The 132,236-nt window shown below is 34.9% G+C and overlaps 13 protein-coding genes, 1 long non-coding RNA gene and 1 pseudogene across 21 annotated transcripts in view; 9 read left to right on the top strand and 6 right to left on the bottom strand.

Annotated features, from left to right (window-relative positions):
* Positions 1-6,914: 6,914 nt before the first annotated feature.
* On the bottom strand, positions 6,915-13,788 carry LOC110802114 (stress-response A/B barrel domain-containing protein UP3). 7 transcript variants are annotated; one of them, XM_022007544.2, is made up of 11 exons: positions 13,629-13,788; positions 13,334-13,427; positions 12,561-12,688; positions 11,896-12,035; positions 11,696-11,764; positions 8,616-8,754; positions 8,411-8,473; positions 8,286-8,329; positions 7,665-7,806; positions 7,413-7,571; positions 6,915-7,090 (listed from the first exon to the last, which is right to left on the bottom strand). In XM_022007544.2, exons 1-9 carry the CDS (start codon positions 13,702-13,704, stop codon positions 7,720-7,722), a joined length of 840 nt encoding a protein of 279 aa, XP_021863236.1. In that variant the 5' UTR covers positions 13,705-13,788; the 3' UTR covers positions 6,915-7,090; positions 7,413-7,571; positions 7,665-7,719. The 7 variants fall into 7 exon arrangements, with proteins under 7 accessions (XP_021863236.1, XP_021863237.1, XP_056689217.1 ...); XM_022007545.2 differs by having other exon boundaries at positions 7,413-7,454; XM_056833239.1 differs by lacking the exon at positions 6,915-7,090 and adding an exon at positions 7,240-7,295.
* A 1,071-nt stretch (positions 13,789-14,859) lies between these two features.
* LOC110802087 (uncharacterized) lies at positions 14,860-23,462 on the top strand. The gene is made up of 8 exons (XM_022007505.2): positions 14,860-15,166; positions 16,818-16,961; positions 17,047-17,142; positions 17,797-17,913; positions 18,788-18,892; positions 19,005-19,103; positions 19,263-19,409; positions 21,126-23,462. The coding sequence occupies exons 1-8, from the start codon at positions 15,083-15,085 to the stop codon at positions 23,274-23,276; spliced, it is 2,943 nt and encodes a 980-aa protein (XP_021863197.2). The 5' UTR covers positions 14,860-15,082; the 3' UTR covers positions 23,277-23,462.
* A 41-nt stretch (positions 23,463-23,503) lies between these two features.
* Positions 23,504-25,433, bottom strand: LOC110802106 (16 kDa phloem protein 2). The gene is made up of 5 exons (XM_022007532.2): positions 25,265-25,433; positions 25,036-25,101; positions 24,678-24,807; positions 24,420-24,534; positions 23,504-23,777 (listed from the first exon to the last, which is right to left on the bottom strand). The coding sequence occupies exons 1-5, from the start codon at positions 25,329-25,331 to the stop codon at positions 23,688-23,690; spliced, it is 468 nt and encodes a 155-aa protein (XP_021863224.1). The 5' UTR covers positions 25,332-25,433; the 3' UTR covers positions 23,504-23,687.
* Positions 25,434-30,819: 5,386 nt separating this feature from the next.
* Positions 30,820-31,852, top strand: LOC110802118 (osmotin-like protein OSML13; annotated as a pseudogene).
* Positions 31,853-38,390: 6,538 nt separating this feature from the next.
* LOC110802100 (polygalacturonase inhibitor 2-like) lies at positions 38,391-41,632 on the bottom strand. The gene is made up of 2 exons (XM_056833521.1): positions 39,468-41,632; positions 38,391-39,268 (listed from the first exon to the last, which is right to left on the bottom strand). The coding sequence occupies exon 1, from the start codon at positions 41,586-41,588 to the stop codon at positions 40,440-40,442; it is 1,149 nt and encodes a 382-aa protein (XP_056689499.1). The 5' UTR covers positions 41,589-41,632; the 3' UTR covers positions 38,391-39,268; positions 39,468-40,439.
* Positions 41,633-51,262: 9,630 nt separating this feature from the next.
* On the top strand, positions 51,263-52,178 carry LOC110802089 (pathogenesis-related protein R major form-like). The gene has a single exon (XM_022007507.2). It carries the CDS (start codon positions 51,297-51,299, stop codon positions 51,963-51,965), a length of 669 nt encoding a protein of 222 aa, XP_021863199.1. The 5' UTR covers positions 51,263-51,296; the 3' UTR covers positions 51,966-52,178.
* A 5,422-nt stretch (positions 52,179-57,600) lies between these two features.
* On the top strand, positions 57,601-58,526 carry LOC110802090 (osmotin-like protein OSML13). Its single transcript, XM_022007508.2, has one exon. It carries the CDS (start codon positions 57,650-57,652, stop codon positions 58,316-58,318), a length of 669 nt encoding a protein of 222 aa, XP_021863200.1. The 5' UTR covers positions 57,601-57,649; the 3' UTR covers positions 58,319-58,526.
* Positions 58,527-62,136: 3,610 nt separating this feature from the next.
* On the bottom strand, positions 62,137-62,949 carry LOC110802122 (protein P21). Its single transcript, XM_022007551.2, has one exon. It carries the CDS (start codon positions 62,894-62,896, stop codon positions 62,216-62,218), a length of 681 nt encoding a protein of 226 aa, XP_021863243.1. The 5' UTR covers positions 62,897-62,949; the 3' UTR covers positions 62,137-62,215.
* A 2,678-nt stretch (positions 62,950-65,627) lies between these two features.
* On the top strand, positions 65,628-70,241 carry LOC110802113 (transcription factor MYB3R-2). The gene is made up of 9 exons (XM_022007540.2): positions 65,628-65,778; positions 66,183-66,313; positions 66,577-66,631; positions 66,824-66,881; positions 67,155-67,249; positions 67,386-67,489; positions 68,141-68,269; positions 68,379-69,343; positions 69,849-70,241. The coding sequence occupies exons 2-8, from the start codon at positions 66,183-66,185 to the stop codon at positions 69,328-69,330; spliced, it is 1,524 nt and encodes a 507-aa protein (XP_021863232.1). The 5' UTR covers positions 65,628-65,778; the 3' UTR covers positions 69,331-69,343; positions 69,849-70,241.
* A 547-nt stretch (positions 70,242-70,788) lies between these two features.
* On the top strand, positions 70,789-74,013 carry LOC110802107 (galactoside 2-alpha-L-fucosyltransferase-like). Its single transcript, XM_022007533.2, has 2 exons — positions 70,789-71,556; positions 72,358-74,013. The coding sequence occupies exons 1-2, from the start codon at positions 71,286-71,288 to the stop codon at positions 73,812-73,814; spliced, it is 1,728 nt and encodes a 575-aa protein (XP_021863225.1). The 5' UTR covers positions 70,789-71,285; the 3' UTR covers positions 73,815-74,013.
* A 3,018-nt stretch (positions 74,014-77,031) lies between these two features.
* LOC110802128 (bifunctional UDP-glucose 4-epimerase and UDP-xylose 4-epimerase 1) lies at positions 77,032-80,304 on the top strand. The gene is made up of 9 exons (XM_022007558.2): positions 77,032-77,376; positions 77,554-77,603; positions 77,829-77,964; positions 78,840-78,941; positions 79,042-79,269; positions 79,364-79,445; positions 79,562-79,644; positions 79,744-79,835; positions 79,933-80,304. The coding sequence occupies exons 1-9, from the start codon at positions 77,182-77,184 to the stop codon at positions 80,018-80,020; spliced, it is 1,056 nt and encodes a 351-aa protein (XP_021863250.2). The 5' UTR covers positions 77,032-77,181; the 3' UTR covers positions 80,021-80,304.
* A 4,846-nt stretch (positions 80,305-85,150) lies between these two features.
* Positions 85,151-87,093, top strand: LOC110802129 (heat stress transcription factor B-2b). Its single transcript, XM_022007559.2, has 2 exons — positions 85,151-85,656; positions 85,746-87,093. The coding sequence occupies exons 1-2, from the start codon at positions 85,378-85,380 to the stop codon at positions 86,493-86,495; spliced, it is 1,029 nt and encodes a 342-aa protein (XP_021863251.2). The 5' UTR covers positions 85,151-85,377; the 3' UTR covers positions 86,496-87,093.
* A 15,813-nt stretch (positions 87,094-102,906) lies between these two features.
* On the bottom strand, positions 102,907-105,019 carry LOC130463863 (uncharacterized). Its single transcript, XR_008924055.1, has 2 exons — positions 103,887-105,019; positions 102,907-103,732 (listed from the first exon to the last, which is right to left on the bottom strand). It is a non-coding gene; the product is annotated as an uncharacterized lncRNA (long non-coding RNA).
* On the top strand, positions 103,236-117,225 carry LOC110802108 (protein MAIN-LIKE 1-like). Its single transcript, XM_056833136.1, has 4 exons — positions 103,236-103,717; positions 105,028-106,212; positions 116,529-116,696; positions 116,791-117,225. The coding sequence occupies exons 1-4, from the start codon at positions 103,607-103,609 to the stop codon at positions 117,040-117,042; spliced, it is 1,716 nt and encodes a 571-aa protein (XP_056689114.1). The 5' UTR covers positions 103,236-103,606; the 3' UTR covers positions 117,043-117,225.
* A 3,501-nt stretch (positions 117,226-120,726) lies between these two features.
* The window catches only part of LOC110802126 (protein unc-13 homolog), a 21,779-nt gene continuing 10,269 nt past the window's right edge, over positions 120,727-132,236 (bottom strand). For both annotated transcript variants that reach the window (XM_022007555.2, XM_022007556.2), the window contains exons 15-27: positions 132,032-132,124; positions 129,730-129,801; positions 129,183-129,300; positions 127,806-127,978; positions 126,971-127,055; positions 126,013-126,153; positions 125,061-125,167; positions 124,828-124,905; positions 124,654-124,749; positions 122,528-122,623; positions 122,238-122,421; positions 121,362-121,567; positions 120,727-121,177 (exon numbers count right to left, since the gene is read on the bottom strand). In XM_022007555.2, the coding sequence (XP_021863247.2) occupies positions 121,422-121,567; positions 122,238-122,421; positions 122,528-122,623; positions 124,654-124,749; positions 124,828-124,905; positions 125,061-125,167; positions 126,013-126,153; positions 126,971-127,055; positions 127,806-127,978; positions 129,183-129,300; positions 129,730-129,801; positions 132,032-132,124 (1,389 nt within the window). In that variant the 3' untranslated portion in view covers positions 120,727-121,177; positions 121,362-121,421. The remainder of the gene's footprint in view (positions 121,178-121,361; positions 121,568-122,237; positions 122,422-122,527; positions 122,624-124,653; positions 124,750-124,827; positions 124,906-125,060; positions 125,168-126,012; positions 126,154-126,970; positions 127,056-127,805; positions 127,979-129,182; positions 129,301-129,729; positions 129,802-132,031; positions 132,125-132,236) is intronic.

Raw genomic sequence — 132,236 nt, 5'->3', positions numbered from 1 at the left:
AGCCACTACAATTCGAATTTGTAGTTTAGATTTTTGATTTTAGGAATTAAACTCTGAAAATTTCATATTCTCTTCTTCAAATTTATGGGTTTTGTTCTTCGATTTTCAGATTTATTGTTCTTCAATTTTGGGCTTCAAATTAAATTATATTTGTTAGCTAGAGTTAAGTAGAGGCAATTAGAGGTTAATACTAACGGAGTTAACGACCGTTAGTCATTAAAGATATTTAAGGGCATTTGGTGCATTTTTTTTAAAAATAGGGGTATATATTGTATTTTGAAACGCGCGGGTGTATTTGGTGCGTTTTGTGAAACCTCAGGGGCATTTCATGAAAAATTGTACTACTTATATTGTTTAATATAAATCTTAAGGGTACCCGCTCCATAAAATTTATTGCAATAATGTTCATGAAACTATAGTTTTTTAAACATGTGTAGATTTTTACACCAAATATATTAAACTAAACAATATAAGTAGTACAATTTTTAACAATATAAGTTAAAAATTGTACTACTTATATTGTTTAGTTTAATAGATTTGGTGTAAAGATTTTTTGCAATATTTGGTGTAAAGATTTTTTGCAAGATTTTTTGCAATATTGTTTAATATATTGTTTAGAACATGAAACTATAGTTTTTTAAACATGTGTAGATTTTTTTTCTAATATTTAGTCATATAAACAAAACAGAAAATATCTATTTGCATCTATTAAATTCAAAGAAACTACTTATTCTATTTAAAAACTTAATAGAGTTTTGTTTTGGGAAAAATACTATGGAGTAGGATTATTTTTTTAATAAAAATAATATTTATGATTATTAGATAACTCATCCACAATTTTTTGTTCTTACTCTACTGATTATATTTGAAATTAATTAAGGAGTAATTATTAATTAATTCTTAATATTACGCTTTTATCTAATCCTGGTATTATTTTAGATAAGTTTTGTAAATAAGTTGTATCGGTATGGATGTATAATAATATTATGTACGTACGTACAAATTATTTATTATTATAGTGATTTTTAAAATTCATTAAGCAGATCAAAAGTTTTAAGGGTTTTTTTTAAAATATATTATGTAGTACTATTTAAAATATATTATGTAGTAGTAAGTACTATTTAAATTCTTGACATAAAATAGAAGACCAGGAGGAAAGAAATTAATTTAATTTTTTTCCCTAAAAAATATATGTTTTCAAAAAAAAATTATTAAAAATATATATTGAAAAAAAATTAGAATACACCAGGAGATGACATGTGTCATTCCTGGTATGTCTTTTAGTATATAGTTATTGATTAATACTTCGTATAAGTTCTCAAACCCACAAAGTTAGCAGTCATTAAGGGTACTGTGTGTACTCGTTAATAACCCGAGGCCTTTTAGTGAATTTTAAAAACTTAAAGAGCATTTCATGAATTCATTGGAAACTAGAGTGTCTTGTAGTACTTAAATGAAAATGTTAGTTGATAATTAGATTGTTACTTTATATTACTCCCTCCATTCCTAAATGATCTTCCTATTTGGTGTTTGGGGTGGAAAATAAGAAAATGGAATCTTGTAATGATTGGGTGTAAGAGTAATGATTGAGTGTAAGAGAAAATAATAAATAAATGAAGAAAAATAATAATAAAGAAATGAAAGAGAGAGAGAAAATATTTTTATTAAAGTACTCCCTCCGTCTCTTTTTGTTTCTTATGTTTTCCTTTTTGGGTGTTTCAAAATGTTCTTTACATTTCTTTTTATATCATATCATCACATTAATGATTTAATATTCTATCAAAATTTGTGTCAAATGATTTTTTAACCAATTAAATTCATTGGTTATTTAATTTCTCACACCTTTCTATTAGGACATTAATTTTTTTTTTTTATATTCCCAATATCATAATTTTGATAAAAGGTGAAAACATTATAAATAAACGTAATTTTTTTTGTTTAAATAAAAAAATAGAGGAATCTCAATGCACATTAATTAGTCGTTAATAAACGTGCAAAATGGCAAACGTAAAAAACAAAAAGAGACGGAGGGAGTAATTAAAAACCATAAAAGTGGGGTTCGGTGGGTGAATGGGGAAATGTGAATGAATTAAATAAAGAATGGTGGGAAAATTTATAGTAAAAAGTCATGTCAAAAATAGAAACAGGAAGATCAAATAGGAACGACATTTATAGAAACAAGAAGATAAAAAAAGGAATGGAGGGAGTAGTATGTACTCCCTCCGTCTCTTTTTGTTTTTTACGTTTTTATTTTTGTGTATTTTAAAATGTTCTTTACATTTCCTTTTATATTATCACATAAATGACTTATTATTCTATCAAAATTTGTGTTCAAATATTATTTTAACCAATTAAATTCATTTGGACATTAAATGTTTCACACTTTTCTTTTGGGACATTAAATTTTTCTCATTTTCCAATATCAGAATTTTGATAAAAGTGAAAACATTATAAATAAACGTAATTTATCTTGTTTAAATATAAATTTGAGGAATCTCGATGCAAATTAATTCATCGTTAAAACGCGTGAAAAATACCAAACATAAAAAACAAAAGGAGGCGGAGGGAATAGTACCACATCGTCCATATGTTCTTTTTCGATGCATATCTCTTTTTTTAGTGATAGAGAGAAGGATTATAATCGGATCCCGATCCTCACAGTTTCTTAGTCCAGTATTTGCAAGTTGCAAACCACAACTACTTTTTCTTATGTATGATTTTTATTAGTAGGAGTATTTTATCATTTTAAATTATTTTTTACCACTTAAAAAAAATTGACAAATTGTATTTTACCATCTAAAAAAATAAAAATTGTTTTTTACCACCTAAAAATAAAATAAAAATTATGTTTTACCACCTCTTAACTACAAAATGGATGAAAATGCTATGTGAGTTAATGGGAAGTAAGGGAAAATTGTAGCTTATATACATGAAAATCGTGTGAGAAGAGAAGGAAATAAAAAAATATAATCGTTGAAATGAGATCGCATAACGTTTTCGTCCATATTTCCGGTTAAGAGGTGGTAAAAAATAATTTTTCTTTTATTTTAGGTGGTAAAAGTTAATTTTTATTTATTTAGGTGGTAAAAAACAATTAATCAATTTTTTTAGGCGGTAAAAAACAATTTACCTTTTTATCAAAGGGGTTATAATTAATAAATTATACCGATAAGATTCAACTTAATAGAAGACTCAGACTCGAGTCTTGGAAACGAATCAACATTTATACTCATATTTACCTCCAGCCAACACACGAATAATAAAAATTAGTCGCATCTTAAGGCTTGTTTGGTTGACATGGGAAATTAATTCCCATAGGAAGTTGTAATTCAAGGGAAATTAGTTTCCATGTTCAATTCATGGGAATTTCTTAAAATTGTTTGGTTGATAACATGGAAATTAGAAATTCCCATGAACTTTGATTGACCAAGGGGGACTAGGTAATTTATTTCCCATGTTTTGTAGGAACTCAAAATTCCCATGAATTTCAACTTCCTCCATTTTTACTTTTTTATGTCGTCAATTTATGAATTCCCATAAATTTTCACTTCCCTTATTTTTAGATGTCAACGAAGCAACCCCTTAATAGGACATGGACACCGTATTATTAGACATACTATTATGTAGACATGTTATGCCAAAACGCATTAAGATTGTTACCAAAGGGCGTATGTGGCAAATAAGCCCCAAGAGTTAACTCTAATGTGCAAATTAGCCTTCTTACTATTAATTGAAACAAATCAACCCCATATCTTTTGTAATATGTTCAATTAACACCTAAAAGTTATTTTTCGGCCCAATCTAACCTTAAATTTATAATTTAGCCGGAATACATCCGTACCTTTTCAATTTCACCGGAATATTACAATTACACTATTTTCTCTCTCCTCCTGCAATCATGAGTCATCTCCTCCATTTCGTATTTTCATCTCTGCCATCCCAAACCTCTTTCATCTCCTCCTACATTTTTCTGTCTTCCTTCACGGGGCATAGGTTGGTCGAATCCTGCAACCTTTCGTGTCCACCCCAAGACAAAACTCACCTTCCTTCCTCCCCAATTGGTTGACTCAATTAGAATTTATAAGCGGACGAAGACTAAGTGCTTTCAACCCCGCCTTTAGAAGATTTGAGTTTTTGACAACTTGTTTTGTAATTATGCTATGCATTTAAGTTTCTAGTTAATACGAGTACTGCATAGTTTAGATTTTCCTGCTAAGATCTTCTTTTTGGTCAATAATAATGGTGGTTTTCTGTTGGGCTTTTTCTCATTCAGATTGTATCTCATCGGAAAATATTGGTATGTTACATGGGAGTTTTAATTTGCACAATTTTTAAAGTAATAGGATTAATTTGCTACGATTAATAGTAAGGGGGCTAATTTGCACATGAGAGTTAACTCTTGGGGCTTATTTGCCACATTTCCCGTTACCAAAGTATGAAACTTGAATGTGTATTTACTTTGCACCGTCTTTACGGTTTTGGCAACCGTCAAAGTAATAAATTTCATAATGAAAGTTGAGAAGAATTGAGTCATTTTGGGAAAAACACAACGCAATGAAAACTCAGTTTGTCAACCCCATCTTATATGAGTCTTCTTAGACGGCAACAACATGTGATACGGCATGGCATAACGCCTCTGCCACGTGTTCACACAACATGCCACCCTTATTATTAATTACACTTGCTTAACTAAATTTAATACTTATTAATTAATTAAACTAATTAATGGAGAGATCCAATTATGTCAATAGTCAACTCTTGGTTCTCAATTTGACTAATGGGTTGTTTACATCTAACACTCTATCATATCGAAAAGACGATATTACCCTTTGTACGATACACACATGACAAACAATGTTTGTTTTCTTCACCTTATTCTTATTGCTTATTGGATCAGATTAGAAAAATCAGATCAACTTAAGAGTATGATCCACATGTGAGAACATATAAGATTGGTGGGTTACTCCACCTATCACCAATTGGTTTTAGGATGAAAACCCGTTAGTCTTATATGTGGTCAATCTCTTCTCATGTACGAGTTTGTGTTAGGCCTGACGAGTTTAGCAAGACCATACCAAAAAAATTCAAATCAGACCAGACTAGAAAAATAAAAAACATTCACAGAAAATATACAGACCAGACCAGAAACTAGAAAAATCAGACCCTATCAGGTGAAGATAACAAGGTAAGCAAGCTTAATGGGGATGGGCAGTCTTGTAATTTCAACCCAACATTAATTGAGTTTTGGCTCCATCTTCTCCCTAATAGGAAATCTCATGTCACATTACAAGGCTTTTATAACACAATTTACACAACTCTTTAAAAACTCATATCAACTCTTTAAAAACATAATTTTCTCAGCAAAAACAAACCATAACAATTAAATTTCATGGAGTTTCATACAAGGATTCCAATCCTAATCTTCATCATATTTCTCTCTTTCCATCTCTCGAGTTCCCGGAGCCTCACCGATGATCAAACCAATGAACAACAACAACAACAACAACAACAACAACAGATAGAGCAGCCGAGTCCTGAACTTTCATGGCAGTTCCTTGCAAATGCTCCCAGTGAATCCAGCAGAAACAATGATCAAGTTTACAGGGATTCTTTTCGGGCCGTACCAGGCGGCCCGAACCCGCTCCATAATTGATCACCTCTAGCTCTAGCTATTACAGGAAGTTAATTAGATCTTTTAGACATACCTTGTTTTTTTTCATAGAATGTTGAATAGTATAGATTTTGTTTTATTCTTTACTAGCCTATAGAGTATAGTTAAGTTACGTGGAGTCTTATTAGATTCATCTGGATGTATACAACCATAAACATATACATATACATATACATATACATAAGCTTATACTACATGAATTGGTTTTTTTGTATCTTACAGAAATTTACTGCAAATTTTCTGATGTTTGCTGTAAATTTTTGATGTTGCTCCCCTTCACTTTCTGAATTTTTCTTCACACTTTACTTATGATTTCCTTAATGGTTCATGTTAGCTGACCCCAAATTATTTCGGGAGTAACACTTTGTTGTTGAATAACACCAAAGTTAAAAAACCAGTATCTGAAAGCAAACAGCATTGACTTAATTTTTTTTGTTTCTTTTCCTTGTAATTTTACCAATTCCCTATTTGAAATATAATTTTAATTAATGTGGGGGTGGGAAAGAAGGCAGAGTTGCAAATAATTTAATAGAGTAATAATTTATGTAGTAGGACGACTATGACGGTATGACCGATGATGAAGGTATAGTACAAAACATGGCCGGTAGTATATGGATTAAAAACCGACTTAAGAAGTGCTTTAACATAAGAAAATAAATTCTTTGTTATTTATGCAAATTTAAATGGATGTTAAAAAAAACGATTTTTTTTTCGGGTATAGAAAAGTCAACATGATAAACCAATAATTTTTTTTTTGTGATTGGTGCCTAACTTTACCATAACTAGATCTAGATTAGATCCCGTGCACACACGAATTATGATAATTTATTTACAAAATATTTAATTGAATATCCTCAAACTACTACTCCGTACATCATTATAAATTTGTTTTAACATACTCATTTAAATTTATTCATCGAATATGCATATTATATATGTGTAATATGCTAATTTGCCCAACATGACATATCGAGTTAACATATTTTTCATTATTAATATACTGATTTGAATAAAATATTACCAAAAAGTATATAGCAAAATTATTATTACGTGGTATCTATTATTACCACAATTTCTAAACTAATATTTTTTTTCATACATAAATAGTTTATAAAAAAGGGTAAAAAATAAAAAAATAAAAAAATTGATATACTTTTTAGGAAAGTGGTTTTTGGCGGGAAAGTTTTACACCAGGAAATGACACGTATCATTCCTGGTGTCTATTTTAATATAAAGTAATAGATTCATTACTCCTGGTTAACATTAAACATATTTCCTAGTTCAACAAGCAATTCCATACATAATTTGATCTCTTATTCAACCGTTGATACAGGGGAAACAGGCAACAGATCAATTTAAAACTCGCTAATCAGCTCACAATTCACTAGTACTCCTCCATTCAAAAAGGATGTGCGAAACCTACATTTTAAGTTAACATATGAGAAATATCTAAAAAATTTTAGTAACATGAAATATTGAAATTGCTGCATAATAGAGCTTGCCATTAATTTCTTATGTTAGTTTCAAACAATACAGTTAATCAGATTATGATTGACAAGATATCCATATAAACAAACGTGAATAGTATGATAGGATTAAGACTCCAGTTCAAGAGGCTCAATTCCTGTGGAAAAGACCCACCAAAGACAGCAATTTATACATTATATATATACCCCTTTTCCAATTACTATATTTCAAAATGTGACTGATTTGAATGTACATACTCTTATTAACCAGGTACCTTTCCTAATTCGGCAATTATGTAGGTAAACATCATTAACCCCTGCAAAAATTCAACACGCACGTAACTATTCAGAGCCAATCAATCACAAATTTGAAGCTCTAGATAGATATCTGAGTGAAGAAAATATTGTTGCATATGGAGTATCTTCGGATTATACTGTTACAACACGAGTAAAAGTGTCAAGTTTAAATAAAACCAGTTTAAAGAAAGAATTAATGATAACAGTCAGGTAAATGAAATTGCCTTTACCAGGACTAGTATGCATCAAGTTTAACCGAACTGCAGATACAGTTGCCGCTTGCCTTTACATGAGTTCAGTGCCTACTGGAGCCACGAGGAAATGGAACGAAAGAGTTTGAAGGATAATTGGCAGTAATTTCGATTCCCATATCTGTTATTTCAAAGTTTGCAAAAGAATATGACATGTTACTAGGATAAAGCAAGCTAAGCCATTGTTAAATGCAAACTATAGTACTTACTGTAAGGTATTAGGCCTAGTTAAAAAGTACATTGATAGTACTAATATCTGCTTTTATTTTAGCATCATCCCCCACTAATTTTCATTTTGATGTTTAGAAAATATTAGCTTTTCCTAGATTTTCACAAGGAAGGTGAATTTGTCCATGAATAAGGGAACCTCAAGGTTTGCAAGAAAGAAAGTAGAAAATTTCACGGAATTTGATCTGTTGAAGGTGTCTGCCATTTACTTTGCTAGAAATGGAGTAATTCCTAAATGTACAAATTGTCCGATATTAAGCGTTTCACAAAGATCAACTTCAACAGACCAAACTCCACCAGTCATTATGTCAGGTATATGCATGATTTTGGCACTAATACCTACGTATGTAGATAACCTATACATGGACTTACATGATTGTACTCTGAACTATCCATGAAGATTTTCTGAGCTTCAACTGCAATTTAACAGAAAACAATAGTTAGCTCCAAGTTTGGCACTTCAGAAGCCTCATAAAACATGCAGAGATCGAACTCACCAGATCGGAATCGAGTCACTATTGCGTGTGTGTACTCCTTGCTCTCGAGATTAAAATTGCGACCTGACATGAAAGTTGGAAGATAAGCAAGCAAATACATTGTATGTTCAAAGCATTCCTTGTTGAAAATTTATGGCTTTCTAAATCATTCCACAGAAAGCTTCCATGTTTTCTAAAGGGAATGCACGTTAGGATATAGCTACACCTTGAGTAGACTGCACAATCAAGGATGGAAACTCGAATGCCAAGTTTGCAAGGGAAGTCAATGCATCTTCTGCTGGTCCATCTAAAGCGCCCTCATTAAACTTAATCAGAAGCACAAACTCCACTCCATAATTAAACTCCTGTTATCAAGGTAAATTTCAGTCAATTTAATAACCAACATAAATCTAAGAGCAGGTTTTATTCAAAAGTTGTCACCAACAAAAGTAACAAGTAACAAAAGCTAAGAGCATTTGATGGTTTAAATGCAATTTTTTATAAAAAAAAGCTGGTCCATGAGTTTGTTACTTGGCATAAATCAAAACTGATATTTATGCTGCAGTCCATGAGTTTTTCTCCCCTGGTATTATGTTTGATCATTTTAATTGCACTGCAGTGACCTTGATTCCCTAAATTCCTAACCCCTTCTGGGGTTAAAGATTTTAGGCCCATTGCATGTTGCAATGTCTTCTATAAGATCATAGCAAAGATCTTGATCTCCAGGGTGCAACAAGTTATTGGTGATGTGGTTAGTGAATACCAATCGGGATTCATCCCTGATAGACTTATATCTGATAATATCTTGTTGGCTACTGAACTGATTAAAGGCTACAATGGAGCTCATATATCTCCAAGATGTATGCTTAAAGTGGATTTGAAGAAAGCATATGACTCAATTGAGTGGAGCTACCTTCACACGGTTATGCTTGAGCTGGGATTTCCTCTGCCATTTGTAACATGGATTTTCTCCTGCATCACAACTGTTTCTTATAGTAGTTTGATAAATGGTAAGCCAAGTCCTCCCTGTTGTGCAAAGAAAGGACTACGGCAAGGAGACCCAATGTCTCCGTTCCTTTTTGCTATGTACTTGTCAAGGCAATTGGGCTCTTTGAAGCAAATTCCTGATTTTAATTTCCATTCTAAATGTGAAAGATTGAATATTACGCATCTGATGTATGCGGATGATTTGTTGCTATTCTCTAGGGGGGATGAAGTCTGTACTTCGCTTCTCTTGCATGCTTTCCATAGCTTTTCTCGTGCCTCTGGCCTTGAAGCAAATATGGATAAAACAAACATCTACTTGGGTGGAGTTGATGATGCCTATAAAGCCAAAATTGTTGACAGGTTTAAAGTCTCTAAAGGTGAGTTCCCCTTTCGTTATTTGGGGGTTCCCCTCTCTGTCAAAAAACTCTCGTATACTCAGTGCAAACCCATTATTGAAAGAGTAACTGCTGGGGCTAAGAGTTGGACTGTGAGGTCTCTTTCTTATGCAGGTAGACTTCAGTTGATAAAGACAGTGCTGCTAAGTCTGCATGCTTTCTGGTGTCAAATTTCCATATTACCTAAGAAGGCTATTAAGGAAATACAAAGTATTTGCAGAGTGTATCTCTGGACTGGAAATACCAATCCTTCAAGGAAGACCTTAGTTGCTTGGCATACTCTATGTCTTCCTAGAACAGCCGGAGGATGGAACGTCAAAGAGATGAGTTTATGGAAGGCTGCTGTCACCAAGCTTTTGTGGGCTCTTGCTTATAAAAAGGATAAACTTTGGTGCAGGTGGGTAGATAGTTGCTAATATGTCTTGGTGTCACGGTCCGAGTGTTTTGACACCGGATCCGTGCGGCGCGCTCTTGCCTATGGGGCGGCAAGGGCGCAAGCTTTGTGCGGAAAGTGAATCTCAAGGCTCGGGGCACGATCGGGTGTTTGCTTTAGAATGGGCACTCTTGCCTATTGGCGACAAGAGCGAGGGTCGAGGGTCGATCGGGGCGCTTGTGTGCGCACAGCAGGCACAAGCGGGACCGACGACGAGAGTGTATCTGTTTTGCAAGGGACTTTGATGGGTCTTGGAAAGCTTAAAAGCATGCGACAGCACAATATCTATAAAGGCTAGCAACAACACATGAATTAAGCAAATGCAACTTCTGATGAGAGGTATTGGTTCATACCCCTCATAGAGGTTTATTTTGAATTAGCTAAATCTTCCCAGTGAACACTGGAATTACAGTAACATAATAATTCTCCCTAAAGCCTAGAAAACTATTAGAAAGATCCTAGAAAGCAATAGAAAGGAGAAATACAAGTAAAGGAAGGTTGGATTCTAACACTTGGCCTCTTAAAAAGATTTTTAGTTGTATGGAGCTTATTATTGATATGGGAGGATGGGATGTTGTTTGTAAGAACGGAAGTTTGTCTATCAAAAGCATGTAACAGCATTTGCTTGGAAATCACAGCAAAGTTCCTTGGTCCAAAGTTTTGTGTAATAATAAAGCTACTCCAAAAGCTTATTTATAAGTTGGCTCGCTATTCACAATAAGCTTGCTACCTTGGATAGATTGTTAGTTTGGAAGGAAGTAACTTCCAATGTTTTCTATCTGTGTGGGCTTGAACCTGAGAGTGTTGAGCATCTGGTTTTCAAGTGTGCCTACTCTACTGCAGTATGGGGTAAGCTTCTTCACTTGCTACATTTTCATAGGCCTGTTACAGAGTTTACTGCCGAGCTTCAAGTTTCTGTCAAGAGGGGAAGAATCTGGAGATAGGCATAAGTTGTATGTCATATGTTTTGCAGAATGCATCTACCATGTTCGGCTGCAGAGGAATGGGAAATCCTTCACTAATTCTTCTAAGCATCCTGCTTCTTTAGTCAAAGAAATTATTTTTACCACTGCTTATAAAGCTACTGAGAATCAGAAGCTATTGTTGTTCTGTTTTTGACTGGTGGTTTCCTTTGTTTTTAGTTGTGTAAGTTTTTTTTGCTGCAAATGATGAGTGGCTTGCTAAGAAGGCAGGAGCTTATTCATTCTGATGTATTTTTGCAAAATTACATAGGCTGCTTGGTTGTTGTGGTATTGTAGCTTTGTTCTTCCTGTTTTCCCCTTTGGTTTAATAAAATTCTTATTTGGCAAAAAAAAAAAAAGTCACCCCTAGATTAACCTACAAGATTTGCAAATAAGATTTGGCTTTGAGCATCCCTCTTGGCCACACAAACCAATGATGTTCAATTATATTAAGTAGGGAAAATAACATCAGAGACAAGTACTTTAAAACCAGGGCATAACTACTTGTAGGGAAAAGAAAATTTATAACCTCTCCTTTCCGAAATATGGCAAGGATATCATCTTCTACTTCAGCTTCGAAATCCACATATAGTAAGTCCTGTATAATTGTAATGATCTTAAGTTAAAGTAAATATATCTGTTGAGTTAATCCACAAAGTATATACAGACACAGCTGGAAACAGTAAGTTGGAAAAAAACAAGCTTTGAAATTTACATTGCAGTGCGTACATGACAATAAGGTGAAACATACTCCTTGAGAACACGCAAATAAGAAGTATTCTGATAATATTTGGCAAGGTCTTCCTTTTTGTGGAAACGCATGAAAACGCCATGGGTGTAGTTTTCAGGATTTTGATCTGAGGTCCGTCCTACAGGAATAAATAGTATAACTTCCAAGTAAGTCATACAACTAATATAAACCGATTAAGTAATTTTTCAAACTTACACTGTTACCATAAATAAACCACATAAAAAATAACTATAGATTTGGAAAGGAAGGTTTTTTTTCTCAGGAGTGAAGGGGATAGAGTGCGGACTGCGGAGGAAATTCAAGCAATTGGTAAGCTTAAACAAAGAAAAAACAGCTACTAAAAAACTAAATCTGCTGTAAGTTGTTCTATAGTAATGAAGTTTTCTAATAAGAAATGTCATTATGTACTTTGGTGAAGCAGGAACATGGAAAAGAAGTGATGATCACAATGCCAATTTCCCACAGTTGAGACTAAAAAAAATCCGAAGCCAAAGTAAGTGTACACTTAAGTCGGACCAATAAATAAATAAACAAGCTCTCTCCATGGTTTCAATAATCAAAACTTAACGGATAACTAATTCTGAAAACAAAGCACACATATATAAGCATAAGTTTCATTTATGATGTTTAAATGTTTATTCACCTAAAGATATAGCAACTATGCCAGCCATATGATACTGAGATGTATAAAGGTTGTCCAACATATCCTTCTCTTGTTCATCAGATAAATCTTCATTAGCTCTCAATAAACATAAATGTTCCACAACTTTCCTACAATGCAACAAAGGAGACACAATTACATATATAGTTTAAATATCACTTAGATAAGCAACAGGATACAGGACGCACAATTCACACGGTATGACCACAATTCACACGGTATGACCAATGCAATTGAAGAAAAGTTTTATTTATCAATCTTTCTTTAGCCCCTCAATCTAACTATTCTGATTTAACAAATAAAATGACCTATTATTTACAACTCTCTATATATCTTGTTAGTTGATCTTTATGCCTCAAGAAGTATATCTTTTAACAAACCAACCAATCCGAGGACCGACCTCCCCAAAAGAAATCACATAGTCCATGATTCTCAACTACTTAAACCAACCCCATTATCCGCTTCAACGAAAAGGAAGCTATTCCAGTGTCTCCAATAGTCTAATTTAATCCAATAATCGAATTGTACTGGACTGACAAATTCGAGCAATGGCTACTTTGCTCTCCCTTTCATACAGAACAGCATATATATTAATGAATTCCTAGCCACAAACAAAACAAGGAAATATCCAACTAAAATTTTGTTTTTTGGTTATAAAATTTAATTCCAACAAATCAAATGTCTTCTCGAAGTATATTGAATTATCAGTTAATTCACCACGTAATCCCTAAATCAAATTGGGGAAGAAAACAAACCTTTTTCGTTCGACATTGTAACTCGAATTCGGTGATGAAGCCGCTAAAGTTATAACTCTATTTCTCCTTTTACCCCAAAACTTCATTTCTAGGGCTGAAATTGGTATCAATTTTAAAATCAATCCCAAATTTGTACCAAAAGGTTCAATCTTTACAGTTTCAATGTCAAAATTAAATGTTGGGCCAAGCATTATATGAGGAATTTCAGAGTCAAAATTATTGATCTTTTCAATTAACTGAAAATTGCAAGAAAAAGTTGAAAATTATACAAAAAGGAGTAAGAAATGTTGCTTACTGCAAGAGTTGAGGGAGAATTTTGCAGGAGAAAGACATGGGAATGCAAGAGCAATGGGTGGACTGCAGACTGCCATGGCTTTGGCGCCTTAATCCTCCTCTTTGTTCTGTTTAGCCCCTTCTTTTATACAACAACAAAATTAATTTGCAAGGTTTTATTGATTTTCATAGACTATTTTTCTTTTTAATTAAAGTTACCTATTACTGATTTTATAAAACACATTTGCATATTATAGAGATTTTAGAAAGCCGGGAGAAAGCTGCATGTTTCAATGTTAATATACGGGAGATAAGATATATTCAATTAATGTGGTTTTGACGTAGGAAACCTTGAACGATTTTTCTAAAAATTGTTAAAACCAAAATAAATTCCCAATTTACATAGGTTTACTTATTGTCTGTAGTACAGTCTAAGAAAGTTCGGGTTCAAATTTCTTTTTATTTTCCTTCTTTGTCGTAGAACCACTAATCAACAATGGTCTTTAACGACATTTATGGTTCGGGTATTATCCGTATATTGGTTTGTCATTTCTCTAGTCCATAAGGACAATTGTTGGTTTATTGCACATGTATGTCCACAAATTTCTTAAGACATAAGATCAGCTCAGTTCCCAACATGCTTGATTTTATCTAGCCAATACACTTGCATAAGCTAATTAACTTGGTCATCTAATCGTATCATAGTCTTATGTAGGTTCAACAACTTGCTCGGAAAGTTGAAAAAAATGTGAGAAACTCCTTCCATCAACCTTATAATTAGTTAGTGAAACCACACAATACAATTAATTAACAACAATCCGCAATTGCTTATTAGTGAAATAATACAATACAATCCGTTAATAACTATCGCAATCGCTATACAAAATTACAAACTTTTCTATAAGGCAGTCTTACACAAAAGACCACTTTGGTATCATATAAGTTAAGCAATGGAACCAATTAGTTAAGAACTTGAACTAATTCGTTAAACACTGAAACCAATTAGTTAAGCAAAGGAATTAATTAGTTAAGCAATTGAATCAATTAATTAAGTAATGTAACCAATTAGTTAAGAAATTAAACCAATTAGTTAAGCAACCAAAGTGATCTTTCCGGTAAGGCGGTCTTACACAAAAGTTGCCGATACAAAATGGAGTATGAGTACAACCTTACCTAAATTCAAGTGGCAAAATGTTGACCAAATCTATTGCATAAATCCGCAAAAGTAAACGAGTAGAGTACAATGAGGTGGGCACAGTTGATGCTTAAAAGGGCAGGTAAAAACCGTAAAATCCATGAGCACGTGGCCAATTTATCCAATTTTGCTTGCCCTTTTGTTTATACCACTCCGATTTTTCCGTTGTACTGTAATTTCCATTTCCCCTCTGTCTTATTTTCTCTCTCTTCATTTCAGACAGTCTCAAAAACCCAGAAAACAAAACAGTAGTAGGAGAGAGAAAGCAGCAAGATCTTCTAATGGTGTCCGAGAGCAACCAACCAGATTGGCCTCCCCCTGGTTGGGAAGTCAAAACCAAGAGAAAAGATGGTCGCAAGATTAAGGTTTCTTATTTCAAATCTTGAATTTCTTCTTTTGATTGTGTTTTTGTTGTTGTTGTTGTTGTTGTTGTTGTTAAATTAGGGTTTATAATTTGTTGATTTTAAGGTTTTCCCCCCTTTTTATTTGGGTGTTTCTGGTTTGAGTGCATGGTGATTAAAATAGACTGATTGGGGTTTTGAGGAGGTTGTTAGGTTTGATTTTTATGCAGTTTTCAGATGCTAGCAATTTTATGAGCTCTTAAATTAGTGTGATCTACATGCAATCACCGGAAACTAGCTATATGAGCATGTTGTTTACTGTTTAGTACTCAGATTCTTGTGTTTGTATAGTTTTTGCTATTAGTGTGAACATGGCATAAAGTGTAAAGAGAAGCATTTCAATAGAGTAATTAATATTTGGGAATTTAGAATGAATTACAGCATGGTTGAGTTACTGCTTTCGGTTATATACTTTCAAAAGAGGGGGGGTGGCCTGGGTGGAAAGTTCAAGCAGAGTTATAAGTTGGGCTGTAGTAGGACACAAATAAGAGGCGAGAACGGCGACCTTTTAAGACCGAGGTTGGGAACTTCTTGGTAGTCATTATACTGGTTAGTTGGTGGCCCCATTTCCGTATTGTTACGAGCCTTTTGAAAGTCTTGAGGTTGGAAAAGGGAATGTTGTTAATTGTTAGAAATCAATAGTAGGAAAAATGGCAATTGATGTTTATCAACAGCTCATTGGTGCGTCGTTAGTACAGTGATTTGAATGTCGAAAATTTTACTTTACTCCATAACCTGATTGTGGAAATACAGAGACCTTTATTTGTTCAAATGATCCCAGTTTCTGATGTTGTTGCAATGCTTATCAAAGTTCGGCCCTGTCTTCTGCTAAAGTTATATCCTGTCAGCTGTGGTTCGTAATCATGTTCCAGAGGTTTCATTCTTGTTTATGTTCTGTTGTTTCATGGATGTCAATGATGCAAAATTCAAGAGTTTTCCTGGGAGTCCGGCAGTCTGCTACTATACTACATATGTATACAAGTAATTGTTGTTACACGATCTTTGAGAATTTAAGATCTAGTGATCTAGTATCATGCTAGTTGGGAATTAGTTATGGGAATTAGTTATGTGCCAACCGGAAATGAATAACTTTAAAGGCCTAATAGAGTAATAGGGTCATATCTAATCTGTTGTTTGACACATGTAGCGTAGGAAACGACCCATGTGTCATAGTGCAATTTTGAAACTTCTTTGTTGTATGTCAAAAGTCGCTCTTTATCTGTGCTTTTGTTGGTCATTTCTGAGAAGTAGTATGTTACTATGCCCGGGAAGGCAGGAACTACTCTATTGAGCGAATCGTTATATCAAGGATGATTGTAAGTACTTAGTAGTTTGCAAATAAATCCGTTATGTAGTTTCTAAAGTATGAAAATCATTGCCATCCTATTACTAATATTACCTCTTAGTTTCACATTTCCTCGCTGTTTGTAAGGACACAGTAGCTTTGCTTGGTTGATTTTATGGTATAATGTATTACTGTTATTGTGTATGATGGAGTACTAATAGTTTGAAGATGGAGATGATAGAGAAATATTACCAATTATACTTTCTGTGTATCTATAAATGTTGATCTACTACACTTGCTCAGATTGTAATGTTGTTGCCTGATTTACAGTTCTACATCAATTCTACAACTCGTCAAAAATTCTATTCAAAACCTGAGGTGCTTCGATACCTTAGAGATGAATGCGTCGGCGATGAAAAGATTCAGCCCACTGCTGAGCTTGCTAAGAAGAGTTCAGGAGAGATAGAAACACATGTGAGTTTGATAATTGTCAATTTCATGTGTGCAAAACTTTTGCACTGTGTTCTTTTTACTAATGTGATTGGTGTCCTATATTTAGCATGTGGAAGAAAATGATTTTGACTGGTTACCCACTGGTTGGGTCCTAGAAAGGAGAATCCGGAAGAGTGGCGTCAGAGCAGGAACTGAGTATAAGGTACTAAATTTGTTATTATAAACGCTGAATCTAAGTCTGTTACTTAGTAAACTAGTGGTGACTTTTGGTTTGCTTTCAGAATTTTTTGGTCTGGAAGTTCAGTGCATGTACAGAAATTCCATGATATACCTATGAAAGCACGAGATGATTGTACTTAATTTTGCTGAAACTTTCTGCTATGTTAATTTGTGTCTTCTCCAGTTTCACCCCCCCCCATTTAGAGTAGGAGGTGTTCTGTATGTTGATAAGTACTGTACCTATGCAGCTGAAGGCTTGTTGAACGTAGGGCGATGATGCCATATTGTGAACTCTTTTTTTTTATTAATTATATGTCACTTTGCTACCTCTTGCCTCTTTGGACTATCAAGTGCAGAAAGTCGATGGAGATACCTTCATCAGTGTCTGTAACAGATATTTGTGCCTATAAGCCTATTACAATACTTCTTGTAGAGAGTATTCCACACTCGTTATCCGGAGTACTAAAAAATGGACTTTTTCTTCTTTGCCTGGCTCTTGTTTTAAGGGGTTGTTTATTGTTGAGTTTCTGGTTAGTATATGTCAATTAAGAAGATAACTGACATGACTTTGGACCTTCAGTTAATTTTTCATCTATAAGTCATTGGAAACTTATTTGACCTTCAAAGTTCTCTGCAGTGTTATATTGATCCGTCAACTGATACAAAATGCTTCTCAAAGCCGGAGGTATTGCGCTATCTTGCTGGATCATCTGGACAAAATCACAGAGGAGAAAGTGGACAGTCTTCCAGCAAGGTCTTTTTTCATATTCTTTTACAAACTTATGTTGTTGCTATGGCGTACTGCAGTTTTACTATTGTGTCAACTCTGAATAAACTGGTGTTGCCTGCATTGTCTGTATAGAACAAATTCTTAAGGACCCTGAATTGGCAATGCTATATAAATACTTTCTCCCATGTACCAGTCTCGTGATGTTGTTTGCTTTTGTTAAGGCATATAGTGCAGCTTTATGATTACACAGGACGTTAAATATCTTTACCTGCATTCCTTGTGAATTCTGAAGTACTATGAATTGGAATTGGATTTGGATTGCAATTTTGCAAATGTATTATAGTTGCAGGACAACATGCTATAAATTCTCTTTTCTTCCATAAACCACTCATGTGACTCTTTGTTACTCCCTCTGTATTTATTTAAGGGATACACTTGCCTTTTCCGGCCGTATTTATTTAAGAGATACACTTGCCATTTTTAGTAACTTATCAACCCCACCATCTAATTAAATAATTATACTACACCCCAACCCCACCATCTAAGTAAATGACATGGTCCCCACTTGTTTTTCCTATTAAATATCTACTCAACCCCACTTGTTTTATTACTTTATTCCATTCAATTCTTCTTCTTAATACCCGTGCCCGACCAAGTGTATCTCTTAAATAAATACGGAGGGAGTATGAGTTATGTGGTTCTTTTAAGGGATATAGTTGTTGGAAAGAATGGTTATGCTAGCTTTCCAGTGTACCAAACACGTTTCTTGAAGCTTGTTATTACGGAATAATGTATGAATACTTTTTTCCTTAGGATATTTTTTTAATACTCTTTGTAATAAGAGCAATGTAATTCTGCTTTGCCTCAGCGTTTCTTATGTGAATGAATTTCATTGTAGAGGTCAGTTGATCCACTAAGTGCTCACAAATCCGATTTGGAGCCAAACGTATCACAGATTTCAAAAACACGCATTCGGAAGAGTCTTCCTTCAGAAAATATAAAGGTCTACTTTGCGTGCTTTAATTTATCTTCCTGCAACTGTTACTGCTAATGAACTCTTTATGTTGCTTGATATCTAACTAGTCTACAGCCGTATTCTTGGAAATGTTCTCTAGGTTGTCACTGAGAGAACTGTGGATGAAGATTTACCATCTGGATGGATCAAGGAAACAAGAATAAAAATGATTGGAAAGAAAGTAGTCAAGAGAAATCCGGTAAATAAAAATTCTGTTATGAACCCAAAGGCTTTTACTTGGGGTTCTATAGTTGTATACATCAATGTGATGTATGCTTTCCATAACTATCTTAATTCTTAGCATATTTTATTGCAAGTGTTGTTTTTTATTGTTATCAATGTATTGAAATTGTTGCAGTCCTATATTGATCCTGTTAGTAGACTGGTCTTCCGCTCTAAAGCGGAAGTTCTGCGCTATCTGAAGACTGGAGAGATTAGTAGACATGCATATCAGAGGAAAAATGGAAGCATCATTGGAAACGACTCTGCAAATGAAATGGTGTCGGTAAGCCTCCTCTGATATTGCTGAAATTATTACAACTTCCATTCTGCTGTATGAAGTGAACTTTTTGTTGTCCGAGCATTCAAGTTTTCTCTCCTTCCCAATAGAGAAAAGGTTCTTGGACTAGGTGTATGAGGTGTCTGAGATCCATATGATAGTTGCTAGTCTTGCTACTTGCCACGTTGTGGGTCACTTGTATTTGACTTTTGATTATTTGCTTGATACTTTGACGACTTCATTGCACGCTCAGTAATGTTTTTGCATCTGCACTGTAGTTTGTCGCGTTGAAATCATCATTAGAATTTAGAAGCTCAATACCCATTACCTGTGCAGATCATGTAGACAGGTTTAAATCAAAACTACACATACACCTACTGATAGATATATAGATGGATAGAAGATGCTTTGATTTCTATAGCCTTAGCAACCACACAATGTCTTCACTTGGCTTTCCAGAAGTATAGAAGCAGCATCGTCCATTGCCTTTAGTTTAGTTTTCTGCCAGTTAGCATCCCATTATCCATAAGGAGAGTTATTAATCCTTCTACCTAGAAATTGAGGAGCGAGCCCGACTTGCCTTCTAATGTTGTAGTTGCAGATGACATGGCGATTACAGTGTAGGCAGTAATTTGGTAAAAGCTTTAATTGGGAAGGTTTGCTATTAAATAATTCTTCTAACCTGATATTAGCTTGACTTAACCAATTATGGTTATGGTTGGTTTATGTTTAACTTTCTGTATCGAGTTTAGCAGCTCATGAACTTCTTTTATTTGGATGTTAAGTCCCATCTGAAAATATATCGATGTATAAAGTGTGATATTCTATGGCTTCCCGCATATAGTGATGTCTCAAATGAGAAGTGGTTGTTTGTGATACAAGTGACGACCCATTGTGAATAAGTGATAGCTATTACCCCCCCCCCCCCCACCCCACCCCACCCCACCCCACCGGGAATCTGCCCCTGGTGGTAAGAATATCCAAAGCATCAGCTTATAATAGAGACTCTCTAAGACAATTTAGATGAAGGGAGTAGTTAAAGCGTTTGTTTTGGAATCTATTAACAAAATCCTAGCCTAAATGCAAAAGCTGCTACACAACTTATCCTGCAGAAAATTGGAGAACACTGAGACGATAAGTAACTAGAGATTTATTGAAATGGTGAGTAACTGGAGATATCCTATATGAAACTGTTGGCTTATCCTCAAAACGAGAGAAAGATCATGGTAGCTTTTCCCTGAGTTTGGTCGCATGGTTCATTTAGCAGGATAAGATGTTGGCTTGATGTTATGCTCATAAAAGAAAAGGCTAGCTTTTTCAAAAGCTCTTACATCTCGTTTGTCACAAATTTGTGGTAGTTTATGTGAAATAATGTAATGTAAGTTTTATGCCAATGTCCATGCGAGCAAACATCTTTTTTCATCTTATGATTGAATATCCATTACTACTCTAATGGGATGTATCACCGCCTTCCATTCACACCTAAATTCATCTTTTTGATTCGTGATACTTTAGTTGTTTTTTCTGCATTGTTATTTGAAACACAACAAATATGTATGGTTGTTGAGAAAAGGAGAGTTTGACCCAAAAAAAGTGAGTGGTTATGATGGTTTTACAAGAGCTTTATGTCTTGTGTGAATGTATAAAGTGGTCTGTAATGGGTTTTCGTCATTCTGACATCTGGATGGTTTTTTTTGTTTTTTGTTTTTTGGGTACTATCAGACATCAAGTAAAAGTGAAGAGACACCGAAGAGCAGGATCATAAAAACGCATTTAGCTGGTGAAGCAAGTAGCGGAGAAAGTATCCAAGAACTGCCTGAAGCTGTAAGCGATGAAAAAGTTGAAGGCAGGAGAAGCACAAGGTCGTCCGCTAGAGTCAGACCAGCTCCCATTGGTGTTTCCAGTCCTAAGCAGAGCACTTTATCACCGGAATCAGCTCCCGTTGGTGTTTCCAGTCCTAAGCAGAGCACTTTATCACCGAAATCAACTCCCGTTGGTGTTTCCAGTCCTAATCAGAGCACTTTATCACCGGAAACAGCTCCCGTTGGTGTTTGTAGTCCTAAGAAGAGCAATTCCCAAGAGATGAATGTTTCAAGTAAACGTGAAGAAACACCAAAGAGAAGGACCAGACAAAGTATCCAAGCACTGCCTGAAACTGGAGGCAATGAAGAAGTTGAATGCAGGAAAACCAGAAGGTTGTCCTCTAGACTCAGACCAGCTCTCGCTGGTGCTGGTTCTTCTAGTTCTAAACAGAGTACCTTGTCACCCGAATCAGCAAGAAATTCCCAAGAAATGGTAGTGGGAAAACCATTACTGGAAAATCTTTCTGGAACCAAAGAAACTGTAGGTATGACCAAACACGCCCCATCAGAAGTCCAAGATGCTGGTGCTTCTAGTTCTAAGCAGAGTACCTTGTCACCCGAATCAGCCAGCAATTCCCAAGAAATGGTAGTGGGAAAACCATTACTGGAAAATCTTTTTGGAACCGAAGAAACTGTAGTTATGACCAAACACGCCCCGTCAGAAGTCCAAGATGCTGGTGCAGAAGTTGCAACTCTTGATACGAGTGAATCTCCTGCTGCGTCTTCGGGGGGCATATTGCCAGAGGAGAATGCAGTGGCTCTTGCCATTCGAGGCTGTAGTAATCGGAAAGGTGTGACAGGAAAAAGGAAAACAAAGGACAGGAAATTGCCATGTGTTTCCCCCCGATCCTCCAAACGGCTTGCTGGTGTTGATGCTAAAGTAGTATTCGACCCAATACCCATTCGGGCCACAAGTAGTAATCCCTCAAGAACTAAACCCATCCCTAGTTTGGAATTGGTACACCCAAATGAATTACAAGAAAAGTGTGAGGATGTAGATAAGCAAGAATTGCTTGGATCTGAAGATGAAAAGCAGCATCAAAGTGTTGAAGTTAATGCAGAAAGTGTGCTTACAACTCGAGGAGAACCATCCAACAAGATTGATCACTTCCCTTCTCTAGAAGAAAAGGATCACACACTTGATTTTAATCTAGAAACTGTGCTTGCAACTGAAGGAGAATCGTCGAACAAGATTGATGACTTGACATCTCAGGAGGAAACGCATCATCCACCGAAGATAGTTCCAGAAATTGTGCTTGGTCATGGGGAAGCATCAAATAAGATTGATGAAAAGCATCATTCACCGAAGATAGTTCCAGAAATTGAGCTTGTTCATGGGGAAGCATCAAATAAGATTGATGAAAAGCATCATTCACAAAAGATAGTTCCAGAAATTGAGCTTGTTCATGGGGAAGCATCAAATAAGATTTCTGAAAAGCATCATTCACCAAAGATAGTTCCAGAAATTGTGCTTGTTCATGGGGAAGCATCAAACAAGATTGATGATGATGATGACTTGCTAACAAAAGATACCCTTCTGATTGATATCGATGATCTGCAGCTAGAGCAGCCTCCACCGGGATTCTCTGGAAATACGAACGTTGAAGAAGTGTCTTCAATTACGGTGAAGCAATCATCATTAGAGCAACCAATCATAGGAGGAGAGAAATTGAGCAGCACTGAGAGAGAAACAGAGCAGCCCCAATCTGAGTTCTGCTTTCCATTGTGGTCAGATCCATGCCTCGAATTTGCGTATAAAACTCTTACAGGTAATCTACTATTTGATGATAATCAGGCTATCCAGGATTATCTCCAACATCAACTCCGTACTTCTGAAGAGAACGACAACAACAGTCCGTGTGTTCCGTTTCCAGACGATGTATGTACAACAACTACTGTCCCTAAAAGTGGTGAAACTAAAAAAGTATCCCAGTTGCCTGAAGAAGAAGATGTCAATGTCACAAATTCTAATGGTTTTGGCTTCCCCAGAAATCAAGCAGATGAACAATAAAGTATAATCTTAGTATTACCATATACTAGCATCTGTTGTAATTTTTTGTAGTATATAGTCAGTGTATCATCTTACCCAAGGTTTGCAACTAGGTTAAAGCTCTAACCATTTTGTAATATCTCTCTAACCTTGTGTTTTCTTATGGTGAACCCGTAGATTAATGGATGCAGATTCCGGTTGCCTCTGTATTATATGTTACAGTTTCTAATGGCTTCATTACAATTGAATTTCATGGAACAAAAGTTTTATTGCAGCTGCAAATGCAACAACAGAACAAATGGTATCCCAAATCTGATACACAACAACAATCTGATATACAGACAAACTAATTGAAGGGACAAAAGTTGTAGTGAATTGTATTCAACAGTAAGTTACAGATGATGAGAATATGTTACAGTTAGTTGATGCAGATTACTTTTCCCGGCCAGTCAGATGAGACTCTCCCCATCCACCATAGCTTTCTTCTTGCGCTTCCACGTCGTGGCGGTGATCAGTGTGAGCCTGGTTATGGAAGAGAAAGGTAATAAGTCATACAGTATCACATACCTTAATATCTTAGCGTGCCACTAGTTGGGGGAAAAACACAGGTAAAACTGTTAAAAAGGATCAAGAAGGGTAGTTTCGTCCTCGTCAAAGTAGATTTAAAGGCTACAGTAACTCCATTTAGACCTGATTAAAAGGTGGGTCGGGCTAGGTTCAAGGTGGCCTACAAAATCAGCCAATCATACCGGACCGGGGAGGACTTTGGGTCAATTTTTGTGCCCTAAACCCGTTGTTTAGGACCAAAATAGCAGGCATTTCGGTTCATTTCGTGTCATGCCAATTTTATAACTAAAATTCTAATTTTGAGTTGTCCAAAACTAGCCCCAAAATAAAAATCTGGTCAGGTTGGGCCAAGCCCGAAAATGAGCCTAATATAATTTACGAATTGAGCCGACGGGCCAAGTTTAAGATGATCAGGTCTAGTCTATTTCTGACCTTTGAACCAAAGTCTTGTATGTGCAATCAACGTTACGATAATGCTTAAATGACTTGAACATAATTATATGACAAATTAAGCCAATCTGAACAAAATACAATCCAAATGATCTATTTGCAAACTCTAGTTAGAAATGACGTAAAAAAATGATTATTGTTAATTACCTTGTGGGTAAAGGAGAGTTCGAGTTTGATCTGTCCACAAAACTCTTGATCCTTAACGACATTGTATGATGTTATTGGAACCTTCCCTTCAGATAATACTGGTTCTAGTGGTATACTTTTGTTACAAAGTCATTATAACATACATTGTAATAATTAAATTAATTAGTTCATTGGCTAATTAATCGCTTCTTAATAAATTTATACACATAAATCTTAATTAATAATAAAGAAATAAATCAGACATTTTCGTTTACTTACGTAGCTTCTCCAACACAATCATCTTCTTTACCAAAATCACTGTCCACAATTTTTAGGGTAAGATGAGCACCCCCGGAATAATTCACGTCGAACGTAAAAGCTTCGTTCCATTCTGGCTCAGATCCTTGTCCTACATTCATAATTTAATTAATTTCCTAGCTTGTAATTAAATAAATGATGTTTTTCTATTCTTAATTCAACCAGGTTAACCACTTTGAGAGGAAAAACCTAACTCGTCCTTTCAGATGATGAGAGAGATCGAGAAAAGGATCAAAAGACGATAACTATAACGACATATTAGGACAACCATCTTACTTTTGCCTCCAAAAGATAATCATATTTATGAGATGTACATTACCTGATGCAATTTTACTTTTATGTTTCTGGCCACCGTAATTCAGGATCACGTAAGGATCCATTTTATCTGCGTATATATTAATTAGTCATTAACCACATTGCTAATCATGAATGAAATAATGCATTTCCAATTAATCAAATGAAATGTTATTAATTATTATAATGCTTGTGATATATGCATGTACAAACATGAATTCGCGGTCATTTGAATAGAGATGATTGCAACTTACTGAGAAAATCGGCATTTTCAAGACCTTTGGCATTGACAAGAACAACTTCAAGTGTTCCTTGAGCCATTATTCAACCTCTAGAGAAAATTGGAAAAACTTGATAGAAAGTAAAACAAATTAAATTGAAACAAAATTTTGATTGGCAAATTTTATGCATGAGGAAACATTTGTACTTGGTATAAGAAGTAGTACTATTTGTAGGAACTACATGGGCCGGTGGTTGGCATTGCGCATTTTCGGTGAAGCAAAGTGGCAGCTTGGTCGGTGTTTTTCTTGATGGGCTTCCATGTGACATTTGGGATGCAATTTTTTTATTTAAAGCTGGTGTACAATATCATACTACATATATCAGATTAAAAGTTAGATTAAAATATTTAAAAATTAAATCGCTATAATATAAAAGTTATCTATTTTTAACATTTCTCGCACGTCTACCGTTGTCCAATTTGAATATTCAAAATATAATATAGACAATTTTGTTGCATTAGTTAAAGCCAAATGGATCATTGGCTAAATGTCATCAAATTTCAAGCTTTTCCTCAACAATCTTACGTAATCGGGAGTTAGGCATGTAAATTTTCATAATTTATTTTTGACTATTCCTCATTCCTCTAGTAATCGACAAGTCTTATTGCACGCGATGCGTGCGAATATTAAAAAAATTCATACTTATATTATTAAATTTTAACCTGAAATAACACAAGGGTTCTATAAAATGTCTCGTGGCCATTCTTTTGCTTAACGGTCTATAAATTTTATAAAACGAGTGAAAAGGCTATGGTGGCAGCAAGAAACCACGATAACAAACTATATGAGTTAGAGATGTGATGAATTTGTAAGTAGAGGGCTACTATCTGGGAGAAGGCGGTTACTAAAAAGGATTGTATTTCGTAACAATTAAGGAGTTAATCAAAGAACTACAAATTTAAGGAATGGATACTTGAGGGATTAGAAATTTTCATTAATTACGAAAGAGAAAATTTAAGGATTCAAATTTAATTAAACCCCTATGTCACATAAGACATAAGTCTTGGGGCTGATTTGCCACATATCCCTATGTGTAAATAAACCCCTTTGCTTTTAATTAAAGCAAATCAGCTTCATGTCTTTCTAAATTGTGCAATTTAGTTATTAAGTACTCCCTCCATTCCTTTTTTATCTTCCTGTTTCTATAAATGTCGTTCCTATTTGATCTTCCTGTTTCTATTTTTGGACATGACTTTTTACCATAAATTTTCCCACCATCCCTTATTTAATCCATTCACATTTCTCCATTCACCCACCAACCTCACTTTTATGATTTTTTATTACTTTAATAAAAATATCTTCTCTCTATTTCATTTCTTTATTAATTTCCTTCATTTATTTATTATTTTCTCTTACACCCAATCATTACTCTTCCACCCAATCATTACAAGATTATATTTTCTTATTTTCCACCTCAAACACCAAATAGGAAGATCATTTAGGAATGGAGGGAGTAGTATATTTCGGTTACTCTTAATCTGAGTACTTTAAAATCTATCGGAAAACCAGCTTTATGCGAAATACGAAATACATGTATTACAATTTTAATACGTAGTTTATTTAATTTGTATACTCCCTCCGTCCTGGAATACTCGACCCGGTTTGACCGGCACAGAGTTTAAGGAACTTGAATTGACTTATTTAATTTAATAGGTAGTAGTTGATAGTGGGGTATTATTTTAATATAGTTAGTGGGCGGTGGGTTAAGAGGTGGGGTTGGGGGAGAGTAGGGGTTGAATTTTTAATTATTTTTTGTATGGAGTAGGGGTAGGTGGGTTAATAGGGGTGGAGTGAGAAATAATATAATATTGTTAGAATATTTCCATTTTTAGAAACAGGTCAAGTATTAAGGGACGGCCCGATAAGGAAAACAGGTCAAGTATTCCGGGACGGAGGGAGTAGTTAAGAACTTGGTGTTGCTGCTTCATACGGTTTGCTGTTTCTTTTCTCTCTCTCTTTTTTTTTTTTTTTTTTTTTTGTGTGTGTGAATTTAAGGTTTTGTAATTATTAAAATTTGGAGTAAGAATTTGGAATGTACAAAAATTACATAGCGTTAAATTTGGAGTCGTTTTCTGGCGAAATTAAAGTTGTATAATGGTTTTCAGGTTTAGGCTCAAAATTTTATTTTGATGTGGATTGCACTAATTACAAAACGTAAGAGGCTGATTTGAATCAATTAAAAGTAGGAGGGCTAGTTTGCACATAGGAACCCTAAACCCTCATCTGAACCTTCCCCTGTTTTCTTCTTCAACCTTGGCTCTCAATGAAAGCATGACGTATGTCTTAAATGTCGTAAAATCTTACAAAATGAACACGATTTACTTGCCCACAACAAATCCAAACATGATAATTGTAAGTACTATTGCAATCGTTGTTGTAATAGATTCCGATATAGCAACTTATACATCGACCATAAATGTGCTCGTAAGCAACCGGTTCAAGAAGAACAACATCAACAAGAACAGCAACAACAATTTCGATCAGATTAGAGTTTTATTAGATTAGGGTTTATGAGATGATTAGTGTTTTTGTTGTGTCGTTATTGAATTAATTTCCCTAATTCTTGTTACGAGGGAAAAGAAAAGTGTAACGACTATTTTGGGTCGGATGAAATACTCCATGAAAAAAACATTAATGTCTTTATTTTTTTTATTTCGTGTAATTGATTACAATTCAAGTTTCTAGCTTTTTTATTTACGAGATTTAAACTATTACTTCATAAAATGGTTTAATATAATTTGTATTTACTCCGTAGTAATTTGTTTCAAATAAATTATTACCCGTAAATGATTTTACAAACTTTTATATAAGGCGGTCTTACACAAAAGACCGCATTAGTGAAACTAATTAGATAAGCAATAAAACCAATTAGTTAAACAATCAAAGTGGTCTTCCCGGTAAGGCGGCCTTACACAAAAATTGTCGAAATGATTTAATGTAAAAAAAAATGTTAATTAACGTATGTGGCTTATGAGTTTTTATCACTAACAAGTTGTTGTTAGTAAACAATGTTAAGAAATGATAAAATTTAACTTCATCAAGTTTTTAGTAAGTTAATTTTGACATAAGGAAAATTAGTTCATTTCTAAATCCCTCGAATCAAACAAAATATAATTAATCACTAATCTAATTAAAGTAATAAATTAATTAAACGATAAGCTAAGCCTAAAATAAGTTGGGAATTGTGAATAACCAACTAAAACTATCAAATTAAAGTTAAACCAAAACTAAATAGGATTAAGGAATGAGCTGAAGCTCCAAGTAATCATGAATTAGGAATAACCCGGATTAAGAAAAGACAACGGGGTGTTAGGTAATGAGAGGTTTGGAGAAAAACAGTTTTAACGTGGATTAGATATTTGATCATTTTAAAAAGTTAAGGGAGTATTTGGTTAGGAAAAGTTTGAAAAAAAAGCTTTGAGATGAAAAATCTAATTTTGAAAAACTCAACATATGAGTTTTTTGCATTAGATGTTTGAAAGAGTTGATGAAACTGACAATTTTGTCCTAATATTGTCTAAAATTACAACTCTTACCAACCTACATTATTCCATGCCAATGTCTTCAATTGTCATTTTGTACATTAAACAACTAAAATATACTTCGTATTTCGCTTAGAAATATTTGTACTAGTTTGACTTTTACGTTTTCTAATGTATAACCTTGACTATTAATATCATTTGAAAGTAGACATTGACACTAATCCAACAACATTGTTTTAAAGTCATCGTGTAAAAGGAGAGTCGATGTTGATATAGAAATAGTGCACAAAGTCAAAATGATGCAACTATTTCTATGTTAATTTACCAAACACTTTATACAAACTGTTAATTGATCAACCAGCTAATAGAAACCGCTAACAGTCCTATCAAGCTCTTCATATTTATCAACACTCTACATACCCCACTAAAGATAAATTGATTTAGCCTTTCTCGAACCCGAGTTGTAACAATCCTACCCCGCTACCACGTCCATCATTGTCCAATTTGAATATTCAAAATATTATTGACATTTTTGTTGCATTAGTTAAATCCAAATGGATTATTGGCTAATTGTCGTTAAATTTGGAGCTTTTCCTCAACACTTCTCACGTATTAGGATTATTGGCATGTAAATTTCGATATTTTCCTTTGAATATTCCTCACTTCCTCTAGTAATCGATGAGTGATGAATGTTATTATCATCTCACTCGATCGTTTAGACGGACGTGATATTTTTGTAGATTGACTAATTAAACAGCAATCAAACATACATGTAGAACCAAGATGGTTCTTAACACTTGTTTACAACCATAATGTTGGATTTAGTGCTTTAAATTAGTGTGTTAGTGATTATTAATTTTAGGATCGTGGATATTGTTATTGGGTAGTAATGAATTGGTGGGTTACACCACATTCTAGAAGTTAGAATGTTTTATGAACCTATAAAAGATCCTTTGATATAACTTAATTAATTTGATTGAATGAAATAGAAGTATTGAGATGAGATGACAACTGATTTAATTTAATTAGTTGTCTAATTTAGTTTTTTTTCATACTACGTATTTGTTTTGGAAAAGATAGGAAGGAATAGTTTAAGCGAAAAGAAGGGTAAAAGACAGAGAAAATCGGAAAATCCATGGTGATGATTTAAAACGTTCAAAATGGGAAATACAATAGAATGATACTGCGAATGTGGTATCAATTTTTTAATATTAAAGTGAATGGTACTATTGGATCGAGACCTTTCATAGGTAAATCAGCCCAACTATACAAGTTAGGCATAAAACTCGAAGGAAGGATAGGGGATCCCTACCTTTACAAACATGATCAAACTCGTGAGTCATGACCTTAGGTAATATGGTGAAACCTTTACCAACTAGTACACAATATACCTATTAGCTACGTACGTAAGCATGATTGTGGGTCGGATCTGGGCGATATTTTTTGCAAAAAAAACGACATAGCCGACCCGACGGGAACACATGCTAAATATAGTAAAATTAGGCTTATACACGATAGCCCATGGGCCTAGACTTGGCTTGGGCACCATTCTTGAAATTTTTGGCCTGGCGTGGACCGACTCGATACTAGTGAACTTGGTGTGGATCAAGCCTGTTCAAGTCCATGACCCTTGGGTTCGGCCTTAACTCCTTAAGTCCAGTCCAGCCCGACCCACGACCATTTTTAAGTATGTGTAGTACCAAGTATGACACGTGGCACTGACAACTCAACAAGAAAAGTTAGTATAAATTTCCTTATTTTCCTTGGGCGGAGAAATTTCTACGGAGTAAAAAAAAGTACCATTTGTGTTTAGAAAAGTACCATTTAATTTTTTTTTTGTCCTTTTTCCTATTTTGTCTTATGTTCTGATATGTATTTGGACACACATATCAGACATGTGTTTTTACTTCCTCGTCAAGAATGTGCCAAATATTTGAAAATTCCTTACTAGGAGTCTAGGAGCATTACGTATTAGCTTTTTCCCCATTACTTACGCAAACAACATCAGATTAGGTGCTTCGAAACTCTATATAAACCAACCTCATTTTCTACCATTTCCACACATCCAATCAACTACGTACGTACCATTGTACCATACATATACCACAATGAGTCCTCTATCTGCTTTCCTTATCACATTTCTAATCTCCTTCATCGTCTTCACCAATGCAACCACAATCACAGTACTCAACAACTGCCCCTACACCGTCTGGGCAGCAGCCGACCCAGGCAGCGGGCAGCAACTAAACCAAGGCAACACCTTACACCTGGGACGTCAACCCACCTCCGGGCACCAGCATGGCCCGTATTTGGGGCCGTACTGGTTGTAACTTCGACGGAAACGGTAACGGAAACTGTGAAACAGGAGGGTGTGGGAAACTTGATTGTGACCCTCGTTTTTGGGGTGAAAAACCAAAAACCGTACTTGAATACACTCTAACTCAAGATCATGACACCATTGATATCCCTCACTTATTGAAGGGTTCAACATCCCTATCTCCTTCACTCCCGCTAGTAATATCGGTGCCATAGAGGGTAAGTGCCGTGATATCCGTTGTACGGCCGATATAAACGGGCAATGCCCGGGTCAGTTTAGGGTCAGTCATGGGTGTAACAATCCTTGTACGGCCGGTGGTGGTTCTTGCGGTCCTAATGGTGACTCACAGTTTTTTAAGAACCAATGCCCTGATGTATACAGTAACCCTCATGATGATCAGACTAGTACTTTTGCTTGTCCTTCTGGAACTAATTATAAGCTCACTTTCTGCCCATGATCGATCACGTTATTCACGTACCGTGTTATATAATATAATATAATATAATATAATATAATCTGTCGGTCAGTCGGTTTTGGATCCTTTAGAGTTCTAAAATAACTCTACAATGTAGAGTTTGAGCAATAAGTTTCTGAAAATGTGCAATAAGTTTATGTCCATGAAATAAATTAGAGCACATGTACGTATAGATAGTACAGATATGCTCTTGAATTTTGAGGTTATTTTGTACTCCAGTACCAAGTAAAAGTTTCATACGGAGTATTGGTTTTGTTTTATATAAATGATTATGACTACTTAGTTTATTACTGCCTCTGTTTCACAAAGTTTTTATCTTACTATTTGCATAAACTCCGGTGTAATGTTTGACCTAAAATATATCCAATTCTGTATGACAAAAATTATAAAAAGTTGATATTTATATAATACATTTTGAGACGAATCTAACAAAATATCTCATGATAATTTTTTATAGACATAATAGTAAGAATTTGTGGTCAAAGTTTTGATTGTTGGACATATTTTCCAAAACGTATATAACTTAATGAAACGGAGGTAGTACTATATTAGTTCATGAGAAATTGGGGTTAATGAGATCAATTCAACTATATATGACCAAGGTTTTACTTATTTATTTTTAGTGTGAATAAGCCACAACTCTCGATGGCAATAATAAATTATAAATGAGGACCGGAGCTGAGATTTGAACCTGAGATCTATCATGCACAGACCTGCCAAGACGGGTCGTACTATGATCAAGGTGTATCATGGGAAAATATGGCTAGTGAGATAGTTTTTTTCCTACCCGAGTTAATGATTTAGTTGGACCAATTAAGCAAGTGGGCAGGGTTTGGGCACCCTGTTTGCCTCAAAGGTAATGAAGCGCCCTACTCCCTCCGTCCCGGAATACTTGACCTGTTTTCCTTATCGGGTCGTCCCTTAATACTTGACCTGTTTCTAAAAATGGAAATATTCTAACAATATTATATTATTTCTCACTCCACCCCTATTAACCCACCTACCCCCTACTCCATACAAAAAAAATCAAAAATTCAACCCCTACTCTCCTCCAACCCCACCTCTTAACCCACCCCCCACTAACTACATTAAAATAATACCCCACTATCAACTACTACCTATTAAATTAAATAAGTCAATTCAAGTCCCTTAAACTTTGTGCCGGTTAAACCGGGTCGAGTATTCCGGGACGGAGGGAGTATATGTGATAGAAATTAGAAACCCTACCCTGTTTCTCATAATTAAATTCAACTTGTATAATTTTAAGTGCACACTAATGATGGTCGATCATTTTTTGTCTCTTTCTTTGTAACGTAAAGAAAAAAAAATACAAAAAGTAAGACCGAAGAAAAGATGAAACACACCGGAGTACGTGGCTGATGCACAGCCAATCATTTCTTTTTATCCCCTCACAGTCAATCTTATAAACCTTGTACTTATTGTCGGTGTAATAATTTCGTGTGAAAACGTTCCTTAAAACAACTTCTTAGAATCATTTCAAGAGACGCTTAATTGACAAGTAGTCAATTGGTGAAACAAACAAACTTATACTCCCTCCGTCCCATAAATCTTCTTATTTGACCAAAAAGATTTTAAGAAAAGTGGAATATAGTACATGAAAAAGTAAAATAAAGTATAAATGATGATTGAGTTGTATGGAAAAGTAGAATAAAGTACATGTAAAAGAGAATATAGTACATGGGAAAAGTGGAATATAGTACATGGTTGGGTTTTCAATTCAATTTTAATTAATATAGTACATGAGAAAGTGGGAACCATAGTAGCAAAAATTAGAAACAGAAAGATAATTTTGGGACGCTCGTTTAAAAAAGCAGGAATATAATTTTGGGACGGAGGGAGTATAATTTTCCAATTTGATGGTTACTCCAGTCAACATAAAGTCGAAGAAAACAAAACCCAACTAATATTACAATACTAAATAAGCAGGATGATGATAGAAGTACACAAGGTGTACAAGAGCATCTTGCACACCACCACTTATAATATGCCACCTCAATTTTAAAAGATTCATCTCTTTTGAAAATTTTAAACTGAAATTTGAAATCTGTTTTGAAAATTTAATTTTGAATTTCAAATTTGTTTTAAGTTTCCAACAATCAACAATTAATAATCTTTAATTCCCCGTAAAAGCAATAAGTGCATTCCCCATAAAAGCAATAAGTGCATTCCCCATAAAGGAAACGAGTAACCATAAAATCATCTAAAATTTTGATCTTTTCATGACTAAAATGATCCCGTAAAATGGTTTTGATCCGCAATTAAAAATTTGGCTATTTATCCTCTTGAGAAGAGTCGAACACGGGTTTACGCAGTTAGAGTAGATGTTGTGACAGCTTAGTAGTGACCATTGTAGCAAGGGGTATCAGCACGTAAGTCATTGCAAACATAAATCTTTTAATCTAATTTTACCGAGTTTGAGAATTCTAAATATGATTTATGTAAAGGTGAAATGATCCTTTATAGTCGTAGATAATATTATAACACATTCATGTGTTCTAGCTATCTTTTCTAATCTTGGTGGTGAGTCATAATTTTATATTATAACTAGAAGTAAATTAAACAACTTACTAAGTAGATGTTTATGAAAAAGTTAGGGGTTACACATCTATTTTACTTGAGTTTATTTTTATTTAAATTTAATTTCTTCAAAAGTTATATAATCTTGTGTAATCTTAGCCAAACTTAGTAATTAAAGGCTAACTATTCGAAGTTTGATTTAAATAAATTCATTTACAACGTACGGAGTTATTATTTTTGGATAACGTTACTATTTTATAGGTTTAGACATACAGCAATAAAAATTTCATTTGGAGATTAGTAAACATTTTCTGGTATCATTAAGTTTTATTGTAAGCCTTTGTGTAATCATAAAAATATGTAGTATATAATTTTTTTAAAATAAATTATACTCCGTATTTTTAACAACCAACTCTTTTTTGATAATGAGGTAAATTAATTATCAAATAGTCCCCATAAAGATAACGATTTACCAAAAAGTCATAGTTAAAGGTGAAAAAAACATTCAATATTAAGTTTGATGTTTTATTGACTAAAATGATCCCATAATTTGGTTTGTCACAATTAAAAATTTGGTTATTTTTTCTCTAGTCAAGAATCAAGCACGGGTTCTCGCAGTTAGATCGAGTAGATGTTATAGCAGTGTAATAGTGACCCCTTTAGCAAGAGGGATCATCACATATGTCATTTCAAACGAAACTTTTAAATATAATTTTACGGAGTTTGAGAATTCCAAATAAGATTTCTTTAAAGGTGATATCATCCTTTTTAATCGTAGATAATAATACAATATTCGGTCCTAATTCAATAAAGGGTTATTGGCAAAAAAAAAAAAATTATATTTTTACTAGAAAGTACTCCGTATGTTTTTTTAATGAAAATTAAATTTTATAAGTATGTATTTAATACGTGAGATCATTTTATGTATTATGAAATCTAAACATTCGCTGCTTATAAAACCTTATCTATATTCTCAAAATCTCAAATATATTATATATTTTCTAGCACAAATGGATGTGCTGTTACCCCTTGCCAAACTGGTTACAACGAAGTTTATATGATCATCTTTACACTGCCCCTAAACCTGCGTTCGATCCTTTATATGTGGATCTTTTTTTTTCTTTGGGCAATTGTTGTTTTATGTTACTATTGTTTTTATGGTTTCTTTTTAGTATTTACCGAATCATAATAAACAATACTTCATTTCTTTATGTATTGAATCTTTTTATGGGATCATTTGTGAGTTTATTCATAAATTTTATCCAATTTTGTTTATCTTTTCATCCAGTTATATGGCAGTAACGATATGCTATTTCGACAATATATGATGTGGGCTGTAATGACAGATGCGTGCAACGAATAATCTTTTGCATATCAGAAACTCTTTGATGTAGTTTAAGCTTCAGATATTATGAATAATATAATGGTTTTTCAAAAAATATATTTGTTGTAAACAATGAAGTTTAGACTTTGAGTTTAATTATCATGTGTAGCTTCATCAGTTTTTTTTTGTTATGTCTTGAAAAAAAATGCATGTACTCATATGATTCGTCTATGGATAATGAAAGAAAATGCATGTACTGATACTCATATCTTTAAACTTAAAAAATCATAGTTAAAGGTGAAGAAAAACATCAACATTTTGATCTTTTCATGACCAAAATGATCCCATAAAAATGGTTTGTCACAATTAAAAATTTGTTTTATTTGCTCTTGACAAGAATCGAACACTGGCACACACGGTTAGAGTATATGTTATATCAGTATAGTAGTGACCATTGTAGCAAGGGGTATCAGCACGTAAGTCATTGCAAACAAATTTTTTTTTGTCTAATTTTACCGAGGTTGAGAATTCTGAATGTGATTTTTTAAAAAGGTGAAATGATCCTTTTAATCATAGATAAAGTTATAATACATTGTGTTTTTCAATTTTGGTGGTGGGTCGTCATTTTGCGTTATAACAAGAAGCAAACAACTTAGATGTTTATGAAAATGTTAGAAATTACGTATCTGCTTTACTTGAGTTTGGTTTTATTTAAATTTAATTTCTTCAAAAGTTAAATGATCTCGTGTAAACGTAGTCAAACTTAGTTAGTTATTTAAATCTAGCTCTTTGAAGTTATTGAAATACAAAACAATTGTTAATACTTAAATAAAATTATTTGTGGGCTCTTGTTAGGAAATGAACAGGGGTGCATAATTAAATTACTATATGTTAAAACAACATAGCAGTGACCATTGTGATAAGGGGTATCAACACATCAATCTTTGGAAATTAAATTGTTTTAATCTAATTTTGTTGAGTTTGAGATTTTTTTTTTAATTATGATTCTTTTAAAGGTGAAATAATCTTTTATAAGGGTAGTCAAAGTTAATACAATGTGTTGCGCTAGCGTACTTTTCCAATCTTGGTGGTGGCAACATTATTTTGTATTATCAAAGATATGAACAATTTAGGTTATTATAAAAATGTTAGGAGTTACATATCTATTTTAGTTGAGTTTGATTTTATTTAAAATTTAATTTCTTTAAATGTAAAATGATCTCGAATAATGGTAATCAAGGTTAATTAAAAAAAAACAAAAAAAAACAACATGTAACCTAACTTTTCAAAGTTACACCTAAACAATCTATCTACAACATACAAAGTCATTTTTCAAAATATTATACAAGTCCAAACATACGGTAAAAACAAATCTTTTTTTGGAGATCGTGAGCTATTTTCTGGTATCGTTATGTTTTATTATAAGCTCTTGCGTGACCATAAAAATATGTAATATTTAATATAAGAAAAAACCAATCTTATATCACCAATAAACCCCTTTTTATATTGAGGACGATAAATTATCTGATAGTTCCCATAAGAGCATCGAGTTGCCAAAATATCCATGTTAAGGTTGAAAAAAAAATGTATATCCAATATTTTGATTTTTGTATGACTAAAATATGATCCCATAAAATGGTTTTTTACACTTTAAATAAATTATTTTTGGGCTCTTGTTAGGAATCGAACACAGGTGCGTGCACTTAGAGTATACTCCCTCCGTCCCTTAATACTTGCACCGCTTTCCTTTTCGGGCCGTCTCTTAATACTTGCACCGTTTCTATAAATAGAAATTTTAACCAATATTATATTATTTCTCACACTTACTTACTAACCCACCTACACCCATACTCCCTACAAAAAATCATTTAAAAATTCAAACCCCCACTCACCACTCCCCACCCATTACACATTTCACACTAACTATATTAAAATAAAATACCCCACTATCAACTAACACGTATTAAATTAATAAGTCAATTCAAGTGTAAACTCCACACCGGTCAAACCGGTGCGAGTATTAAGGGACGGAGGAAGTATATTAAAGCAGTGTAGCAGTGACATTGCGACAAGGGGGTATCAGCACATCAATCCTTAGAAAGAAAATTCTTTTATTCTACTTTAGTTGAGTTTGAAATTTTTATGTCATGATTTCTTTAAAAGTGAAATGATCCTCTATAGTAGCAGTGAAATTAAATAGAGTTTTGTTGCAGCTAACTTTTTCAATTTGGTGGTGGCAAAGTTATTTGTATTATAAACGATGTGAACGATTTAGGTTATTAAAAAAATGTTAGGAGTTATACATCTATTTCAGTTGAGTTTGATTTTATTTAAAGGTAAAATGACACCCCCGCTAAACTAGTTACTTGATCATCCTACCACTAAGGTTATTGTTCGATCCTCCAACAGTGGACTAATCTCACGCGGGAGTTTGCATGGGTACCTCGATGGGAAGCATCCCACCTAGTTGAGATTTTTACCATTCCCAAGGCTCGAACCCGAGACCTTGGTATCCTATATGATCATAGTCAAAGTTAATTAAAATATTTTTTTATCTTGATGGCGGATCTTAATTTTGTTTTATAAAAGATTTAAATAACTTAGATTATTAACTCGCCAATAAAAATATTAAAATGATCCCATAAAACCATAATTAAAGTTAAAAACTGAAATGATCTCATAAAACCAAAATTAAACTTAAAAACCCAAGCACTTGAATTTTCATCATATGCTAGGTGATTAGTCTAATGATGTGGTTTTGAGGGGGGGAAAATCAAAGCCCTCAGAGGCCGAAAAAAGTAAAAAAATATATTGATATATTTTTATTTCTTAAATTTTTATTGATACATAAATAATTACACATAGATAAACGATTCATTTCTTATTAAAAGTACATTTATGATACAAATGAGATTAAAAAAAAAATAATTCTCAAATTAAATTTCACTTGTACTATACAAGGCTTAAAAGTAAAGCCCACAAAACCAAATAAAAAACGTAAACTAAAGAAGAAGTCAACTCTGATCAACAGTTGACCCGGATGCCCAAAAACACTCCATTACAAAGTACGAGCGTGAAGTTTCAGCAGCCAAAAGAACCCTTCCCCACCGGACCAACATCAATGGCAGCTAACAGATATCAGTAGGCAACACCTGAGAAGACTCTTGCCGAGTTGTCGGTGCCTAAGCTCTACTGTTTGAACCTCCCAAGGAGTAAAAATATCAAACGACGCATCACGGCCCTCGGAACCAACAACAACCTAACCAACACCTACACTCAATTTAACTGCTACCACCACCATCCACCACATCAGAAACAATATACGAAGTACTTGACTATACAACAATTCATGATGCCTCTACTTACATAAATAAATAAAGGTTGCAATACACTTGACGATATCAATGAAGGGAGGTCAAAGCATTTTTAAATAGTTGCGCTAGTGTATCAGGTTGAGTGACCTAGACATTCCAAAAATACAAACAAGCTTGAATGTCATCAGGAAAATTGAGGAAAAAGGTTATGAAACATAAACATCTGCTGGCGATATTCTATACTTCAACACAAAACTTGACATCATTGTTTGCCAATACAACTCAAGTATTATGTCTCAGAAACACATTCTAAAGTCTTAGGTAACTATTAATCAATATCAAACCTTCACTAAATGTGCCCTGTAGAGAACGATCGCCACAAAACCCTCTCCAAGAAACCTCAAACTGATGAGCTGAATTTGGGGTGCTGATATTTTTAGCAGCTTTTGCCCTGGCTCGAGATACAGCTCGAGAAGCGAGCTCTTGTACTGATAACCCAAGTTCTGTATTCTCACTTTATCGTTCTTCTGTCCAAATGACGAACACTAAGCTAAAATTGATCATGAAGGACCTAAAAAAGCAATAGTTGTAGAGTTTGTGGAAAATACTCCATGTACAATCATGAAGTTGAATTTCACATTTCTTACATAGTTAGACTAGAAGGAATATTTCAACCAAATAAAACGTGAATGGCAAAGATGTATTAACTCAATAACGAGAACATACCATTTACTTTTTGCCTGTTTCTATCTCCATTTGTCTTGCTTTTGATCATTGTATCTCCAGAATCGAACGTTTTGTTCAACCGTTGATCATCCAGAAAAATTAACTAAGTGTCCTTCTGACAATACCAATGAGTAAGGGAGCGTTCAAAGCAACTCCAAATGCAAATTCCATAACCCAAAATCGGATCCAAAACCAAAAACGATAGTAATAGTTGAACAACCGAAATAAAATTAAAGACATTTTCATTGAACCATTTTGTCGAACACCTTGTGTGCAGTTACAATCCTCATCACCTTCGATGCAAACAAAATATTACGGAGAATACAAACTCACCCATCAATGAAAATCTTAAGTGTACACCGAAAATAGTAATTTGTCGCCTGAAAATTTTGTTTTAATCAATTATAACAAAAACAAAACATGGAAAATATGGAGGAGAATTTTGGGGTTTTAATATGTGTTAATTTTCACTGTTTATCAATGGAGGAAAGGGGAAATTGAGGGAGAGTCAAAATAATTGCTGTAGCCCGTAGATGATGATGAAATAGAATGGTAACTATTTTTTTTTTGGATTAATAGTTTACCTTCAAATGTTTCTTTGATTGACAATGGTAGAGATGAATGGAGATGAAAGAAAATGAAATCCATTACAATTTCACTTGGCGCTCAAACAACGGCGCAATTTTCTGAAAATAGTCCCGCCCACTTCCAAAGAAGGCGCAATTCTGTGAAAAAAATCCCGCTCAAATCTCAGTTTTCAGAATCAGTTTTCCCTCTCAATTTTTTGTAGGTTTTGGGAGGTGTCAAAAAATGAGTGGTGGTGTGCAAGATGCTCTTGCACACCATGTGTATCCCTAGCCTTTTCCAAATAAGCATTACATCCACGTACAATTGCAAACTCAAAGAAAAAAACAAACTAAAGATCACAAGAAAGCCTTAAATCGTTTGACAACTTTCACAAATAATGCATGGTTACTTGCAACCAGGAAATGGGCCACCACAAAGGCATTTATTGTGGGCAAATATGATAGGGTCAACCCGTTTGTAACGACGACCATTTGGAATCGGGCCACAAAGTTGATTATAACTCACATCAACAGAATCCGTCGAAAATAGGCTGAATCGTTTAGGGAGAGATCCATATATCATATTGTGGCTTATATTCATGGTTGATAAGCTTGGGGCCAAGTCAACTTTTGTAAAGTCAAACTTTAAAAGATTGTTTGCAACCTCTAGAATCATGACGTTTTTGTTAGCCTTTTCAAACAAAAACGAGGCATCCCCCGTTAATTTGTTTTGACTAAGGCGGATAAAATTTAAATTACCGCGCCCTAACGACTTTGGGATTGGGCCGCTTAATTGGTTCCCGGCAAGCCCAATTGATGAGATGTTGGGCAAGAAGCCCAATGATGGTGGGATTGGGCCTGACAGGGAGTTGTAATTGAGTTCTAGTATTTTTATACTCTTGAGTTTTTGGGCTATAAAATCTGGTATGTTGCCAGACAATTTATTTGAGCTTAGAGAAAGGATTTCAATATTGGTTAGTTGGGCTAAGGCCACAGGAATTGGGCCTGTGAGTAGATTGGAAGAGATGTCGAGATAAACCAAGCTCTTGAGCAGGCCTAGAAAATTAGGGATCGGCCCAGTAAACTTGTTGGAATAGAGGTAAAGTAGGTTCAAGTTCGTGAGCTGGCCCAGAAACTCAGGGATTGGGCCAGTGACGTTGGTTCCAATGATGCTAAAATCAGTAAGTTTAGTGAGTTTACCGATGTACGACGGTATTGGGCCAGATAAATTGGGAATACCATCAAAGTAGAGACTGGTCAAGGCCGGAAGTCGGTCCAAAAACGGCGGTATTGGGCCGTGGATATCTAAGGCCTGGTTGATTGCGAACCTGATGACGTGGCCTTGACTGTTGCATTGAATTCCGGTCCACCCGGCACAGTCAGTGTTGGGGTCCCACGAAAGCGAGGAAGGGTTGCCCAAGTGGTTTTTGATACGGAGGAGTACCTTTTTATCGTGGGGATGGCATAGATCGGTTATAGGTTGGGAGTAAGAGAGGTCTACAAACAAGGCGAGGACCAAAAGGAGTGAAACTATAATAAGGTGGGCTTGAGCCATTCTGAGTTGATGCAAATGAAATGAGCAAGATGAACTTCATTAAATACAAATATTTTGTTGTTTATAATAAAACATTGTACACGTATCTACATTTCCCACTTGCAATAGAATAACAAAGAAAACACATGTGCCAATTATGTATTTAAACTTACTTTATGTCATTATGTCTTTGGAATATAGATAATATTAATGGAGCGTTATTATTGTCTCGTGGGGTTCCATACTTTAACAGTTTCACGTGATTATTTATTTAATATTATCACCTTTTAGATTTAATAAGTTAAAATTGCCGGATCATTCCAAAAAAGGAAAATAAATAAATTGTAATGGTAACATTAATTGTGGATCATGTATAAAAGAAACTTAACCACTTGATTGTAATTTATTTTGACGTGTTTATTATAATTTTTATGAAAAAAATATTAAATTAGGGTCTTAAGTATAAGTTGTGCTTGAATAATATGATTTTAAGTCGCGGTTCTCTTTTAAAATATAAGTTACTTTGATTCAAAAAAAATGGTTACTATATCCAAGAAATTGGTGTTTAATGTGTTATATTCACTATATGACAAATAAAGGTCAATATCACACTATGTATGTAAAAGACGTGTAAGAGTAAATTGTTGCCTTTAGATCGACAATAATATTATTGTGGGATCAGATTATTATTGTAGAAGTCGACTTATTTAACTATCAAAGCTAGTTTGGTAAATTAGCTTGCCGTTGAAATACAAACTAGCTAGCTAAAAAGCTAATTAGTTTTAAATCTTAGGTGACATAACAAGTTAGTTTGACAATTAGCTTGCCATTGGAATTTCTCTTAGAAAACGTTAAAAAATATATATTTTTTAAGAAAAAATATCTCAAAAACAAAAGGACTATAATCTACAACTTTATACTAAAACCCACATCAAGAATGACACATGTCAATTATGGGAGCAAAATTTCCCCACCAAAAAACCCATCCTTAAAAAATATATTATATATCTACTTTATTTTATTTTATTTTAACTTTCTATCCTATTTTGTAGATTGTACTTTTTTGTATGAAAAAAAGGTTGAATTACATAATACGACAATAAAAATATCTATCACGTATTAATTTAGCCAAATAGTTTATCAACAATGGAATATACTACGTATATTTTAGCATATTAAGTATATGAATATATAATAGGATAAATATTGCATATGAAGTATTACGAAGTATACGATTAAATGAATATGTTTAACATTTATTAATTATGTATTTATTTAGGGCGACAAATATTTAAGTTAAAAGTTTCATTAAAAAAAGTCAAATAATAATTATAGAATGTTTGTGCTTATACAAAATCTAATCTAGTACTACGTGTATCGGTGTATTTTTATTTGGGTGTACCACCCGATTCACCCTCGGGGCTAATTCGTATTCGGGGCAAGTTTTGAGTGGATAGGTTTAAGTTCCCTCTTAATTATTGTTGCAAGGGATCGAACACAGGGTCCTCCCTACCAAGTTCAGCTCTAATCACCATTAAATCAACAGGCAATTGATACGTATATCGGTATATATGTGTATTATTAAAGTGGATTAAGGTACTCCGTAAGATTTTTGTGAAACAATGGGAATACTAGACTATTTCCAAGTGGGAGATGATATTTTAAAATATGATTTTAGATACTTTATTTAAATAAACTCCTTTGTACCAATATATTTTTTCCGACAATAGCATATTTCTTATAATTATGCATGATGTTAAGCACGACAATATAATTCCTTGAAAATACTTAAAAATAAGCTCATTTTGACTTAATTATCATAGTTATGTCTTCGAAACATTGTTACGGAGCATTTAATTTGCTAATATCTTGCTTGCAAATTGCAATACATTTAAACAAGTGGAGTTTCAATATTTTCATGTGATTTCTTGCTTTTTGTCTGATCATCTCTATCGAATACTTTATCCGTTTTTTCTTCTCATTTTTTAAAATACGTTTTATTTATCCGATTTTCACTTAATTTTTTGAACTTTTTTTTATCAAAATTTACTTAAATGTATATGATTTTATTAGAAGTTATCAAAACTTATTTTAGTTATAAATTATACTTGATGAACTTTTATTTTTCCTGAACTTATTTTACAAAGTAAGTGAAAATAAGGTGAACAAAACATATATTTAGTTGTTTCATTTAAATGAACTTGTTTTTCTAAGTTCAACTTTTACTTTTAATAACCTTAATCACTTAGGCCGGAGTAGTGAAAACTATTTAATGTTGGTATTTGATAGAATTTGTGATCTAAGGTGGAAGAAAATCACGAAGAAAAGGTAGGGAAGTCATTGATGGAAGCTTCAAGCAGTGTTAGGAGAAGAAGAGAGAACTAAATAAAATGTGTTTTGCATTTTATTATTGGTCTAAGTAAGTAAGTAATTAATACAAGGAGAGTGCGCTATATGTATATATACAAGCTACGGAGTACTAACAAATATAACAGACTTTCCTTATAGCAAGGAAGTGCAATCTCCAACATCCCCCCTCAAACTGGAAATGGTTGAAAAATATTTCCAGTTTGAACTGAAGTGTTGAACTGAAGTAGTGATCTGGAACCATTGCAAGCTGAAAAAGCTGACAAGCTACCGAACCAGAAACACATGACAAGCTACCGAACCAGAAACACATCTATGAGCATCAACCATGGGCAGTAATATTACCGGGAGTTGACTACATTGGAATGGAATATGGCTTTGATCACTCCTTTTGCTTACATCCATTTCTTTGCTAATAAGTTCGGAAACCTCGAAAATAAACTTGTTCATGAATTGATGTCCACTGCAACAGGCTTAATTATGGCTTTGATCAAAGAGAGTAGTTCAATTGATGATCATCAGCCATTTGTGGTGGCTGCAGCAGCTGTATTAGCATATGATTAAAGTATATGCACTCCATACGACTCCATTAGCTAAACCAGCCAGGGAAACGACTCCATTAGCTAAACCAGCCAGGGAAAGAGGTAGTTAAACCATTTCCAGTTTGAACAACTTTTACATTCAGTCTTGAAGCAGTCCATATTTAATTTCCAGCCATCTCCAACAACACACTACAGGTATTGTATGCCTTGTAGATGGCAACCTACTAGCTAACATAATTCCACCCTACATGCTCATAACAACCGCATACACATCACTGCCATGTACCCAGGCTCCACTGTATGCATTTTATCTTGTACGGAGTTACCACATAAGCCAAGAAAACCAATGTAGCAAATTAACACCTCTTCAAGCGCCAAAACATTCACCGGGATTCTTGGAAATTATGTGTATTATGCATTCGTGTTTAGAATTGTGTAGAAAAAAAAATCACACAAAGGACAATAGGATTGGTGATCAAGTGAGGGAATATTAGTAAAGGTTTAGAGAAAAACAAAAGTTTAGAGGAAAAACAAAGGGTTCAGAGACATAGTTCAGAACAATATAGTTGAATAGAGAAACGGTCAAATCAACTTCAGAGAAACAATTCAGAGAAAATAGGTTCAGAGAAATGATCAGAAAGAGAATCAATCTAACTGATCTAGGTTCAGAACAAAAAGGGGTACAGAGAAACAATTCAGAACAAAGAGGACCTCAACCTCTGTTGGGCCATAGAATAGAACAAAACAGACCTGATTTAGGTTCTATACTCAATCTCCACTTCTCCATATCAATAAAACCCACCTCAATCACCAATTCAACAAGTCATCATTCAGTAAAATCGAAGTGACTATCAACCAAGTCAGTAACATCAACATACGAGCAACCAGCCTTCATCATCATCCAACAAAACAACACGCATTATCCAATCTCCAGAAAACATCCAAGCAATCTCCAGAAAACATCCATTGCAATCTCTAACACTTAAACCATTACTCCAATTGGAAATGTCGAACAATTTCAAACAGACCGAACTCAACATTAACAACCAAAACACTTATCAATTGCAATCAAACAATTTTAACACCACATTGCAATATCCGAAGAATAATCCACACCAAACAAGGATTAAGAACAAGAGAATTGTACCAGAATTCAGTAGTAATTTAATTCAGAAAATCTCAAGAACAATGTCCAGTGGCTTGTCCTCCATTGATTCCAAGAATATGAACCAAAGAACCTTTGAATGTTGGAATTCAGCACCGATACAACACCTCTTGCTGGTACCATCTGTAATTTTCTACCATTATCAGGTGCAAGAATTCAAAGAACAATAGGCAGCGAAGACTCAGTAATAATTTCAATCTCAAGGTAATCCAAGTCATAAGCCCCAGAATGCTTCAAACTCACAACAAACACCAGAGCAAAAGATTGTGACCTGCATATCTGCAGTGGAATTTCAACTGTTGTGCTTCATTGCTTGTACGCCTTTGAAACCCGATTAAGTACCCATGACCACCGGAAAACACTAACAAAGAATCTGGGTATCACCAATTTCGCCATTTTCTTGTGGAATCTCTGGGTTTAAATTTCTCCTTTTCTTAGTGTTTATTTGAAGAAGGTTGAAATGGGTAATTAAGAAAATGATAATGGGTACAAAAAATAAACCTCCAGCAATTGAGGGCTCTCAACATTTGTACAAACCAAGGCAATTAACCCATTACCCAAAATCGAAAACTCATAACCAGAGAAATTTGGGTAAACCTCAACTGAAGCATAGATTACCCAGACTAGCAAAACATATGAATTTGAACTTGCAAATTTTTTGCAGCATGAGAGAGAAGAACGGTATCATTACCAAATCGTTGCCGTTTTCTTGACAAGAACAATGCCGGTATGATCAACGCCGACTGACAAGAGAAGTTGAGAAACTGACGAGCTTCGAGATCGACGAAGAGCCCTAATTCGTTCGTCGTCAACAACAGAAAGGAGAGGGAGATCCTTCGATCAAAAACTGGTCAATACTTCGATCAAACACCGAAAAATGCAGAAACATATCAAGAATCTATCACCAATTTCCAGATTCTTGCAAACATGAAATTGCTCGAAATCTTCAAGAAACCCTATAATTTGGGGGAAAACTCAAGAATCGTTTGATTCAAGATTTTGAGAGGATTTGTTAGTGAATTTAGAAGATACTAGGGAGAATCAAATCCCTAACTCGTCGAATTTTGACCCAATTTGAGGAAAAATTTGAAGTAGAAAAAATTGGGGAAAAATATGATGAGTTGATTTGAACAAAATTTTATGCGGAATTGAAGAGGGACCGTTCCCGCTCTGATACAATGATAGAATTTGTGATCTAAGGTGGAAGAAAATCATGAAGAAAAGGTAGGAAAGCCATTGATGGAAGCTTCAAGCAGTGTTAGGAGAAGAAGAGAGAACTAAATAAAATGTGTTTTGCATTTTATTATTGGTCTAAGTAAGTAAGTAATTAATACAAGGAGAGTGCGCTATATGTATATATACAAGCTACGGAGTACTAACAAATATAACATACTTTCCTTATAGCAAGGAAGTGCAATCTCCAACAGTATTTGAAAATATAGTTAGTTAAGACTAATCTAACGAGAACTAACAAAGCTATGCTTATACTTACATACAAAAACTAAAGAAGGCACAAGGAACACTGGCGTACGTGGCATTTGTGAACTCACTATCTATTCCCTACTCCCTAGCTCTGTCCTAAAAGACTTCCCATATTGGCATATTCCATTCATTTTAAAACATCCTCTAAAACATTTTTGGCAACCTTGTTCAATGTTCATAACAACAAATATCATAATTTCCTTGAAAACGTTTTCAAAGCTTAAAGCTTTTACAAGCTGATTTCGTCTCAAACTTCACTTAGCTTTTACAAGCATCGTTTTGCACCTATATTTTTATGCAACATTATATTTAACTTTATATTAACGTACCGCAAACTAGTTATATATAGTATTTCATCATAGTTTTGCTTTGAAATCCAATCAAAGTTTGAGAAACCTTTCATATATATAAGCAAACATAATTTTTATACTACCACATTATTAGACTAATTATAACGCCAAATTCAAGAAAATCAAATATCTGGCATAAAATCTCAATGACAAATCACTATTCTATAAGTTAATCCTCGAGTAGTTTTGTATCCGTGTAAATAAAATGTCAAAATCTCTCTTGCTCCTTTAACTTTAAAATTATTGAAATAGTGATACGTACACAATAAATTTTAAATTTCACGTAAAGGAAAAAAACTATCATAACACTACAAGAAATTGTACTATTAACGACGGGAAATCCTGTCGCAAAAGGCCAATAATCGTTCATTAACGACGGGATTTCCTGTCGTGAACCCGCCATAAAAGGGGTCGTCGTTAATAGAAAATCCCGTCGTAAACCCATTGTAAAAGCCATTTGCGACGGTTATTCCCGTCATTGTTTTGTTGTTAGCCCCGTCGCAAAAGGCTTTTGCGACAGGATTTTTGACCTGTCGTAATTAGGTTGTCGTTGAAGATACAAATTTTTGTTATTCAACTCAACAGAAAATTATAATTAGAATGAAAAAAAAAAGAAAAAGATTTACATGCATTAGACAATTACGCACACAACTCACACATAAGGCCAGGGAACGCAATTTAGAAGGTGAACCATGGTGCACATAGAGCATGGTGCACCTTAAGAACACTAGTATATAATTGAAAGAACATCTGGTTACGAGAAAAGAACATGAGTAATTTTTTTTATTTAGGTTTTTAATAAATAGTAAAATAATATATTATTTTTATAACAAAAAAGTGAAATATTATATCGCATGTTCTTTTACCGTAGTATCATGTTCTATTGTTTATACACATATGTTCTTTTGGTGCACCATGCTCTACGTGCACCATGGTCCATAGTCCACGGATTGGGCCAGGGAGTACTCATATAACTCAAACAGTTTTGAAGAATGGAAAATTTTCATGGGTAAGAGTGATAGAATGATAGATAGCCTCAGCATGCACCAAGTTTTTTAAATAAGGTATTTTGTATAAAAAAAAAGCTCTTTATTTGACGGTTTACTCCAAAATGACAACACAACAATTTGCGTCGTCTCCCATAATTGTGAAAATCAATTTATTATGGAGTAATAATTACTCTTAATAAATACTTCCTTCGCATAGTTAGACATGCATATATATACGATTGCATGCTCGATCACTCGGTGGCAACGTGAGATACTAGTTAGTAAAGATTCTGAGTACATTTGTATTATTTGTATCCATAAGTATATATAACAACTTATTTTGGCGAATATTGATTCGATCTAATGAAATGTCAACGCTATATATCTTTCTGTCAAAAAAAAAGAAGTTAATAAGTCTTATGTAATTGAATCAGAATACTCGATCTATCACATAATTTACATATCATCCCATCTACCGGTTGAAATTGGTGTACTTCTATGTCTAAAGTAGGAAAGTTTGTCTAAAACCACCTTATAAAAAATGATAACTGGTGAGAAATTGAACCACCTTATCAAAAAAAAGTTGCAAAAATTAAAATAATATTTTGTTAAGTTAATTATATCGTATTCCGACATTTAACTCCACTTTCTAGCAAAGATCATCTGCGTAGACAATACTTATTTTACATTTCAAATACCATAGTAAAGTCATCAAAATGCGAATTTACCTAGTATATCTAAAATGAATTTTGTCAAAGAATTTGGTAAATGATCACCTAATTAAACTTTTTAATCTCTTGCTATTATTTACTCATTATGTTTCTAAATAGATGTATAATTGTAATTAATTTGTAAGCGGTATACTCCGTACTTGTTAATTAATGCAAACCTTTAACCACTAATATCCTTAATTATCCATCACTAAAAGTTTAAATTAAATTGATATTATGTAAATATATATTGTGACATCAAGCGATATATAATACGAAGTACTCCATATTAGTATATTACATAACAATAATTAATTTTATACTACTATAATATAATATGAAAGGCAAATCTAATTTAATATTTAAATAGTGCAAAAATCCAAATTCTCATACTACCAATTCATTATCATTCCCTTTGGTTCATTTGTTGCACCGTCCTTGCACCGGCAACAGAGGCGGCTAAGGAATTGAAGTGTACGTTAAAATCTCAAGCATTTCCAGTCAACCAAGTTTTGGCATTCATTCAAAAATCAATAGCCCTTCCATATGCTACGTGGACACACGGACAGCTTTCAATATTTGACGATTCTTTGATAACATGCAATTATTTTCTTAATCGCCTGAAATTTCTACTTTTTTATATCACTAATTTCTGTTTTCCTAATACTGTCCATAGATGGTTTGATAATTACTCCCTCCGTCTTAAAATATTGTCCAATTTAATTTTTGGGTTAAATATTAGAATTTTGATCAAGAATTTTCATTAGTTTATAAAATATAATATATTTATATGAGATCTTGTTAAAATCGTTTCAATTGGTAAAATCTCATGTAATTAAATCAGAATATTCGATCCCATATTACTCTATTGGTTAACTTCTTCTTGCTTTTTTATTGATATATATTTTTTTTTTCTGGTTTTAATATTTGGTTGTTTTGGTTAATATCTTTTAAATTAATTCTATTTTATATTATATAAATTATCTTTGTGTTTAATTTGCTTTTATTTTTCTGATTTGTAAAAACATGTCAAAGGATTTAATTTGGGTCGTTTTTTTGACGCTGCCTTAATCAGAACAATCAAACTGAAGCCATGTGGTTGACCAATTGTAGCTAGAAATTTGATGTGTCAAATTTAGCCACATACTACCTTGTAATTCACCATTGGAGTTGCTCTAAGCCTCTAAGTGGCTAATTGAAGTGAAGCCATGTGGTTGACCAGACAATTGTGAGGCAAAAACCGGCATTGCTTGCCATTTCTTCAAGTCAATTCTCCTTTTTTTTTAATCTTTACTTTGTGGTAAAGAATTACTCTATAAGTTCGTATCCAATAAATTAACTTCCTAACTTTTTTTTATTTTAATGTTAATGATATTATTGGTTGGTGTTGAATTATCGGAGAAAACCTCACCTATGTGTTTATTTAGCTTTGTTATTAAGATTACGAACTTTCTATGCTTTCCTTCCCATAAGGCAAAGAGTAACAATGAGGTATCACCTATAATTGAATTCTAGATGGTCAAAAGCTTAAATTATGCTTCTTTTATAGGTACAATATATATTGTCGAGTTGTTGCATATGCCTGTCGTGTTAAATATGTTGATGACGTCATATGTGAAGCATGCAATCGTTGTCTCAACAAGGTTATCAATTTTCAAGGATTTCAAAAGTGTCGATCGTTGCAATCTCAACTGGTTTTCAAGGATTTCAAAAGTGTCGATCGTTGCAATCTCAACTGGGGCAAGTAATTAATTTAGGATAGGGGGATTATTTGAGTTATTAGACGTAATAATTCAATCTGACATTTAATTTACTTGGCATATATATATAAATGTAGAAAGATGTTTAGGGAACAAATATTCTTACTCCATTTCCTTTGATAAGTAAAAATACAATACAATTAGAACAAAATATACTCCTTGGAAATTAAGAAACAATGTACTATGAAGTCAACAATGTGCCAAATGACCCAAATTAAATCCTTTGACATGTTCTTACAAATCAATTGTGCAAATGCACCAAAACACGCAACCAAATGACCAATATCATCAAATTAGCCGCCTCCAAAACTCTATATAAACTCCCTCATTCTCTCACCATTTCCAAACACCCAAAACTACCACAATGAGTCCACTATCTGCTTTCCTTGTTACATTTCTAGCAACCTTCATAGCCTTCACCCATGCAACCACAATCACAGTAGTCAACAACTGCCCCTACACTGTTTGGGCAGCGGCCGATCCAGGCAGCGGGCAGCAACTCAACCAGGGCAACACCTGGGACGTTAACCCAGCTCCGGGTACCAAAATGGCCCGTATTTGGGCCCGAACGGGCTGCAACTTCGACGGCAACGGTAACGGAAACTGTGACACCGGAGGGTGTGGGAAACTCGATTGTGACCCGGGTAATTGGGGTACAATCCCCAAGACACTATTCGAATACGCTCTGGCCCAACCCGATAACCCGACCGACACAATCGACATCTCACTTATTGAAGGGTTCAACGTCCCTATCGCCTTCACTCCTCTTAGCAATGTTGGTGCCTTAGATAACAAGTGTCGTGACATACGTTGTACGGCCGATATAAACGGGCAATGCCCACAGAACTGGAAGACTACGGGCGGGTGTAATAGCCCATGTACCACACCGGGTATTGGTTCATGTGGTGCTAATGGTGACTCCAAGTTTTTCAAGGAAAGGTGCCCAGATGCTTACAGTTTCCCTGAAGATGATCAATCCAGTACTTTTGCTTGCCCTTCTGGAACTAATTACAGGCTCACTTTCTGCCCATGATCAATTACGAGTATTAATTACAAACTAATCTCGTTTTTATACTTCTTAATAATTACCATGAATTATAATATAATACTTACGTTACAGATTTATAGTACATAATGATCGATCGATGTGTGAAATAAGCTAGAGTTCTTATGGTTTCAGCTCTATCGTTCTGTATTTTCAGATCAGCATACAATAATTATAATAATAAAAGTTCTTTTTTTCAAATCTTTCGACTAGGTCAAGCCTTACTTGTTTTTATTTTTTGGGCAAAAATTAGTGCCATTTTTTTTTTAGTAATGTGACAAATTGTCCATTAACACATACGTAGTACCTCCCATACGGATTGTGATTCTCTCTAACTTGTTTGATTTCGAACAACACTATTCTAGTCAGGTGATGGGCGGAAAAATTCTTATCAATTTTTACATGAGATTAATTGATAAATTCCAAACTAACACTCATCCTATGCAAAACATCAGCTAAAGAGTAATATGGGGTCTAAATAATTGTCGTGTTAGCTAACATATTCCGTTTCCACTCCGATAGATTACATTATTGCACAAAATATGAAACTGAGTTAGAAATTCAAAATCACTTCTAGTAAAAAGATGAATTTTGAATATAGTTCCAAGAAAATTTTAGGAAAAAGAATGTATACAAAAAAATTTAACAATTACAAAATATTGAACTTGATTTTATTTAGCTAAGTCCAACCTAGATAGGATAACAAAAAAAATCTCATTTCCCCCTCTAAATTATTGGGCACATATTAAACTAAATGTATACATGATTTTTTTATGGATGATGGGTGACTAATTGGTTTTTATCAATAAATGTGCGATAGTTAGTGATCGGGCGATTTTTGTTTTTAAATGTAATTTAATTTAATATTATTTCACATTTTGTTATGCTTGGAAATTAAGCTGATTTGATTGGCCAAACTAATTTACCATTTCAACTCCAATGGTCAAGCCAATAGCTTGAGATTTATATAAATTGCAAGCAAGTCTCCGATTAAAATCATTGTCTATTTGAGTTGCTCTTAGCTTTTTTTTTTTTTTTTTTTGAGGGGAGAGTTGCTCTTAGCTTGGCAAGCTAATTTTCTTAAGAAAAAAAATTGTCCAATAGAATTTTAAGTAATATTTAAAATTAAATCTTAATTGCAAAAATGGACCCAATTAAATATCAAACTACTTTGCTAAATTAGCTTACCACTAAAATACAAATTAGCTAGAAAATTAATTATTTTAAAATTTTATGTGGCATGACAAACTAATTTAACAATTAACTGCTGATTATTGCAATCCTGGGTTACAAATCCATCATCCATGTACACATGTAGTATAAGATATTTTCGTAATAGAATATGCCATATTCTAAATGATAAATAACATCATCGAGGTTTTTAAATTTTCAACGTAGATAATACTATCTCGTCTATATGAGACAACGAGGACTGATACACCACCGGTCAATAGCGGGGAAAAAAAATCTCATATTCAGGGGTAAATTGTTATTTTCACGTAAAAGTTGGAGTGATTTGATAAATTAGTTTGGCTAAGCAAATTAAATCTGCCCAATTAGAATACAAGTTTAATTAAAATAAAGTTTAAACCAAATAATTAATTGAAAAGTGAACTTAATTTAATACTCCGTAGCAAGCTAGCTAGTTTGGTAAATTAGCTTTCATTTAGGACATAAAGTAACTAGAAAATAAATTAGATTAAAATTTTAGTTAACAATTAACTTACCATTGAAGATGCTGTTAACGGATTATTTTCCCTGTTACAAGGGCAAGTCAGCAACAGATTGAGGCGGCTAAGGAATTGAAGTGTACGCTAAAAACTGAAGCAGTCCGGTCAATCATGTTTTGGCAGCACTTCACTAGGCCACATGGACACATGAACACATTGTAACATCTTACAAATCTTTGACAATTCTTTTAGCACTAATTTTTCTACGTTCTTTGTCATTAATATAATTAATTTTTGTTTTGCTGTTAGTCCTTGTTTGATAACTATAGATCCATTTCATTCATAAGTACAAAGTGAAGCTAAAAAAATAACGGATTTTTCATGAAATGCCCCTGAGGTTTGCATTAATGCACCAAATACCCCTAAACTTTCCAAAATGCACCAAATACCCCTGAGGTTTAGTATAAATACACAAAATGCCCACAAGGCTAACGGACGTTAAGTCCCCGTTAGCTTATGTTTACCTTTTTGCCCTTAATAAACCGTTTTCTCTACTTATTCTAACATTAACCCTTAATTACATTAATTAACCCTTAATTATATTAATTAACCCTTAATTAAATTAATTAATCTCTTAACAAATCAAAAATCAATTACCCAAAATTTTTTGGATTCTCCATTGCTGCTCTAATTCTCCATTGCTGCTCTGTCTTCACCACCTTCTTTCTCTCCATTGAGTAAAGCACCGCAATCCCGCATGTTAGCCCCCGCCATAACTGCCCTCCAGATTTTGCCATTAAACATCGATAAACAGCATAAAACTATTAAGGGAATTATGAGGGGACCTAGACCATTATTAACATTCAAGGAAAATTAAAATCTAAGGAAGCTGGGTAAAAAATAGGTGCAATATCATGATTATCATCATACTAGCAATAGCAGCAGTTTTATTGATTTTTCCCCTCCGCAATTTTGAAGAGAGGTTGAACATCAATTTTGACACAAAACCAAACATAGAACAAGAAGGTGGTGAATCAATTACCCCCAATTTTCTCTGTCTTCACCACCTTCTTTCTCTCCAATCCCTTCTTCAAACCCATCACTTAAAACCCCATTTTCTCCTTCTCTCACACACCCAAATCGATTGAACAAGACCCAAATCGAGGCTCAGATCTGTCGCTTTGTTTCTCGCGACGATCTGGGCGTGCCTTTGGTCCGCTCGAGCACACTAGTGTCGGTGGCGGTGTGGGGAGCTGGTGAGGAAGAGAAGGGGTTAGCGGGGCGGTGTGTGGTGGTGGTGAGGAAGAGAAGGGCTGGTGTCGGTGATGAGGAAGAGAAGGCGCTGGTGTCGGTGACGGTGTGGGGTGGTGGTGAGGAAGAGAAGGGGTTAGCAGGGCGGAGTGTGGTGGTGGTGAGGAAGATAAGGGTTGCAATGGAACATGGTGGTAGCTGTCATGGAAGGGGAGAGAGAGAAAAAAATGAAAAATCAAAAGGGAAAAAGAAAAAATAAAAATAAAATAAATTAAAAGTTAAAGTTAACAGATAATTTAACGGAGTTAACGGAAAATAGCTATTTTGGCCATTTTGTGTATTTATGTTAAACCTCGGGGGTATTTAGTGCATTCTGGAAAGTTTAGGGGTATTTGGTGCATTAAGGCAAACCTCAAGGGCATTTCATGAAAAATCCGAAAAAATAATTAAGAGATGAAACTGTAAATAGAAAAAACAGGATGTTAACAATTTATGCATTTGAAACCTTTCGTTAACAAGCTCGATCAAAACTTATAGGCAAAATTGTCAAAAAGTACCTTGTTTTTGCCTCAATTTGTGAGCTAGTACCTTGTAATTTTAATTTTGTCAAATAGTACTTTGTATTAAAAAATTGTTTTAAAAATGGGACCTTACTACAACATTCCGGGCAAAATTAACCTTTTCCGGCCATCCATTCCGTTTGCTGGCTCATTTTGGGAGAGAAATTAACGCGTGCACACACGCTTTTAACATCAAAACTCATTCAAACATCCAACGCTCTTTCATATTCTCATTTACTCCATTCTCTGCTCCAACACTGAATCCTCAACCACCATTTTCAGTCAACATTAAAACTCAACCACACCATTTTTCACTTTCATCTTTCTGGTTGCTGTCATTGATTCCAATTGCTGCTGTCATCTTCGTCCTTTCATGTGGTCCAAAAACTGACAGAGTGAGGTTGAAAGAGAAGGAAAAAGTGTGGTCCTTTGTACTTGGACAAAAGGAGAGAATCAATACTGGTACTTCTTACAAATTGGGGAATCTTTCAGGTTTAGGAGAGAATCTTTCAGATGAATGAGAATGGGAAGACATCTGTAATGGGAATCAATTACAAGCAATCAATTTCAGTTCATTGCAAAAGAAATCCAAAAGAATAAAAGATAGAAAATAATACTTTTGGATCTTGAATTCAGTTGGTTTTCCCCCCAATAAACCTGATGCTTCCCTCCAAAATAAAATGCTGTAGATTTTAAAGTGTTGTCTAGGTGTTGTTATTGTTGTTCTTATAAGAGGAAAGAAAAGGCGCGTGAGTTTGCGGCTTGTTTGTTGCACACGCACAATAGTTTGGAGGGAAAATTGAAAAATTGGCCGGAAAAGGTTAATTTTGCCCGGAATATTGGAGTAAGGTCCCATTTTTGAAACAATTTTTTAATTCAAGGTACTATTTGACAAAATTAAAAATACAAGGTACTAGCTCACAAACTGAGGCAAAAACAAGGTACTTTTTGACAATTTTGCCAAACTCATAAGTAAAAGCTCGTTCTTTAAGTAAATGAATTGAACGAGTTTGATAAAAAAAAAAAAAAAATAGGCTTGATTATAAAACAAGACTAGATAGAACAACCATATGCTTGACTTGTATACTTAGTACAATTACCAATGATGTATTGGCCTAGTAGTAAAGAACTATAATGCACGGGCACCGACAAAAATATGACTCTAATTGTTTCCAAAACGTGTCGAACACGCCACACTACGACGAGGCAAAACGCGTTACTTTCTGGGCTTATCTCCCTATGGTATCAACCTTTGATTTCCGTTTTCCCATATTCGTATCTGTGCAACCTAGGTTAAGAGTAAGGATATATATACGAAAGGTATATATATGTTTGAATTCATATATTTTCCACATTTATAATTTGTATTACGCTTGTGGGCTTGTGACTCATTCTCCGAAAAGAGAATAATAATTTGTTGTGATCAACTTACTTTTATTTGTTTATAATCTAGCTTGTATGTGTTCATTTATAAGGTAATTGTTTAAAACTTGTTCACAAAGGTAACTATGGTAAGAATAATACTCCAGTACTACATGTAACAAAAATTGAAAGATGATGTTGTAAAATGTAAAATGACCAATAAATTGTTTGACGGAATCAGATGTAACAAAGTCAAGTCGAGTCAATGTTTAAAGAAGAATCTGATTACATACAAGTGTGATGCGTTTCATCTAAAATCAATTGGTAATAGTTAACAGCAACTTTTGTATAAGATCGCCTTATTGGAAAGACCATTTTAATTGGTTAACTAATTGGTTCCATTATTTAATTAATTTGTTCAATTGCTTAACTAAATAATTCTAGTGCTTAACTAATTAGTTGTATTGCTTAACTATTTGGTTTAAGTATTTAACTAATTAGTTGCAGTGATTAACTTATATGACACTAATGTGGTCTTTTGTGTAAGACCGCCTTATATGATAGTTTGTAAATAGTTAAAGTAGCACAACGATCTTAATTTCTCCGTATATGTTAGTGCCAACCGTGTTATTATTCTCAACACTTTGCCTTAGTTTCCACAATGCTAAATCATCGATCATAAACCGTACTCCTACAATATAATTGTGCAAATGCACCAAACACGCAATCAATATCATGAGATTAGCCGCCTCAAAAACTCTATATAAACTCCCTCATTATCTCACCATTTCAACACAGCCAAAACTACCTTACATACCACATAACCACAATGAGCCCTATATATGCTTCCCTCGTTACATTTCTAGTTTCCTTCATCACATTCACCAATGCAACCACAATCACAGTAGTCAACAACTGCCCCTACACCGTCTGGGCCGCCGCCGATCCAGGCAGCGGACAGCGACTCAACAGAGGCAACACCTGGGTTGTCAACCCAGCTCCAGGCACCAAAATGGCCCGTATTTGGGGCCGAACAGGTTGCAACTTCGACGGTAACGGTAACGGAAACTGCGACACCGGAGGTTGTGGGAAACTCGATTGCGACCCTGGTAATTGGGGTACAATCCCCAAAACACTATTCGAATACACTCTATCCCAACCCAATAACCCGACCGACACAATCGACATCTCCCTAATCGAAGGGTTCAACATCCCTATCTCCTTCACTCCCCTTAACAATGTCGGTGCCTTAAATAACAAGTGTCGTGATATTCGTTGCACGGCCGATATTAACGGACAATGCCCGCAGAACTGGAAGACGAAGGGCGGGTGTAACAGTCCATGTACAACGCCTAATATTGGTTCATGTGGTGCTAATGGTGACTCTAAGTTTTTTAAGCAAAGATGTCCAGATGCTTATAGTTTTCCCAAAGATGATCAATCCAGTACTTTTTCTTGTCCTCCTGGTACTAATTATAGGCTCACTTTCTGCCCATGATCGATTAACGTAACTAATTGTGTTATAACTTATAAGTTGATTAATTACGTCCATGGTAATTAATTAACCTTACTGCAGATTTATGGTACGTGATTAATAATGTGTGCAATAAGCTAGCTAGAGTTCTCATCTGTTCAGCTCTAGCATTCTGTGTTTTCAGATAAGCTAATAATAATAATAAAAGTTTTCTTTTTTTCTTTTAATAAAATGTTGGACTAGATCAAGTCTTGATTGCTTGTTACTCCATATATACGGAGTAGTTAATTAATTAATTTTGTATTGGATGAATTGGGTGATGGATTAGTTTGACTATTCAATTTCTCAAAATAACGACAGTTAGCGAGAAGGTGACAAGGCAAGATTTAATCGATACTGTTTTTTCTTAATTTTTGATCCAGTACACCTCTTTATAACTCTATGTCTACGAGTAACGCGTGCTGTTAAGAGTATAATCTATATGTGATTACTACTCGTATTAAATTAGTTATCTCACATTAAAGAAAAAATATAGATAGGCTAACATATAAAATTAGTGAGTTACTCCACCGATTGGTTTAAAGATGGAACTCCGTAAAACTTATACGTGGCCATTCTTGATTTTAAGATTGAACCGTATCACACTTATATACACTATGTTTTACCAATTTTTTGTTGGTGAACAGTGATGATTGTGGCTGAACTTGGTAGGAAAAACCCGTGTTCGATCCCCCGTAACAGTAATTGGGAGGGGACTGGAATCTATCCGCCCAGAACTCCCCTCAAATCCGAGTTAGCTCTAAAGATCAACCGGTTGCTCAATAAAAAATATACACTAAGTTTTGTTTTGTCTAATTGTACATTACCACTTCGAGATTGGAGTTGGGAACCCTTACTCGGCCTCGCGACCTTCACTTTAAAGGGTATCGGTCACCGGCTCACTGCTAACCCGGATCGGGTTATCTCATGCGAGGTTCCATCCATTTTCCAGCTTCATTCCTGCCTAAAATAAATTGCAATACACATATAATTAATTGATACGTACTCTTACAATACATACGTAATTGTAAAGACTTTGTATGTACTTGGTAACTATTTTGAGCTAACATAGTATATTACGTAGTAATTAATACGTCATCGTTGTACATTATATTAAACAAGTTAATTAGACATTATGTTACTATATATCTTTTGTGACTTTTGTCACACCAATTTGCCCTCTTATCTATTACACGTATGTTGTTGAAAATCTTGAAATATATGGTACTCGACCAATGACTTAATACAGTTGCCAAGACTTGAAGAGGCCGGCCCGCATTATTGACTTGAATTTGTTGTGTGATTACTTAGTAGGCTCCAAATTGAAGGACTCTTCAATATAACAAGTACATATTTTATCTAAAAATCCATCCAAATCATACGAAATATCTAGTTTTTTTATAAGGTAAAAAAGATCCTAATAAACTGCAGAACTGGTACCTGACACATATATTTTCAGACAACTTTACAGGCCAGACTCATTGAAAGTGGCCCGGGGAGATCATAAGAGAAATTTTCACCTCCAAAGAGTCATGACCTGAAGGGGTTACGAGGTCAAACCTTTACCACTGGGCTAAGACTTACACACGAAAATATCCAGCGATATATGTGAATACATTAATAACTATGTAATTCATGTACCGACGTTCTACGTTATTAAGTACTCGTACTAGTGATCATGTAATCCATAACGATGCATAATTGGGGATGAAATCTTTCTCGTATCCATTATTCAAGGATACTATAAAAAAATACAAATAAAAATGGATTGCAAACCCATGTACATGTTCAATGTATAAGATATTTTCGTAATGGAATATGCCATATTCTAAATAATTAATGCATCGTCAATTCAGCAATTTGATATGAATCACATGATTGAGGTTTTGAAATTTCAACGTAGCTAATACTATGATATCTCGTCTATATGTATGATGACGTTATCTCTTACCACCATTGTGTCATGGTCCATAGGTCATACGCGACAGCGTGACACATTACTCAAATTGAGAATTGAGATTATTTATGTGTACACCTGTTACATAATAATATTAGTGTGAACTGTAAAGTTGTAGACCCAAAATTAATAATTTTCTATACACATTTTTTATATATATAGTGACGTTTATCGTTCATATAATGCCTATAATAAATTACATCACAAATTTGTTTGATATAATGACCTTTTTTTTTTAAACCCTATATTTTTAAAAGTGAATAGTGACTTAAAATCGCATTATTCATACATAACATGTACCAATGACACAAATTTGATATTTTTTTTTATAATAATCCTAATATACATGTCAAAATAAATTAAGTACAAGTTGTTAAAAAATTTAGGCATGGTCCACAATAAATTAGTGTGAACCAAGTCCATTTAAGAATTGGTGAAGAATTGCGGTACAATACTATTGCCGTTAGTGTCTTTAACATATTTTACTATTTTAGAGCCCCTGTGCTAATGTAAAATAGGAGTGTAAACAAAAAATGATGATTAAATTAAAGAATTGAAAGCATTGGCGGATCTTAAACCTTTTTTAAGGGCTGTAAAAAAAAATTAAGCAATGTAATATAGAATAGACACGATTATATTCAAAATTTAGGAGGCCGAAACCAAAATGATTCGGCCAGGGGCCCAGACCCACCCCCTCTATAAGGAAGAACCGCCCCTGATTGAAAGTACACCCAACAAAATTAATAAGCTTAACCAAAAATGATGATTAAATTAAAGAATTAAAAGTACATCCAACAAAATCAATAAGCTTAAACATATAACGAGACCTTGGTTGTTTGTATTGGTTAGTTGGCGCAGTCGGAATTATCAAAAGAAAAGCGAATGCTAATCCTAGAGCAAACTGATTTACAACGATAAATTTGTCAAAACTCCGAAATCTATCGAAAAGAGATAAAATCTCATAATATTATTAACAAAAGAATAGTAGATTTCTAATGACGACTCAAAAATGTTCAAATAGTTAACACAAAATCCTAATATGAAAATTAAATAAAAAGAAACTCGAAAATTCTTACAATGTTGTTTTCGATCCTTTAATGAACTTGGAGCCATGAGTTGCACTCATCGACTTGTTTCCTTTCCAAAAATATATTCCTTTAAGCATTCAGACATCGAAGGCCCGACTAGTAGAAATCATTTCAGCAGTTTTCAACAATTTACTTTTTTGTCGAATCGAGCAACATTTCTTCCTACGTCATTAGTTTCCCCAAAGTATGACTACTTAACGAAAATTGGTTTGATTTATCGTAATACTTCGTAATTAATATGCCCGCGCTAAAAGAAAAATATACGGAGTATGAGCTTGACAGTTGACACTAGAAGGGGACGTCGCGCCATAACGCGACAATTCGAACGAGTATAAATTCAACGAGGTATGTATCATATCATTATGTGAGTCTATGACAAAAAATATGTGCCATATCTTCAATGATGAGACATTTTATTTGTATTGAGATATTATTATTATTATTGCTTTTGAAAATGAAGTTAGAGTTTTCTCCATAAATTTTCATTTCCACCAATACGGATATTAATGAAGAAAATCAGATTTGATCTTCGCTTGAATTATCTTTCTCATAGACATAGGTACGTATTATGTGCTTTTTACCTTCTGTTAAAAAACGGTATAAATATATGGGCTTTCTTACAATTTTACATGACCAAATAATTCCACTTACAACTCGCTCAACACCATTTAATTATTGCCGCCTACCAAATAGGCGGTAGCAGTACGTATGATACTCAATCAATTATATAATTAAGAAATATAATCCTTGCGAATTACTCACTTTAAAAAAGATTATACTATTACATTAGGATAAATTTCCATTTATTGATAACATAGGTAGCCCTTAAATTTAAAATCAAGGACAAAATGTAACCCTATAATTAGTACCAGAAGGACAAGTAAAAGTACTACTTGCATCATCCTTAGGATAACTATAAGCATCTGGACATTTACCCTTAAAATACCTAGAAAAATCAGTCGGGCCACAACTCCCGGAATTACAACAGTAATTATCCGTTTTAAATACGGTACACGGGTTGTTACACCCGCCCGCAGCCTTAAGCTGATTCGGGCACTGACCGATAAGATCCACCGTACAAGACGGACCTCTACCGCACCCGCTCACGGGTAAGAAACTCATAGGGACATTAAACCCATCAACTAATGAGATATCATAGAAGTCTAAGTTGTTGAACTGTCTTAAGCCGTATTCAGCTAAAGTGTTAGGTGGTTGCCCATAACTTGTACACTGGATTTTCCCACCACAGTCACCTGTGATGCACCTGAGCCCGTCAGGCCCGGTTTGTGTACACCCGGTACGGGGCCAAATGCGGCCACCGGTTTGGCCCGGGTTAGCGGTGACAACCCATGTGTCACCGGAGTTCAGTTGTTTTCCACCACCGGGTACAGCGCCGGCCCAAATTGTGTAACTGCATCTGTTTGTTACTGTAAAGGTGGCTGCATGGGTGAGGGTGGCGATTAGGGAGGTGAAGACTAGGAGGAGGCTGAAAATGGAGAGGGCTTTTAAGGTACTCATTTTGGTGGAAGAGTAAAGTGTTTGGATTGGGTGTTTAAGATTTGAGATTGTTTTGGTTTATAAATAGGCAAAAGAGGGGAAGAAAAGTCACAAATGTTTTTGATATATAGTGGAGACCTAATTACTAAATTGCCTAGTAGGTGAACCTGTTTGTTAAATACAACTATACTTATTATGTATGTGCACTCTAATATTTAAGTAATCAAGTAACTCATTTTCACCAAAAAAAAAAAAAAAAGTCTAAACCACTCCCGTCATCAAGAGACAGATAGTCATTTTAAGAAAATTGAAAGAGGTTTCACCTTAAAAATATATGGCAATAACGGGAGTAGCTCATTAGCCTTATTAAGTGATTAAATCTGTCATCTTTTATCTATATGCGACAGTCGCATGTGTTATTTGTGAATGCTGGCTTTAATACTACCCCACACGTATGAGGTCCCTTTTTAATTCAGTCACGTGTGATATTTCATGGGCCAGCTCATTTCTCCCTTGTGGGGAAGTCACAAGGCCGAGCACTTGATCCCCAACAGCTCAAGTGTAAACTTATACGGTGATGGACTAACTACCTTATAATAGCTGCTATTTTAGAAAACTTTTTATTAACTAATTAAATAAATATTTACTCCGTAATACTTAATTAGTATAAACACTAACTGAAGGGAAATGATAAATCCAAGGAAGAATTTCACTTCTTCCAAGGAAATCACCTTTAAAAAAATGTGGATTTCCTTGGAAGAAGCAAAATTTTCCTTGGATTTATCAATTCCCCTAACTGAAGAGCAAAGTTTAAACATGACATTTATCGAAAAGGACACCTTGAAAGCTGATTCTCCCGAACGTCTGTTTGTGGAGTCACAAATGAATGATTTCAGCATACTTATTTTGACTTGAAGTGCCTGGCAAGCAGTATTGACTGGACTTTTACCGATCTTCATTATTCATACAGTTAATCTCTAATATGTTTTGGACTGAATTAATGTGAACCGAAGTGGTTGATTGATTCAAACTTGTGACTTATCGTACACATACTTTTAATTTTTTATATTAGATTATGGCCTCGTTGGACGTTGGTTATAATGATAAAATGTCTTAAAGGGTCGGTCAACTCCTGAAAGTGAACTAAGATTGTTTCTCGCAAAGAAATACGAGGTATTTATTTTTAAGGTAAGAAGTTGTCAGAGCGAAAAAAAATAATAAGTCATTTTTCACAAAATTAAACATATTTCGTATAAAAGTATTTTGACGAATTTGCAATAAAAATAGTGGGTCGTCTTTTATGGAAATGTTGCAAAAATAGTGGGTCGCCTTTTATGGAAACTTGCAATAAAAGCAATATTCAAATAGCATATACTCCCTCTGTACCTAAAAGATTGCCCCATTTGACTTTCCAGGTCTCCAAGACACGACTTAAAACGTAAATACCTCTAATTATTTATATATGCGTAAATTATAAGAAGTTGATATTCCGAAAATATACATTGAAACGAATTTAAAAAGACCCAACATGAGTATATGACTATATTATTTTTTATAGGCTAATGAGAACTTATGGAGGGAGTGATAGTATGGTTATACAAAGAAAGTGTTGCATAGTTGCATGTACTCCGTAATTCGGAACGGATGGTCCAATGGGCCAATGGCTGAATAGGTCCATGCATTGTTGTAAATCCCTATCATCCAAAATCTAATTAGAAAATTGGGTAAATCATGCATGATCTTATTGGAAAATTGGTTTTTAATAATACTCCGTATTACACCTGATTAAAGATAGGCCAGCCTGAAAAATGACAGGCTTTAGGCAGAAAATTTTAGCCCAGTTTTTGGGCCCACAGATTTAAAAATTTTGGGCGGTTTTTGAAGGGCCACATCACATATTTTCAACTATAAAATTGGCCTGACCTAAAAATGGTAAAAAAATTGCCGTTTTTTTAGCGGATTTTGGGCAAACAATTGACCTGGGACAACGTGTTGGGATGACAATTCTTGGTACACCCTAACCCGAACTCGGCCTAACCTGCTATTTGACAAAGTCTACTTTGCGTAAACATATAAATACTATGTCGAGTAACTTGTTATCTTCACCGTATTATGCTGAACTTAATAAGGTGACATAACGTGGTTCCTTTTAATCTTTTATGCTTTGAAATAGGTTTGGTCCTCCTTTATACATTGACACCGAACTTGGTTTTGTTATCAAAATTTAGAAATAAGGTTTGGTCCTCCTTAATCCTTAAACTGTGACAACTGGTCCGATTCCGTCTCCATATCTTAGGTTATCAAAATTTTAGTCCTAAACACAGTTCGAGTATGGACCGATGATTCGATGAACAACTCTAATTTTGGTTAATGCATATTTAACACTTATTTCAATTCTTTCAAATTTCACTTAATTTATACCAAGTACAAAAAAAATCAAAATGAATTAAATGATGCCTCTATCATAAAAATCGAGCATGATCCCACATTGCCAAACTCTCCCTGAAAGAGGTAAAAAAGCACCGCCACAATGCCACATTGATAATTTGAGTGGACACATTTACTGTACGACTATACGTTACAAAAAATAGTTAATATGGGGCAGTAACTTCTAACGTAAGCTTCTTCTAGAGAACAAAGACTTCCGTAGTTCCGTATGTTAAAGAATAATTTAAAAAATAATTTAAAAAGAAGGCAAAGCATTTATAAGGACAACTAAATTGAACTTCCTCATTTTACCACTTCCCGTTACTCTTTCTCTTTCTCTCTCCTCTTTCTCTACCTCGTATATTTTCCCGCTACTTCAAAACTAAAACCCTAATTCCAAAAAATATCCAAAAGAATCAATTTTTTCCCCCTAATTTGATCTTCTTTTAGCGGTTAAAGATTCTCAGAATTTTGAGGTTAGTTCCTTCCAAATTTGACTGAGATTTCTGGAATATTTTTTAGCATATTTATGGAAATTTTCATAATTTTGTCCACTGGTAACGGATGAAATTTCTGTCGGTTTTCGAGGAACTTTATATTTAATGAGGTTTGAGTTATTAAATTCAATCTAAACGTTGCTTTTTTAATTTGCATTTACTGTAATTCGATTGAATTTTTCATTGATTACTGCTGAAGAAACAGAGTTTGTGTTTATGGCGATTTCAGTGAAGCATATTAATTCGAATTATGTATAAGTTCGTCGCGTTCTTCCGATTTTGTGCTGATTTTTGGGTTTTGACTGCGAATTTTGTTACTTTTGTATGATTTTGATTAATAATACGAAGTAGTAGTGATAATAATTGTTTTGGGGATTGTGAAGATGATTGAGGTGAAGAATGAGGATGAGGAGTGGAACTTAAGGTCTCCTGATGGTGTTACAATTGCTTCGAGTTCGTCAATATCGAATAGCAGTTGCGATAATGCTACCCCGAGATCTAATCCTTTGCACGGGTGTGTATTCTTCTTTTATCAAAATTTAAGATATTCGTATTCTAGTTGATTTACTTATTCTACATTTTCCATATCCGATAATGATATTCTTTGTCTTTGTATTTTGTGTGTGTTGGGCGTTCGCATAAGAGTTTGATTTATGTGTGTAACTTGGGTATACACATTTTATTTCTGTTAATTAGTATTGAAATGACCATACAAATGATAGGAAGAAGTTAACCCAATGTTGTTGTTGAGTATTGAGTTGTGTTTTTGTTGATTAGGAGGACAAGTGGTCCGACAAGACGTTCAACTAAGGGCGGGTGGACAGAGGAAGAGGTGAGTGATAGTTGTTTGATTCTCCACTTTGTTTTGATTATATTGCTTTAGATTTTACACTAGCTTGTAGTCTTGTAGTTTTTCCTTTTACGGAATTGTTATGTGTTTGTTCAGATGTGCAATGGTGTAAATTATGATTAGATTCAAACCAATGTGTTTTACCTTATATTGGCTTGCTGATCTTGAAAACAGGACGATCTTCTCACAGCTGCTGTAAAGAAATACAATGCTAAGAACTGGAAAAGAATAGGTAAGTGCAAAACTTTTTAGTTTCATTTGTTATTTTTACTACTTTTTTTTTAAGGATTTGGTCTAAATTGAACTTATTGTATTCGCCATTTTGTTGTGCTGAAATTTATAAGGCTTGGTCGCAATCCAGATTGAACTTCTCTAATCAATTGTGAAAAGAACAAATGCCTGATTAAGTAAAATATGTGAAGTAAATCTGTAATGGGGTGAATTTGAACTATGGAATTCTTGTGCATGTTGAGAAGCTGATTTTTTGTAATTTTTTTCCCCACAGCTGAGCATTTTTCGGGAAGGACAGATGTGCAATGCCTACATCGGTGGCAAAAAGTTCTTAATCCTGAACTGGTTAAAGGACCCTGGACAAAGGAGGTGAGTTTAACAATTTTATCCCTTTCTCTGTGGAACTTTTTTTTGTTACTGTGGCTAGATATTGTTCTGGTTGATGTTGATGATGTGGTGATGCCTGTTTATAATGTGCTTGATTCACTAATATCATCTCTTTCAGGAGGATGATTGCATAACTGAGATGGTTCAGAAAAATGGTTGCAGGAGCTGGTCTGTCATTGCAAAGTGTTTGCCTGGTCGAATAGGGAAGCAATGTCGGGAGAGGTAACAAGACTTATAAGGCTTTCTTGGCTCATGCATTATGTCCCTGATCCTGATAATAAAAAAGTGTATTAATTTTCCGTGGAAGGATATGCTGAAATTTGATGATTTCCTGTCAAGTGTCAAGTGTCAATGCCTTCTGCAAGTTCTACGAAGTATTAGTATAGGTAGTCAGCTATAGACGTTAGCTAGATGTCAAATTCCTGTTTATTGAAGTCTTTGTGCATTTTGAAATAGCTTGTTTGGGATAAAATGTTTGGGTGGTCAAAAAAGGAAACAGATTGGGCTGCTTAATGACTCTCACTGCAAATGCTAAATGTTGTTATAGGAAGAAAATTGTGTTTATGACACTTTTGGTAAAGGTTAACTTGTACATGGAAATCCATGCATTTGCTGATATGAAAGGCATGAAATATTCTTTCTTATTCCATTCAAAATGCAAGTAATTCCAGTAGCTATTGTCTCTGTATGTTGTCTTTGTTTCTCTAGTTCTGTTCTCTTCGAGATATCCCCTCTGGCTATTTTTGTTCTTCCTGTTTGGAATTTTTTTGTGAGACAAAAAAAGTCAATCCAGGAAAAATAAATAAGAAAATAAGGCAATTGATTATTTTATTGCCATTGTTAGTTTTCATCTAAATTTTGGTACTCATGCAGGTGGCACAACCATCTTGACCCTTCAATAAAGAAAGATGCATGGACAAAGGAGGAAGAATCACTTCTCACCTATTATCATCAGATATATGGAAATAAGTGGGCAGAGTTAGCAAAATATCTTCCAGGAAGGTATTTGAATAAAAACTGGCATTCTTTGCAAATTTCCGCAAAGTGTTCTGTAGTAGTCAAATTTCCGCTATAAATATGTTTTTGACTTCTTAGTATCGGGATCATGCAGGACAGACAATGCCATAAAAAACCACTGGAATAGCTCTTTAAAAAAGAAGTTGGATGCAGCATCGCTTCATAGTTATACCCAAAGTGTAAAAAAGGCTACATTTGAAATGAACTGTTTTGAGAGAAAGTTAGATCTCTTCAGAGTCCAAGCAGCTGCAAGTTTCTATGAAGAAAGTGGCACAGCCTCACTCTATGGTATTGAAACTTGCTCTACCGAATTAGCCCTTGGAAATACTACTGGAAAAGCTTATCGGTCAACCAGGATGTTGTTTGGTGAAAATGATGCCACTCTTGGTACAGCTACTACGGGTACCTGTTTGAATCTTTCGACAATGACAAAGTATAAGGCTATACCTGTAACTATGTTATCAGTTGATTCTCCCAAAAGGCCTCGCAATGGTGGTGTTCCTGTTGATTTAGACAAGTCCTTCCTGAGTTTAGCAATGTCTGGTTTCAGGGAGGAGGATACTCAGGGGAATAAGAAAAACAAAGTTAATGGTACATCTACAGATTCTGCAGATATAAGAAGTTACAGCAACCTGTGCTATGAGCCTCCTCAATTAAGAATTTCAAAATCTGGTCAGGTATATGGAGTCGATTATGTAGAGAACAACGATTTTAAAACTAATAGTCCATTGTATTTTTCTACACCGCCAAGTCATGTAAGAACTCCTACTACAAGTGGTGGCAGTCCAGAATCTATATTGAGGAACTCTGCAATGAGCTTTAACGTGCCTTCTATTATAAGAAGGAAAAGTTCAAGCAATTCTATCAGGAAAGGAATGGGAAGGAAAGATGTCGGGAAGGCTGAGACTTTAGCTGCTCATAAATCTGTTGAGCGATGCCTTGAACTTTCATTTGACGAGGAAGCTGATCTTGTTGGACTGAAATGTGGTACCTCTGTTGCAACTTTGGATGATGGTGTTAGCTTGAAGACGATGTCAATATCTTGAAACCGGCCCTTTGGTAACTTCTAACTTCTAATCTGTTTGCCCCAAAATGACATGTTATCTTAACTGAATATTACTATTTTTGGTTCTTTGTTCGTCTGAAGCCTGATTTTATACTATGAAATTCTACGTCCATAATCACATTCACTTAGGTGTATGACAGCTTTCTGGAGGGGGGGGCAATCTAATTCATCCTTAGTTACCATACATAGTATTATCTTGGGATTGAACTTCTGCCTGCCTATAATTTGTCTGGTGGCTAGTTTTGTGAGATTTGTCTGGTTGCACAATAGTGTCAGTGGAACTTTGATGTGATTCAGTGTTGCTGATAACATGATATTCTTGTAAATGAACTAATGACATTGTTAAAAGCTCGTTAAATTAACTCTTGTGTATTGCATTTCCTGCTTGAGGACATTGCTTCAGACAGACTTGCTTTACTTAAACTTCATTCGTTGCTTTCTTTTTTTTTTTCTTTTTTTTTTTTTGCATATTAACAATGTACACCGTTGTATTTGCAGGCTACGAAACTGTTCTTTCTGCGGCTATTAAGGAGGCTAGCAACTTATACGAGAAATAAAGAGTAAGATTCGACCTGCAAAGGTGAAGAGAATGGCATGTTTCAAATTTTGATCTTTTCCAAAGCTTTCAGTTCGTTGGTTAACAAGTTTTGGAATCATTCATATAAGAGTACATATTACAGAGTACTTTCCAATAAAATTTGGTTGTACGGGAAGAAAGAAGTTGGAAGTGATGATGATAAATTGATAATCAAGGGTGTAGCGAAGCTTCCTTTTGGTTTTCCATTAGTGTTTTAAAGCATACTTAGCCAATTAATGTGCTTGGCAATTGGATGTTCATGTAACTTGTTTGGTTCTCTAGTGAAATAAAGTGTTGAAAAATGAGATCTCTTATTCTCTGATATCTTCTGCTATTTTTAGGACATACTTCCTCTTTCACACTTTGATACGCTATACATAAATACATTGATCCAACACTCCAACAACACAATTCTTGATTATCCATAAATGTATCATCTTCATCTACTTATTATTAATAATACATATATTGGTACAACAACACATGTTCTTGATTATCCAGAAATGTATCATCTAATTATTATCAGTCTTTCCACATATACTTTCAGAACCCCAGTAAAACAACACAGTAGTTTTATACTAAATTGGCATGATTTTTGGTTTTATTATTCTTTGATGCTTAGATTAAGGCCTAACATTTTTTTTTTTTAACAATTATGACAGACAATTTGTTCTTTTCTTATACATTATTATTATTATTAGGATTAGAAGTAAGGTTAAGCAAAAGTGTGGTTTAACTAAACCATATAATTGGTTCTGCAGTTTCGTCACACAATGGAGAAAGCGTAGTGTAGTTTTAGGAATTATTTCTTTCACTGCATAGTAGCTTTCTGAAATGTTGAAGATCTGATTAAGACCCCGTCAGTAAAACCTTGTCACGCTTTTTGTTAATTGTTGTAGTAGCTGGTAGCGATTGCAGTAGACGCAAGGTTACATGCTAGATGTGATGTTGGATTAGTAAAACGACAACAAAAACGATACCAGACATTACTACATATAATTTACCACCAAATTAGTTTTTTCTGCAGTTTGAAGTTGAACCATCTTGATTCTACTTCATTTATAGTCCTTTGCATAAAAAACCAGTAAAAAAAGTCACTTAAAGCACCCCTTTGCATGTGAGCTGCTGTATTGCACTAAATCATACACTACATTAAGCTAAGATAGCTTCAAAGAACATCCATTTTTAACTCTTATGCATATTTTTACCATTCTTGTAAATTCAAAGTTGCAGGGTTAACTATCATTTCTGGTACTAAACTTACTGATTGCACATATAATTAGTAAGCGTGTGGTGGTGTTCTATTTTGATGTTGTTTTAAGGAGGATTTTTCGGCTAAATGTTTTCTCATTGCAAAGATGGGAACACTGCAATTCTCTCAGACATTTCAACTCTTTGGGAAATTTACAGAAGGAAGGAAAAAGTATTCAAGAGTGGCATCAGTCTCGGTAGTAATTTGTTTCATAGCTTTGCCTGTTTGTCTGATCTTTCTGAAGAGCTCAAAGCTTCGGTTTTCTGAGGCAGTTGACAGTACGGCAAAACCATTGGAGGCGAATGCGTTAAACTCTTCAGCTAAGCTGTTGGGAGGTGTTTCAGAGGATGTTACACAGGTTGCACCATTGGTTGCAGGTAAGAGTTCTGTAATAGCACATCAGTAGTAGTAAATCTAGAGTAATTCATCATAGGTTAAACTGGTGTTTTCGGTCTGCAGTATTAAGGCAGGCCGCTTAAAAGATACATTACCAAATAGAATTGAGATGAATACTATTCAGTCTAGGACACTGGTCTGAAAGGTGGGCCTACTTAGGCCACATCTTGGGCCAGAAAATGGTAGCGGAAGGCCCGAAACCCTGCCTGATTCAGGCTGGTTTGGACCGTATCAGATTTGATCACTCTACACTCCTATATGTTCATAGTTAGTACTGATTTGTTTTTTGAGGAAAAGATAGCGCTGACTAGACCTGATCAACATGAGCCGCCCGCTGGCCCGGCCCAAAACTTAGCAGGTTTTGGGCAGAAATTTTAGGCCCCTTTTTCGGGCCAGTCCCACCCGATTTTTAATTTTTTTGAAGGGTTTTGGGCAACGTAAAACTACATTTTTTTTAGTTATAAATTTGGCTTGACCCGGAAAGAACCGTTACCTTTGACCCAAAATAGCGGGTTTTGGGCACACAAAATTGAACCGAACCTTGGCCTGGCCCGACATAACGGGCTGATATTTTAGGCCGTGGCCCACCCCACCTTTTGATCAGGTATAGTACGGACATTTTTATTAATTTAAGTCAATTTCCTCCACAATAGTGATTCTCTGGGGGGAAAACACAGTACAAACATACTCTGAATTAATACTAGTATGAAGTATCACTTCAATTTTTTGGTGTTTTTCTGATTACATAATTTGTTCACAATCTTGTCATTGTTCATTAACAGATGGGAACAACAGTTCATCAAAGCCGTCTAATACCAGCAGCAAACCTGTTACTGGTCAGCACAAACTGGTAGATAATGATGAGCTTGTTGTAGCTTCAGGATTTGTTAAAGAATCATGCATAAGCAGGTACCAATACTCTTCATACCACAAAAACAAACCTTATAAACCATCTTCTTATCTGATTACCAAACTACGAAGCTATGAAAAACTCCATACACGGTGTGGGCCACAATCATTGCATTACAGAAAAACCATAAGGAAGTTATCAAGAATAAACCATGTAAAAGACAGTGACACCATACCTTGCAAGTACCTGGTTTGGACTCCTGCAAATGGGTTAGGAAATAGAATGGTTAGCATGGCTTCAGCTTTCTTATACTCCGTTCTTGAAAATCGAGTTTTTCTGGTTGAATTTGAGGCAGAAATGGATTGTTTATTTTGTGAACCATTTCCTAATTCAACATGGCTTTTACCCAAAAACTTCCCTCATAAAAACCATTGGAGTCAACTACCAGCCTTCAGAAAAAACAGGGTAAATTCAGAGGAAGATGGGTTTTCGCCGTCATTTGTGCACCTTGATCTACAACATGGACATGGTGATCATAATCTTAGACAATTCCATTGCAATGAAACTCTTTTTACCCTAGGAAAAATCCCAGTTTTAATCCTAATATCGGATCAATATTTCGCCCCTTACCTATTCATGAGCTCAACCTTTAAACAAGAAATAAACAAAATGTTCCATGAGAAAGCTGCAGTTTTTCACCACTTAGGACATTACCTATTCAACCCTTCTAATGAGGCTTGGGGGCTAATCACAAGGTTTTATGAAGCTTACTTAGCCAATGCAGATGAGAAAATCGGCCTACAAATCCGGGTCTATCCTCATCAGAAAGTTCCGTCCCAAAACATAATGTCACAAATATTATCATGCACCCTAACCCATAACATACTACCTTCACTAGATTCTCCAAATTCTCCATTGAGAAACACGACCTCGAAATCAAAAGCTGTATTAGTAGCATCATTATCCCCCGATTTTGCAGAGGGTTTGAAGAGTCTTTATTGGACAAGGCCAACGATGAATGGTGATGTCATTGGTGTTTATCAACCAAGTCATGAAGAATACCAGAAATTTGGTGACAACATGCATAATATGAAGGCATGGGCTGAAATTTATCTGTTAAGTTTGTGTGATGTGTTGGTGACTAGTCCTGTGTCTACTTTTGGGTATGTTGCACAAAGTTTAGGGGGTTTAAAGCCATGGATTATGGTTAGATTAGGGAATAATGAACACCCTAATTCGGCTTGTAAACGAGGTTTTTCAATGGAGCCTTGTCTTCATGTTGCTCCACAGTATGATTGTAAGGGTGGGAGTAAGATTACTAACATTAGCAAACTTAATCCTCATTTGAGTGCTTGTGAGGATGTATGGTGGGGAGTTAAGTTAAATTAAATTAAAGTTGATATCTTGAACAATCCATGCTGTAATTATTTGCTTATATTATTATGTCATTGTATGGATATATAGACACTTTGTTAGTAGGCCAGTCCATAATATTGGTCTTTAAATAAACAAATTGGGCGGATCAGTATCAAGTCCAATAAAAGAGTTTTCATCTCCTATAAATATTACGTAGTACTTCACTACATAATCATTTACTTCAGTAGCGGTGATCCGAAATTCATCATTCTCCTTGGCTCATTCATAAAATGCTCTTGAAATTTATCTGACAAGCACATCAAATTTGTGCGGACTGCTTAGATAAACTCAAACATATTCGAACGATACTCAAGTTTTATAAGCTCTTGTTCGAGTGTACTCAAACAAAACCTTCAAATTCAGACTCACTTCAACAATCGTCATCCTACACTCAAAACACATGTGTAACATGTGTCACCACCGTCAGCTATTACGGAACATAATCGGAACACTTTGTTTATTCTTATAAATTGTCAAATACAGAGAATATACCCAAACATTTAAACATCAATAAAATTACTTTGTTAAAGTCGTTTATTGACAAGCGTAAAAGTCAAATTATACATAAATAATAATAATTGAAGGATCAAATCAAAGTTAAGGATAGAAGGTATTATTGGGGCTTGTTAATAGTGGGTTATAAATTTCTCATATAAACACCATACGGCCATACCTCGCAACCGGCATGTGCAGCATATGTATTAGTGATGAGTTTGTCCAACTACGTACTGTATAATTCAATTCTTAGATGGGAACCCTTCAACAAACATGTCGAAACCCAAAATATTTAATTAATTAAATAAGTCAATTATTATTTAACATAAAACATAATTAAGAGAAATTAAAAACCTCTTGCATCACACCAACGAAGAACAAGGCAACAACTAACTCACCATTATCTTACGACTCGTAAGCATGCATGCTCAACTAATATTTTACTAATAATTTAGCCTGTTAATCCGTTATGATTTATGAGGATAAAAAGAGAACATCTATTATGCACTCGTGTGTATCTAAAATTAGGTACACCACCCTTTACATTTTCCTGCTTATGTGCTCTTCACATGATGAAAATATGTTGGTTTTCTTACATGAGAGGATTCAACGCACCATATTTTAAGGTGCATGCACAAAATTTTAAAGGTTCTTAATTAAGAGAGCGGGTTGTTATTTCAACTATAGCATTTTTTTTTTGGTGAAAACAAATATAGCAATATGATTTATGAATGTGAGTTTTAGAGGGAATTATTTATCTTATAAGTATGAGAATCGAATCCCGTAACTCGTGAATACAAATTCAAACTCACGTAGAGAATGTCAGTTTAGAAGGTAAAATTCTATGTAAAAAAGAAGATTAAAAAAAAAAACTTTAGACTGTAAAATTGTTGGAAACAATATCAAATCTTCAATCCGATTTGACCAATTAATTCGACCTTCAAAAACTTTATACTAAAAAATATACTTGTATAACTATTACTCCCTCCGTCCCTTAATACTCGACCTGTTTTGACTTTTTGCACTATTCACATAATTCACTTTGACCTTATTTTATTTCTAGTATATGAAAAAAATGTTAGTATATAATATATTATTGGCTTCATCTTAATGTATATTTTCAAAATATTACTCCGATATTTTATAAGTTTTTATAATATGTAGTTAAAGAAATTGGTGGTCAAAGTTGTGCATTAGCAAGCGTGACCGGTCAAAACAGGTCGAGTATTAAGGGACGGAGGGAGTATTTATCAAAACGAAATTAGTGTACTTAACGTTATACGTCACCATGATGATAATTTTGATTATACGTCCACTTATAATTTGCAAAATACAGCGAAATGTATATTTTTATGCTTGTTTAATCATTTCTCTTCTAACCGGTAGATTGTAAGAATTTGTACCTTATAAGATATATATAACCGGTTGTACCGTATACGATGAATTAAAGAAAAAGGGAGAAGAAGCTCATGCATTTTGAATTGTGCAACGTATTAAGCAAGTGAGGAACAATAAAAGTGGGGTATCGACTAATTTGTAGTTATTCCAATTAACAGAAAAACTGAAAATCCCGCCAACTTCTTGTTGCTTTTTTTAAAAAGGAAATTAATTTATTGAGCATGGGGGGTAAATTGCACATGTGACTTTATTAAAAGAAAAATCAATGTTAAAGGAAACAACTAGCAATTGGCAATTGCGTAACAACTAACTTTTCTCTCACCAGCTTCATGGTTCTCAATCATGGTTTATTTATTTACAAGCAAAAGTTGATAATAACTCAAATCACAATCATAACAAACATTTTAAATCAATGGATAATTATGATAACTTTATTCAATAATGATCTCACCAAAATAAGTGATTAATGGATTTTCAGTCTTAAATTTTCTTGGAAAAGATAAAATGAATCAATGTTGTCTTTAAATCAAAAATGAATTTAACTATATTAAGAAATACAAGATCACTAGTTTCCAACATAGTATTATAATGTGTACACTTTGTGTTTTCAAATTGGAGTAACAAGTCTCAAATCTATGCTATAAAATAGTGTAAATATATAGAAAGTCATAAATAATAACGTAAATGACGGAGTAGATTTTACACTAAATATAGCCAGAAAAGCTGTAAATTCAAAATTACTCATTGTCAAATTTAGAAAATGTAAGTGTACTATCCAAAATTGTTTCATCCTATCAAAACTTTGATAAGAGAAATTAACTTTACCGTTTTAGTTAGTTTAAGCTTCTTCTTTTTTTGACTAATTATTTCTACAACTCCATACTATAAAAAGCTTTTATAGATTTTTCGAAGTGTTTCAATCCTATGTTAGCTCTAACATCAACATCACTATATCCTAATGTTTTTATCGGCTTCATTTTAACCAAGCACTAAAGGGTCCAATTAATACAAGAAGAGTACAACACTATCCATTAATATTTGACAGGGTTACTTTATATTCATACTCGATAATAATTAAAAATCGCACTATAACTATTCATTGTTATTTGATCAAATGTTACTCCACAAGTCATGCTAACTCGTATTTAACATGTATTTTTTTGTTGACCGCTACATAGACGATATTCGATATCGGAGCAAAACCCTAACGGGCTAATATAGTAATATCCTCCCATTTAACATTTTCGGTGCCTCAATCCATCATTCTTTTGTTCTTATCTAGTTTTACACATACACAATAAAAAGCGTCAACACACTCCTTGGATTTCTCACATTCCCTTTCCTTCCTCTTCGTCTCAACATTTGGCATCTATCTGACTCTCTCTCTCTCTCCTCCTCTGTTTTTGTTTCCGCATTTTTCTCTTTCTAGAAAAAAAGAAAAGAAAAAATGGGTTCCGAAGGAAGAAATATTCTAGTCACAGGAGGTGCTGGCTTCATTGGTACTCACTGTGTTCTTGTTTTACTCAAACAAGGTTTCCGGGTAGTTATCATCGATAATCTTGATAATTCTGTTGAAGAAGCTGTTAATCGGGTCAGAGAATTAGCCGATCCTGATTTATCTCAAAACCTTGAGTTTCACCTGGTAAATTCTCACCTTAATATTTGGGTTCTCGATTTCTGGTTCAAATTTTGCATGTTAGTGGTTAGAAATTCCTGGGTTGTTGATTTTTGGGTGTCTTTTTTTTTCGGCGAATTGTGGTTCAGAATTTTGTGGGTTTAAAATAGTTGATCAAAATTGTTTGGTGGGCTTTTGTTACAGGGTGATCTCAGAAATAAAGATGATCTTGAGAAGCTATTTTTTGGAAACAAGTATGGAATTCTTTTTTTCTTTATTTTATCTTCCTTTTTCTTTAGTACTGCACTTTTGATTAATTGTTTTCTGGGTTATGTTGATTCTATGCTTCTTCCATTAGCAATATGTTCTTGGTATTTGGGATTATCTTTTTATTGTCTTTATCATATTGCTTTTGACTTTTTTTTGGTGAGTTTTCTGGGATTTTTTTTTTCATATTTTTTCGTTTAATTTTGTGGTAGTTTTGATGCTGTAATTCACTTTGCTGGATTGAAGGCTGTGGGTGAGAGTGTTGCTCATCCATTTCGCTATTTCGATAACAACTTGATTGGTTCAATCAATTTGTACCAAACTATGGCCAAATACAATTGCAAGAAGGTGAGCATTTTGCCATTTTGGTCTAAACTTTTAGTATACCTACAAAAATTCTTGTCAGGAAATAGGATTGTATTCAAATTACTCGATATTAATTGAATTCTGTTGGAATGTCGAAAATGGAAAATATTCATGGGATGACAATGGTAGTTGAAGAATTGTGGTTGGCCTATTACATTGCCTGATGCAGGAAATTTGGTTGCAGTACTTAATTTTGTCTATAAGATCATATAAATTCATAAGATAATATACTAATACGGAGTAGGTAAGTAGGTAACAAAGTATTTTGAGAAGTTTAAGAGTGATCTGAGTAATGGTTCGAATCCATAAACTAATGAATAGATTCAACATGACTGAATGTTTAGTAATTAGTACTGTGCCGTACTTATGATTTTGAAGCATCAATTACTTCTCAAAATACTTTGTTACCTACTCCGTATTCTAATCTATTCATTAGTACCAGTACCAGTACTAGAATTGTGAGCCAATACTAATTACCTAATACTAGTTGATATATATTTCCTAATAGAATTACTCAAAGTTGATTTAATTCTGTTGGAACTCTCGATTTCGAAAGTCAAAAATGGCAAATATTGATAGGATGATAGTGGTAGTTGAAGAATTAAGGTTGGCCTATTACATTGCCCAATGCAGTAATCTTAGTTGCAGTACTTAATTTTGTCCATGATCATAATAATTTGTAGGGGTATTCAAGATCATAAAATATGAGAAGGTAACCAAGTATTTGAGTAATGGTTTGAATCCATAAATTAATGAATAGATTCAACATGACTGATTGTGTTTAGTACTGCGCCGTACTTATGATATTGAAGTATCAATTAGTTCAAATAATGATATTTGGATCATTGGATATGTAGTTGGTTTTCTCATCATCAGCTACAGTTTACGGCCAGCCTGAGAAAATCCCATGTGTAGAAGATTTTGAATTGAAGGCTATGAATCCATATGGCCGAACTAAGGTAATTAATAACTCTGAATATTTTTGTGGCTTTTCTCAGTAGCAGAAACTGTTATCTTGTATTTCCCTTAGAATTAAGGGGATCATATTTCAATTTGTAGCTTTTCCTTGAAGAAATTGCGCGAGATATATCAAGTGCAGACAACGAATGGAGCATAGTTTTGCTGAGGTACTTCAACCCAGTTGGTGCTCATGAGAGTGGGAAGCTCGGTGAAGATCCTAAGGGTATCCCGAACAACCTTATGCCTTACATACAACAGGTTGCTGTCGGAAGACTACCTGAGCTCAATGTCTACGGCACTGACTATCCTACAAGGGATGGTACAGCGGTACGTATATAGTATGTTAAGTCCTTTGATTGTGTTCTGCAAATCAAAATATACTTCAGTTAGATTATAATCAATCAAACTTATTTGTTCACAGATTCGAGATTACATCCATGTGATGGATTTGGCTGATGGCCATGTTGCTGCTTTGAGGAAGTTGTTTACTGCAAAGAATATAGGTGACTTAATTCATTCATTCCTTCATCAATATAATATGAAACATGTTTTTTAATCAAAGTGTCATGCACCATTCTGAATTATATTCCCTGAATATTGTGTTTTATCCATTCTTTAGGTTGTGATGCCATTAACTTGGGGACGGGTAATGGTGCTTCAGTTCTTGAAATGGTTAAGGCATTTGAGAAGGCATCAGGAAAGGTAATATCCTGTTTCATTCTTTCTTTTTTATCTACCAGGTTATTATAAATTTTAGTGAAATTTCTGCCATTAACAATGTATTTCTAATGTTATCTACAGGAAATTCCACTGAAAATGTGTCCAAGAAGACCAGGAGATGCAACTGAAGTTTATGCCTCAACTGAGAAAGCTGCAAAAGAACTTGGCTGGAAGTAAGTTTCCGAAAATAACTTAAAATTTCATAAATGGTTTTACTGATGGGTTTTTTAGTGGCTAAATAACTGATTAATTGTGCTAAATGTGTTGCAGGGCTAAATACGACATAAATGATATGTGTCGAGACCAATGGAAGTGGGCAAGCAGCTATCCATGGGGGTACCAGGGAAAACCCGAGTAATATGGTAGAAATGGTCATCCAAACTATACTTACTTAATACTTACCCAGATGCCACAGATTTGTCAAGTGCTGAAAGTGTTCCTCGATTTTTTTTGTTTCTCTGATTAGTTTTTACAAGGTTTGTTAAAGTGTAATACTCTAGTGAAATTGTGAAAGTAAATATGTGATGGTCTACCAATATGTTTTCAAGATGTTCCTTATTTGGTTCAAAGAATCAAAGGGTGTATGAACTCAAGTTGATGTGATTGCTGACTCATAAATGAGTATATCTTTCCATTCTGTTATCCGATGTAAAGGAAAGTAGGCCATGCTTTCTTTATGAGTTGTTCTATTATTTCTCACTACATTGTTTGTTTAGATAATCATCTTATCTTCAGGCTACAACAAACACTACCCGTAACCTTAAGACGAACAAACTCGTCTTCTACATCGTCTTATTTTATAGGAAATTTGTCAATTACTATCCAATTTTTTACGGAGTTTGTTAATTATTATCTATTTTTTACGAAGTTTGTAAATTACTAGAGTATCTATTTTAATAAAAGTTTGCCAATTAGTATCTGGTCTTTAGACTTTACCCGACCTCGTATTTGGTTAGTCGGTTAGACATCTCTATCACTCCAGAGTTGCTACTTGCTAGTGCAGCTAATCAAATAATCAATCACTTTCATCTACTATTTGGAAGTAGCTATCCAATGTTGTTTGAATGTGACCATAAAATTGCGGCTATATATATATGAGAATAGTGGTATTATCCATGTGAAGAAGGTACCACATAAGATATCCTCCCACTTCAAATCATAGTTGTAATTAGACCTGAACAAATGGTGAATAGTGGTATTATCCATGTGAAGAAGGTACCACATAAGATATCCTCCCACTTCAAATCATAGTTGTAATTAGACCTGAACAAATGGTGAATAGTGGTATTATCCATGTGAAGAAGGTACCACATAAGATATCCTCCCACTTCAAATCATAGTTGTAATTAGACCTGAACAAATGGTGAATAGTGGTATTATCCATGTGAAGAAGGTACCACATAAGATATCCTCCCACTTCAAATCATAGTTGTAATTAGACCTGAACAAATGGTGAATAGTGGTATTATCCATGTGAAGAAGGTACCACATAAGATATCCTCCCACTTCAAATCATAGTTGTAATTAGACCTGAACAAATGGTGAATAGTGGTATTATCCATGTGAAGAAGGTACCACATAAGATATCCTCCCACTTCAAATCATAGTTGTAATTAGACCTGAACAAATGGTGGGCTGGGCCGGACTTGGGCATAAAAATCAGCTCGCCATGTCGGGTCGGGTCAATATTCGGGCCAACTTTTTGTGCCCAAACTCGCTATTTTCGGGTCTAAACTACCGGGGTTTTCGGCCGGGCCAAATTTATAACTAAAAAGTGTATTTTTGTGTTTCCCAAATCCGCCCAAAAAAATAAAATTTTCGAGCCGGGTCAGGCCGGGAAAATTCTGCCCAAGCCCGCAAAAATATCGGGCGGGCCGCGCTCGTCTTGATCAGGAGAGAGTTGTATCACTCCCATTCCTTTATAATTGTCGCATTGTACTCATTGATGGTCCTTATTGGTACTCCTAATTGGTATTGAACTGTATTTCATTATGTCAATTATGAAGTATTGCGAGTTTGGTCTTCATTAGGGCTCGTAATTGTTAGTGAACTGTATTTCGTCATGTCAGTAACACATTAATGTCACGTTATATTGCAAGCATATATGATCTTCAACTCCTTGTTGAGAGGGCCGTTATTTTTCTCATATTGTTTGCACGGTCCTCACTCCTCCCCAATAAAAAACTTGCTATCGTATACTACTCTGTAGTAGTTATTAGATCATGCACTTATTACAATATTTTAAAGAAGTGACAATAGTTCAAAATAAGTATAAGGATGCACGGTATCAAACAATAGCAAGTGTTATAGCTCTGAAGATTACCCAGAAATTTAGCGAGATTGGGAATACAAAGGACCACCATAACAAACCAAACGTCCCCACAAAGGGAGGGGTCAATCCAAACCAACAGGCAGTATATTCCATGGAGCTATACACTTTTGTATTTTTAGGGTTCACGTACGTACATGAGCCCACATTTACTTAATCATTTATCGGATTTTGCAGTACCATTTTCTACAACCATTCATGGCCAACTGCTATATATGGGTCCAATGTATGCATAAAAAATGAATCGTACCTTACAACTTATAAGAAAAATGGTACAAACTTGAACTTAACTTTATTTTTTTTCTTAGGAAAGAAAAATACATGAAAATATTAGGTCCATCTTATCTCAGTACTATGACCTAACTTATCAAAAACGAGAAAATAAGAAATTTACTATCTTTGTTTTGGGGGATATCCATCAAATGGTCAAGCAAAGCTAAGTACTCTGTAGTCTAGCTGCAACTCTAGCTACTCCCTCTGTCCCTTAATACTTGACCTGTTTTGATCGGACACGATTGCCAATGCACAACTTCGACCACAAATTTCTTTAACTACATATTATAAAAACTTATAAAAATATTAATATTTTGAAAATATATATTAAGATGAAGTCAACAATATATTATATACTAACATTTGTTTTCATATACTATAGATAAAATATAGTCAAAGTAAATTATGTGAATAGTGTAAAAAGTCAAAACAAGTCGAGTATTAAAGGACGGAGGGAGTATTTGCTTCCCTAAATACATGACAAGAGGCAGACGAATCAAACCGAAGTAGGAGGTTCATAGTAATTGTATCTGCCCAGGAAAATCCATGGTACAACTTGAACTTAATTAACATAAACGCATAAGAATTTTCATATAGGTTCTCTTTAAAAATACAAGTAGAAAAAAGTATCTCGAGATTGAACTCATTCATAGTCAGGATTGAACTAGAACTAGAATATAAATGAGCACGTTAATGAGCTAAGTTCAAACAAATAATTTTAACAAAAGGCTTTATATACATCCGGTGTACCATAAATTTATTGTACATTAGCGCCATTTTTATCTAATTTTTGGTAATTCTAAACCTGCTTTAGTTAACTTTTATATTATGAATAGATGCATCATAAAGGGTTACCTAGTTAGCTTTGTATATTATCAGTGATTTTGAAGAGATAATTTTTATTATTGAGGAAAATTTTATTATTAAAAATTAGATAACTTTTACATCCTATCTGGTCAACGTTTAAGCATTTAAGTTAACTTTATATTTGTTTTACTATGGGTTGTTTGGTTGGCATTTAAAATTGGGGGAAGTGAAAATTCATAGGAATTTATAGATTCACTAGTTTGGTTGACTTAAAAAAGTAAAAATAGAGAAAATTGGAATTCATGGGTTGAATTTCTACAAAATATGGGAAGTAAATTATCTACATCTCCTCTAAACCCGTTCAATCAAAGTTCATGAAAATTTCTAATTTTCATATTATCAACCAAACATTCAAACAACTTAGAAAAATTCACATAAATTTAACAAGATAACTAATTTTCCTTGAATTGCAACTTCCTACCAGAATAAAAATTTGTGTAATCCTAAAATGTCGTTAAATGATTGGACTAACTCTTCATTTGGGAGGTAGAGCCCAAGCATAAAGTTAAAATGGGCCAAGGAATTCAAAGGTGTAAGGCTAACTAATGTACGTGTACTTCAGTACATATGACATGACTATATGAGGCCGTGAACAGAAAGGAAAGCCAATAACTTGACCAAAACTGTACTACAATAGTACTCCGTACCTTTTATGGCCCATTAAAGTTGGCTTTAAAACTCCGTATCTTTACTAGTGTTTATACACGAGATCCGTTCATGACATTTTATATACGAAATAAATATTACTCTCTTTTATACGTGCGTGGATTGTAGAATGTATATATGTTGACATTAAGAAATCATAATTTATTAACGTAGAATAATTACTTTCTTTTTTCTTCTTCATAAAGTATCTTAACCAATAGTTTAATACTTATTTCAATATTTCATCGCAAAATGACTCATAGGAAAGTTAAAAAATTGTTAAAAAAATCTATAGTAATCCAATGTGTGCCTTTTGTGGTTGGAAATAATAAATCTTAATAACACAATTTTTGTTTTTATTTTCTTGGAGTTCTGGAGATGAACTCGTTTGTTTGATTTACTCTTTTTCTTATAATTGTCTAGACTTCTATTATTTTTACAGACTCTTATTATTTTTATCATTAATAACTTTTACATTATAGCAGGGTAACTTAAACATTTTGATTTAATAATTTTGAAGGTGATGTATAATATTTGTTGTACACCACATTTAAATAAGAATTTGTGTTTTATAATTTATTGTACTTCAATCAAAAGACATAAGTTCATTTCGATCATTTTTTCTTTTGAAATTTGTTTCAATATTCATGAAAACACAATGTCATAAGAGATAAATTACTGTATAAAAGAGAGTACTTATTTTCTTTAGACATAAACATTATAATAAATTTATATTACACATAAACATCGAGTTTCTTGGACTATTTCCATTTTCATAAAGTTGTTTGCATTTCAAATGTAAAAAACGCGAAAACTTTGACATAACATCTTATGGTTACATACTCCGTATGGAGTACATAAAAAACGTTGACATTGTTTGGTAATTAGTTATTGCTTCGTTAATTTGATAAGACTTTTGTTGGCTGTTTGACTTTTTATTTATAATATTTTTTTATATAAAAATAATTTGATAAAATCAATTGTTGATATTAACAACTTTACAATGTTGTCAAAAAAAACAACAACTTTACAAGACATAAGCTACTCCAAACCACTTTCATTTTAGCTTAGAAGACAGCTTTTCGATTAGCTAAAGAAACAATTAACGCACTTAATTTTGCCGTTTTAACAAAGTTAAAAACAACGAAGTTTCTAGAAAAGAAATATCAGCAGCTTCTCGCACTTTCCGCTTCAAACTGAAACCCCACCACACACACACAGACACACTCCCCTCTCACACAAACACACACATGACACAACCGGAAAACCCCTATCTTTATTTTTATTTTTATTTTTATTTTTTAATTTATTTTACTTTTATTTTAATTTTTAATTTTTTTAATCAATCCTCTTCTATTGAATTTCGGTCTTTCTGGAACACCCCACGCCCCCTTTCTCTCTCTCATCATTTAACTCCCTACCACGAACTTTCTAGAAACCCAACAAATAACCTACCCCCCTCTTCCTCCTCTCTTTTCCCCCCTTCCTTTCAACTTGCATCCACCTTCCTCTCTCCCTCATTCCTTACCCCCTTTCCCTATCCAATCATCTCCATTTGACCGTATCTCAATTTGGATCTGAGTCATAATCAATCATTTATCATGATTCCAGTGCCGCTGGACCAAAACGGCGACTCCACCGGTTGCGGTGGCACAGGTAGTGGTAACGCTAGCGACCTGCAGCAGCGAACTCTTCCTACGCCGTTTCTCACCAAAACTTATCAGCTTGTTGATGATCCTGTTGTCGATGATTTGATCTCGTGGAACGATGACGGAACTAGCTTCATTGTTTGGCGACCTGCGGAGTTTGCTCGTGATTTGCTTCCTAAATATTTCAAGCATAATAATTTCTCTAGCTTTGTCCGCCAACTCAACACATATGTAATTCTTATTTCTCGAACAAATTTGGATTTGGTTGTCAAATTTGAGTATTTTTGCATTCAATTAATTGATTTGATTTGTTTTTTTAGGGTTTCCGGAAGGTTATACCGGACCGGTGGGAGTTTGCGAACGATTGTTTCAAACGAGGAGAGAAAGCGCTCCTTCGTGATATTCAACGCCGGAAAATATCTCCGGCCCCGGCGATTAATTCCCCGACAGCTGTAGCTGCATGTCCGACGGCTATTCCGGCTGTGGTAACGGTAGCAGCACCACCTCCTGTCACGGTAAGGGCGGTATCACCAGCAAACTCCGGTGACGAGCAAGTGCACTCGTCAAATTCCTCCCCTGCTCCCGGTGTTGTGACGGTACAGCGAGTAGCGAGCTGCGCGTCGACGACGGAGATATTGGAAGAGAATGAGAGGCTGAGGAGTGAGAATTTCACGTTATCGCAGGAATTGAATCATTTGAGAGGATTATGTAATAATATATTGGCGATGATGAGTAACTACGCGACGGGGCAGCCCGAGACAAGCGGATTACAAGAAGGCAGGCCATTAGATTTGCTACCGACGAAACCGGTTACAGTGGCAGAAGCTGATCCTTGTGGTGCTTCTAGTGGCGGAGCCACCGCGAGTGGCGGCAGTAAGGGAGAAGAGAAGATGGAGGAAGAGGAGATGGAGGGGTGTCCCTGTCCGAGATTGTTTGGCGTTTCAATCGGAGCGAAGCGCGTGAGAAGAGAGGACGATGAGGAAAACAGAGCGAGTGTGGAAAGATCAAGATCGAGAGAGGGATCTGATCCAATACAAACGCAGCAAGAGCAACAATGTTCTGGGGAATGAAATTTCAGCCGTTGATTGATGATAATCATGAATTGTTCTGTGTAATAAACGGTCGTGATCGGGCTGTGTGATGAAAGCGACATGAGTGGGAAAGTGGACGCGTGTGGAAAGATTGTGATAGGGGAACCCACGTTTCTGGATAAGGAAATGGTTTAGAAAACAATCATCATAGAATTTGTGGGATTCGTCTAGTTGGTTCTTTAGGTGGGTTTCTAGAAAGTCAATGTGATTAAAAGGAGAGAGAGACTGCATTTCACAGGTGGCAGGGAGAAGCCATTGATGGTTTTATGCATACTCCTCCGTAAGAAGTTGTGACTTGTGACCCACACGTGTTAAACGTCAAAAGCTTTACTAAATTCTCCGTGAGGGACAACGCCTAAAACATCGGAAACGGCCAAATCGGATTATCGGAAAAATGGTGCAAACTCGGAATTAAGAGTAGTTTAACATGAGTATAGTAGAGGTAGATAGACTCTTGAGCGTGTGCAAGTAGTGTTTAGAACTTAATTACATAAATGTGTTAATTTGTAGCACATTATTTGCTATTGTAAGATGTAAATATACATTTATACGGAGTAGTCAGACTTGTTGTATTGTACTTCTATGACGTATAGAGATGACCCGTGGGTCAGTGATGACCCGTGGGTCAGATATGACCCAGCCCATAGTGGATCATTTGGGCCGGATGCGCTTATGACTCATGACATGACCCGTTTAATCCGGATATTTTTCATGTCGTGTTGTGGGTTGAGTTTTATCAACATAAGTACACAACCCATTTCAACCCGCCCCATCAGACCGATACAACCTACTACGGCACACCTGACTCACCTAACCTTTTGACACATCAAACCCGCCATCATAATTTAAGTATTTCGTATGTTAGAAATGCTAATAAATTTTAATTTTATTACTTATATGTGCAGTAACTACATGTACATGAGTATGTGAATTACATAAAAATTAATTAATTTAAGTTCATATAAAATTTATAACTTTTTAACGCGTAAATAATTGTCCAATGCTGACACAAATAAGCTCTTTAAACTCGTCTAAACGTACCAAACTCACCTGACCCAACAGAGTCACATTAAGCCTTAAAACCTGTCATAACCCACCAAACACATCGAACCCACTCGACCGGCACAACCCATCCCGATCCACATAATCCACGATTTATCATGTATTGTATTCATTATTTCAATTCAATTCACGACTCGACCAACCTAAATTAACTGAGGCGGACCGTATGTTAATTATCTCCAACCCACGACCCACTAAACCACCGACCTACCTAATCCGCCACGTTCCCCATTTTCTAATGGCGTATAATACAAGTAGGATAGACGGTGACGTGACCTAAAATTTTCAAGTTCTTGTTCGAACCTAGAGAAATTGCAAATTGGGTCAATTTAGGATCAAACAGACAGATGATCGATGTGCTTTTAATTAGTTCCTTAATTGCGAATATCATCTACTTAACGTATGCATAAATATATAATTTGATAATGCTTGGAAATATAATTGGTGTTTGGCAATCGAATATGGATTAGTCAATTGCTAGAATAGTTTATGAACTCATTGTCATTTATTCATTTCGACTGTTTATTTATAAAAAAAAAAGAAGTCCACGTTTGTAATGTTTATGTTAATGCTAATCTTATCTTTATTTATTTTAATGGTAGTGGTTCGTTTAGAACTTTAGAGAGAGGAGATTGGAAATAATATATCTAATCGTATATCAAATCATAACATAAATTTACCATATTTCGTTTACACGTAATTGGAATATCCAGATATTCCAAATCGTATTTTAAATCAATATTATCGTTTACACGTACCATTTACCTCATCTCTTCCTTAAAGTATATTTTTGAAACGATAACACACATAAATTTATAATCTAGATATTTCAAATTATATTTTAATTTGGAATATGTATAAGCTCTATTTTAATGATATATAATTGTCTACCATATTTCACATAAATTTATATTTAAATTTTAAAATGTGCATCATATCGCACGAGTATACTAATTACCATAATATATTGGCTGAATGTGGAGAGGCGACACCAGTACAATTACCGGAGGCCGAAAAGGAGCATAAGTTAGTAAAAATTTATTCTCAAATCTCAATGTTCCCCTTCAATTCACGCCTTCGATCACCACCGTAGAAATGGGTCATATATTTCTTGAAACAAAATCTTATACTTCCTCCGTTTCTGAAAGTTCTTTACACTTAGAAATATGTGTCCAAAATATGAAAACTTTGACCGTAAATTCTCACTATTATATACATCAAAACGTTACATGTAAGATTTTGTTAGATTGGTCTCGGTATGTATTTTTATAATATCAACTTTTTTTAATTTTTCCATATACGAAATTGGATATATTAGGAGTTAAATATTGCATTGGAGTCCGTGTAAATAATAACTGTAAAGAACTTTCTGAAACGGAGGTAGTAGGAAATAAGAGAATTTCCACTTCGGTATAAATGTACCGTCAAAAGAAGACTTTCCTAATATTTGTTTATCCTTCTTTCTAAAAAAAAGCAAATAATTTTTTTCCCTAGTATACTAAAGCAATCTAGGAATTACTCCGTAATGTTTTGTTAAGCTATAATATGAAAATGACAGGACTGTTAATTAGGAGTTCGACTTGGTCAAACTCTCTCTATATATTTGACGAAGTAGTTAATTGGCTTGAAAAAATATGACAATGTTAATATTTTGATTAGTTATCCTACGTGCCAAAGTCATGCTTGTAAAATGCATAAACGAATGACTTTGGCACGATAACACCTTATCGGTGGTGTAAATAAGGTCTCAACAATCAAGGGGTGCCACGAAAAGAACCGACTACCCTTTTGGTGTTTAAGCATATGTATTTGGTTTGTTTTATAGTTTGTGTAATGGTCTATAAAGACCTCCTTACTTTGTTTAGTTTGTAGACTCTTTTCATTTATGCAAAATCAATCCTATGTCAAAAAAAAAAATATGATAATTTATTTTCTTACAATAAAAAATGACTTGATCGAGTTGGCCTACTAAAGAAAGGAAAAAAAAAAACATAAAACTAAAAGTTTCACACCAATGATCCAAAATGTGTAAGACAAATCCAATATCTCATTTATAAAATTTCCATACACCCCTTACAAATATTCCACAAAGGAAACTACACATACACCTCACTTCCACCACTCCCCCTTACAATAAAAAGACTAAACCACACAATTTCTACACCTTTCTTTTCCATGCGAAGAAACACTAACCTCAAAATCCATGTTGGAGTTAACAGTAATTTCAGCTCAAGGACTCAAAAACTCCTCCCTCTTCACCCACCATCTTAAACCCTTCATCACCATCACCACCACCACTACCACCACCACCTTCCCTTCACCACCATCGCCGTCGTTGTCGCACGAGGGCGGCTCCACCAAGGGCTACCACAACTTCCATCATGTGTACTCAACAAGGGTAGATGATGAAGGAGGTTTTAACCCTACATGGGGTGATAAGTTCCATCTACCAATAGATCCTACATTCTTCACAAGTACTACTACTAACTACTCTTGTGTTTATCTCCAACTATACACAAAGCGGGCCTTATTGGGCCCTTTATTGATGGGCTGGATCCAGATAACTGCTTCTGATATATTTGATGGGCATTTTCCTCTTGGGTCAGCCCATCATTTGAGTTACCGGCTGAGGAAGAGAGACGGTTCAAGAGGCCGGGCATGGGGTTGTTAATGTTGTTTGTAAATTTGTAGGTGAAGTTCCGGTTATACGTCATCCTTGTTGGAGTCCAGGTGAAAGACGTTTGGCGGCTGTGGACACGTGTAAGACGGTGATTGGTACACCGGTGACGGCTTGGCCAATGAGAATGAAGGATAGAGATAAGATGGGTAATGTAACACGTACTAATGAGTAATGACTAATGACTACTCCGTAGTAGATAACTAGATAAGACAACGAGCAAGCATGTAATTGATTAACAACGCCACTTGACAAGGAAGGCTACGAAAATTTGTATATTACGGGTGTATCGTACGCTTATAATCGTTTGATTTGACATTTGTTTGATTTTAGCAAATTAAATTAAAGTTAACATACATATCATATTTTTAGTACTGTATGTATGTACTTTGTAGTACTTCCTCTGTTCTTATTTATATGATACAATTATTTAGTCACGTTTGCCAATGCACAATTTCGAATATTAATATTTACAATTATGGATAAGAAAAAATTATAAAAAGTTGATATTTAAAAAATATTTATTGAGACGAATCAAACAAGACCCCACACGACTATATTTTTTCTTAAGTATAAATCACAAATTGAAATCAAAGGAGCTTGTGAGAATAGTGTCAAAACTCCAATTATATCGTATAAATAAGAATAGAGGAAGTATTTAATTTTGGTTATTGTATAACTAAATTGGTTTATATATCTATGCATGTCGACGTTTGTTGCATAAAAAAGCACCGAAGCATTTGGCCGATTGCAATGCAGTGGTCTAATGAAAATATTTTCACCTTCTGATCAGAAAGTTAAGAGCTTCAATCTTCACTAAGGACGCTTTACTTTTGGTCAATGAAAGTGGCGGATGCTCCTTATGGCTTTGGTGGGTCCTTCCCTGAACAGAAATTTTTATAATACTCCCCCTTAAATTTTGTATATAATTATATAAATTGCATATATTGTAAATTGTATTGCTTAATTCTTCTAATACTTTTATAAAAGGAAAATTTGTAATTATTAATCCAACCTTTGCCCGATTTTCTTTAATTAAGCCTACCTATGTGATATTTCTAAATAATTCAACCTTTATGACCAACTACTATTATTAAGCCTAACAAGTTACTAACTTGCTATAGGCGGTATTCACCCTTACGTGGCATATAACAATTATAATTTTTTTCCCCTTACCCAAATTCTTATATGAGACTGTCCTCACCATCAACTGATGGTGAGACCAGTTCACACTTGCGAATTTAGGTATGTTACTTCTATAGTTTAAACATGTTACTTTTTTTATATATAATTTTAGAGGAGGTACTTTTTTTAGTTTAGGTATGTTACTTCTATAGTTTATACATGTTACTTTTTTTATACGGAGTAGTTTTAGGGGAGATGCCTTCTTAATTTAGACATGTTACTTTTTTTTATATAATTTTAGAGGAAGTATTTTTTTTAGTTTAGGTATGTTACTTCTATAGTTTATACATGTTACTTTTTTTTATACGGAGTAGTTTTAGGGGAGATACCTTCTTAGTTTAGGTATGTTACTTCTATAGTTTAGACATGTTACTTTTTTTTATACGGATTAGTTTTAGGGGAGGTACCTTTTTAGTTTATGTATTACTTCTATAGTTTAGACATGTTACTTTTTTTATATATAATTTTAGATGAGGTACTTTTTTAGTTTAGGTATGTTACTTCTATAGTTTAGACATGTTACTTTTTTTTTATACGGAATAGTTTTAGGGGAGGTACATTTTTAGTTTAGGTATGTTACTTCTATAGTTTAGATATGTTACTTTTTTTATATAATTTTAGAGGAGGTACTTTTTTAGTTTAGGTATGTTACTTCTATAATTTAGATCTGTTACATTTTTTTTATAGTTTTAGGGGAGGTACGCTATTGGTTTCGCGCTCGTCACACCATCAAGTTGATGGTGTGACTGGTCTCACAGGAGACGCGCTGTTTTCTTTAATTAAGCCTACCTATGCGATATTTCTAAATAATTCAACCTTTATGACCAACTACTATTATTAAGCCTAACAAGTTACTAACCTGCTATAGGCGGTATTCACCCTTACGTGGCATGTAACAATTATAATTTTTTTCCCCTTATTTTCTTTAATTGCTATTTTAATTTTCGTTCCTCGACTCTCTCCTCTGCTATTTTCTGCTTCATCTTTGAACTCCTCTGTAATCCCCCGTAAATTTATAAATTTTATTAATATATTTTAACGTATATCATTTATATTTAAATAGAATTTATGAATTTTAAGTAATAAATATATAATTAACGTATATTTATTTTATTTTAAGTACGTTCTAAATACTTAACGATTTTTGAACCTTATTATATTTATATATTTAATGTATATTTAATTTCATTTAAATATATTCTAAATATTTTAACAATTTATGCAATTAAAAATAGTTTTTAGAATCATACTTTGAAAAGAATTTAAATTACGAAAACACGTTGAATTGGAAATACATCTAACCATTTTTGGATTCAAACAACATCAATCCTAATGCTAGCCCAACCTGATGAAGCCCATCATAATAAGCCCAAAACTCTTTCTTTCCTTCTCTTCCTATTTCACGTAAAAACAAAACACACAAACCAAAACCCCTGCTCCATACTTCACGTGAAAATCACAAGAATCTCAAACCCTCCTCCCTCTCAGCCGCCGGACATCTGCTGCTGCACCACCCTCGCCGTCGGCGTCTCCTCCTTTGTCCGGTAATCCTCCCTCCTCTCCTTCTCTCTTCCTCTTTCGTCTTCCTTGCTTTCTCACCCCGTTTCTGCTTCTGTTTCGCGACCACCGAGCAGCCCCCGCGTCGCCGCCCGAAGCTGCGCCGCACCACCACCGCTCAAACCTGCCGCTGCCGTGCCCTGCTCGTCGGCAGTCTCTCTCCTCCCCTTCTTGTTTTGGTTATTTCTTAAACCCTAAGTTATTTAAATATTTTGATTTAATTTTATTGATTTTAAATTATGTTTCTTGAATTAAATTATTAATCTTTATAGTTAAATTATAATTTTCAGATTTGATATTGATATTGTAAATTAATTAATTTCAGTTTTGGTTGATTAATATGTAAGTTATGATTTTAAATTAGTTTAGTGATTTAATTCGTGTTTATTGAATATAAATTACAAGTTATTATGATTAAAGTATATTTTCAGATTTTATATTATGTTTATGTAACAAATTTAATTTCCAGATTTATTAATTTGGTTAAATAAGTATTTTAAACTATTAAAGCATGAATTTTTAAGGTTTTATTATGTTTAAAATCATAATAGAATGATTATACCTATTAAAGTTATTATTTTTATGATCTTAAGGATGTTGAATATATTTTGAGCAAGTTTTGAATTATTTTATATTGCTGGAAATTTAAAAAGGAACGTTTGTTGGAGTTTATGATAATTAGGGATCGTATTAATCACTATTCTAGGAAGTTAATTAATTAAGTTTCGATATTGGGGAATGTTCTAAATATGTTTAGGATGTGTTTAGAGTACGTTAGTGTTGCTGTAAATTATTAGGAATTGATTTGGGTACGTTTCTTGATTATTTTAGGCGGAGAATTCTTTGTAGGCGACTTTTGAATTCGTTAAAGTGGCCTATCAGTTTGTTTACACAAGGAATGTGTGTGATTTGTTGAAACCATGTTGAAAGTGTTGATGAACTTGGTTATGTTGAAATTGTTGATGAATTTGGTTATGTTGAAATTGTTGATGAACTTGGTTATGTTGAAAGTGCATGTTTAATATTGTTGAATGGACATGTTAAGCATATATATTTCGTTATGAGAATTATAACATGTTAGTAGATGATTGATGCGAACATGTTGGTTGGGAACATTAGATTATTATATATATATATATATATATATATATATATATATATATATATATATATATATATATATATATATATATATATATATATATATATATATATATATATATATATATATATATATATATATATATATATATATATATTAATTCAGATCGATTATTCATTGTTCCCTTTTAGTTTTTTTTCACTACTTTATGAGTGCCGTGGACCTTGTTTAGTAAGTTGAAACCTTATACCCATATAGAGGGGTTGATCAGTATTAAAGGAAATGTTGGATTTAATTGGAATGAGTCATGCTTGATGCCTTGTGATCACATACTTAATTCCAAGATAAAAATAGTTGTGAATAATCGTTGATTGTATGACTTATGTGATTGTTGAGTCGTAACAGAGTTTAATTTGTAAATCATGTAAAGTGAAACTGAGTAGCAATAGCTTTAGACTGTGCACGTCTAAAGTGACGGACAATCAGGAGTTGGGGTCATGGGTAGCCTATGGCTTTTTCTGGGGCCGGATTGATCACCGGTTCTATTTTATTCAAAAGTCCCTCGATATCGCAGGTCATTGGGGTTTACGGAGTCGCGCCCGTACCTCGTCTTCCTTAGTGAAGAAGAAGAAGTTTCTAGTAGCAACTCGGTCCATTGACTATTTCAATTAAAATAATGTAAAGGATACAAAAGTCTAGTCCAGTCAAGTATAGCTTTCAAGTCAATATGTTTAGGTTTTCCTTTCTTATGTTTCATTAGTATCATGTTAGGGTTGTTCGTTTATTAGTATCATGTTAGGATTGTTTCTGTTTTAGTATGTAGTACTCAGCTTTGCTGATTACGTGCTTTGTTTGTGTGTGTTGATCACAGCTATGCCTTATTGGTCCTGTGATGACCCATTTTGGTGACTAAGGATCAATAAGCATTGTTCATCTACAGGTTTGAAGATGATGCATCATTGGGATCGGGATTAGAGAGCTTGTATTTATTTTGTTTTGCTAAGTAACTTGGTTTGTTAATTTGGACTTTAAACTTGTCGTACTATTTATATTCCCTTATTTTCGTTGGTTGGTTTTGGGATTAAACCTGTAATCGATTATTTATAAACCTAAAGTTAGTTTTATGTTTTCCGCTGCAAAATTCTGAATAAGCCATTACGTTTTCACACGGGCGATAGTGCCTTGATAATTCTCTACGTTTTATATTAAAAGGTTATTTTAGAAAAGAGAGAATTGTCGGGGTGTTACATCCTCTCCATTATTTCTCTTATACCTCTTCTCTACCATTGTCGATCCCTCATACCTCTCCATTCGAAGTTCATCAAAAATAATCAGCAATTGTTATGGCTGGGGTAAAGCAATTGCCTGTTCGATCTGGATCTGGATCTTCTTCAAATTCAAGGTTTTTTTTCTTTCTAAATTTTCAACAAGACCACAATAACCAATATCCCACACCATAAAAAAAACTATATTATTGCAACAGCTCGGGTTTTTACGAACTGACCATCAAGGAAGCCCAAAATTCAAAATTTACCAAAACAGGAACAAAAACGCTAAGGTTCGTAAGTTCACCTTCAATTGTACGATTTTGGAGACGAAATTTGAATGCGTGTGGATGAAGTCACCTATTTTCACAAGAAAATTGCTGATGATGTCATGAACCTGTACAATTGTGGTTGAAACAGCAGTAATGGAGGAGAGAGGAATTGAAACACGGTACAGAGAAGATAAGGGTTAAGGGTTTTTTGAAAAAAAAAATGAAATCCTTGTTTTGGTGGCAAGTGATGATGACGTGTCCAATATTTTAGCAGGAAACCAACTTTAGGTTGTCAACGTTTTTAACGTTGACTTTGTAGCAGGTAACCGGTCATCCAGGCTTAATAATAGTAGTTGGGTCATAAAGGTTGGATTATTTAGGAATATCGCATAGGTAGGCTTAATTAAAGAAAATCGGGCAAAGGTTGGATTAATAATTACAAATTTTCCTTTATAAAACTGTTCAAGATCTGTCACGGATCTATTACTGTATACTGAAAGACACACCAGGAATGACACGTGTCATGTCTGGTGAGTCCTTAGTATTCTTTTCTTTCTTTTTTTGCCGAAAAGATTTCACCATATTTAAAAAAAAATTATATTCCTTTTTAAAAAAAGAAAATCAGTCCTTATTAATTGATATATACTTCCACCGATTTTTAATACTCGCAACGTTTGTGATTTCTATACTATTCACATATTATACTTTGACTATTGTTGGTGATTTATACGTAAGATAAAACATAGTCACGTGGGATCTTGTGATTTGTCTTAATGTGTATTTTCAAAATATGATATTCTTATAATTTTTGCTTAAAGAGGATTAAAGATATTAATGAACAAAGTTGTGCACTGACATGCGTGAAAGTGACAAACATTGCGAGTAATAATGAACGGAGGAAGTATCCTTATATTATATATTTTTCAAAATATACTAATATAGCAAAATACATCTTTTATACTACGCAATATTATTTTTTACAATTTCATTTCTGAACAATCAATCAATAATTACACTACTTTATTTTAAAATAATACCAAAAATATTATGTGTTTCTTCTTTGCGAGAGAATATTTGTGGCACATTTTTAACTACCAAGATCAATAACTATAACTATCAATCAAATACTATATACTTAAAGACACGCAAAACTCCCTCAAAAAAAAGACACGCAAAACAATACCTGTCAATACCTGTTGATTTCAAAAAATTTGTGAAAAGAGTAAATATGAGAAATTTTTTATAAATAACTGAAAGAAACAAATATTGGCAAATTGTTACCTTATATTGAAAGTAAATATGAGTACACTTATTTCAAGAAATATAAGTTTAGATAAATTTAGTTAACCTAAGGTTCTGTTTTATTCGACTTATTTTGTCTGAACTTATATTAACTCGATTTATTTTATCTGAAATAAACTTATTTTGACTAGAATAAACTTATTTGTGTGTTAAAAAGTCTGAAAAAAACTTAATATTTTTTTTAATTATTTATTTAGGGAAAATTAAATCAATTGGTGTCTATGAACTCATTTACGAAATATATTTTATTTTATTAAATTTTCTGTAAATAATTATTAAATTATTAAAAAGTATTACATAAAAATATTTACGGAATAGTAATTATCATGCGTTGCACGGGTACTAAACTAATACAACGACTATAAATATGTTGTATTTGCATAAGTTTAAGGGTGAGCCAATCAAGAGAGCTCCCACAAAATATGAGGGGTAGAAACAAGTGTTCTACCAAAATCAAATATTGTTGTACAATTTTTATTAATGTAATCAATGATAATAATGCAATTTTATTATATTATTCACCCCTATCAAAACTTCCGCTTCCGCTCCGGTTATTCTTGAACATCTCGCTGCTGAGGAGGAATCGGTGGGCATTGATGGTCCATATAGAGGTTTCTAAATCGAAACATGTTGTCACACCTAGAGCAGTGATACTTAAAATGTTTATGCTTTCTATCATTGTGTGTGCATAAATTGATTCGTCTTGGGAAGGGATTTTGACACGTAAGGCAGAAATCCATGGGTACATGACAGCATTGAAAGAAAACAAACAGGATTTTCAGTTTTACGAGAATTTACTAAAGTTTTGACGAGGGTTTACCAGAACAGGGAGGGTGTAAAAAGGTTGAGAAATGATTTTGGGTATAGATATTATAGGAGATGACTATATCTGGTGGGTCGGCTACCCGGCTGAGCTGGATGTAGTGAATGGACATTTTTCTTTAGTCATCAATTTTCTTAGGTGGATGGTGGACAAGTTGTAATTAATACATAAAAAATTAAATGCATGCTCCAATAACACACTCTGTAGCTAATTTGGTACAAATTACTAAGTATAATAGGACAAATTACAAACTATGTCCAACGTTTTTTTTTTTTTTTAGGGGAAAAATATGAGTTTATACGGTTTTGAGATGATTGTTTTGGTTGATTGTTAGGAATTGGTTTTTTTGCGTTAATTTTCAGATGTTTACTTTAGGCTCCGTTCTATTGGACTTATTTTGTCCGAACTTATATTATCTGAACTTATCTGAACTTAACTGAACTTAATTGAAGTTATTTTGTCTGAAATAAAATTATTTGTGTGTGAAAATTTCTGAAAATAAACTTATTTTTGCTAAACTTAACTGAACTTATCTTAACTTAACTGAACTTAATTGAATTTATCTGAACTTATTTTGTCTAAAATAAGTCAAAATAAATCGAACTTAGTTGATTTAAATTTTTTTGTTAAGACTTTAAATTTTGTTATATACTAGGTGAATCGGCTAGTTGCGCTCTTTTGTGAAGTTGGTCACTTGGTTGTACTTGCATTAGCTAAAAGCCTAAGAGTTCACGGAACCTTTAAAATTAGGAATTGGTGGAAAATATTTTCAATGACTTTTATTTATTTATGATTTCAAGTATTTTCCATGATTTGGTTTGTAAAGGGATAAAATAATATTTTTCTAGCTAATTTAATAGTGGAAATTAACTTTCTAGAAAGTCACATTTTCCTCCATCTTCCTTACCTCTAGGGGTGCAAATGAGTCGATACGTTCGTGAACTTGTGAATAATTTTGGTCAAAGCTCGGTCAAAACTAGTTTGATAAATTAATAAACAAACTTGAACAAAAACTTTATGCTCGTTAAGTAAATGAGTCAAAATCGAACAACTTCATGTTTAGCTCGTTAATGTTCTTGACCAACTCGTTTAAATTCTTTTGTATGCATAATTATTTTCAAGTATAATCTCAAAAAAAAAAATCATAAATATTTTAGTTTCTTTCTATATCTTTTAAGTGAAATAAAATTTGTTACCTATAAAAATTTGACCAATGATTTTGTATCATACGTTATAATTTTTTATCGTAGAAAGAAACCGTTACAAAATTAAATGTATTCATATAAATTTTTTGTTTTAAAAGTAATTTAGGGCCCGTTTGTTTTATCAAACTCGAGTTAAGCTCGTTTAAGCTCAAATCGAAATGCAAACAAGCTTGTTCATGAACAAAGCTCGAATAAACTACTACCTTCGTTTCAATAAGTTCTTTACACTTACTATTTGCACGGACTCCAGTGCAATGTTTGACCGTAATTATATCCAATTTTGTATGGCAAAAAACTATAAAAATTTGATATTTATAAAATAATGTTCGAGAAAAATCTAACGAGATATCTCATGATAATTTTTTATAGATATAATAGTGAGAATTTATGGTCGAAGTTTCATTGTTGGACATATTTTTTTAAAGTGTAAATAACTTATACAGAGGTAGTATATTTTTTATAACAAATATTTTTCAAAGCTCGTTCAAGCTCAAACACTAATAAATTTTTATCAAGCTCAACTCAAACAGACTAAATTTTAGCTTGGCTCGACTTGTTTACAACCTTACTTACTTCTCTCTCCTCTGCGATTCTGCTCCCATCAATCGGTCAATTCTTACCGTTTCACTATTAGATAGATATTCTTCATTTAGTTATTGTGAGAGTTTTTCTCCCACATGGAATAAATATGATCTTTTGAGTGTCTTTAAATATACCCATGTAACTCATATATTGAATATGTGTTGGGTTGAGTTGTTGGGCCAAGTGGAGCATTGGGCTTGGTGTGCTAGTATTGGGTTAGTAATATGGCTATATATTATTAATCAAGACTTAGCACGCACACGGTTTTTTTGATGACATACTTAATTAATGTTAATCTTTTTGCGGTTAATTAATTAATATTTCGGTATTAATTATTTATTTATTTCAAATAGGATAATACCAAAGGCAGTTATTTATTAACTGTCATATTGGTGGTTTCCTATTTAACCTAATGCATAATGTTAATGTAAATTACGTTCCTCTCATATTTCTCAGAAATCACATGTTCATGAGAATGAATGATCTTGTTGTAATCATTTCATATGATTAGGGAATCCTAGGGGTAGATTAGCTTTGAATCCCATCAGCAATATAGTGGGGGCTAATATTATCCTAAGGACAAAGATTAACTCGTACTAATCTAGTTTATGTATTTTCGTTTTCATAATTCAAAGTATAATTTATAACATTCACTATCATTTTCTGAACTTTATAATTTTTCTCACAACGACAAAACAAAGGAAAACTAGTACAAAATTATTGTTATCCATGAAAATTGATCTTTCATTGAAATATTTTTCGGCGCTCAAAAAGTAACTTAGCTTAGCAATCTGCCCCTTGCATGTTAGCCTATTTAGTTCTTTTCGGCGGCACCAAACATTTTGGATTTTCCACGCATTTTTCTCATTCGGGGGATGGAAAGTGGAAAGAGACAGTGTAATATTCCAAGATCAACAATCAGAATCGTACAAAACATTTCGGATTTTCCACGTGTATTTTCATTCCTGAATTTCATGTAAAATTAACATACTAATTAAACAAATATGACGTCAAAAAACACCCAAAACAAAATAAAATTACTTTGTACTACAACGTAATAGTAGTCAGTGGCGGAGCCAGGATTTCACGGATGGTGGGTCACCATTCTACGCCGCTCACCGTACAATCATTAATTAATGTATAAATTAAAAAAAAATACTTAAAACATATTCTTCCTTTAAACTAGAAAAAAACTAAACAAGTCATAATTACAAACAACTAGAAATAGGGATGGTGAGGCGCTTTTTTAAGAAAAAAAACTAGAAATATCCTGTGTTTTCCTCTTTTTCATTCTGAAAATTAAGTCACAATTACAAACAAGTACATAACATTGAAATAATATATAAATCCTAAATCAACAAATTCCTAATTCAACTATTTAAATACCAAATCAACAAATTCCTAATTTCTCAACAATTCAATTCAACTCAACAATTCAACAATTCCTCAGCAATGCAATTCAATTCAACAATTCAATTCCTCACAAATTCAATTCAATTCCTAATTCGTCAACAATTCAATTCAATTCAACAATTCAATTCCTCACAAATTCCCAAATATCACAATTCACAAACAATATGTAAATATCACAAACCCAAATATCACAATTCACAAACAATATGTAAATATCACAAATTCACAAATTCACAAATATCACAATTCACAAATTATCAACATATTACAATTTATAAATTCATAAATTCACAAATCACAATTCAATTATTATCAATAGTTTAAAATTTATATGTTTAATAGTTAAAATTTTAATGTTTAATAATTAAAATTAATACAATTATACGATTTATACCTCACGAGTTGAATCGAGTTTCGGCTCGACGGGCGACGGCTCCTCCTCGAGTCACCGTGCTCGGAAATGATGAAAACGGTGCGTCGGTGCTCGACTAGTCGGCTGCTCCTCCTCTTCTTCGGTGCTCAACACTGCCTCGAGGCCCTAGACTGCTCGATGCTCGGTTCCTCTTCCCCGCAACCACGGTGACTCGGTTCTGCTACTGATCTGAGTTCGGTGGTCGGATGACATGGTGAGTGGTGGCTGGTGGCTGCGGGCTTGCGGCTGCGGCCTGCGTCGAAGAGAGAAAGAGAGAGAGAGAGAGAAGGTTTTTAGGTTTTGGGCTTTAGGTTTCACTTGGCTGCGTTCCAGAGACTCAGAGAGAGAGAAAGAGCGCCGTTTTTGGGTTTCATTTTGGTTTTCAATTTTTTTTTTTTTTTTTTTTTTTTTTAATATTAGTGGGTCACGTGACCTAGGTTGCCCAAGCCTAGGTCCGCCACTGATAGTAGTGACTAGTGAAACATCTAGCAAGGAGAAAATGTCATAAATACCATTAATTATCAAATTGTAACACTCCATAAAATTTGGGTTAGAAGCACTATCAACATCCGGAAATCAAGCCAATGACATTTTGGTCGACTTTACTGGTTAAGACTGGTGACCTACAGTATAGATTTTAGTTTGAATCTCCTCACTTTCATTTATCATCTGTATTGCTCTACTTACCGCTCATTCGCACTATAAATAATAGGCAAATTTGTCAAAAATGACCTTTAATAACTCAAATTTTGCGAAAAAAGACCTTATATAATTTTTTTTTGTGAAATCACACCTTAATGTAATTTTTTTTTTGCGAGAAAGGACCTAAGGGAAGTTTCCGGCATTAAGTGAGATTTTCCGGCCATTGACTTGCACGTGAGCAACACGTGTGGCTTAACTTGGCTAAAGACACCGATTTTCCAGAGTCTTGAATTTTCAAACTTGATTTTATTTTGGTTTTTTTTTTCAACTTCAGATTTTAAAGCCTGGAATTTTGGAGGAAAATTGGGTGTGGTTAGCAAAATAAAGCCACACATGCTTCTCACGTGCAAGTCAATGGCCGGAAAAGCTCAGTCAATGCGGAAAACTTACTTTTGGTTGTCTTTCATAAAAAAAGATTATATTAAGGTGTGATTTCACAAATAATAAATTATATAAGGTCATTTTTCGCAAAAAAAAAAAATTTACATTAAGGTGTGATTTCACAAAAAAAATTATATAAGGTCATTTCTCACAAAATTTGGATTATAAAATGTCATTTTAAGCAAATTTGCCTAAATAATAATAGGAAATTTACAAATACTACCTAAGTGTTTAGTTATATTGTTCCCAATTATTACATTAGCTCATATTTTGGCCATCACAATCATACTTTAATTAATCTAATTAATTAATAACTAAACACCTAGATATTAATTAACAACTTTTAACAAAGTAATTAATACAACTGACATTAGTCCCATACTCCCATACTACAACTGTCCAGATTTAGTGGTCACTTCACAACCTGTGGAATTAATCCTGGATATAGACTATAGAGAGATTGACAATAGTCATTTTAAATTCTCAATCAGATTAGATAAGCATCATTTGGAATATATGATTTGAGCAACATTCTCACTTGTTTATGACAAACAACCCGCAGTTAACCACTCACACAAATTAAACACACAGAAAAAGGCCTTCGACCCGATCCGAATAACAATTATCGGCAAATTCGATAAATAACAAACAAACGAATACGGACCTCAATTCATGTTCATTTTCTGGTCACTTGTTTGTTATTATTAGTGGAGCGCTAAACCCCGCCCTATAAATACTCACCCGCCCTATTAAATTCCACAACTACCCCTCTCTATATTTACCCTTTACTTTTTTACATTTTTTACCCCCATCAATCCAACTCCCTCCATCAATACAGTAGAGGTAAATACACCCAACAACCAGAGGTAAATACACCCAACAACCAGATTCAGGCACCTTCAACCCATAATCCGGCAAAAATTTCCGGCCACCTTCAACCTAGAATTCCAAAAAAAGGGCCTACGGCCTACGCTAAACCCAGAATTCCGGCGAAGAAGAGAAAGGTCAGACCCGCAATGATGACCCGTGGTGCTCCACCACCGCTCAACCCATAATTCCGGCAACGATACCCGTGGTGCTCCACCTCCGCTCCACCCATAATTCGGCCAGAAGAGAAGCGAAGGGGAGTTAAAGTGGTCGGCCGGCGAGTATGGTAGATCCAACAGCAGCTAAGGCGGGACAAGCGGCGGCGAAGGGAGTGAAGGCTAGGAGAGGTAAAACGGCTTCGGTGGTGGCAAGGAAAACGCCGGCAAATCGCAAGGTATGTCCCTGTTCTCTGCAATTTAGCATTCATATTTACTCATTTTCACTCCAGAATTCAAGCAAGAAACTCTAGAAAAGGGAAAAAAACTCAATCCAATTAAACATAAACCAAACTCACATAATTTTCTAATTAAGAAAAGCCTTGAGAATATAGACACTATAATTACCTGATTAATTGGTAGCATTGGATCTGAAACTTCAACTTTGTGTTAATTCGGATAAAGTTTGAATGATTTTGCTGATGAGTTGAGATGAGAAAGAAAGAAAGTGATGTGTGCACTATTTCAATTCATAGCTAGATGGGCATTTTTCATTCCGTATGTTTTTGCATTTTGCATTCCAAATTTAATTTTTTATTTTTTTTAAAGGGAAAAAACTCTAGAAAAGCATACTGTAGGTTGAGTAAAGGAAAAAAGCTAATTAATGTTTAGTTAAGGAGCCCACTTTGTTAATTAATGTTTTCCTATTTAAAACTAATTAATGTTCTCTTCTTACACATGAGTTACTGCTCATATTCCAAATAGCCTTAGACTTCTTTGTTTTGAGCTTGCCTCATGGTAGAGACTTCTGTTGTTTGAGCTTCTACCATGGTGTAAGCTTTAAATGAAGAAGTCACTTCCATGGTAGAAGCCTAAAACGCAAAAGTCTCCATGTTAAAAAATAAAATTTGTTTTATTTTTATTGGAGATATTAATTAATAATAAATCATTAATCGATCTTAGGATTATTTTTGTTAAAACTATTATAGTCTACTAGTTAAATAAGGATTATAATTAATTATTTTTGTTAAAACTATTATAGTCTACTAGTTAAGTAAGCATTAGCCTATTAGTATTGAGAATAGCTAATGATTAATATCCAAATTGTTAATTAGTGTTATAAGTTTTATGTATTGTCTAAACTAATTATAATTTAGGCTAACGAACATTCGTATACTTGTGAAATTATTAAGCCATAAGCTAGGGCCCAAAAGGAGAAACTACAACAAATATTTCTTTGTTTATTTATTTTGGTAATGGGAATTGTAATCGGGGAAGAGCCAAAATGTGTGATCCCAAAAACAACTAGTTTTAGTTTTTACTGAATTTTGGTTGTATAATTCCACGTGAGAGTAATAGGCAATGACAGTAACCTAACCACAGTCCACAGTCAGTCAGGCATTTTTGCTAATTACTTGGAAATTAAGAAATTGCGATAAAGAATGAGAAATAATAATTAGTAATCTTCATTATAATTGGATAATAAAACATACTGATATTTTAAAATAAATATAATGTTAATTAATTACTAATTAATTCAAATATATAGCGAGCAATTGGAGAATCTACCTCGTCTGTTTATCTCACAAGTGATGGTGACTCCGGTGTTCGACATACTCGAGATCGACGTATCGACGCTTCAGTTAGGAGACAGGGAGAGAGGCAGACTGCACCGTTGATGCAACCGGTGGTTGAGAGTGAGTCTTCTCGTCCATTCGATGACGAGGATGATGATGATGTGGGCTTTGAGCATGAGTTGGAGGCCCAATTGGACATGGCCGAGGACGTTGTACCCACAGACGGTGTACCCACAGACGGTGTACCCACAGACGGTGTACCCAAAGACGGTGTAAGTTTTCCCATTACTTTAGTGATTACGAAGGGCACGAGAGGGAGGTTTGTCAGATCTGAGTCGAGCTCTACCACTACTCCGAGATTTAGTAAACGACATAAGCAATTGACAGATGATTCTTGGATGGTTAAAGGTCATACTCCCGGTGGTCCGACGGATGATAGCGTCATTCCTAGCTTTGGTGGACATGTTGCCCGACAGATTTGGGACGGGGTAGAGAGACGGATAGAAGTCTTGAAGTGCCAGAATAGAAGCCATGCTTGTTCGACTCTCAGGAGCTGGCTAGATGAATTTTCGGATGATTTGAGGCGACGTGTCGATGCGACTGGATTATCTCACCTACCATTTTGCATGTTTCCTCATATCGACATGCCTTTGATTTCTGCGTTCGTTGAGCGGTGGCAGCCCGACACGAGCACTTTTCACATGCCGTTCGGGGAGATGACTATTATGTTGCATGATGTGTGGCATATCCTTCGCATTCCAGTTGAGGGGCGTTTTATTTCTGCTGAGAGTAGTAGCGAGCATTTGAAGTGTGACATGGTGGAGCTACTTGGAGTTAGTTTTGATGAGCTTAAATCCCCTCACTGGGTTGGTGGTGGTGTGGCAATCGAGACCATAATCGTTCGTTGTCATATGGTTGATCGGACTCCTGATACGAGTTTGGTTGGTTGGATGTTTTTGATGCTTGGAACATCGTTATTTGTCGACAAGAGTGGTAGTAGGATTAGACCATCGAGCATACTCGAGCTTAAGGATGGTGGCGTAGATAGTGTTACTCAGTATTCATGGGGAGCCGCCACACTAGCTTTCCTTTATCGCCAGCTTGGGGTGGCTAGTCGGGGTGGCAGCCAGGGCATTTCAGGATGTTTGACGCTATTGTTAGGTTATGATACATATGACATTACATAGATCATGCGGAAACAACCATTAACCCAGGAAACATATTATTTACACATAATCATTTAGCATAGTTTAGATGCATACTCTTTGTTGCGTGCCTTCCCTAGCTGCGCCCGAACCGAACAAGAACAAGTCTTTTAGGACTCCAAGTGTCGTCCCTCCGTAGAAAGTCCACAGCACGTCCGGATCCGCCTTAAGATTGACCAACTAGAATCGCCCTTAAGGTACTCAGAAAATTCGGCACTTTTGGGGCAAGATGGGTGTTTGAATTTTCTCTCAAAAAACTCACTTTTGAATACTTTTAAAACTTGTGTATAAATTATGACCCCTAGGCCTTTATTTATAGAGTTATGGAAAAGGAATCGTAATCCTAGTAGGATGCGAATTAATTGGAATTAGAATTCTACATGAATTCTACTTAATCAATTTATCCAATAGGAATAGACATTTAATCATACCCTGACTCTTGCAGATTCAGGAATCTCGCATGAGCTCAAACTCACACACACACGGCAGCCACAAGGGCTGCCCACGCATGCGAGCAGCAGCCCACGCAGCGCGGCCCACGCATGCGTGGCCTTGTGCGCGCTGGGCTGTGGCGTGCGTGCTTGCTGGGCGACGGCCTGGCTTCGTGCTGGGCCTTCGTCCGGCAGGCCTCGTCCGATGCTAATTCGTACGATACGCTTCCGATTAAAATTCCATTTCCGGAATCTATTTCCGATACGAACAATATTCAATATTTCCGATTCCGGAATTAATTTCCGTTTCGAACAAATATTTAATATTTCCGTTTCCCGAATTATTTTCCGATTCCGGTAATATTTCCGATTCTGACAATATTTCCGTTTCCGGCAATATTTCCGATTCTGGTAATATTTCCATTTCCAACAATATTTTCCGATACGTACCATGTTTCCGTTTCCGGCAACATCTACGACTTGGATAATATTCATATTTCCGATACGATCCATATTTCCGTTTCCGGCAATATCATCGTTTCCGGAGTATTCATTTCTTGCCTGTGACGATCTTAGCTCCCACTGAAACCAAGATCCGTCGGTTCCGAATATTCATAGATGGAGTATTTAATGCCATTAAATACTTGATCCGTTTACGTACTATTTGTGTGACCCTACGGGTTCAGTCAAGAGTAAGCTGTGGATTAATATCATTAATTCCACTTGAACTGAAGCGGCCTCTAGCTAGGCATTCAGCTCACTTGATCTCACTGAATTATTAACTTGTTAATTAATACTGAACCGCATTTATTAGACTTAACATAGAATGCATACTTGGACCAAGGGCATTATTTCCTTCAGTCTCCCACTTGTCCTTAGGGACAAGTGTGCATTTCCTAATTCCTTTGTCGCTCGATGCTTGCTCTTGAACATAAGGTAAGAGTTGTCATCCTTATTATGTCCAGAGGTGTTCCTCGGTTTCAGAGTTCAACTGATCAAATAAACAGATAATCATAGCATATGATTCATCCGAGCACGGCCATGCATTTCACAGTTTCTAGCTCTCCGAGTGGCCTTGTACAACTTTTAAGCATCTCATCCCGATTTATGGGAGGACAATCCCAATCTTGCGATCTTGAGATTAGACTTCGTTTGATAGGTGATTACCTGAGCGTTGCCTTTATAGCCTCCTTTTACGGTGCGACGGTTGGTCAACGTCAAAGCAACCAGTTCTCAAACAAGTAATCTCAAATCACTCAGGTATTGAGGATTTAGTGTCTAATAATTTAATGAAATTTACTTATGACAGACTTTCATCTCTTACAGTAAAGTTTCATAGGTCTTGTCCGATACTAGTCTTCCCAAAGTAAGTATCTATGCAAATGATTATGACATTGCCATGTCCACATAGTTCAAGAAACAGAACTACTAGTCATCTTGCATTCTAATCGTCTAACGTTTTCTATGCGTCCAATTTTATAGAAAACTCCGACTAGGGACCATTTTCAACCTTTGACATTCAAGTTCACTTGATAGACATTTCTTAGTCACAGGACTGGTCCTGACAGTCTATCTTGAATATATCGTCAAGTTGAAGGGACTCATCATTTAATAAACCACAAATTAAATGGAAAAAATGAATTCCTTTCATTTATTGTGAATGATTAACCAATAATGTTTTACAAAGATTTAAACTCTAAAACTTTAAAACATTAAACAGAGACATCAAAGCCATTCTCCAATATGCTTGATTCCCATAGCTGCAGTGTGCGAGTTGTGCTTCGCTTGCGGCAGAGGTTTAGTTAATGGATCTGATATGTTGTCATCAGTTCCAATTTTGCTTATCTCGACTTCTTTTCTTTCAACGAACTCTCGTAGAAGGTGAAATCTACGAAGTACATGCTTGACTCTCTGGTGGTGTCTAGGCTCTTTTGCCTGTGCAATAGCTCCGTTATTATCACAATACAGGGCTATTGGTCCTTTAATGGAGGGGACTACACCAAGTTCTCCTATGAACTTCCTTAGCCATATAGCTTCCTTTGCTGCTTCATGTGCAGCAATGTACTCCGCTTCAGTTGTAGAATCCGCAATGGTGCTTTGCTTAGCACTTTTCCAGCTTACTGCTCCTCCGTTGAGGCAGAAGACAAACCCAGACTGTGATCTGAAATCATCTTTGTCGGTTTGGAAACTTGCGTCCGTATAGCCTTTAACAATTAATTCATCATCTCCACCATAGACCAGGAAGTCATCTTTGTGCCTTTTCAGGTACTTCAGAATATTCTTGGCAGCAGTCCAATGCGCCTCTCCTGGGTCTGACTGGTATCTGCTTGTAGCACTGAGTGCGTACGCAACATCCGGGCGTGTACATATCATAGCATACATTATTGAACCAATCAATGATGCATATGGAATCCCATTCATTCGTCTACGCTCATCAAGTGTTTTTGGGCACTGAGTCTTGCTTAGAGTCATTCCATGAGACATGGGTAGGTAGCCTCGCTTGGAGTCCGCCATCTTGAACCTATCAAGCACCTTATTGATATAAGTGCTTTGACTAAGTCCAATCATCCTTTTAGATCTATCTCTGTAAATCTTGATGCCCAATATGTACTGTGCTTCTCCTAGATCCTTCATCGAAAAACATTTCCCAAGCCAAATCTTGACAGAGTTTAACATAGGAATGTCATTTCCGATAAGCAATATGTCGTCGACATATAATACTAGGAAAGCAATTTTGCTCCCACTGACCTTCTTGTATACACAAGATTCGTCTGCGTTCTTGATGAAACCAAAGTCACTGACCGCTTCATCAAAACGTATATTCCAGCTCCTGGATGCCTGCTTCAATCCGTAGATTGATTTCTTTAGCTTGCATACCTTTTTAGCATTCTTTGGATCCTCAAAACCTTCAGGCTGTGTCATAAACACAGTTTCTGTTAAAACGCCGTTTAAGAAAGCAGTTTTGACATCCATCTGCCATATTTCGTAATCGTAATATGCAGCGATTGCTAACATTATTCGAATAGACTTTAGCATTGCAACTGGTGAAAAGGTTTCATCGTAATCCACACCGTGGACTTGCCTGTAACCTTTTGCAACCAATCTAGCTTTGAAAACTTCAAGTTTCCCATCCTTGTCCTTTTTCAGTTTGAAAACCCATTTGCTTCCAATGGCTTGGTAGCCATCTGGCAAATCGACCAAATCCCATACTTGGTTTTCAGACATGGAGTCTAATTCAGATTGCATGGCTTCTTGCCATTGCTTGGAGCTAGGGCTCGTCATAGCTTGCTTGTAAGTCGCAGGTTCATCACTTTCAAGTAATAGAACGTCATAGCTCTCGTTCGTCAAAATACCTAAGTACCTTTCCGGTTGAGATCTATATCTTTGCGATCTACGCGGGGTAACATTTCTAGATTGACCATGATTCTCACCAGATTCTTCTAAAGATCTCTGAGTTTCATCCTGAATGTCATCTTGAGCATTCTCTAGAGTTTGTTGTTCGACTCGAATTTCTTCGAGGTCTACTTTTCTCCCACTTGTCATTTTGGAAATGTGATCTTTCTCCAAAAAGACACCATCTCGAGCAACAAACACTTTGTTCTCAGATGTATTGTAGAAGTAATACCCCTTTGTTTCCTTTGGATAGCCCACAAGGATACATTTGTCAGATTTTGGATGAAGTTTGTCTGAAATTAATCGTTTGACGTATACTTCACATCCCCAAATCTTAAGAAAAGACACATTTGGAGGCTTTCCAAACCATAATTCGTATGGAGTCTTTTCGACAGCTTTAGACGGAGCTCTGTTTATAGTGAGTGTAGCTGTATTTAGTGCATGTCCCCAAAATTCTAATGGAAGTTCGGCCTGACCCATTATTGACCTGACCATGTCTAGCAAGGTTCTGTTCCTCCGTTCTGACACACCGTTCCATTGTGGTGTTCCAGGAGGAGTCAATTCTGATAGAATTCCACATTCTTTCAGATGGTCATCAAATTCATAGCTCAGATATTCACCGCCTCTATCAGACCGCAGTGCCTTGATCTTCTTGCCTAATTGATTCTCTACTTCACTCTGAAATTCCTTGAATTTGTCAAAGGATTCAGACTTATGCTTCATTAGGTAGACATAACCATACCTACTGAAGTCATCAGTGAAAGTGATAAAGTAGCTGAAACCACCTCTAGCATTTGTACTCATTGGTCCACATACATCTGTATGGATTAAACCCAATAGTTCATTTGCTCTTTCTCCAACTTTAGAGAAAGGTTGCTTTGTCATTTTGCCAAGTAAACATGATTCGCATTTACCATAATCCTCTAAGTCAAATGGTTCTAGAATTCCTTCCCTTTGAAGTCTTTCTAAGCGTTTCAAGTTTATATGGCCTAATCGACAATGCCACAGATAGGTGAGATCTGAATCATCCTTTTTGGCCTTTTTGGTATTTATGTTATATACTTGTTTGTCGTGATCTAATAAATAAAGTCCATTGACTAATCTAGCAGATCCATAAAACATCTCTTTAAAATAAAACGAACAACTATTGTCTTTTATTATAAAGGAAAATCCCTTAGCATCTAAGCAAGAAACTGAAATGATGTTTTTAGTAAGACTTGGAACATGGAAACATTCTTCCAGTTCCAAAACTAGCCCGGAGGGCAACGACAAATAGTAAGTTCCTACGGCTAATGCAGCAATCCGTGCTCCATTTCCCACTCGTAGGTCGACTTCACCCTTGCTTAACTTTCTACTTCTTCTTAGTCCCTGTGGATTGGAACATAAGTGTGAGCCACAACCTGTATCTAATACCCAAGAAGTTGAATTAGCAAGTATACAGTCTATAACGAAAATACCTGAAGATGGAACGACTGTTCCGTTCTTCTGATCTTCCTTTAGCTTCAAGCAATCTCTCTTCCAATGCCCCTTCTTCTTGCAGTAGAAGCATTCGGATTCAGAAGTGGGTTGACTGACCTTCCTCTTTGCAGATTTGGCGCCAGTTTGCTTAGTTGGGCTGGCCTTGTTGCCACCTTTCTTAGCATTCCTCTTCTTTCCAGATTTCTTGAACTTGCCCCCACGCACCATAAGCACATCCTGCTTATCACTTTTGAGCGTCTTTTCAGCGGTCTTCAGCATACCGTGAAGCTCAGTGAGCGTTTTGTCCAGACTATTCATACTGTAGTTCAGTTTGAACTGATCATACCCGCTATGAAGAGAATGGAGGATGGTGTCTATAGCCATTTCCTGAGAAAATTGCTGATCCAGCCGACTCATATTCTCAATGAGTCCAATCATTTTGAGAACATGTGGACTTACGGGCTCGCCTTTCTTAAGCTTGGTCTCAAGAATTTGCCTATGAGTCTCGAATCTTTCGACTCGAGCCAGATCTTGGAACATGTTCTTCAACTCACTGATGATTGTGAAAGCATCTGAGTTGATGAACGTTTTCTGCAGATCCGCACTCATGGTGGCGAGCATTAGACATTTCACATCCTTGTTGGCATCAATCCAACGATTGAGGGCTGCCTGAGTGATCCCGTCGCCTGGAGCTTCGGGCATCGCCTCATCTAGGACATACTCCTTTTCTTCCTGCATAAGAACTATTTGCAAGTTCCTTTGCCAGTCAAGGAAGTTTTTCCCGTTCAACTTCTCCTTTTCGAGAATTGATCGAATGTTGAATGAATTGTTGTTTGCCATATTAAAAACTACAATTGAAAAGAATAAACAAATAAATAACCATTCACAGTTTCTCTTAATAAACTTAAATTCTAGCATTCATGCATAATTCAATGTTTATTAAGCATTTTATTCAAGTTATGTGTTCCGGCAGGTGTGAATAAAATGATTCCAAGATCCTAAAATCATTGAAGAACTAAGCACAGTTTGTCGACTTAATCCTAGAACATCTTAGGTAAGCAAAAGCCTTTTGCTAATAGTCTAGAAACCATTCTTGGTTGATAGGTACGTCTAAGAACTTATTAGGTAAACCTATCGAATTTGCCACGACATAAAAGGACTCCTTACTTATATCGTTGAGTTTCACCAAAACTAACATGTACTCACAATTATTTGTGTACCTTGCCCCTTTAGGACCAATAAGTAACACCTCGCTGAGCGAAAACTATTACTAGATTGATGTAAAGGATATCCAAGCAAGTGTATATTTTGGCATGGCACCTTTTAACTCAATTTTTAAGTTTGGAACTTAAGGCTCTTACTATGTTGGTTAGATTTTAAGTGAACTAAAATCCTTAATCATGCAACATAATCAAGCTTTTGATCTCATGCATTTTAAGACATATTTAAAGCAATAAATAACTTAAAACATGCATAAGATATTTGTGATCTAGTATGGCCCGACTTCATCTTGAAGCTTTGACTTCAAAGTCCGTCTTGAAAATCTCCGTGGGAGGCACCATTTTCTTCAAATAGGATAAGTTATAACCAATTACAACTATTTGATGGTACGCAGACCATATTTGAATTGAAAAACAACTTTGGTACTTTAGACCAATTACATTCAAATTAATGGTACGCAGACCATATTTTCTATCCTATTTGGGCCATACTAGTCACTTCATAACCTGCAAAACAGTACATATACAATATATACCATTCACCCATTCATTATCATGAATGGCCCACATAGCTGGTTAGTTAAACACATTATGCATCACGTAAACATTTGCAGCAATTAATCAAGGGCACCAATAATCTACCAATTATTCAGTCCTTATTAATTCTAATCGAGTTGTTTTAACCTTAAGGATTTGTAGACCTAATCAAGAGTTTATGACTAAAAGCACTCCCACTCAAACCAATAAATTCATATGCTTTACTAATTTTAAACATAAAATTGTATTTCTAGTCTAACCGGAAACATACAAATTTAATTAAAATTTAAAGCTCATATAAATTTATAATTGAATCCAAAAATTTAATTTTAATTTCAGTCGCATTTAAATTAATTCATGATTTTAATTTTAGTAAAATAATTAGAATAAATTCCATTTATTATAATTATAATATTCAAAATTAAAATCCAAAAAATTAATTCAAATTATTAATTTTAAAATTAATTAAAATTACGTGAACTGAAATTTTCAAATTAAACATTCAAAACGATCTAATCGAAACGCAAACACCCTACGCGTTGCACGCCCATGGGCCGTACGCACACAGCCATTGCTGGCCATGTGCGCGCAGCCCATGCGCTCGTAGCATAGCTGCTGCTGTCCCAACGCAAGCCTCCGCACAGCGCCCCATCGCACGCGAGCTATCGCTCGCAGTGCGCGCGCGAGATCGCTCGCTGGGCGCGCTGGATCGCTCGCTGGTGCGCGCGAGCCATCGCTCGCTGGGGCGCTGCATCGCTCGCTGGCGCGCGAGATCGCGCGCTGGCGCGCGAGATCGCTCGCTGGTGCGCGCGAGTGATGCTGGGCGCAGCGCTCGTGGCACGCGAGCTTGCGCTCGCTGCGCACGAGGCTGCGCGCTGTTGTGCGAGGCAGCGCGCGCTGTGGCGCAGCTCGCTTGCTGCCCACACGGGACTGCCTTGGCTCGCCCCTCGCCCATGCCCATACGTTCATTGCTCGTGGCACACGACACAAGGCAGGGCTGCTGCCTTGTGCTCGTGCACTACGGCCTTGCTCATTGCATTCGTGCCGCACGGGCGACGAGCTCCCTTGCTCGTCGTCGCATGCCCGCATTATACAACACCCCTTAAGGGTAACACGAAGCGTCCATTGCTTCGTGCGTGCAAGTTATTTGAACGAATCGCATAAAAATTTAAAATTTATATTTAAAATTAATGACAAATTAATAAATATTATTAATTTCATAATTTTAGGGCGAAAAATCGAAAATTTATTATCCAATTGATTTCCGATTGTTATGGATTCAAGTCTAGGTCATAAAAATTTAAAATTTATCGTAAATTTACAATTTTATGGTGGTTTTTAATCATAGGTTTCTAATTAAATTACAATTAATTATGAAAATCAAATTAATTCTAAATTATTCTAATTTTCAACAAATTAATCATAATTACAAATTAGATTGCATAATTAACAAGACTAGGCATTCAAACTTGTTAAACATATGCAATAGGTCAATCAAAAATTCAAGATTTATCAACAAGAATCGCAAATATTTAATTTAACATCTTAAATTTACGAAATTTTGCATTCGAAAAACTAAAACCTTCGAAAAGTCATAGTTAGGCTTCGAATTTGAGAATTCTGGGTTCGGCAGAAAAATACTATTTTTGTCAAAATTTTAGAATGCCTTTTACATGCGGAATTGACACAAAAATCACTCAATTCGGATGAGTAATGAAGAAACTGCCGAAAAACTGCGTACATATAATTAAATAAACGCAATTTGCAATTAATTAACAATTACGAAAATTAATCACCCCTTTTAATTCTTGCAAATTTGTAATATTTAACCATGTTCATGCAATTTAGATTATGAAAATAATAAGGGGCTCGTGATACCACTGTTAGGTTATGATACATATGACATTACATAGATCATGCGGAAACAACCATTAACCCAGGAAACATATTATTTACACATAATCATTTAGCATAGTTTAGATGCATACTCTTTGTTGCGTGCCTTCCCTAGCTGCGCCCGAACCGAACAAGAACAAGTCTTTTAGGACTCCAAGTGTCGTCCCTCCGTAGAAAGTCCACAGCACGTCCGGATCCGCCTTAAGATTGACCAACTAGAATCGCCCTTAAGGTACTCAGAAAATTCGGCACTTTTGGGGCAAGATGGGTGTTTGAATTTTCTCTCAAAAAACTCACTTTTGAATACTTTTAAAACTTGTGTATAAATTATGACCCCTAGGCCTTTATTTATAGAGTTATGGAAAAGGAATCGTAATCCTAGTAGGATGCGAATTAATTGGAATTAGAATTCTACATGAATTCTACTTAATCAATTTATCCAATAGGAATAGACATTTAATCATACCCTGACTCTTGCAGATTCAGGAATCTCGCATGAGCTCAAACTCACACACACACGGCAGCCACAAGGGCTGCCCACGCATGCGAGCAGCAGCCCACGCAGCGCGGCCCACGCATGCGTGGCCTTGTGCGCGCTGGGCTGTGGCGTGCGTGCTTGCTGGGCGACGGCCTGGCTTCGTGCTGGGCCTTCGTCCGGCAGGCCTCGTCCGATGCTAATTCGTACGATACGCTTCCGATTAAAATTCCATTTCCGGAATCTATTTCCGATACGAACAATATTCAATATTTCCGATTCCGGAATTAATTTCCGTTTCGAACAAATATTTAATATTTCCGTTTCCCGAATTATTTTCCGATTCCGGTAATATTTCCGATTCTGACAATATTTCCGTTTCCGGCAATATTTCCGATTCTGGTAATATTTCCATTTCCAACAATATTTTCCGATACGTACCATGTTTCCGTTTCCGGCAACATCTACGACTTGGATAATATTCATATTTCCGATACGATCCATATTTCCGTTTCCGGCAATATCATCGTTTCCGGAGTATTCATTTCTTGCCTGTGACGATCTTAGCTCCCACTGAAACCAAGATCCGTCGGTTCCGAATATTCATAGATGGAGTATTTAATGCCATTAAATACTTGATCCGTTTACGTACTATTTGTGTGACCCTACGGGTTCAGTCAAGAGTAAGCTGTGGATTAATATCATTAATTCCACTTGAACTGAAGCGGCCTCTAGCTAGGCATTCAGCTCACTTGATCTCACTGAATTATTAACTTGTTAATTAATACTGAACCGCATTTATTAGACTTAACATAGAATGCATACTTGGACCAAGGGCATTATTTCCTTCAGCTATTGCAGGCATGGATATATGAGTATTTTCCTACTTTTCGTCCACACACTTCTCGACTTACTTGTGAGCCGGGTACGGCTCGTGCCTGCATGTGGAGCATTAGACAGGAGCGCAGGAGTTTAGTTCGACTACAGTCATTTCGTACATCCATAGATCAGTTGATGTCTGCAGAGGTAATTAATTTATTTCTAAATGTGTACCGTATAAAGTTGATCCGACATATTCTTGTATAATAATTTAAATATTTTATTATTGTTGTTTATGTAGGTAACATGGTTGCCTTACGGTCCTGACCCTGCATTGACTGTTCCGAGGACCACACTCTGTGGGTGGCTTCGATATCGTGATATTATTGAGCCTTACATGCCCGATCGGGTTTTGCGTCAGTTAGGTTACATGCAAGTCATTCCATCCCCGATTTTGAGACCAGAGTTATCCTCCGGAAATTGTCTTCTGTTAGGGTTATCCTCCGGAAATTGTTCTTGGACAGCTGCCAAGATAACATTCGGCTTTGCTTGAGCCGAAGACATATCACGAACAAGTTTCTTTGCTTCTAGACTAAGGCCGCTCATCTGTCGGTTGCCTTCTCGGTACGTAGAAAATTCATTATTGTGCATCCCGTTTTGTTCAGGACCCAAGCTAATCACCCAACCATTTTCACACGGTACCACTTTAATCAGGAACTTGCAACCGCATGCTTGAGTTTTGGTGTTTGGTCGTTCCGCTATTTCCACATTCCTTCCTTTGCCCCAATTCCTTTCACCACGATTGCATCTCAAATACAATTATCCGCGTTTCCACGAGGATTTCACAAGCATAAAACCATTGCTATTAGCAATGCTTTTAGCCCACTCGAAAGTAGCATCATGAGTCGGAAAAATTTCAGAAGTAACAAATTTTGGATTATAATTCACACCGTCACTACCAAAGTCTTGTAAAGGAACCTGTCAAATAAAATAATAATTATAACAAATATTTAATTTTCAATTAAAATATATTAAAATAATTAATAAATTAATCAAATAAATAATTAATATCAATTACAAATTCAATCGAATAAAAGTAAAATAAAATTCTATGTAAAAAATTAGTTAGACTTTTTGGTTTTGAGCTTCTACCATGGTGTAGACTTCTTCGTTTTAATCTTATACCATGGTAGAAGCTCAAATAACATAAGTCCGCACCATGGTGCGAGCTCAAAACAAAAAAGTCTAACTAATTTTTTTCTGAATAATTTTTTCAAATGTGAAGGGCAAAATTACAGAAAATTATTTAATATCATTAATAAAATAAAAATAGATTTACATTTCTTTTTTAGCATTGAGACTTCTGCGTTTTAGATTCATGCCATGGTGGAGACTTCTTCGTTTTAAGCTTCCACCATAGTAGAAGCTTAAACAATAGAAGTCTCCACCATGGTGCGAACTTAAAACGAAAAAGTCTAACTAATTTATTTTCGGAATAACTATTTCAATTCAACACTTAATTACCAAAACTATTCCGTATTTAATATCAGTAATTAAATAAAAAAATAGAATTACATATATTTTTTTCGTGGAGACTTCTACGTTTTAAGCTTCCACCATGGTGTAGACTTCTTCGTTTTAAGCTTCCACCATGGTAGAAGCTCAAACAACAGAAGTCCCCTACCATGGTGCGAGCTCAAAACGAAAAAGCCTAACTAATATTTTCCGGAAAAATTATTTCAAATTCAACAATAATCAAAATCGAATTAATATGCAGGCTTCTTCATTTTAAGCTTCCACCATGGTAGAGGCTTCTGCAGTTTAAGCTTCTACCATGGTGGAAGCTTAAAATGAAGAAGCCTCTGTAAGTTTTGCCGGACAAAAAAAAAATGTACCTCTTGGGATGACATGGACGTTCCCCCGGAAGACTCGTACATGTAAGAATTTTGACGCATTTTTTCGCCGGAGATTCGCGTCGCCAGAAAAAGTGCTCGGCGGAGCCACCGGATTTTGGGTCACCGGAACTTTTGGTCGCCGGAATTTCTGCCGGAGGTCCGGCCGGAGTGGTGGTTGCCGGAATAATGTAAGGTTGAAGTTGGGTTGTAAGGTTGAAGGTGAGTTGTATGGTTGGAGGTAGATGGTGAGTGAAAGTAAGGTGAATGGTAAAAAAATGAAGAGGTAAATATAAGGAGGGATAGTTGTGACATTTAATAGGGCGGGTGAGTATTTATGGGGCGGGGTTTAGTAAGCCCCTATTATTAGCTCATATTTGCCAATAGTTGTTATTAGTACCATATCACTCTGGTGAAAGGGTGGTGGTGTGGAAGCAACCAGCCAATCCTAAACTCTTTCTTTTGGTTATTTCAAGTTTATCAGCCTTATAACGTTATACACATAGTCCGCATCAACGAATTTCGCAAGACTAGACGACTTTTGACCACCTCATCTCGCAATGACACGGCTAAGCTACACAATACCTCCGGTCTTTGATCCAGTTCAAAACTTCTCCTGTTGTCAATCGTGTTGCGATTAAATCAAAAATTAGAACAAACTTATCTGATTTGATGAACTAAATGAAGAACAGAAAACTAAGTTTAAAATTGAGGGAGCTAAGAATCGAACCTTGAACCTCCTTGCGCTTCCAAATTTTAAGGAAAATAACCATTTGAGCTATACTAGACATGTCCTTTTATAGCCCCCCCTAATTCCGCCCCTGGTTGCGCCGTGGACACCCACTGTCCTAAAAGACGATTCCACGCTACCTCCCGGTGCAGTAGAATACAATGCGGTCTCCCTCCAGGATTAGCGTAATTCCGACGTTGTGTGCACTCACAAAGCCGGATGGAGCCAGAACATATGCCCAAAAACCGAAAGGAAGTTTTTTGTGTGAGAGAATAATGTGTTTCGAATTTCTGGAAGAGTGTTTGAATGTGTTTTTCTGTGTTTGAAACTGAATCGAAATTCTGATTAAGTAATCAGAATTAAGGCAAGGCAACAGTTAAAAACGGACAAACCTATTAAGGTTGTAGCAGCCAAAACGGACATAAATGATGGTAATTAATCCAACGCTTATGTAATCAATACAGATTCCCGTAACAATGACTTAACCAAAGCAGTCTGGTTACCAAAAAGAATAGGGTTGACCCACAAAACCACCCCACGCCCGCGAACCGCATTCCCAAGAGCCCAAGGCCCGAGCCAGGCCCGGCTCGGGCCGGTGCGCGTGTGTTATGTGTCCACCCGTACCACATAAATATTTTATAATAAATATTTTATAAATATTTCAATATAATTTTGAGCAAGTTATTATGTGGTATTTATTAATGTCATATTTAGTAAGCCAATATTTTATTTCCATACATAAACCATTTAAAAAAACTGATAAAAACTAAATGAATAAAAAAATTAGCGGCAACTTTTGTGTAAGACCGCCTTACCGGAAAGACCACTTTTGTTGCTTAACTAATTGGTTCAATTTCTTAGCTAATTGGTTACATTACTTAATTAATTGATTCAATTGCTTAACTAATTAATTTCTTCGCTTAACTAATTGGTTCAGTGTTTAACTAATTAGTTCAAGTTCTTAACTAATTGGTTCCATTGCTTAACTTATATGATACCAAAGTGGTCTTTTGTGTAAGACCGCCTTATAGAAAAGTTTGTAAAAAACTAGATATATTTTAGGAAATAGGCTTTTGGCGGGAAAAAATTACACCAGGAAATGACATGTGTCATTCCTGGTGTCTGTATTAGTATAAAGTAATAGATAGATGATTTCAAGTACTTTCCATTATTTGGTACGTAAAGGGATTAAAAAAAAAAAAAGTATCCAACTAATAGTGGAAATTAACTCTCTAGAAAAGCCACATTTTCCATTTTTCCTCCATCTTCCTTACCTCTCTCTCCTCTGCTCCCATCATAATTCCATTCCTTACCGTTTCACTACCATTTTCTGAACTTTATAACTTTTCTCATAAGAACTAACAAAGAAAAACTAGTATGAGTATCAAATTGTATTTTCCCTTAAAATAATCGTTATCCGTGAAAAACGATCTTTCATTGAAATATTTTCGACGTTCAAAAAGTAAGTAGTTGAGCAATTTGCCTCTTGCATACTGGCCTATTAATACTAGTTCTTTCAGCGACACCAAACATTTCGGATTTTCCACGTATTTTTCTAATTCGGAGGATGGAAAGTGAAAAGAGACTTGTAATATTCCAAGATCAACAATCAGAATCGTACAAAACCTTTTGGATTTCCCACATATATTTCTCATTCTTGAATTTCATGTAAAATTAACATGGTTTGCCTGACTAAATTAAACAAATATGACGTGAAAAAAGACAAACCAAGAACTCAATTCATGTTCATTTCCTGGACACTTGTTTGTATTAGCTCAATTTTGCCAATAGTTGCTATTAACATATCAATCTCGTGAAAGGGTGGTGGTGTGGAAGCAACCAGCCAATCCTAAACTCTTTCTTTTGGTTACTTCAAGTTTATCAGCCTTGAAACATTTATACACATAAATTTCGCAACACTAGACGACTTTTGACCACCCCATCTTGCAATGACGCGGCTAAGCTACGCAATACCTCCATTTTTGATCCAGCAGGATTATCTGCACACCTTTGGTTGAAGACATGATCAAGTTGCACCAAAGCTTCTTTTGTTGTCAGTCGCCCACCTAGGAAATAGAAGACAGTATGCCATATTTTATTCTCGGGGAAGAAAAAGAAGAAATGAGACTTTGCCTCATAATTATTACTTAAACATGAAAATAATTCTAGCTTGTTAAACTCACAAAGGAAATGCAATATTAGGAGTAGTAAATTTGTCCAAAAAAGAAATCCAACAAAAACCATGTTTACCTTTAAGGCCTGCATGGGAAATGGAAGGACCCCTCAGCATCAAAGCAAAAGCGCCTTCTCTCACCAAGCTTCTTGGAATTTCTTCTTCAATGATTTGATGCTACTGTGTCCTGTGTCTGGGAACCGAAATGATGCACTTCTTTTTAGCAGATCTGATATGATGGCTGAACTTGACGTGGATTCATTCTTTGGATTTTCATCGTATTCTGCATACAGTATGTAGTGAGTACGTACTACGTAGTAGTTCTTGTCAAAATCTTGCCACAAATTCTCAAATCCAAAATTTGGCATCTAGAACAGCCAAACTAAATAGTTACAATATAGTATGAAAACAAAAAACAAAAACTCAGGATATAGACCTAATTGCATAACACCCCTAGAATTTGAGGATCTGAAAATTTTGAGTTACTGCACATCCATGACTGTTGTTGACAAAGCCAATGATACATGTTCTATTACTTGCAAGTTCTTTTTAAAGAATATGACTGTAGCAAATAGAAAGCAAATACCAATGAGATCATCGAGAACCCAAGGAAAATCCAGTAAACAAGAGGGTATTTCCCTTTGGCAGGAGGAAAGCATAGAAAAAGAAACCCTTTTTCCTTCATGATGCTCTAAGCACACAGGAGATTGCTAATAACTATTGCACACAAAAATTGGTCAACAAGTAAAGAGAATGCTTCCTGGAAAGTGAGACACCAATGTCCCAACAGATCTCATTCCACCACTTAATTAGTAGTTTCACTAGTTTGTTGCTTCTCCTAATAACTCTACGGATTATCTAATCACATATTATCTTTGCAGACTATCAAGTACCAGTATTCTAAAATTATACTTATGTATCCTATTTCATATAAGTATAAGAGAAAGAATCACCCGAGGATGGTGGGAGCCGGTACTGCTTCTTTAGAAATTTTGAAGCTTCCATGTCCATTTTGTGACATAATATCCGTATCAAAGTATTAGCATCATCCAATGACCTATGACTGTGACCACGTGATTGAACCCTACGTGAGATGTGCTCACTTGCAGTCATTAACATTTGGATAATGTGACTAGTCTGCAAAGGAACATGAACGGGCAGGGAGAGAAACAATTTCAGTACAAATATTATCTTATAGCCATTCAACTAGCCCGTGCTTCCAATTCTTATCAAACCAACGAACCTGTAGGGAAAACAAGCTTAATACTTGATGAGAAAACTTCGCTTCTCGCTCAACCGTAGAACGAGGAAGACCTTCTCCATCAGCCACAAAGAAGTCCTGCAAAATTGTAAGTAAATAAGTTCTTACCTTCTCTAAATTTATATTTGAAAATAATATGAAGACAAAAGTCCAAACAAGATTAATCCCCGGAGGCAAAAGAAAAAAAAGCCAAGCAACTATAAGCCAAATGAACAATTTATTTTCTTTTGCATCTCCACCTATATTTCTTTCAGAAAATGAAAATGACAAGAAGCTAAAATAGTAATTTTTTCAAACTCAAGATCTTGCTGCCTCTCAAAGGTTCCTGACTTTCAGAAATAACCAACATTTGATAGGCCAAAAAATGAAAGGTTTCTAGTTCTTGAATGAATATGCTTGAATTGGCATCTTATCTAGCGTTAACAACAATATACCATATTTAAAAGTTAGAAACACAGAGAGACGGATTACCATTTACCATCCCACTTTCTAACAAATTGACTTCTATCTACATGCCCTCCCGGCACAAAGGGAATACAAGATAAAGAGTAAGTAGGAACACTCTCACAGTTACTTCCCCTAGACCCCCTTACCCACGAAATAACAGTACACTCATGAGTAATCATGACTGATTGACCCTGCTCTCTGATTTTACATATTAGAAGGCTTGATTATGGTTTTGATTTATTGAACCTCTGTAAATTTGATATGGTAACACGGGAAATGATGGAATCTGCAATGAAGCTACAGTAGAACCAAAGTGGGATTGTTGTTATCTCCAATGCCAAAATTAAGAGATACTGATTCGTAAAATGGAGGATTCGTAATTTTTTATACTTTTTATATAAAGTCAAGGAAACCATTGATGCCCTGTATGGAAGGGTGAAAAGGGACATGAACAAATGGATCTCCGAGATCATATTATAATATTGAATAGGGTGCGTAAAGGAGAAGGATTCATGCGAGCAACTCACAGAGACACAGAGATGACATTTTGATCCATGTTGCAGACTACATCCTTCTATGACTTGGGCTTAACATTGTTGTTGTATGGAAGAAGTTGGTTGATTGTGGTTGTATATTACAGGTTTTTCTAACCCCGTTTTGCAATAAGAAAAGAGTTTAACTAAAAAAAGTCATTTGCTTCGTTTTGTAATGTAACAATATTTTCTATTCGTGGATCTGCTTACGAATAAGTCAATAAGACACATGAAAACCACCAGGAGGCAGGAGTAACCATAGAAGCTATTCAGGAAAACCTTCGTAGTCGTAGACAATAGTTAAGATAGGAAAATTTGCGAACAACTACCTTTTTGTTTGCCAATTTTATGAACTAGCAATTTTTTTGTAAACAACTACCTTAAAACTATGTTTTTGTGTGAAACAGTACCACTTGACGATTTTCTCATTTGAAACTAAGAAGTCGTTTACATTTCTTAACCGTTTTAACTTTTAAGTGATTCAAAACTCATTTTCCCCTTTCTATAGGGATTTCACAGAGACCGTCATTTCAAAACAACTCGTTTGATCCTTCATAAATATTTTAAAATTCATTTGATCCTTTACAAAATTTTATAAGAACACGGTTTCTATCGAACTTTTACACTTAAAGGAGGAGAATGAACTTTGAATCATAAAAAGATTAAGAAACGGAAGAGATATCTTAGTTTTAAAAAGAGAAAACCGTCAAGTGGTAGTGTTTCCAACACAAAAACGTAGTTTGAGTAGTTGTTTACAAAAATAAAGTAAAGGTAGTTCGCAAAATATGTAAACTAAAAGGTAGTTGTTCGCAAATTTTCCAAAAAGATAATAATATAGTAATAAACAATACTTCTTTCCACTGATTTACTCAGGCCATTCAACAAGATTTCTTGTTATAAGATTCCATTCAAAACCCTGGTTCTTGCTCATTCTTTATCCCTGTCACCCCCCCCCCCCCCCCCCCCCCGCCCCAACACACACACAAAAAAAAAAAGAACTATGTTTGAGAAAATTCTGTTCAACTGCAACAGGAAAGAGACATCAAATACGTCCAATGCTCCCCCTCACCCAACCAAATCTAAGAAAAAAGTCCGTTCAACTGTAACAGAAAAATAGATGTCAAATACCTTGAGTGCTCTAAGATCATCCTCCATCAAAGCGATATCTGAATCAGAAAATGCACGTGAAGGCCCTCCATCTAGCAATACCCAAAGGTGACCTTCCTGTATAAAGTCGGAAACGTCAGAAACGTGGATAACAAGGAAAATCAATACCCGAGCTAATTGGGCTCCAGAACGTACCAATGATGCATGAAAAATACTTAAAACCAAAGGATCTCTGACGGCGTCATCAATTGATCCACATATTTGGTTCAGCACCTACATCAGATCATCTCATATTGTAACTATCACTCACAAACAGAAAGTTGATTGACAAAAATTTACCATCTAAATAGGACTGTACACAATATATGAAATGAAAATGGAAGTATAAATTTTTCATCAGATGAACAAAAATTAGCACAATTACTTACAGAATCAACATTCGGAAGAACAGTGTCCATACGCGCTTTATCAACACCACCACGATATAATTGATATAGGAAATTCTCTCTTAGGTCCCAGAATACAGCTTTTGTTCCTACATAACCAATAAGTGGGACTTAACTACCTTTTTTACATTTACGGTCAAGTAAATAAGTCAAAATTGACGTCATCCTAAACAGGTATGTTTCCAGCTTTCCATTTCCCAACTACAAGGAAGAACTGTGCTCATCTTCCTTCTGGGAAACAGAACAATAGGGATAATGCAAAGTTATCATAGCTCTTTTGCTACATGATCAAAATTTAGTCACTTGGATTACATAACACAGTGTAACGAAAAAGGAACTGGTATAAATAACATCCAACGCACAGGTTATTGTTTTGAAGTAGGGCTTTTTTCTTTCTACAGAAGTTCAACATGTGGTAAGTTCACTTAAAATGGGTACTAACCATCTTTAGAAGTAATACTCCATCCAAAATACTTCACTTTTGGTGTTTTGCACAAAAAGTTAAAGAGTTACTTTTTCTCATTTGCAATTAAAACTGTCAAGTAAATAAGTAATGTAGCACTAATGCGAAATGGAAAGTAGTAATGCATTGGTGTTGTAAATGATAGATCATATAAGATAAGAAAGTGATAATAAGGAACGGAAGCAATAGCTATTATTCAGGTTGTGACGGTATTAAGGAAGTGAAGTAACTATTGACTATTTAGTGTGAAAGTGGAAGCAAAGGACCATGGGTCGGATACCATTGATACAGGACCATAAGAGACCCTTCCTCAAAAGCTAGATCAGGAGCAAGAGAGCTCATAGACCTACAGAAACACATCACCCCCACATGACCGATGTGGGACTCAAGTCCCATAACCTTGCACAATGGACCACAACATACACTTTGTGACAGTTTTATTACCCTTTTCACCAAAATTTTATGGCTCACCTGTGAAGTCAATATGTTTGGCGATAGCATCTGTGGTACTATTTCTAATCCCATCAAACGTCGTAGCAAATAATTCATCAATTGATTCTTCACTCATAGTTCTCTCTAAGATTTCAGGAGCTTCTTCTTCTACGATGTTAACTGTGGAATACACATAGAAATTAGGTCAAAGTTCAATAGCAATCAAAACACCCAGCATAGATCCCAAGCTGATAGGACTAGGTTAAATTATCTTAATCTTAAAACAGTAGCATCAGCTACGAAAATTTAATAATTCCTCCATTCTTATTTATATGACACAATTGGGTTTTGGACACTATTCACACAAGCTCCTTGACTTCCTTTTACTTAAGACAAAACATAGTCGTGCGGGGTCTTGTTAGATTCGTCTCAATAATTTTTTTTAAACATCAACTTATTATAAGAGGTAATAGGGGTCCTGCTGTGGGTAGGTGCAGCGGTGCACCTTATTCGCCGCTTCTCCTCTATTATATGGATGTAATCATTTTTATTCTTTTTCCCGTCACTTAATCTGAGCATAGTCTCTACTCTCTTGGAGAACTCTCTTCAAGGGTAATAGCAGCATAATAAAGATTGGCAACGTTTAGTGGATCAAGGCACAATCTCCATCAAAAGAGAGAGTCCACAAAATTCACCGATAGTGCACTCAGCCTTTTAAGACTGTTAATTCAGTTAGCTATAGGAACAAAACGATTGTTCAAAATTCAAAACCTAAATTTTAGATGTATTGGTAAAACCAACCCGAACCCCTCTCTTCTCCAGGCACGGTAATTCCAAGGGAGATCCATCTATGCAAAAGAGAAAGGAGGAAAACAACTGGCCGCCCACAAACACAAATAAGGAGACAGGAACAGAAAGTATTAGAGAAACAAATGATAATTACAAGCGATAAGTTAGGTCAAAGGAAGAACATAACCAGACACGAGCAAGCACTTACACCATCTTCGCTTCACAGATGGTCTGACAAGTCCCCATGACTTCCTCATGCCATCTTCTAGTATACCAATTTGACTTTTAATATACTGCACACAGACATGGAAAACATCTTGATCAAGCCAATATGTCACAAAAATTGATAGCAAAAGAATAATTGCAGTAATAATTGCAGTAAGATGCAATGGATCCAAGCAACAAAAACGAAAATGAGTAAAACACTAGAAAATTAGTGAAGAAACAACTCAAATACTAAACATCCAACAGCTAAACATGATATACAACTACACCGAAGTGTAATTTTAAAGCTTTGGAAATAGAAATCAGAACCATAGAAATCCTCACCAATATCCAGTGTAATTATCTGGAATAGAAACAAGAAGGGAATAAATACATGACACAACTCAATCAAATGCTTTCCCATTCACAGTGTATAATTTTGCCTGAGTTGCAAATTCTAGTCAAGTCAAGGACAGTCTACGGTCAATGGTGGAGAGTCGAATGTTGATATTAAGAGAAAGTGAGAAAAAGATAAAACCAGCCCGTTAGAATTGGATATAAACACCAGCATTAAAATACAAAAAGTGGATTTAGACATTCACCAGAGATCCAGTATGAAAAATCATACGAGTTGTAATTGATCAACCATTGTTGAACATCAAACAAAGATTTTTTTTTAAAAAAAAAAACAACAGCAAATGATAGTACAAATTAAGTGATACCAGATTGACAGATGCACAAGCACTTATCTTTTCAATTTCTTGTGTCCAAATATAACTAGTATTTCTTGGACTAATATTATTCAAACAAATCCTTGGGAGAGGTAGGATGAAACTCACTTGAAGAGTGTTCAATCTGATACAGAGCTTGGATAAGGTCAACTGATTTAGGGCATTGCTAGAATTATCATCCAAGATCTTGAGCTCGACCATCTTTTTTCTAGGGATAGGAACCAATGTTTCCTCATACCGCGTCAATGAAGGAGCTTGTGGATAAAGGTGGCTCTTCTCAACTGCATTTATCACCCAAAAAAACTCAATCATGGAAGAGAGAAGAAATTGTTACGAGGAAAATGGAAACCACTGAGCAAACAGTACATATGAGATAAGAATAAACAAGGTCGAAACAATGAAAGTATAACAGAGAAAACAGTGATCAATATGAATCCTAATGTTCCACAAGCCATACAGATGATATAATGCCAAGAACCCAGTCCCTATGTTTAAAAACATAAGGTGTCCGTGTTTTTAGAGGTCGGGCTTTAACCGCTAATTTCTCTAAAAAAATATCAAACCATACTACATATTTATATCAGTTCATATTTGTAATGAACTTTACTTCATAACATTGTTTATCATATATTCATTAATACATTTAATGCTATTAAGAGAAATTAACAGTCAAGTGTCAACCTTCAGCCTTGAAGGGTGTGAGTGCCATACGTTTTGAAACGAAAAGTGTAGATTTCAACTACGCCAAAAGGTTACAAAATCAGAACACGATACCTTAATAGCTTTCACTACAAAGTCAGCACCTCATTCAGAAAACCCCACTTCAACTATGCATCTATATCAACCCCTCAAAGACATATGACATGAGCAATTGATTGTCTTACAATCACCGAAAAATCTTTACCCACCCCCCCCCCCCTCCCCCCCAAAAAAATAGCAATAGATCTTTCCTATTGAAAAAGGATGAAAAACTGGGCACAGAAAACTAGATCAGCAAATAAATACAAGTGCGGCTCACACAACTCAAGAAAGAACCAATTGCGTTATGCTGCAACCACAAGTTAACCTCTCTCCTCACCCACCCACTCTCTCTAACTCTATGCACATCACTCATCAATTTTTCCAGCCATGTTGTGTACCCTCTCCCCGGACACTTCCTAACCATCAGAAAGGGACGAGAACACTGCCATGGCTTTTTATTTGTTAAATGCTTGTTATTAGAACTTTCTGGATTCGCAAGAAATGCCAATAACAAGAATAATATTATCCAAGATTAAGACTCGCTTCTGTAAACCAAAATTAGAATTCTCTGACCACAGTGTATCACCAACCAAGAATCGCATATTACGACCAGAAGTAACAAAACAAAAGGTCCAACATGTATTTATCATAAAAAAAAGGCTCAAAATCAAGGAAGAAACACATTATGCATGCATCATATATTATTAGCAAGAGAAAGCAGGCACTTCCTTATGTATGTATTACCTAATTGGCCAACCATTTTGGTCAAATAGGAGTCCAAGCTGTGGATAATTAGTGAAAGTAAAGCTTGTAAATGTGTGATGTTCACAGGAAGATTCAACCCAAAAAATTGATCCACTGTCTGCAGGAGGGAAAATTTAGTCAAACCAAGCACACCAAACAAAAGAAACAGATATTTAATTAACAGCAGAAAACACATACAAAGACAATGAGACGAGAAATTAAACACGGATGCATGCACAAATGCACACATGCAACTCTTAATTTTCACTTTGATTTTCAATACAAGCTTAACTTTTACCCTTTTTTATACACAACTTTAACTTTTACCTCTTTATTTTTTTTCTTTACTAGTGAATTGTACAACTGAACTATTCTAAACTAGATAACATAATTAATAGACATTTGTGGCCCAAAATCGATGGAGGCCCTCGTCGATATTCTCACCAGGTACTCTTCTATCCTTGATTCGTTATGAAGCTTATCAATGTTATCATATAAGTTTTACAAAAAAAATTGAATTTAAAAATGATTCCAACAAATCACTTACCTCCTCAATCATCCTAAATACCTCAACAACAGATACGGCATGTTTCTGTAGAGATGACAATGGTTCCCATTCCTGCATTAACCAATAAATCGGATTAGTTTAGGAACTATCAAACCAATAGTTCTTGCATAGGGATGTCAACAAGCAGAGCCGAGCCGAGTAATTGGTTGTTTGAGCTAGGCTTGATAAGAAACTTTCGAGCTCAAGCTCGATCCGAGCTTTAGCATGGCTCATTTAAGTTTTTCGTTGTTCAAGCTTAGCTCGATCACGAGTAGCTTGTTTAAGTTCAAGCTCGAGCCGAGCTATTAGCAAACAAGCTATGTTACTCAGACTCGGGTACGAGTGTCGGATACGGGTACGTGTCCAAGTGTCCGACACGGCTAAATTGTGGAAAATTTTCCTAGATTTTAGACCAAAATGAAGTGTCGGAGTGTCCATACCCATGTCCAAGTGTCGAGGATCCGACACGGGTACTTGAGGTAAAACGAAGAGTCCGAGTAACATAGCAAACAAGCAAGATCGAATTTAAACGATCATATTAATCAGGGCCGGTCCTGACTTTTTGGTGGCCTATGGGCGAAAAAATAATTTGGGGCCTATATATTTAAATTTTTACAATAAAAATTGCTTGTAGACATTGTGTGCCTTTTATTGAAAGGTATGTGATCTAATATTACTCTCAAGCACTTTTTTTCTTTTTCATTTTTGAACTCTATTAAAAACTTACGTAGTATAAGGCTTGAAAACCTTTGATCTTGTACTATCGAACATGAATTACAATATATCTCAAACAGTAATTATCAAACTAACACCAGAAAAACAACAAGTCTATAACAAGTTAACACAAGACATATACGGATCGCAAAGTTGGATGTAAGAAATGTATTAAAAAATATAATTATGTTCGTATTAGCGGATTACATGTACAAAATTAAAGTTTTAGCGAGTGTAGGCAAATTGTCGACCTATACGTTAAATTAATTTGATTATATATATTAGGATTGTAAGAGTTGTATATGAAAATGGCTTACTTTTTTTGATGTTATGTGTGATACAAATTGACTTATGGAGTAATAAAAATGGTAGGTATTGGCAACATAACTAAATGAGAAATGACAAAAGCTAAAAATGAAATAAAAATTAATGAAAAGGATGGTGTGGGGGTCGGGAATCGCACCCGCGATCATCCTAATACTTGCAGTGTGTAAAACCTATGACCAAACCACTGAGCCGCGCCTCAGCTTTGTTATTATCCTCATAGAAATTTTACTTATTTTTGCTTGTTGGTATTTGCGTGAATGTAGACCCTTTTCCCTTGGGCCCAGGGTGATTGCCCCTTATGCCCTGCCCAAGGGCTGGGACTGATATTAATAAAAGAAATATTATTTTAAAAAATTATAAAACATAAAAACATAAAATTAAGGGGTTTGACCTTTAAGAATATTAATATATCCTTGATTGAAGAAATAAGACTAGTAAACATATATGATTTTGGTAGTTTTCGTAGTACACTAGTATATAGTTGATTTCTCACCCTTAATTTTAGCACAATTATATAAATAATATCATTAATATATTGTTTGTTAATATTTTATTACATTTATAAATACTCCGTCTATTTTTTTAGAAATTTAATATAAACGAACACGAACGAGCTTAGAAACGAACATGAACGAGTTGTTCGCGAGCCTAAACGAGCCGAACACTAGGTTGTTCGAGCTAGTAGCATTTATTAAACGAGCTTAATTTTTTGTTCAAGCTTGTTTATTCACTAATGAACGAGCTTTGACCGAGCTTGTTCACGAGTTGTTTGCGAGCGTATCGGCTCATTGACATCCTTATTCTTGCACTTAAATAGATGTGGCTCATGTAACAACCATAAACCAAATCACACCGGTCAGAAGATGGGATGGTTTATAGATACTTCAGATGGAATTCCTTCCCTGTATCGTTTTACAAGGTCGTAGACTCGTAGTAACAAAGGAAACATGATATATTCAGCAATAAGGTGACATATCTATACTTATGTTCTTTTTTCTTCCCTATCTCTAATCATAATACTACTATCATCGACTTGTAGACTTGGCATTGATACAACAATTCAATCACCCAACTTTGGCAAAGATCATTGAGGTCCAGATTAGGTAATACAGTAGTGAGGTTGCTGCTTAAGGATTCACAAAGAACACATTAACAAATAAAAGCAAGGGTAGTAGAAGAAAAACAGTAGATGCATTAACTGCATTGCTTCCCATTGAAATAGCATCCCATTGGTTCTACAAAAGTAGGTTAGAACACTAACCTCGAGATCAAAAGCACGGCCAATCCAGTCCAGTATATATGCATGTTGAGATATTGACCAATCAAGAATAAGTGAAGCAGAGACATCTCCAATCTGCCAAATCAAAGTCTCCTTGTGTTACCTTAAGCAAATACTAACATGAAGAACAAATCCTGATTAATTCTTATTAGCCTATCTCTTTCAGTTTTGCAGATGTACATGAAAT

The sequence above is a fragment of the Spinacia oleracea genome, chromosome 6, assembly GCF_020520425.1.
Source record: "Spinacia oleracea cultivar Varoflay chromosome 6, BTI_SOV_V1, whole genome shotgun sequence".
In the NCBI taxonomy this organism is placed as follows: domain Eukaryota; kingdom Viridiplantae; phylum Streptophyta; class Magnoliopsida; order Caryophyllales; family Amaranthaceae; genus Spinacia; species Spinacia oleracea.
This window is presented reverse-complemented; position numbering and strand designations above follow the sequence as displayed.

What these genes read in the sequence shown, in the direction of transcription:
- LOC110802128 (XM_022007558.2), top strand. Translation starts at nt 77,182, where the DNA reads ATGGGTTCCGAAGGAAGAAATATTCTAGTCACAGGAGGTGCTGGCTTC. An exon ending in ATCCATATGGCCGAACTAAG is followed by an intron (nt 78,942 to 79,041) that starts GTAATTAATAAC and finishes TTCAATTTGTAG; the next exon opens with CTTTTCCTTGAAGAAATTGC. An exon ending in GTTTACTGCAAAGAATATAG is followed by an intron (nt 79,446 to 79,561) that starts GTGACTTAATTC and finishes TCCATTCTTTAG; the next exon opens with GTTGTGATGCCATTAACTTG.
- LOC110802090 (XM_022007508.2), top strand. Translation starts at nt 57,650, where the DNA reads ATGAGCCCTATATATGCTTCCCTCGTTACATTTCTAGTTTCCTTCATC.
- LOC110802114 (XM_022007544.2), bottom strand. Translation starts at nt 13,704, where the DNA reads ATGGCAGTCTGCAGTCCACCCATTGCTCTTGCATTCCCATGTCTTTCT. An exon ending in TACAATGTCGAACGAAAAAG is followed by an intron (nt 12,689 to 13,333) that starts GTTTGTTTTCTT and finishes GTTGCATTGTAG; the next exon opens with GAAAGTTGTGGAACATTTAT. An exon ending in GATTGTGCAGTCTACTCAAG is followed by an intron (nt 8,474 to 8,615) that starts GTGTAGCTATAT and finishes CTTTCATGTCAG; the next exon opens with GTCGCAATTTTAATCTCGAG.
- LOC110802107 (XM_022007533.2), top strand. Translation starts at nt 71,286, where the DNA reads ATGGGAACACTGCAATTCTCTCAGACATTTCAACTCTTTGGGAAATTT. An exon ending in GGTTGCACCATTGGTTGCAG is followed by an intron (nt 71,557 to 72,357) that starts GTAAGAGTTCTG and finishes GTTCATTAACAG; the next exon opens with ATGGGAACAACAGTTCATCA.
- LOC110802113 (XM_022007540.2), top strand. Translation starts at nt 66,183, where the DNA reads ATGATTGAGGTGAAGAATGAGGATGAGGAGTGGAACTTAAGGTCTCCT. An exon ending in GCGGGTGGACAGAGGAAGAG is followed by an intron (nt 66,632 to 66,823) that starts GTGAGTGATAGT and finishes TCTTGAAAACAG; the next exon opens with GACGATCTTCTCACAGCTGC. An exon ending in TAAGAACTGGAAAAGAATAG is followed by an intron (nt 66,882 to 67,154) that starts GTAAGTGCAAAA and finishes TTTTCCCCACAG; the next exon opens with CTGAGCATTTTTCGGGAAGG.
- LOC110802108 (XM_056833136.1), top strand. Translation starts at nt 103,607, where the DNA reads ATGGTAGATCCAACAGCAGCTAAGGCGGGACAAGCGGCGGCGAAGGGA. An exon ending in AAACGCCGGCAAATCGCAAG is followed by an intron (nt 103,718 to 105,027) that starts GTATGTCCCTGT and finishes TCAAATATATAG; the next exon opens with CGAGCAATTGGAGAATCTAC. An exon ending in CAGGATGTTTGACGCTATTG is followed by an intron (nt 106,213 to 116,528) that starts TTAGGTTATGAT and finishes CTTCAGCTATTG; the next exon opens with CAGGCATGGATATATGAGTA.
- LOC110802106 (XM_022007532.2), bottom strand. Translation starts at nt 25,331, where the DNA reads ATGGCTCAAGGAACACTTGAAGTTGTTCTTGTCAATGCCAAAGGTCTT. An exon ending in GATTGTGTTGGAGAAGCTAC is followed by an intron (nt 24,535 to 24,677) that starts GTAAGTAAACGA and finishes TTGTAACAAAAG; the next exon opens with TATACCACTAGAACCAGTAT. An exon ending in AACTCTCCTTTACCCACAAG is followed by an intron (nt 23,778 to 24,419) that starts GTAATTAACAAT and finishes TTCCATAACCAG; the next exon opens with GCTCACACTGATCACCGCCA.
- LOC110802100 (XM_056833521.1), bottom strand. Translation starts at nt 41,588, where the DNA reads ATGGCTCAAGCCCACCTTATTATAGTTTCACTCCTTTTGGTCCTCGCC.
- LOC110802087 (XM_022007505.2), top strand. Translation starts at nt 15,083, where the DNA reads ATGGTGTCCGAGAGCAACCAACCAGATTGGCCTCCCCCTGGTTGGGAA. An exon ending in GAGCAGGAACTGAGTATAAG is followed by an intron (nt 17,143 to 17,796) that starts GTACTAAATTTG and finishes AGTTCTCTGCAG; the next exon opens with TGTTATATTGATCCGTCAAC. An exon ending in TTCCTTCAGAAAATATAAAG is followed by an intron (nt 18,893 to 19,004) that starts GTCTACTTTGCG and finishes AATGTTCTCTAG; the next exon opens with GTTGTCACTGAGAGAACTGT.
- LOC110802089 (XM_022007507.2), top strand. Translation starts at nt 51,297, where the DNA reads ATGAGTCCACTATCTGCTTTCCTTGTTACATTTCTAGCAACCTTCATA.
- LOC110802122 (XM_022007551.2), bottom strand. Translation starts at nt 62,896, where the DNA reads ATGAGTACCTTAAAAGCCCTCTCCATTTTCAGCCTCCTCCTAGTCTTC.
- LOC110802129 (XM_022007559.2), top strand. Translation starts at nt 85,378, where the DNA reads ATGATTCCAGTGCCGCTGGACCAAAACGGCGACTCCACCGGTTGCGGT. An exon ending in TCCGCCAACTCAACACATAT is followed by an intron (nt 85,657 to 85,745) that starts GTAATTCTTATT and finishes TTGTTTTTTTAG; the next exon opens with GGTTTCCGGAAGGTTATACC.